A 144179-nucleotide genomic window follows, 5' to 3' on the forward strand; every position below is an offset into this window, starting at 1 on the left:
AGTATACCTCTACACTGTGCCCCACACTATACAGTATACCTCTACACTGTGCCACACAATATACAGTATACCTCTACACTGTGCCACACAATATACAGTATACCTCTACACTGTGCCCCACAATATACAGTATACCTCTACACTGTGCCCCACAATATACAGTATACCTCTATCACTGTGCCACACAATATCAACGTATACCGCTACACAGACAACTGTGCCCACAATATACAGTATACCTGCGATCACTGGTGCCACACAATAGACAGTATACCTCCTACACTGTGTGGCCACACAATATACAGTATAACCGCTTACACTGTGCCCCACAAAGATACAGTATACCTCTAACACTGTGCCCCACATATACAGTATAACATCTACACTGTGCACACAATATACAGTATACCTCTACACTGTGGCCCCACAATTATACAGTATACCTCTACACTGTGCCCACAATATACAGTATACCTCTACACTGTGTCCCACACAATAATACAGTATACCTCTACACTGTGCCCACAATATACAGTATACCTCTACACTGTGCCCACAATGTACAGTATACCTCTACACTGTGCCCACAATATACAGTATACCTCTACACTGGCCACACAATATACAGTATAACCTCTACACTGTGCCCCACAATATACAGTAACCTCTACACTGTGCCCCACAATATACAGTATACCTCTACACTGTGCCCACAATATACAGTATACCGCTACACTGTGCCACACAATATACAGTATACCTCTACGTGCCCACAATATACAGTATACCTCTACACTGTGCCCACAATATACAGTATACCTCTACACTGTGCCCACAATATACAGTATACCTCTACACTGTGCCACACAATATACAGTATACCTCTACACTGTGCCCACAATATACAGTATACCTCTACACTGTGCCACACAATATACAGTATACCTCTACACTGTGCCCCACAATATACAGTATACCTCTACACTGTGCCACACAATAACAGTATACCTCTACACTGTGCCACACAATATACAGTATACCCTACACTGTGCCCCACTATACAGTATACCTCTACACTGTGCCACACAATATACAGTATACCTCTACACTGTGCCCCACAATATACAGTATACCTACACTGTGCCCACAATATACAGTATACCTCTACACTGTGCCACACAATATACAGTATACCTCTACACTGTGCCCCACAATATACAGTATACCGCTACACTGTGCCACACAATATACAGTATACCTCTACACTGTGCCCCACAATATACAGTATACCGCTACACTGTGCCACACAATATACAGTATACCTCTACACTGTGCCCACACAATATACAGTATACCTCTACACTGTGCCACACAATATACAGTATACCTCTACACTGTGCCCCACAATATACAGTATACCTCTACACTGTGCCCCACAATATACAGTATACCTCTACACTGTGCCACACAATATACAGTATACCTCTACACTGTGCCCACAATATACAGTATACCTCTACACTGTGCCACACAATATACAGTATACCTCTACACTGTGCCCCACAATATACAGTATACCGCTACACTGTGCCCCACAATATACAGTATACCTCTACACTGTGCCCCACAATATACAGTATACCTCTACACTGTGCCCCACAATATACAGTATACCTCTACACTGTGCCCACAATATACAGTATACCTCTACACTGTGCCCCACAATATACAGTATACCTCTACACTGTGCCACACAATATACAGTATACCTCTACACTGTGCCCCACAATATACAGTATACCGCTACACTGTGCCACACAATATACAGTATACCCTCTACACTGTGCCCACACAATATACAGTATACCTCCCTGTCCCTATACAGTATACCTCTACACGTGCCCAACAATATACAGTACCTCTACACTGTGCCCCACAATGATACAGTATACCTCTACACTGTGCCCATCACAATATACAGTATACCTCTACACTGTGCCACACAATATACAGATACCTATACACTGTGCCACACAATATACAGTATACCTCTACACTGTGCCACAATAACAGTATACCTCTACCCTGTGCCACACAATATACAGTATACCTCTACACTGTGCCCCACAATATACAGTATACCTCTAACCTGTGCCCCACAAATATACAGTATACCTCTACACTGTGCCCCACAATATACGAGTATACCGCTACACCTGTGCACACAATATAAGTATACCTCTACACTGTGCCCAACAATATACAGTATACCTCTACCCTGTGCACACAATATACAGTATACCTCTACACTGTGCCACACAATATACAGTATACCTCTACACTGTGCCCCACATAGACAGGTATACCGCTACACTGTGCCCCACAATATACAGTATACACCGCTACACTGTGCCACACAATATACAGTATACCTCTACACTGTGCCCACAATATACAGTATACCTCTACACTGTGCCCACAATATACAGTATACCTCTACACTGTGCCCCACAATATACAGTATACCTCTACACTGTGCCACACAATATACAGTATACCGCTACACTGTGCCACACAATATACAGTATACCTCTACACTGTGCCACACAATATACAGTATACCTCTACACTGTGCCACACAATATACAGTATACCTCTACACTGTGCCCCACAATATACAGTATACCTTTACACTGTGCCACACAATATACAGTATACCTCTACACTGTGCCACACAATATACAGTATACCTCTACACTGTGCCCACACAATATACAGTATACCTCTACACTGTGCCACACAATATACAGTATACCTCTACACTGTGCCACACAATACAGATACATCTACACTGTGCCACACAGTATACCTCTACACTGTGCCACACAATATACAGTATACCTCTACACTGTGCCACACAATATACAGTATACCTCTACACTGTGCCCCACAATATACAGTATACCTCTACACTGTGCCACACAATATACAGTATACCTCTACACTGTGCCACACAATATACAGTATACCGCTACACTGTGCCACACCAATATACAGTATACCTCTACACTGTGCCACACAATATACAGTATACCTCTACACTGTGCCACACAATATACAGTATAACCTCTACACTGTGCCACACAATATACAGTATACCTCTACACTGTGCCCCACAATATACAGTATACCTCTACACTGTGCCACACAATATACAGTATACCTCTACACTGTGCCACCACAATATACAGTATACCGCTACACTGTGCCACACAATATACAGTATACCTCTACACTGTGCCCCACAATATACAGTATACCTCTACACTGTGCCACACAATATACAGTATACCTCTACACTGTGCCACACAATATACAGTATACCGCTACACTGTGCCACACAATATACAGTATACCTCTACACTGTGCCACACAATATACAGTATACCTCTACACTGTGCCACACAATATACAGTATACCGCTACACTGTGCCCCACAATATACAGTATACCTCTACACTGTGCCACACAATATACAGTATACCTCTTACACTGTGCCCCACAATATACAGTATACCTCTACACTGTGCCCACAATATACAGTATACCTCTACACTGTGCCCCACAATATACAGTATACCTCTACACTGTGCCACACAATATACAGTATACCTCTACACTGTGCCCCACAATATACAGTATACCGCCTACACTGTGCCACACAATATACAGTATACCTCTACACTGTGCCCAACAATATACAGTATACCTCTACACTGTGCCACACAATATACAGTATACCTCTACACTGTGCTCCACAATATACAGTATACCTCTACACTGTGCCACACAATATACAGTATACCTCTACACTGTGCCACACAATATACAGTATACCTCTACACTGTGCTCCACAATATACAGTATACCTCTACACTGTGCCACACAATATACCTCTACACTGTGCCACACAATATACAGTATACCGCTACACTGTGCCAATGGAGTGGGGTTTACACAGGAGGAGGGAGGTGCGAAGCGCGCTGGGGGGGCGATTACAAATATTTTCTGTGGGGCCCAGTCACTTCTAGTGACGCCCCTGAACGTGGCCATAACTTTGCAATCCGTATTTAGGAGTGTGATTGGTCTCTAATTTTCTATAGTAATGTCACCTTTCCTCCAAGATTCTGTCAACACTTCTGTGTTTAAAGCTTCCTTGAAGATAGCCATCAACAAAGGCTTTATCTAATTGTTTTTTATTAAACGGCTCTTGATAGAATTGTTTGACTTTTTTAGGCATTTCTTCTTTCTTTGTTTCACCACCAATATTTGATATTACTGTTTTTTGCCCAGTTGTTTTTTTTTTTTTTTTAAGAAGAACCTTATACATTTTTCATCAGCTTCAAGCTGCTTCACTTTGGTATTGAATATTATTTCTTTGCCTTTTTAATTTCTCCTTTTGCTTTCTCCATCAGGTCTGAGACATCGATGCCTCCATTTCTCATCCTCAGGTAAGTCTGTAGTTTGGTATTAAGATTTTTGAACCACTGTTTTTTCTCTTTTGCTTTTTTTATTTCAATTTTGAGAAAAAAAAATTAAGTTTTGGTTTTTCCATATTTCCACCATAGCAATATTGACGTGAACTTTTCTTTACAAGTCCATTTCTTGTAGTTTTGAACTAATACCTTTTTCACATCTTCATCATTCAATAGATCTACATTTAGTCTCCATACACCTTTGCCTTTTCCACCTTCCTTTACTTGAATTTGCGCTAGAAGCAACTTATGATCAGAGAAGATATTACCCTCCGGGGACATCGTCACAGGCTTCAGGACTTTTGAAATGGAGAAATAATCCAGTCTTGATTAAACTGAAGAGTTACTCCATGTGTATCCTGGGTCATTGTCCTTTACATTACTCCAAATGTCAATTAAATTAAAGTCCAAAATCATATTTTTAGGTTGCTGCACTGTTTTGTCACCAGTTCTGTCCTCCTCTTTTAGGGCACAATTAAAGCTCAGGTTGTAGGTGAAGCATATACATTTAGTAATCTGATTTCTCTGCCATTAAAATTGATATTTACTAATAAAGCTCTTTCTGGAATCAATTGTATGTATGAATCGATTTTGCAACTATAACTACAACTACTGTAACAGATGTTGCTTTAAACCTTCTAATTTGCATAAATTCCCACAGTGCATTGCCTGAAAGTCTCCTTAGGTGTGATGTGTGTCTCTCTGAAGGAGGCTCCTGGGTTGTGGCCTATGGAGATTTCTAGTCTTTTTGGGTGTGGTTGATTTGTAAAATTTACAGATGACTCCCCTGCCAACCTCCTTGGGCTCTACCTTCTTTCTCTATCATCTCTCTCTTTTTTTTATATAGATATGCTCTTTATTGGAGTTTATACACTTACATTTCTATATAATAGCAATGTATTACAGTAATTTCCTGTACAAAGTAGTACATGTTATTTAGTGCAACATGATGATTGTTATACATAAATTAACATGGGGGCTAATGAGAGGCATAATGGGGCTGATGGGGGCTAATGAGAGGCATAATGGGCTAATATGAGGCATAATAGGGGCTAATGAGAGGCATAATGGGGCTGATGGGGGCTAATGAGAGGCATAATGGGGGCTAATGAGAGGCATAATGGGGCTAATATGAGGCATAATAGGGGCTAATATGAGGTAAAATGGGGGCTGATGATGCATAAGGGCTGATATGGGGGCTAATGAGAGGCATAATGGGAACTAATGGGGCTGATGGGGGCTAATGAGAGGCATAATGGGGGCTGATGGGGGCTAATGAGAGGCATAATGGGGCTGATGGGGGCTAATGAGAGGCATAATGGGGCTAATGAGAGGCATAATGGGGCTAATGAGAGGCATAATGGGGCTAATGAGAGGCATAATGGGGCTAATATGAGGCATAATAGGGGCTAATATGAGGTAAAATGGGGGCTGATATGCGGCATAATGGGGCTAATGAGGCATAATGGGGGCTGATGATGCATAAGGGCTGATATGGGGGCTAATGAGAGGCATGGGGACTGATATGGGGGTGATAAGAGGCATAATGGGACTAATGAGATGCATAATGGGGGCTAATGAGGCATAAGGGCTTATAATGGGGGCTAATGGCCCCCATTGTGTGTGCTCATGGTGTCTATGTTGGTGGAGGCCTGAGCTGCCGCACTGTGAATAATGCCCCCTGTGTGAGAGACTTTCTGATCCACTATAGTGTTGTTGTGTATTGGAGGCTGCCCAATATGGACAGTGTTCTGTCTTTAGTATTTGATGATGAGTGGAGTAGTTTTCTATTATTAACTGTAATGAGTATAACATTTTTACTTTTTTTTCTTTACATTGAAGTTAATTAAACTTTATGATTCCCTTCAGGACCATAACATAGGGACTGAGGGGTTTGGAGGAGTACTGCTCTGCAAGATGGTTTGACAGCATATTTTTTCCAACCCTTTTGATCTGCATATTCCCCACAGTGCATTGCCTTCTCCTCTCCTTAGGTGTAATAGACGTCTCAGTGATGGAGGCTCCGGCGTGTTGGTCTGATATCTCTGGGTACTTCTAGGCACTGATGAGAGGAAGGCCTGGTAGACAGCGCGTGGTCCTTGGCCTGTCCTAATAGGGTCTAGTCCTACATTTGTAGAGTATTGTGGATCTGCAATACCCTTGGCTGACACCCTCTACCATAGAACTGTCTATTCTTGTCAGCAATTGCAGGCAAAAATAGGACATGTTCTATTTATTTATTTTTGCGGGGCCGCTGTGTGGAAACGTGGATGTGGAGAGCACATAGTCCGCTTTCTGCATCCATTCCTGGTCCATTGAGAATGAATGGGTCTGCACCCGTTCCTGATAGTGTGTAACCTTGGTCATCTGATTATTAGTCTGCACCCCTGCAGGTGTGGATCAGTCCATGGGTGCTGAGAAGTGGGAGGGCCCATGTGATGCTCCTCCCTGTTGTTTGCTCATTCTCTTCTTTCACAGGCTTACAGTAGTTGTAGTCACACCTTTAATTTCCATATTTCCCATAGTGCACTGCCTGAAAGTCTCCTTAGGTTAAATGATCATTGCAGTGAAGGTACCGCTGTGTGTGGACAGGGTCTTACATGATGAATGCATCTGTGCTGGTAGAGCAGTCCCATGGTGGAGGCCTGAGCCACTGCAGTGTGTGGTGGTGAGAGGCTGACCAGTGTGAACAGTGCTCCCTGGTGGAGGCCTGGGTTACTGCAGTGTGTGGTGTTTGTAGGCTGACTAGTGTGAACAGTGCTTTCTGGTGAAGGCCTGAGCTACGTGTGAAGCTAATCAGTGTGTACAGTGCTTTCTGGTGAAGCTACTACAGTGTGTGTTGGTAGAAGGCTTACATAATTACTCAGTTTTCTACTTTATTGCATCTATAAAGTTGTTGTTGTGGGTTTTTTTTTGAGTAGCTTCCCACATAACTGTACAGAATGCGCTCCCAGAGTTTACAGATGGAGTGTGACTTTAGCCCAAATAAGCTCCGCCTACTTTGTCCTAAAGGTCCATTTTCCACGTCCACTTTGGGATTTAATATTCTCTTTCTAACTTTCATTTAACTTAGGGAGACTTTCTGCAATGCATTGTGTGTAATTGTGTTCTCCTCTCCTGGAACACGATGACTAGAGATGGCCTCTTTGCTCTGATCTGCATATTTCCCACAGTGCATCGCTTCCTCTCCTTAGGTGTAATAGACGTCTCAGTGATGGAGGCTCCTGGGTTCTGCCATTGTGTTGTCCTATCCAGTGATAACATTTGTGGCTTGTGGCTTGTGGCTTGTGGCTTGTGGCTTGTGGCTTGTGGCTTGTGGCTTGTGGCTTGTGGCTTGTGGCTTGTGGCTTGTGGCTTGTGGCTTGTGGCTTGTGGCTTGTGGCTTGTGGCTTGTGGCTTGTGGCCTGTGGCCTGTGGCCTGTGGCCTGTGGCCTGTGGCCATCAGGTTTATGTAGCTTTGTTTAAGCCCAGACTCCATGAAGTAGGATGAGGATGGTGTGTCATAACCCACTGTCATGTGGTCATTAGCCTCGCGCCTCCTCCTATGGTACAGATCAGGATGCTCAGAGTATAGGACCTGGGAGGGAGTATTTGTGAATCCTCCTTTATATGCATCTTCCACACAGTGCATTGCCTTCTGCTCTCCTTAGGTGTAATAGGTGACTCAGTGATGGAGGCTCCTGGGCTCTGCGGACACTTCTAGGTGTCAATGAGGTGACTATAAGATGGTTGGAGGCGCCTGGGTTCTAGATCCCAGCACTATGTACAGGGGGTTTGTCCAGAAAAGTAATGGAGACGACTTCTTCTGCTGTTCATGTGTCGCATTCAATCTATCATCTAATTATTAGCTCACAGCTGGGATTATACCTACAAATGATTAATTTACATATTTCCCATAGTGCAATGCCAGAAAGTCTCCTTAGGTTAAATGATCATTGCAGTGAAGGTACCGCTGTGTGTACAGGGTCTTACATAGCGAGCGCGTCTGTGCTCATGATGGCTGGGAGGTCTGCTCCCTGGTGGAGGCCTGAGCTACTGCAGTGTGTGGTGGCGGGAGGCTGACCAGTGTGAACAGTGCTCCCTGGTGGCGGCCTGAGCTACTGCAGTGTGCAGTGTGCAGTGGTGGGAGGCTGACCAGTGTGAACACTGCTCCCTGGTGGCGGCCTGAGCTACTGCAGTGTGCGGCGGTGGAAGGCTGACCAGTATGACAGCGCTCTCAGCGAAGTCTGTTACTCCATGGAGAGAAGCTTTCTTATTACTATACTCTCTACTAACTTTCAGTCCTAAAAAAATATAAAATAAATTTGATGTATTCTTTTTTATTTGTCCCAAACTTTTGTCCCATATAGATTTCCAGACCGTGCATCCGGGAGCTCCTCTGGAGGGTCCGGATGGTGCAGAAATCTTAGCCCTGATAGGCTCCGCCCACTTTGACCTAAAAATCTGTTTTCTAACTCCAATTTTGGATTTAATATATTATTTTTGATGTTCATTTAACTTAGGGAGACTTTTTGCAATGCATTATGGGTAATTATGCAAATGAGATCAATTTCTATTGGTTGACGTTTTAATTATTCAAAATGGCTGCCAAAGAGGCGGGGTTTATCTCAGGAGAAGGCAGATCAGCACCAGGACCATGAGCTTCTCCTCACCTCAGACCCCACTGACCATCAGGAAGCCATCAACCTGTTCACCGGCCGGAAGAGGAAGGAGAGGCGAAGGACAGAGCGGGGGGAGGACTGAGCGCAGGGAGGAGAGGAGGAGGACAGAGTACGGGGAGGACTGATTTCAGGGATGTGATGACACTGACCGTCGTCTGAAGGGATGAGAGGTGGATCACTTGAATTAAGATAATACTTAAAAAAATACGTGTTTCAGCCGCACCACATAGAGCAAAGCAGAAGTCAACACTTCCTAAAATGACACACACACCTGTAGCAGTCAGCCCTGATCCGGAGGCTCGTGCTCCCCGCTGTTCACACTGTGCAGATCCGCAGGTGACGCAGCTTTCTCCCTTTACTGCACCTTTCCTGACAGCTCCCACCACCACGCTGTCTCCGCTGCAGATCGCCCGCCACGGGACAAGTATAAATAGTGCATTACACGTACATGTGGTATAACAAATCATACACGTTATTATCGGGCCCTCTCTCCACTCCATCTTGGTTTGGCCCCTCCGGCCTTTGTCAGGGTCATGTCTGATGAGCCACGCCGATGCTGTTTTTGGCTCAGGCTCAGAATTTATGCACAATGTCAGAGATGAAGACGATGAGTCCGGTTATACCGCCATTAGCCTCTCTGTACCGACACAGCGCTGCACCTTTACAATAAACAGTAGCGGGCAGATTTACTAAGAGCACTGCGCTCTTCGCCGTCTAAGCATAGCAGCCTTAATGACACACCTTTACCGTTCTGGTATTACACTTCAGTACAGCAGAGGTACGCTGCTGACATCCTGTGCTGTAATGAAGTGTAATACCACAGTGTGACCACAGGATGTCAGCAGCATACCTGGGCTGTACTGAAGTGTAATACCACAGTGTGACCACAGGATGTCAGCAGCGTACCTGTGCTGTCCTGAAGTGTAATACCACAGTGTGACCACAGGATGTCAGCAGCGTACCTGTGCTGTCCTGAAGTGTAATACCACAGTATGTCAGCAGCGTACCTGTGCTGTAATGAAGTGTAATACCACAGTGTGACCACAGGATGTCAGCAGCGTACCTGGGCTGTACTGAAGTGTAATAACAGCAGCGTACCTGTGCTGTACGGAAGTGTAATACCACAGTGTGAGCACAGGATGTCAGCAGCATACCTGGGCTGTACTGAAGTGTAATACCACAGTGTGAGCACAGGATGTCAGCAGCGTACCTGGGCTGTACTGAAGTGTAATACCACAGTGTGACCACAGGATGTCAGCAGCATACCTGTGCTGTACTGAAGTGTAATACCACAGTGTGACCACAGGATGTCAGCAGCGTACCTGTGCTGTACTGAAGTGTAATACCACAGTGTGACCACAGGATGTCAGCAGCGTACCTGTGCTGTACTGAAGTGTAATAACAGCAGCGTACCTGTGCTGTACTGAAGTGTAATACCACAGTGTGACCACAGGATTTCAGCAGCGTACCTGGGCTGTACTGAAGTGTAATACCACAGTGTGACCACAGGATGTCAGCAGCGTACCTGTGCTGTACGGAAGTGTAATACCACAGTGTGAGCACAGGATGTCAGCAGCGTACCTGGGCTGTACTGAAGTGTAATACCACAGTGTGACCACAGGATGTCAGCAGCGTACCTGTGCTGTACGGAAGTGTAATACCACAGTGTGAGCACAGGATGTCAGCAGCGTACCTGGGCTGTACTGAAGTGTAATACCACAGTGTGACCACAGGATGTCAGCAGCGTACCTGGGCTGTACTGAAGTGTAATACCACAGTGTGACCACAGGATGTCAGCAGCGTACCTGACTGAAGTGTAATACCACAGTGTGACCACAGGATGTCCCGATATTTATGCGGAAAAATGGAGGCTGCAAAATTTAGAAAAACTCAGTGGCGGTATTGCTGTTTTGTACAATTCCCCCAAGAAAGAGTTAATCAGTGAGTTATGTGGACCCAAAATGGCGCCATTAAAAATTTCAAGTTGTCCTGCAAAAAAAAAAAAATGTAGGCCAGGCATGCGTGTGTACATCAGAGACAGGAAGCAGTGGGAACCGGGACACTGTGAAAGGTGGACGTGCACAACATATTCTGGGAAGGAACACTGCTAACCGGCAGTGAACGTGTGTCTCTAAGGAGAGGCGGCCTCTGGGACATTAGCACTGGTTGAGTATTGGCCACCTACTCATTTGATGTAGGATTATACGCCATTACGCGTATGCAGGGTATAGCGCAGACTTCTCTGTGGGCACAGAATGTGGCGGCATTACCCGTGTGCACAGTTTACTGCAGTACTACAGGTGCTATTATTGGCAAATGTTATTTGTATGTATACTGTGGCACAGGGTAGCATCATTTACTGTATACATACAGTGCCGTGGCCTAACTAGAACTGACTGGGCCCCACAGCAGATTTTTGAAACGTCTTTGCACTTCATGTGCACTCACCTCCGCTCCCGGGACTGGTCGGCTCTGGTCGGCTCCCCTCCGCTCCGCTCCCGGGACTGGTCGGCTCCCCTCCGCTCCCGGGACTGGTCGGCTCACCTCCGCTCTCGGGACTGGTCGGCTCACCTCCGCTCTCGGGACTGGTCGGCTCCCCTCCGCTCTCGGGACTGGTCGGCTCCCCTCCGCTCCCGGGACTGGTCGGCTCCCCTCCGCTCCCGGGACTGGTCGGCTCCCCTTCGCTCCCGGGACTGGTCGGCTCACCTCCGCTCCCGGGACTGGTCGGCTCACCTCCGCTCCCGGGACTGGTCGGCTCACCTCCGCGGTAGTACTGAAGTGTAATACCACAGTGTGACCACAGGATGTCAGCAGCGTACCTGGGCTGTACTGAAGTGTAATACCACAGTGTGACCACAGGATTTCAGCAGCGTACCTGGGCTGTACTGAAGTGTAATACCACAGTGTGACCACAGGATGTCAGCAGCGTACCTGTGCTGTACGGAAGTGTAATACCACAGTGTGAGCACAGGATGTCAGCAGCGTACCTGGGCTGTACTGAAGTGTAATACCACAGTGTGACCACAGGATGTCAGCAGCGTACCTGGGCTGTACTGAAGTGTAATACCACAGTGTGACCACAGGATGTCAGCAGCGTACCTGACTGAAGTGTAATACCACAGTGTGACCACAGGATGTCCCGATATTTATGCGGAAAAATGGAGGCTGCAAAATTTAGAAAAACTCAGTGGCGGTATTGCTGTTTTGTACAATTCCCCCAAGAAAGAGTTAATCAGTAAGTTATGCGGACCCAAAATGGCGCCATTAAAAATTTCAAGTTGTCCTGCAAAAAAAAAAAATGTAGGCCAGGCATGCGTGTGTACATCAGAGACAGGAAGCAGTGGGAACCGGGACACTGTGAAAGGTGGACGTGCACAACATATTCTGGGAAGGAACACTGCTAACCGGCAGTGAACGTGTGTCTCTAAGGAGAGGCGGCCTCTGGGACATTAGCACTGGTTGAGTATTGGCCACCTACTCATTTGATGTAGGATTATACGCCATTACGCGTATGCAGGGTATAGCGCAGACTTCTCTGTGGGCACAGAATGTGGCGGCATTACCCGTGTGCACAGTTTACTGCAGTACTACAGGTGCTATTATTGGCAAATGTTATTTGTATGTATACTGTGGCACAGGGTAGCATCATTTACTGTATACATACAGTGCCGTGGCCTAACTAGAACTGACTGGGCCCCACAGCAGATTTTTGAAACGTCTTTGCACTTCATGTGCACTCACCTCCGCTCCCGGGACTGGTCGGCTCTGGTCGGCTCCCCTCCGCTCCGCTCCCGGGACTGGTCGGCTCCCCTCCGCTCCCGGGACTGGTCGGCTCACCTCCGCTCTCGGGACTGGTCGGCTCCCCTCCGCTCTCGGGACTGGTCAGCTCCCCTCCGCTCCCGGGACTGGTCGGCTCCCCTCCGCTCCCGGGACTGGTCGGCTCCCCTTCGCTCCCGGGACTGGTCGGCTCACCTCCGCTCCCGGGACTGGTCGGCTCACCTCCGCTCCCGGGACTGGTCGGCTCACCTCCGCTCCCGGGACTGGTCGGCTCACCTCCGCGGTAGTACTGAAGTGTAATACCACAGTGTGACCACAGGATGTCAGCAGCGTACCTGGGCTGTACTGAAGTGTAATACCACAGTGTGACCACAGGATTTCAGCAGCGTACCTGGGCTGTACTGAAGTGTAATACCACAGTGTGACCACAGGATGTCAGCAGCGTACCTGTGCTGTACGGAAGTGTAATACCACAGTGTGAGCACAGGATGTCAGCAGCGTACCTGGGCTGTACTGAAGTGTTATACCACAGTGTGACCACAGGATGTCAGCAGCGTACCTGGGCTGTACTGAAGTGTAATACCACAGTGTGACCACAGGATGTCAGCAGCGTACCTGTGCTGTACTGAAGTGTAATACCACAGTGTGAGCACAGGATGTCAGCAGCATACCTGGGCTGTACTGAAGTGTAATACCACAGTGTGACCACAGGATGTCAGCAGCGTACCTGGGCTGTACTGAAGTGTAATACCACAGTGTGACCACAGGATGTCAGCAGCGTACCTGACTGAAGTGTAATACCACAGTGTGACCACAGGATGTCCCGATATTTATGCGGAAAAATGGAGGCTGCAAAATTTAGAAAAACTCAGTGGCGGTATTGCTGTTTTGTACAATTCCCCCAAGAAAGAGTTAATCAGTAAGTTATGCGGACCCAAAATGGCGCCATTAAAAATTTCAAGTTGTCCTGCAAAAAAAAAAAATGTAGGCCAGGCATGCGTGTGTACATCAGAGACAGGAAGCAGTGGGAACCGGGACACTGTGAAAGGTGGACGTGCACAACATATTCTGGGAAGGAACACTGCTAACCGGCAGTGAACGTGTGTCTCTAAGGAGAGGCGGCCTCTGGGACATTAGCACTGGTTGAGTATTGGCCACCTACTCATTTGATGTAGGATTATACGCCATTACGCGTATGCAGGGTATAGCGCAGACTTCTCTGTGGGCACAGAATGTGGCGGCATTACCCGTGTGCACAGTTTACTGCAGTACTTCAGGTGCTATTATTGGCAAATGTTATTTGTATGTATACTGTGGCACAGAGTAGCATCATTTACTGTATACATACAGTGCCGTGGCCTAACTAGAACTGACTGGGCCCCACAGCAGATTTTTGAAACGTCTTTGCACTTCATGTGCACTCACCTCCGCTCCCGGGACTGGTCGGCTCCCCTCCGCTCCGCTCCCGGGACTGGTCGGCTCCCCTCCGCTCCCGGGACTGGTCGGCTCACCTCCGCTCTTGGGACTGGTCGGCTCCCCTCCGCTCTCGGGACTGGTCGGCTCCCCTCCGCTCCCGGGACTGGTCGGCTCACCTCCGCTCCCGGGACTGGTCGGCTCACCTCCGCTCCCGGGACTGGTCAGACAAGGCCCAGCAGCCGCTTCGTCCATTTCCTACAGTGTCACTGTAAATAATGTCATTGTATAATACTGACGAGGGGGCTCTGACAATATCATCTTTTAGTCCTCCTCCTGAGGGGGCCCTTTGTGCGTTCAGGCCCCAAAACAGCCGCTTCCCCTGTAGCTAAGTTTTTGTGCTGATTGAGGGGGGGCCCATTATACCCCAGTCCCACACTGGATACATGGCAGGAGGATAAGTTTACTTTCAGGTCGGCGTTTTGGTTTCCCGTTTTGAGTTTCGGCAGAGGATCTCAAAACCGGACAAAAACGGTTCTGTTGCGTTTGATGCATCCGTTCTGTTCGCATGCTGTTATGTTAATGTGAAACGGAACAAACCGGATCCGTCCCGAAAACATTGTAAGTCAATGAGTGATGGATCTGTTTTTTTCGGATCAGAAAAGAAATTCACCTGGCACCAATGACTTCCGGTTTGTTCCACTTCGATAACCGGACACAAAACCGCAGCTTGCTGCTACCATAACGGAAGGCATCCTGAAGCCAGCATACCCCATTCGCAATACATCGGCCCAAAACGGAAACCCAAAGCACTGATGGGAAAGATAGTCAGAGGTGTAGATAAGGGTCAGCACGGGGGTGGGGCACACATCTGAGTGGGCAACAACGCATGACCACTACGGCTAAACACTGGTTAACAGGACACATTGATCCATGTGGACTGGAATCCATCACTTTTTCTGTCTGGCCCGGACCACCATGATAACTTCTCCGGCCTGACTTGTGTCTGCAGAGAATGTAACAGAAACATCTTATAAGGTTTCTATCCACCCTATTGTTCCCACCCCGCCGACACCCCCAATACTGTGCCTGCTGCTGCCCCGTCCGCCCGTTACCGTACCTTATTTTATCTTAGAGCCGCCCGAGCCCTCTTCATGCTGGCCGGGTACATGACGATATGATGCTCTCAGCATTAACCTCTTTAGGACACAGGACGTACAGGTAAGTACGTCCTATGTATTTCCGATCGATCGGAACCCCCCCCCCGTGTAGGCGATCGCAGCAAACCGCAGGTCAATTCAGACCCGCGGTTTGCTGCGTTTCTGGGTTATTCGGGTCTCTGAGGACCCGATAGCCCAGAACAGGATGGTGATCGGTGGTGTGTTTTTACCCCACCAATCACCATCCTGCGATCCTGAGAGGTGATGTGACATCACCTCTCAGGATCGCCTCTGATTGGTAGGTGGGCGGGCGGACAGGAGATTTAAATGTTGCCAGCGCTCCTCTCCTCCTCCTTTTGTGTCCAGGAGCAGAGGAGAGAGGAGCGCTGCAGTGCACGTCGTCGGATCTGAGCCAGCATCACCCCATCTGCGTCCCAGCACCCATCCTTGCCCCCAGGACCTGATCTGTGCCCCAGCACCCCCCCATCTGATCAGCAGGTAATTAGGGAAAGTCTAGGGAAAGGTTGGGCTAGGCAGTGATATAAAAGGGAAAGTTAGTGGGGAAAAAAAAGTTTTATTGCATCACCCTAGACCCCTCCTTCAGGGGTGCTGCCGCATTTTTTTTTGTGCGCGTACGCTGACTGCGGACGGCGCTCTTAGCGTCTGGCCACTGTTAGCGCATCGCACACCCCAACGCTGATCAACTTCGGACGTTTGATCAGCCCCCACACACACGCACACTGAATAAATATTTACATGCACGCACACACACACACAGACACACACACAGACACAACCTCCCCTATAGTCCGCCGGATGTTCTCGGCCGAGGAGGCATACGCCCAGCTTGCCTCCGAGTTCGAGAGCCCCAGTGAGGATGACCCCACTTTCCTGTTGTCATCCGCGTCCTCCTCATCATCTAGCGATGATGATGATCCCCCAGGGCGGCGGAGCAAGGGGACCGCCATGCTATGGACTCGGTGGCCCACCCTAGTACGAGCCGCTTTGGGGCTCGTACTAGTTTTCCGGCCTACCAGTTAAATCCACCCAGAGCGATTTGAGCCCCTGATTCCTGAGTTTGTAGGCCAATCAGGAATCCAGATTTCCACAGTGAGCTTCACTGAATATGACTTTTTTAGTCTTTTTTTTCAGTTACCAACTGGTAAATCTAATGGTGGAGCAAACAAACCTGTACGCCCAACAGTTCGTTGCTCAACACCCGGGCTCCTTTTTGGCTAGGCCCGCTGGCTGGACCCCGGTCAGTGCAGCCGAGATGAGGACATTTTGGGGCCTCGTGCTGCATATGGGCCTAGTCAAGAAACCTAGTGTCAGGCATTACTGGAGTGGGGACGTCCTTTACCAGACCCCACTTTACAGTACGGCCATGACATGCTCCCGGTTTGATGCCATCCGGAAATGTCTTGCATTATGCAGATAATGCAGCATGTCCCCCCCGAGGTGATCCTGCCTATGACCGCCTGTACAAAATCAGGCCGGTCATCGATCACTTTGGGGCCAAATTTGTACAGGCCTATGTACCTGGAAGGGAGGTCGCGGTTGATGAGTCTCTCATTGCGTTCAAGGGGAGACTAATTTTCCGTTAGTATGTTCCCTCTAAGCGGACGAGGTATGGCGTGAAGCTGTACAAACTTTCTGTGAGCACCTCAAGGTACACTTATAAGTTTCGTGTGTATGAGGGGCGAGATTCCCGTATTCAGCCCCCAGAATGTCCCCCCACTCTGGGTGTTAGCGGGAAACTTGTGTGGGACCTTATGCACCCACTGCCAGATAAGGGTTACCACCTGTACGTGGATAACTTTTATACTAGTATCCCCTTGTTCCAGTCCCTCACCGCCAGATCCACGGCCGCTTGTGGGACAGTGCGGAAAAATCAACGAGGCCTCCCTACCCTCCCCCTCCAGGTACCTATCCCCAGGGGTGAGACCCGTGCCCTTACCAGAGGAAACCTGTTGCTGGTCAGAAATAAGGACAAGGGATGTCCTTGTACTGTCCACAATTCACGGTAGCGGCATCACCCCTGTCCCTGTGCGAGGTACCGCGGCAACTGTCCTCAAGCCCGATTGTATCGTCGACTACAATCGGTATATGGGAGGAGTTGATCTCTCTGATCAAGTCCTCAAGCCATATAACGCCATGTGCAAAACCCGGGCATGGTACAAAAAAGGTGCAGTCTGCTTGGTGCAGGTTGCCATGTACAACTCTTTTGTGCTGTCCCGGAGCGCTGGCAGCACAGGGACATTCCTCCAGTTCTATGAGGCAGTCCTCAAGGACCTGATCTTTTCAGACCGGGAAAGAGCAGGCCGGAGTACTCAGGAACTGGAGGCGCCCGGATCGTCCCTGGCCAACACTTTCCAGGTGTGAAGATACCTGCGGCTTTCCACCTCTCATCTTCCTGCAGTCTTTCCCCTGAAGAGTCATGGACAGAAACGTGCCACGTCGGGAGACCATTGGAAGCAACTCTACCTTCATCTCACTGGCAGAACTTCTGTAGTTTTAGGGTTAGGTCCAATATAGGGACAGGCTACCGGACGAGGTCGCCTTTTCCAAGGCGGGTGCGCCGCGTAGATAGGTAGTAGCATAATAGCCCCCTTCACCTTGGTAGGGTTACACAGGATTAACTCCATTGCTCCGTCTACTCGGTCCCACATTGAATGCACCCATTCCCGCACGGCATGATCCAAGTGTCTCCTGTCTCCTGTATCCAAGGACCTCTCCCACTACCTACAAAGGGTCTGGTAAGACTGTTCGCGTCTTCCCGGACGGAACAGATTTTTTGTCTCTACCAGCAACGCCCCTGGTTGAGGGACACAGAACCATGGGTATACACTCAGCTGCCAGATATAAAAAAAATGTTGGCTCCATCCAGGTGGGCTATAACCTCTCCACGGACACTAGGCTAATCAGTTTGTACCAATAATAGTAGGAGAGAGAAAACGATCTAGGAACCACATTTCCTGTGCCGAGCGGGGAACAGAACAGCCTGTGTCCCCAATGAATTGAACTAGAAAGGGATTTTACAGTAAGTATGTATTCCAATATTCTTGTTGATGTCATTGGAGGACACAGCACCGGGACATCCCAAAGCAGTCCAAGAGGGTGGGAAGAGAATAGCTATGTAAACAGTTAAGCATACAGTTGCTAGCGGAACCATGTGACCTAGCAGGACCAGTATAGGCTATAGAATGGATATGGCAAATAGGAAAAACTAAGGAAATGGGCCGTGAGGGGCAGAGTTCAAAGAACTGTAGGAGACAACAAGGATCCAAAGGACAAGTGTTTGGGAAAAAATTCCAGGCACAAGAAAGGTAACAAAGATAAACAGCCAGCTCCATCCAAAGCTGGGGAAAAAGAAAACTGTAAAGTGAGTAAAGGGAGCAGGGCAAGGAAAATGTCCTGCATGAGAACAGGGAGGTAAACAATTACCTACTGGAGGGCCAGGGGAAGGCGTATGGAACAATCAGGGTTCCCCAGTGAGGAAATTATAGTGCGGCTACAACCAAAAGGCGCCTGCTGGAAATGTCTGGATAGAGGAGGATGCCCTGGGAAGACGATCTATAAAAGAAAAGATCCAACAGGAAAAATAGGATGGTCCCAACGGGCCATTGAGAGAACCTGTCAGGAGAGAAAATGCCCAGGAAAAGACAAGAGCAGTCCTGACACAAGGAGAAAACCTTTTGGAAAGAAAGCTAAACGAAGCCTAAGAGGAACATCAACTGGCAAAAAAAGACAATCCAGTAGAGCATAGATTGAAAAGAACCTTACCATGAATTGGATTGGACAAGGAAAAAACACTGAACTGTCCCAAACCAAAGAAATGTCCTGTCACACCATGAGAAGGCCCAGGAGACAATGCCAGGGCAGAGTAGGCAGAAGCACTGGACATATTGAGATACGGAATCGCAAAGTCTCATGATGGTAAGGGAGAAGGGCTCCGTCCTCTGCAAGTCAGGTGGGGAAAAAGAGACACCATAGGAGCAGAAGCAGCTGGAATGTAGTGGGAATGTACTCAACCACTGGGGAAGAAGGGGGTCATTAGCGATGGCTAGAGGAAGAGAACGTAAAAACGTGCCTCCCATAAATAGGGTCAAGAATTGTGCTTTAGAAAACTGGAATAGGACATCACAGTCAAATGTAAGACAAAACCCTGGCCTCTGGAAGTCCCATGAAAAGGTTAGCCAGTTGCAGGAATTAGCAATACAAGTGGAGAGATACTTGTCTGAGAGGTATTGGAGTGCAAGATCAAATCCCGTGCAGTGAGAAATTGCCATCCCATGAGTGGCCAAGAAAAGTATAAAACTGAATTTGAGTTTGCAAACAGGAGGAAGAAGCTCCCAGGCCTAAGACCTGAGATGGGGCTACAGTTTAGAGCCCCAAGAGGAAACAAGCCTAGGTGGACCCAGGAGAAAAAAAGAACCAAATGATGCAACTGTTACAAAGAGTGTATGTGCTCAGCGATACTGTGGGCAGCTTCTTTGGAGGGAACCAAAGTGGAGGAATGCCATCTCAAAATCCACTAAAGGGGAGACCAACCACTTAGAGAGGTGAAGTCTCTTGGTGGAAGTTTGTCCTTGACCGCCCAGATGAGATTCAGCATGGCGGAAGACAGCTTAGTACTCTGCTCGGATTACGAATCTGAGTCAGCAAACCAAAGAAATGTCCTGTCACACCATGAGAAGACCCAGGAGACGATGCCAGGGCAGAGTAGGCCGAAGCACTGGTGGCTGGACATATTGAGATATGGAATGACAAAGTCTCATGATGGTAAGGGAGAAGGGCTCCGTCCTCTGCAGGTCAGGTGGGGAAAAAGAGACACCATAGGAGCAGAAGCAGCTGGAATTTAGTGGGAATGTACTCAACCACTGGGGAAGAAGGGGGTCATTAGCGATGGCTAGGAGGAGAGAACGTAAAAACGTGCCTCCCATAAATAGGGTCAAGAATTGTGCTTTAGAAAACGGGAATAGGACATCACAGTCAAATGTAAGACAAAACCCTGGCCTCTGGAAGTCCCATGAAAAGGTTAGCCAGTTGCAGGAATTAGCAATACAAGTGGAGAGATACTTGTCTGAGAGGTAATGGAGTGGAAGATCAAATCCCGTGCAGTGAGAAATTGCCGTCCCACGAGTGGCTAAGAAAAATATAAAACTAAATTTGAGTTTGCAAACAGGAGGAAGAAGCTCCCAGGCCTAAGACCTGAGATGGGGCTACAGTTTAGAGCCCCAAGAGGAAACAAGCCTAGGGGGACCCAGGAGAAAAACAGAACCAAATGATGCAACTGTTACAAAGAGAGTATGTGCTCAGCGATACTGTGGGCAGCTTCTTTGGAGGGAACCAAAGTGGAGGAATGCCATCTGAAAATCCACTAAAGGGGAGACCAACCACTTAGAGAGGTGAAGTCTCTTGGTGGAAGTTTGTCCTTGACCGCCCAGATGAGATTCAGCATGGCGGAAGACAGCTTAGTACTCTGCTCGGATTCAGTATCTGAGTCAGCAAAGTCCCCAACTAGGCATCAGGAAGCTGAGGTGTCTCTGCCAGTGGTAGTCCTTTCTTAGAAACTAACTAGGATGCTGGAGATGACCAGGACCTTTGAGGGGGAGACCCTAGGCCGTTATTGGACCCTGCTCCTGGATATGGAGCAAGGTATGAAGCAAAGGACTCCCGGGGAGCAACCCCGGACAGTAGAGTGTGGGGAAGCCCAACAGACCCCCAAGAGAAGCCCAACAGACCCCCAAGCAGCCTCAGGCTGTCCACCCAGCAACAATATTTTACATCAGGGGCATGAAGCAATCCCAGGGGGTGGAATGGGGGGCAATTGTGCCCCTGATAAAGCAGGATTATTTTAAACATAATTAGATCTAGGCTATACCTGGGTTACAATATTTGGTATAAAAGCTAGATGGCTACAGAGGGGACGTTATGTGTCTAGACAAGGAATTCCTCTGCTGGTTTTCCCACCTGGAATATCCTAATTGATGCATACTATGAGGCTGTGTCACTCTTTGCTAAACCACATGTCACATTCCTATCGGCTCATTTGTATGTTTAGGTCGTATGGGTGACACCCAGGGCTTGGCTAAACCAGAGAGAGTCTTCTGACATTTGGAGTTGGAAGAGGAGGAGGAAGACTCAAATACCACCATGAGTCTTGTATTATTATTCTTTTACTCCTAGACTAAATTTAATGTTTCAGAGCATTTTTGGAATCATACAAAATTTCTATCATGATACCCCAGCAGCACCACGAAGCTACTGCACAGACAGAAGCTCACTTCCGGACACCGAGTTAATATGTCCCACCAAGAAGTGCTACAGATGTGGGGGGGAGGGGGGATGTGGGGATGTATGCTTTGGGGGGGAGATGTGGGGATGCATCTTCTGGGAAGAAAGGCATCTCCTCCTCCCACTGAAAATTCCATGCTGGACCTGGATTAAAAGGCTCCAAAAGACCTAAAAAAGGTATGGACATGAGGGAGTGTCAAAGCTACCCCCAATGGGGAGAAAAATGACCCATTATAACCCTTGGATTCCAGGTAAAACTCACGTGACCTAGTCCCGGGGACTCAATTAGATGGCATAGCTGATAATTAAGCCCCCTAGATGGCGGACACTGTGGAAACTGGGGAGGGAAGGAAAAAGCTGCAGAAAAAGTATGCCTTGAGGTGGGAGGGAGGGCAGGTCATAGTAACCCCTATCCAGGGCAAAAATGATCCACACAGAGGCCACCATCACGACCTAATCTCAGCAGAAGTGAGGGACTAAAGTACAATGGGGGCTGAGGGATGGATTCGGCACCCAGGGGAGATAACTAGAGGACTGGAGGGGAGAAAAGAAGGGCCAGAGGTGGCCCCTGATGGATGGGAGGTTAAGGAGTCCCTAACCAGAGTAGGAAGGATACTCACCATCCGGTGTCTTCGGGTGCTGCAGTGTCACTCCTTCGGTAAACTTATACCTGGGTGAGATTACCTGCACTCCACTGAGGATGCAGTAATGGGGGACTCAGTGACCAGGGAAGTACCGAAGTACGTGCCTGCAAGGTGTGCTACTAAAGTGGAGGCCCACAATGAAGACCCTCTGCTGCAGGATAAAACCTGCCACAGGAAGTAAAAAAATAAAATAGGAACCAGAGCTGCAGAAAAAAGCAGGTTGTGCCTGCCTCCTACAGACACTAGACTAAAAACTGGTTAGCCTAATGTCCGTGAAAAGGGTATGGCACACCTGTGCGGAGCCAACCTTTTTATATATAGTGACGCCTCTTAGTGGCAGGAACATAACCTAAATATTCAATATTTTTGTTCCACAGATTACATAGAATCTTACCTTTTTGACAGAGTTCTTCAAGCACAGCTTCTAAGCTGGGAAGCTGATGTTCCTTTCGTAGGACATAAAGACTGACCCACAAACCTATCACAGCTTCTCTTCCAAGTTTGAAAATATCATCTAGCAATATCCGGACCACATCTTTTTCTAGATCCTTGTATTTCTAGAACCACAAAAGTTGCAGACAAATGTTATTGTATGGAGTTTATTCGCACAGGAATTGACAATGCTTTCCACAATGTTTTCACACAGTTATTATCTAAAATGTAAAATGTGCTGTATTAGGCTAGTTTCACATCTGCGGCAGAGTTCTCTGGATCCGCTTTGCCAGATACTGCCGCCTGTCTGCTGAACCCCATTGCTTAGAACCTCTGCAAGCAGTAGTTTTTGTCCGGCCAATGCCCGGCATTCTCTGTCGGAACTGGTGGCTGCATCACCCTTCCCACAGATGTGAAACTCGCCTAAGTCAATCAATAATATCTTCTATCAAAGTGCTTTTAATTCTCTTGTAAGAAATCTACCAAATCTATTGTATTACCACAAATCCCAGTTTTCCTGAGATGCGAGAGTAGAGGACAATAAAATCTTGCACAAGATGGCAATTGCAGAAATCACTTATCACTGCCAAACATGCCCTCATACAGCTACGTTGGTGGAAAAATAAAAAAGTTATAACTCGAACACTGTGATTATGCAAAAAAAAATAAACATTCTTGAGAAGCTAGGCTAATTCCACATAAGGATAATACAAGCCCCTGTATTTCAGCCGAATGTCCTGGCTCAATCATAAGTTTTATAACCCAAACTATCAACAGCTACTCAACTATCGTGGAGTAAAGCGGGGAAATTGGGCCGTATTACGGGGGCAGAAATTCAGCAGATTTGATTAAATGTTTACAATATCACACAGATATTTCTCCAACAGATTTGAAGGGTGTGAAGATGCTGTAGCTGTCTCATTAGGATTATCCCTGTCCATATACCTTACAGGGAACCTGTCGCATTATACATGCAGTCCTATGTGTGGGCAGTATGGTACAAAGGAGAAGGAGCTAAGATTAACATATAGGGGGACTTGTGTAAAGAAGAACTGGCTTAGTTGCCCTTTGCAACCAATCAGATTCCACCTTTTATTTTCCAAAAGAGCTGTCCAAAATGAAAGGAGGAATCTGATTGGTTGCTATTTATCCCCTGAACTGTGGATAGAGGACAACTTTAATAAAACTCCAACTCTAATTAAACTCCTCCTCAGTTGTCAAGATACAAACAGAAGCTATACTGCGACGCCGAGCAGGCTGGAACACAGTACAATAAGCGCTACACGTAAACTTCTAGTGTATGGGCACAATGTTAATCTTCTTCTTTGCTGATGTCTGGACCATCCATGATGGAGTAGTCTCTGAGAATGTTGCAAACCAGCCTGCAGCATTCCTGGATGGACATCTTCTCCCATTTTATCACCAGGCATCCTTAAAATAGTTCATAAGGTGCCAGGCCTCCTGGATAGCCTGAACAGTGTAAGACCCACAGAAGAACTGATCACTGGGAGGTAATGTTTATATACAGTGATCAGCTCGCCCTCAGAGGACCTTTGTTTAGAGCAGGACTTGCCTCATTGGGACAAACCCTTTAACGGTCATGGCTACTTTGGGCATGCTACAATTAGACTGCATTGTCACCCTGGTAAATCACAACTAATGACAGTGAATGTGGTCACAGTATAGCCCGCCAGTTAACGTGACTGCGACACAAAAATCGGCAAAAAATCAAACCTATTGGATTTCAATACGACTACATTCTATACCATTATTTGGAATTTAGCAGCGCCTCTTTTGCCTATGGCAACCAGATTCCACCTTTCTTCTTCCAAAGGAGTTCTGACAAATGACAGTCAAACCTGACACTTGTTTTTGACTAACTTTTAGCTTCAGAATCCAAAAGTGACCCCAGTTTTTCTCTATCACAACATTTTAAGCTACGGGACACCCTCTCGTTTAACTAAAAAAAACATACAAAATGCACATACAATAGAAAATAATGCAAAAATTACCTGAATGTAATGTTTATTTGAAGTTATATTGTTCATACAAAGGATACCGTAAGTCAATCTATGGACAATCTCACCTGATGTAATAGTCAGCCATCATATGTACATCTCATCTACCCTGATACTGTCCCTCCATGACCTTCAAATCTTGGTGAAGTCGTTCATCTTGCTCATCACTGACCACACCAAGGTTTTCCAGGACGTTAGCAAGATGGCTATGCAGAAAATGCACATTAATCCTCATGTTGCAACCAAGTGTTTTGTAGCTTTCCAAGAGTTTTTGGACAATTTTGGTGTAATAGTTTGCTCGTGAATTTCCAAGAAAGTCTTTGACAAGATCTTTGAATGATAACCAAGTTCTAACATTGTCCCGATGAAATGTGAACCATCAAACATAACGGCCTTTAATTTTTCAAATGACAGGCTAGCAAATGCTAAAATGAGGTACTTGAAACAGTCTCCTTCAGTTGGCAAAGCCTTAACGAATTGTTTCATGAGACTCAGTTTTGTGTGCAAAGGTGGGAATAGAATGTTCTTTCTTTCAACAAGTGGCTCCTATAGAATGTTTGGATCTCTAGGTTTAAGGTCAGATCTTGGATGACAATTCCTCTCCACTCAATGCTTCTCATGAGCTCGGCTGTCCCACATGCATAGAAAACAAGGATACTTGGTATATTCGCTTTGCTGACCAAGTAGGAGGATTACTATTTTAAGGTCAACACAGATGATCCAATTATGTTTGTATCCAAAAATTGAGGTATGGAGACAGCACGTCGTTCATGTGAAGTTTATTCCAGATGCGTTTCGGCAATAAGCCTTTTTCAAGCTTATTGCCGAAACGTTGCATCTGGAATAAACTTCACATGAAGGACATGTTGTCTCCATACCTCAATTAACCGCTTCTCTTGGAGATGCGCACCCACTGCCTATTTCAAACAGGAGTGCTGTCTATTCTTCTTTTTGTGGACCCAATTATGTTTGTACGTTATACATTTTCATGCTTTTTATTTCTTTGATATAGAATCATAAATGTGTTATAGTAACCTTTTTTTGCATAAATCACCCACCGTAACTTCTGGGATATTTTGCAAATTTAGTTGATCCAAGAGTGAGTACAGATTCAAGTTCTCCACGATGTAGAGCAGATCATCTTGGAAATATTTATATATCATGCGCAGTGCGTGATCTTCAAACTGACGGAGCTTCTGCTGAAACATTTCAATGCTATCCCCCTATTAAAACAAGAGATCTTATTATTTAACCCCTTAAGGACATTGCCTATTTTAGAGTTCAGGAAACAGTGAGCCATTTACTAAAGTGTTAAGCGGCGTAAAAACATAAAAATCACAAATTAAAGTGCACACCATATTCGCGCCATAATTTGCTACTTTTTTTAAGCTTCTAGACACTTTTTTAGAGGGGTAAGAAAAGGGATGGGGCTTAACGGGATGGTCGGGGCTTTGCACAACCTGTTGGATATATATAACTTACGCTAGAAACCGGCCTAAATTATAGCTGACCCTTAGCTGGCGTAGACTTCAATTTCTGGCGCACGGGCTGTCAGAGATGCAACTAATTTATTAGGTGGCATCTGCCTCTTAATCAATTAGGCGCATCTCAATCTGGCGCAGAGAGATGAAGACTGGCGTATGGGAATGCTAGTCTTGATAAATGTCTCTTAGTGGTTTTTTATGTTGTTTTATCTCCCCATTTCAAATATTTCCATTGACATAGCTGCGTAAGGGATTTTTTTTTATTTGCAGAACAAGTTGTATTTTCAAATTGTACCATTTTCAGAAACATCTAATATATATTGTCATTTTTCTTTGGGGGGGAGGGGTGTTGCTAAAAAAAAAACAAAAAAAAAAACACAAACAAGTCACAGTTCTGAATAATTGTCAGCAAGTTATATATGTCTTAGTGTTTGAAAATCAACTTGACAAATCACAGAGCCACAACTATATTTCAATTTTTTTTTTTTATGGCGTTTACCATGCAGTATACGTCACAGGGTAACCTCAGTGTGTTAGTCAGTACAATTACACCAATAACACATTTAAATCTATACATTTTCTATTTTTGTACAATAAAAACTTATTTGAAAATAATTTTTTTGTGCTGCTTTGTTCCAAGACCCAGGACATTTATTTTTGTGTTAATGGAGCTGTGTGAGGGCTAGTATTTGTATTTTTTTTTCACTGCATTGTGTTTTCTAGCATTGACAACAGCATCTGAAGGGTTAAATGAATACAATCCGGGCATCAGAGTGGGGTGCCAAATTATATTGTAAGGGGATTTTTAAGTACTGGTTCTGTCCCTTTAATTCTGTTCCTTTTTATTATTACCATTCTGTGTAATGATGTGCCTTGTAATGTAGTACCCATCCCCCATTGTGCTGATAAGACCACACTCCTGAGTGATCTCAGATACATGCGTGCTGCCCACTGGAGGAGGGGCTAAAAAGTTTAAACTCTGTGACGCACATAAATTCGGGGGACTCCACCTAGAACTTTAGCATTTTACTATTAGAGGAAACAGCAAAAAAAAGATGTTTTCTTTGTTGTTTGCTCATTTCCAGATGCTGAAAGGTATGTTCTCCATACTTCTCAAGTTAAACGGCAGTACATACAGAAGCTCTCTCACCCATCCCATTTGTGATCCTGAGAACAGACCATCAATATAAAAATCCTGGATTACCCCAGGAACACCTCCATTATCCACTTATACTATTCTAGTTGGTCCTAGAGCAAATAATACATTATAGTGCGGGATCTGGTGTCCTGTCTATTGGTGAGCGGCCAGGACCACTATGGAGCATCTTATACTGACACTATAGGTAATAATCCAGAACAGATGAAGGTGAAGGGGTTAAGCAGTATACACACCGCCTTACTTTCCACAACCATGTCCCCATAGACTTGTCAGACCTGTTATGCAAAATATTAGAGAAGGTGAGTGGATACATATCTACCAGGAAATGCCGAGAAATTAGAGGAAGCCAAAACTTATATATATATATATGTAGGATTATAAAAGCAGAAGGGATGCGCTTACCTATTTATCTGTCTGCCATGGATATGAACCCCTAAAACAGTCTTATACAAAGCAGAGCACCTTCCTTCTTGGGATGTCTCCTGTTTTCAGCGATGCGTAGGTATAGGTGAGGCACAGGTAATCAAAGTACCTAGTCATTATTAGTCTCCAACAGGCAGAGCAGTGGGTGGGGAGTTTTTGTCTCCCAGCAGCCTATGTCGTAGCATACTTCACCGTCTATCAGAATGGACTTCATTAATATTTTCCCTTTAACCCCTTCTCTCCCAGGCTTGTTTTCACCTTTCTGCCCAGGACATTTTTGAAAATCTGACATGTGTCACTTTATGTAGTAATAATGTTAGAATCCTTTTACTTATCCAGGTCATTCTGAGATTATTTCCTCGTGACACATTGTACTTCCTGACAGTGGTACATTTGAGTCCATATATTTCACATTTATTTATGAAAACAATGCAAAGTTTACCCAAATTTTTTTTCAAAATTTAAATTTCTCTGCTTTTAAAGACAGTTAGTGGATGTTAGTTTAGAATTTTAGATGCAATTTTTTAACTTGTTGGGGACACATGACATAACGGTACGTCATGATGCCCTGGTACTTAAGGACACATGACGTACCAGTACGTCATGTGTATTTACGATCACCGCTGCGCGGCACACAGTGATCGGAACAGAGTGCCTGCTGAAATCATTCAGCAGGCACTCTAGGACAATGCCGAGGGGGGTCCTGTGACCCCCCGTATCGGCGATCGCACCAAACCGCAGGTCAATTCAGACCTGTGGTTGGCGGTGTTTCCGGGTGGTTCGGGCAGCGACTGCAGTGGCCATCGGGTAGACGCGATGCTGTAATGGGGACCCGATGGCATGGAAGGCAGCCCGAAGCCTTCCTTAGGCATCGGGGCTGCCTTCCAGTGGAGAGCCTGTGAGATCCAGTCAGTTAGGTTAGAAGCTAGAGGGGCTTCTGTGTAGTCTGGATGCACCTCCCTCCTCTCTTTGGAGGATGGGGTATGGCCGGCACAGACAGAGGAAAGAAGGAAGCTGGGGAATGAGTCAAAAAGGTCTTGAAATGATGACATACGAAAAATGCCAAATGAAAGTGGAGGTGGAGAGATGTGCTGCTGGTTGTAGAATGGTTAACAGATGGAAAGTCTAAAGAGAAAAAAGAGCAAACCTTCAGGGCTTTGTTCTCTAGCAGGGAGTCAAAATATGAGATGGATGAAAGTAAGTCATCTGGGTCGAGGAAGTGGTTAATCCAGTATAATGTGCGGTTTATGAATTTGATGTAATGATATTATTTAAGAGGTTTGTACTCTTTCCTAGGAGATGAAGACCCTGTGACATTTACCATTGCTTTATTGTGTGAATGGAGGATGCATGGAAAGTAGGGTGCGGTGTGTGGTATAACTAAATGATTTTCCTATTTCATGACGTAAAGTCATAGTTTTATTAAAGACACGGAGGCGAGTATTGCTTTCTCCTTCTTTACTGAACCACCAATAGCAGCAAAGAGAAAAAATTAACATACAGGGAACCATAGCAACCAATGTCCCTCCCCTATGGCCCCTATAATAGGCCGCTCCTCCTATGGCTCTTCCTCTTTCTTTGGGATCCTGGTGCCAACATCCCGAACAATCCAACGAACTCTGAACATCAACCGGAACGAAGAACTCCACTCTGTACGAAGCAGGAACCAGCAGTCGCCAACCTGGTCAACCACCGAAGAACTTTAAACCGGAACCCGGTACACCATCCTTGAAGAAGCTTCAACCTGAAAGAGAGAACAGACCATGGGCCCAGGTGAAACCGGCATGTCAGGACAAGAGCATCGGACACCAACTGCTCAAACAGACCCGATAGGGGTTGAATGACCAACGGCAATAAAGTGCATAAAACAAACACTACAATGGCAAAGAAACAACCAACAGAGCAATAAATACAATGTCATTAATAAATAACAGGACAATAAACACCGCAAAGACATATACATAAGCGAGCCCTGAAAGAAAAACAACCCACCAAAAGACCCAAGGGAGGGAATCCAGGGTGGGCAATACTCGCCTCCGTGTCTTTAATAAAACTATGACTTTACGTCATGAAATAGGAAAATCATTTAGTTTTACATCAAGACACGGAGGCTCATATTGCAAGTTCAAAGCCTGTCAATAATTGAAGCAAACAAATTAGCTGGAGGACGGAAATAGAACTCCCTGAACGTGGTAACATTAGACCAGTCGGCCAGGCGCATCACGTCCTCCAATCTGGCCCCCGAAACCGCCAGAGCGGTGGCAGAGGCCCCCCGTGCGGAATGGGCTGTGAAGACCGAAGTGTCAACACCCGCCAACAACATAACCCATTTAAGCCAACGAGCTAACGTAGGGCTAGCCACCGGGCCAAACGGATGCCGAATAGAAACGAACAGCTGTGGCCTGGTCGGAGACCTGTGTGCCAGAGTCCTGGACTCGTACTCCCGAAGGCACGCCACGGGGCATAAGATCGGAGACGTAGGAAAACTAGGGTAGGACACGAACCGGATGCTAGTCTTAGTGCGACGCGAGATGTTAAAGGTAACCCCCTCCGGGGTAAACGAACGCGCGTCGTAGTCAAGGGCCCTCACATCCGATACTCTCTTACATGAAATGAGGCAAAACAGTGCCAACAATTTAGCGGACAATTGCCTAATGGATAGAGCAGAATTCTCGGGCCAAGAGGCCAAAAAGCCCAAAACCAGGGAGACATCCCAAGTAGTGGAAAAACGAGGCCGAGGGGGACGAGACAACCGAGCCCCCCGAAGGAGGCGAGACACAGAAGGATGTTGACCAGCCGCGACACCCGCGTAGCCCTCGTGGGTAGAAGAAATAGCGGACCTGAAAAGGTTAATGGTCCGATAAGCCTTCCCCGCCTCAAAGAGAGAGGTGAGGAAAAGCAGCAGGTCAGCTACAGGGATCCAAGTCCCGTTCCACGCACCAATTAGCCCAAGTTCTCCAGGTTGCCCGGTAAGACTTTCGGGTGCCGGGAGCCCACGCGCTGTCCAATAGTCGTCGAGTCGCAGCCGAAATTCCCTCGAAAGATCCAGGTGTCCGGAGATCCGGCACGCCAGCAGCCGCAGGGATCCGTCGAGGAGGAGGGGATGGTGTAGACCCTGAGGGTTGCGTAGGAGATCCAACCGGCTCGGGAGAAGAACCGGAACCTCCACCAGAATCTTCAACAATGAAGGGATCCAAACCTGGGACCCCCAGAACGGGACCACCAGAACCAGATCCGCCCGATGGCGGAGAACCTGCAGGAGAGTCCTCGGGATCATTGAGAACGGAGGAAACGCGTACAGGCGATACACCGACCAGTCCTGGAGGAAAGCATCCACTGCCACCGCTTCCGGGTCCGGACGCCAGCTGAAGAACCGGGTTAGCTGCCTGTTGAGCCGAGAGGCGAAGAGATCGACGGACATCGGACCCCACAAATCCGAAATCGCCGCGAACACCAGCGGATCCAACTGCCAATCGCTGCCGTCTGACAGGTAGCGAGAGTTCCAATCCGCCTGAATGTTGCTCAACCCTGGCAAATACTCCGCCTGCACCATGATGTCCCTGGACAGGCAGAACGACCAAAAATCCTTGGCCAAACACGCCAAAGTGGCCGAGCGAGTACCCCCCAGACGGTTGACATACCGGACCGCCGACACGTTGTCCATCCGCAGCCGGATACACGCGTTGGCGATCCCGTTGGAGAAACTCCTCACAGCGAAGGACCCCGCCAAGAGCTCCAACGCATTGTGCAGGAGGGATTCAGGAGGGATTCCTCCGCCGACCAGGGACCCCCAGTGGAGACCCCGTTGCAATGGGCCCCCCAGCCCTGGAGGCTCGCGTCCGATTCGATCGTCAACTCCGGCAGGGATCCAAAGATCGCTATCCCGTTCCACGCTTCCAGGTTGGCTATCCACCAACTCAGTTCCTCCCGGGCTTCCGAGTCCAGAACCACCGCGTCCGCAAAGGAGGCACCGGTCCGAAGATGGGCGATCTTCAGTCACTGGAGCGCCCGGTAATGCAGCGGGGCTGGGAACACCGCCTGAATGGAAGAGGCCAACAGGCCGATAATGCGGGCCAGGTGACGCAACGAGAGATGGGGAGCGAGGAGAGCATGTCTCACATCCTTGTGAATCCACCGTGAATCCTAGGAACTCCATTCTCTGGGACGGAGTAAGGCAGGATTTCTCTCGGTTGAGGAGGAACCCGAGACCCGAAAGCAGATCCGCCGTCCAGCGTAGATGTTCCAGCAATCCCGCTCTGGACTCGTGCATCAACAGGATGTCGTCCAGATAGACGATGAGGCGCACACCCCGAGTCCTCAACCACGACACGACCGGACGCAGCAACTTGGTGAAACACCAGGGAGCTGAAGACAGCCCGAACGGCAGACAGGTGAACCTCCAGACCTCTCCCTGCCACCGGAACTGAAGCAGGTCTCTGGAACGAGCGGATACCGGGACCGTCAGGTACGCATCCTTCAGGTCCAGTTTCACCATCCAGTCCCCAGGGATTAACAAGTCCCGAAGGAGATGGATCCCTTCCATCTTGAAATGACGGTAACGTACTACCGCATTCAACGAGCGAAGGTTGATGACCGGTCTCATCTGCCCGTCTTTCTTCTGCACAAGAAAGATGTTGCTGATCACACCCACCGATGCCGGGGGCGCAGGTTCTATTGCCAACTTTTGCCTGAGGGACTGCAATTCCGCGTCCACCAATGCACGGTCCGCGCGCGATAGGGGAACGAGCGGAGGGGAAGGAATCAGATAGGGGAAGCCCGTGAGCTCTATGTGAAATCCCCTGACCGTGGCAAGCACCCATGGATCCGCGGTAATGAGGCTCCAAGCGTGGGAAAAAAGCAGGAGTCTGCCCCCTACACAAGGTACCATAGAATCCCCAATCAGGGGAGCACTTACCCAAGGGTCTGCGGTGACTCGGGTTGCCCCGGAAGGAGCGAGAACGCCATTGCTGTCCTCTCGTGGTGAAGAACGGAGACGCGTTGCGTTGTTCCTGGAACTGAGGACAATGTCCACCGGAACCTCTGGTCGCTCCACGGGCCTGGAAATTTGCACGGCCGGACAGGCGGCCCCTACCACTGCCGGCCGGATGAGAGACCCGTCCCTGGAAGACCCTGCGCATAGAGGACTGGGCCTTGTCCAGCGCAGTAAAAGTGCCCACGAACCGGCTCATGTCCTTGATGAAGGACTCGCCGAAAAGAAGGCCCTGGGCATCCTTCCCTGCCTCAGTGAGCGCCAAATTGGCCAATTTGGGGTCAATCTTAAACAAGATCGCCTTGCGTCTCTCAATCGCCATGGCAGTATTGGCGTTTCCGGTCAGGCATATGGCCCTCTGGGCCCAGCCCCTCAATTCCACCGGGTCAATCGGGGTACCCTCAATTCTAGCCGCTTCGGCCAACTCTAAGATCCTAGTCAAGGGACCAAACACATCTAGAATCTTGTCCTGGCAGCTGCGGAGCGCTGAATCCAGGCCCTTTTTCGCGTTCCAACCCGTTTTGGACAAGAACTGCGACATCTTGGGGTCCACCAACGGGGTGTCACAGACCTTATTGGGGACCACTGGCCGGGGACACTCGGCCCTAAGCTTATTGCGCGACTCGCGACTAAGCGAGTGACGCACCCAGTGCTCCAAATAGGCCCCCACATGAGGGGAGGGAAGCCATTCCGCCGAACGAGGGTGATGCAACAACTCGGGATCGAACATCGGTTCGCCCGAATCATCCAACACGGCCTCAGAACGGGCAGCGGTGGAAGTCGTCGCCGCTTCCTTGGCAGAGGAGGCCGCCGCAGCGGAGGTAGATGGGCCCTGACCTGGGGGGGTGAGATCCTCCTCTGTGCCGTAATCGAAGTCCGCCATTGCCTCCTTGTCTGAAACTCTATCCGAGTCAGACAGGTCCGGTGATTGCGCTCTAGCGCATTTCCATGTCCGCGCCCTTTCTGCCTGGCGGGAAGAGGCCCTTTTCCGTGAGCTAAGCACGGGTTCCGGGGTGGCAAGATGCGCACCAGTCAAAGTCCCCTGTAAAACAGGGGGATCAATAGAGGTAGGCTGCGGTGCGGCAATGGGGTCTTGTGAGGGAGCACTAGCGGGACGTGCGGACAGGGCCTGGGCAATAGTCTGCGATAACACCGACGACATGGAGCCCATGGCCGCCATAATTGCGCCAGACACTGAGCGCTGCAGAGCCAGCGCATGCGCATCAGTTTCAGTGGGGCTAAGTCCCTCAGGGGAGGAGGGGGGGCGACTGGAAGTAGGAGGTGGAGTAGGAGCAGACATATTGAAGCCAATGCCTAATGGGGGCAGCGCTGGGACCAAACGCCTAAAGCAGAGGACAGGGCCGAGGTCACCTGAGACGCTGGGAGCAGGGAGCAGGAGCCGCCGACCGTGCCAGGAGCCGGAACGAGTGACCGGAAGTAGGAAGCCGTGGAAAGACCACCCCCCAGAAGCCCGCGAAAAAACGGCTGTAACTCACAAAGATGGCCGCCGAGATCTCGCGAGTTCTCGCAGCCGGCGACTACAGAGGGAATCCAAGATGGCCGCCGAGATCTCCCAAACACCCGGACAGCGCGGACAAGCTCAGGTAAATAAGAGAGGGGCGGGAGACAACGGCCAGCAAAGCAATGCCGGGGCCCAGCAAGAAAATCGCCACAAGGGGAGTGGGGGGGGGGGGGAGCCCTGAGGGCGCCGCAGAGTATCCCACAAAGCGCAGGGATAAGCGCAGCAAAGCAAACCCCCACCAGCAACGCCAGACTGCAGGGGAGGTGACAGAATCCCTTTAATTATGAAAATAACTGTTTAACGAGTTATTTTGAAGTTGTGTTTAATGGACGTCAGGAACACTTGGAGGCTTCTTGTTAATTGCTTTTACTTTCTCCCAAATGTTTGATTAGGTGAATGTTTTATTTGTAGCAATAATGAAGACCCTGACAGAATGTCTGGATAAAAAATTGGTTGGGAGCACCAATTAATATTTTTATGTTGGAAGGTGTTATGTCAAAAGGGGCCCTTTGTCTGTTTTATGTTAGTATTGTGTTATATGTTGTATGTTATATATGTTATGTGTTAGGACATCTGATTTGGACCAAAGCAGAACTGACTGAGGAAACATGGTACATTTCACCAGACCCCAAGGGGTGTGGACAAGTGATGTAAAGGGGAGGAGGAAAGGTGGAATATTGCAATGAGTAGGGTTGTTGCGGGTATCGAAATTTCCATACCCAATCGATATTTTGGTCCCGGTATCGATACGATACCGGGATTTCCATTTTTTCAATACTGGGCTGCGCTGCTGCACAGTCTAGTATCTCAGAACATGAGAGCGCTGCTGTCAGCAGCCCAGGGGAGAAGGAAGCTGTCTCTCCCTCCCCCCTGTGCCGCTGCAACCAATGGGGAGACAGGAGCAGAGTCCTATCATTGCGCCACCAATGATAGGACTTTTCATGGGTCCAGACTTTAAATAGCAGGCTACACAGAGCGTCGCCCAGAGATGTCCCAGCACTAACCGTTCACCCGCTGTGCCCCATTATGGTCTCCTGCTCCATATGCTAATTACTATCGGAGGAATGGGGGGGGGGGGACACATCAGCTTCTCTCCTAGGCGTTCCTTCTCCCTGCGCTGCGATTGGACAGCGCTACAGCCAGAGAGAAGGAACTCCCCCTAGAGAAGCTGATGTCTCCTCCCCATTCCTCTTATAGTAATTAGCATATGGAGCGGGAGACAGTAATGGGGCACAGAGGGCGAACGGAGCGGCGCCCAGGAATAATAGTAAGTGCAGGGAGATCCCTGGGCGCCGCTCTATGCAGCCTGCTACTTAAAGTCCAAACCCATACAAGGTCATCTTTAACTTTTAATACAGGAGGCAGGTGCCGGCAGCAGAATCACATAGCTGACACCCTGCCTCTGACAGGGAGCTGCGATCAACAGCAGTTAACCCCTCAGGTGCGGTACCTGAGGGGTTAACTGCCGCTGATCTGCTGCCGGTACCCACCTCCTGTAATAAATGTTAATTATCATTGGTGGCACAGTGCGCCCGCCCCCTCAACCCCCCCAGTATTATAATCATTGGTGGCAGTCGCCACAGGGTTCCCTCCCCTCCTCCTCATTGGTGGTGCAGTGGCAGCTCCTAATCGGAGCCCCAGCAATGTAATTCTGGGACTCTGATCGGTTACCATGGCAGCCAGGACGCTACTGAAGCCCTGGCTGCCATGGTAATCTCTCTGCTGCTATGTGCACAGAGCAGCAGGGAGAGTGTGAAGTCCTTTTCACCCTAATAGAGATCTATTAGGGTGAATAGGACAAGGGATGAAAAGATCCCAGGATAGTTATTAAATAAACTTAAAAAAAAAACCAAAAAAAACACCAAAATATTAAGTATAAATCCCCCCCTTTCCCAATTTTACATATAAAATATATAAACAATAAATAACCATAGCCACGTCCGAAAAGTCCAAACTATTAAAATCTAAAAAAATCGATGTGGTAAACGCCGGAACAAAAAAAAAAACTGCGCGATTCGCCATTTTTAAAAAAATGTTTATAGCGGACATAGAGTGTATTGTCTTTTACAAATTATTGTGAGAAAATGTAGTGTATCTGCTAATACTATAATGGGTCCTACAGACATGTACAAAGTCATTAATAAAGTCTGCCTTATAGGATGCATTGGGTGGATTTGCAACATATCTTAACCAATGAATTATATATGTCATCTATGTGTAACAGTGTGTAAAAGGGACCATTGTCCATTATCATGAATTTAAAAAGACGGTAGAAGATGGTGACTCTAACATCTCTAGATTATGGATAAGTAAAATGTCAGGAAGAAACCCTTAATACTGATGTATATTGGAGAGGTTAAAAAGGTCATGTGAATGTAGTATTAGGTATTTAGAATTAATTTTTAAGGTTGTGGTATTCATCTGCAATACCACAGTGCCATCTAGAGGCAGATGAACAATAGTACATTATTTTATAACTTGTTTTCTATAACATAGCAAGGGTTAAGATTACATCATAGTAGTATTAACATACGTTACACCCTCCTCAGTTGATTGGCAGATCATAATCCAGGAGGAGGTAACGTAAGATATCAGGGAGGATAAGTATTGCTGGATAGGAACATAGGAAGAGATCATCAGATCATCAAACCATCAGATCACAAGAAACAGGATCCTCATAAGAAAATAAAGATCCATAAAGGATATCAAAAGAAACTTGAATTATATTTTGACCACTAGAGAACTCCTGAGAACTGGTCCCATCCGAAGCTCTGCCCATCCTTGACTCTGTAACATATGTTATACTTTTTGCTTGTGATATTAATAAGATATTCCTCTCAGCATATAGTCAAGAGTTCCCATACTGTGGGAACGTATAGTGTTAAACACCTCCCTAAATGCTAGTTGTCCTCTTAGCAAAGATGCATATTGCTAATGGGAGATTAGACATTATCTGAGTAGAGGAAAAACTCTGGGAAATTATATTTCCATAGTCTGATTGCTGAGTGGGGTATAATATCAATGAGATTAATATCATTTATATTTTTGATTGTCATAGGCTGAGACAGAGTCAAGGGACAACATTTATTGTTCTTGTATTAATCTGTATTTTGTCATGTTATAACCTGTTGGTAAACAGAAAATCCTGAGTTTCTCTTGATATATTAATTATTGGTCTGTTTGATAAAATATAGCATTTATATCTTATCATATGTAACTTTAAGTAATTCTGTGCTGGTGAGAAAGTGATAGTGGGTTACACCACCATCTAGTGGTGGTTCGTTGGTACTGCGTCAATTTGTCTATCCATTGATCTTTTGTCTGTTTTATATTGGATTTTACTCCTTTGTAAATACATTTTATATTTTTGCATAATTGATTGCCCCTTTGTTTTCATTAATTGCATAAATTAAATTTAGAGTCTCAAGATAAAAGAAAATGTATTTTTATGTCCGCCTAGTGGATTTCCTGACTGATTTCCATATTTTATTGACATTTTATCTCTTATATAAAATATTTATATTTTTTTATAAAAGATATAGTTTGACAGTAAGATGGCTCAGGGTAAGACTGCTAACATTAATATAGATTCTAGGTATGCCTTTGGTATCACCCATTATTATACTGTAATCTGGAGGAGCAGAGATTTTTTGGGTCCATGGGTAAGCTCATCAATAATGAATGTTGAATGTGTGACAGGTGTTTGATTTCCTGATGCTACCTGAGGAGCTAAAGGCTAAACTATTACCTGAAGCCTACTGTTAGTGGGGGTCTATGTTATACAGGCTGGTTTAGGGCCAGTAGACTTCCAAAATATGAATCTGATACAGGCTACAAAGGCTGAAGGGAAAAATGGAAGCAAGAAGTAGAAGTGATGCGTGAGAATGAACTCTGGAGGGTTGTAAACTCTACTTCAGAGGGCACTCTACCCAATGAGGATGGATTTAGAGCATGGGCAAATCAAGAGAGGGAATATGTGATTGGGTTCTATGGTGGGTGGCTCCTGGATTCAACAATGCTGCCATTAGGTTAGTTGGATGTGTGTTATAATAATGATGGGAGAACTATGGCAGTTCCAGGAAGGCGTATGCCCAGGTCATCTTACCCATTTCAGAGACTGCGTATTCACTACATTCAGTTACCAAAGGTAGAACAGTGTGACTATGTCCTTGTCTGTATTGATCTCTTTCCAGGATATTCAAAAACCTGGCCTGTAGCAAAGGCAACAACAAAGACTACAGCTACGAAGATACTGTCTGAGGTAGTATATAGATATGGGGTTCCAGAGAGGATGGAGGGTAATAAGGGAATTAATTTCACAGAAGAACATTGGGTATGGTGGAAAGATAGAATAATGACATGTTCTTGAAAGATCAAGGCAAAGGGAAATAATGTCATTCCTTGGTTCTGTATTCAGGAAGAATCGTGCCTCAGAAGAATATCTTCTTGTCACCGTATGAGATATCTCCAACAGGCCCAGATACTGTATTGTTGATCTTACTACCTATTGTTATGGTATGTGGCTTCTGACCCATGAGGATCAGAGACACCAAAGTGGGGAAGTGAGCTATACCTTGTACAAGATACAGGCTATACAATTAATCAGAAGACAGGTTGTGGTATTGAACAAGTTTGTGGAGATCTGTAATAGAGTTGAGCGAACACCTGGATGTTCGGGTTCGAGAAGTTCGGCCGAACTTCCCGGAAATGTTCGAGTTTGGGATCTGAACCCGACCCGAACTTCGTCCCGAACCCGAACCCCATTGAAGTCAATGGGGACCCAGGAAAGAGCTAGAGGGCTGCAAAAGGCAGCAACATGTAGGTAAATCCCCTGCAAACAAATGTGGATAGGGAAATGAATAAAAATAAAAAAAATAAAAATTAACCAATATCAATTGGAGAGAGGTCCCATAGCAGAGAATCTGGCTTCACGTCACCCACCACTGGAACAGTCCATTGTCAGATATTTAGTCCCAGGCACCCAGGCAGAGGAGAGAGGTCCCGTAACAGAGGATCTGTCTTCATGTCAGCAGAGAATCAAGCTTCATGTCATAGCAGAGAATCATGCTTCACGTCACCCAACATTGGAACAGTCCATTGGCATATATTTAGGCCCCGGCACCCAGACAGAGGAGAGGTTCATTCAACTTTGGGTAGCCTCGCAATATAATGGTAAAATGAAAATAAAAATAGGATTGAATGAGGAAGTGCCCTGGAGTCCAATAATATATGGTTAAGGGGAGGTAGTTAATGTCTAATCTGCACAAGGGACGGACAGATCCTGTGGGATCCATGCCTGGTTCATTTTTATGAACGTCAGCTTGTCCACATTGGCTGTAGACAGGCGGCTGCGTTTGTCTGTAATGACGCCTCCTGCCGTGCTGAATACACGTTCAGACAAAACGCCGGCCGCCGGGCAGGCCAGCACCTCCAAGGCATAAAAGGCTAGCTCTGGCCACGTGGACAATTTAGAGACCCAGAAGTTGAATGGGGCCGAACCATCAGTCAGTACGTGGAGGGGTGTGCACACGTACTGTTCCACCATGTTAGTGAAATGTTGCCTCCTGCTAACACGTTCCGTATCAGGTGGTGGTGCAGTTAGCGGTGGCGTGTTGACAAAAGTTTTCCACATCTCTGCCATGCTAACCCTGCCCTCAGAGGAGCTGGCCGTGACACAGCTGCCTTGGCGACCTCTTGCTCCTCCTCTGCCTTGGCCTTGGGCTTCCACTTGTTCCCCTGTGACATTTGGGAATGCTTTCAGTAGCGCGTCTACCAACGTGCGCTTGTACTCGCGCATCTTCCTATCACGCTCCAGTGCAGGAAGTAAGGTGGGCACATTGTCTTTGTACCGTGGATCCAGCAGGGTGGCAACCCAGTAGTCCGCACACGTTAAAATGTGGGCAACTCTGCTGTCGTTGCGCAGGCACTGCAGCATGTAGTCGCTCATGTGTGCCAGGCTGCCCAGGGGTAAGGACAAGCTGTCCTCTGTGGGAGGCGTTTCGTCATCGTCCTGCGTTTCCCCCCAGCCACGCACCAGTGATGGGCCCGAGCTGCGTTGGGTGCCACCCCGCTGTGACCATGCTTCATCCTCATCCTCCTCCACCTCCTCCTCATCCTCGTCCTCCTCGTCCTCCAGTAGTGGGCCCTGGCTGGCCACATTTGTACCTGGCCTCTGCTGTTGCAAAAAACCTCCTTCTGAGTCACTTCGAAGAGACTGGCCTGAAAGTGCTAAAAATGACCCCTCTTCCTCCTCCTGGGCCACCTCCTCTTCCATCATCGCCCTAAGTGTTTTCTCAAGGAGACATAGAAGTGGTATTCTAACGCTGATAACGGCATCATCGCCACTGGCCATGTTGGTGGAGTACTCGAAACAGCGCAACAGGGCACACAGGTCTCGCATGGAGGCCCAGTCATTGGTGGTGAAGTGGTGCTGTTCCGCAGAGCGACTGACCCGTGCGTGCTGCAGCTGAAACTCCACTATGGCCTGCTGCTGCTCGCACAGTCTGTCCAGTATGTGCAAGGTGGAGTTCCACCTGGTGGGCACGTCGCATATGAGGCGGTGAGCGGGAAGGCCTAAGTTACGCTGTAGCGCAGACAGGCGAGCAGCGGCAGGATGTGAACGCCGGAAGCGCGAACAGACGGCCCGCACTTTATGCAGCAGCTCTGACATGTCGGGGTAGTTGTGTATGAACTTCTGCACCACCAAATTCAGCACATGCGCCAAGCAAGGGATGTGCGTCAAACCGGCTAGTCCCAGAGCTGCAACGAGATTTCACCCATTATCACACACCACCAGGCCGGGTTTGAGGCTCACCGGCAGCAACCACTCGTCGGTCTGTTGTTCTATACCCCGCCACAACTCCTGTGCGGTGTGGGGCCTGTCCCCCAAACATATGAGTTTCAGAATGGCCTGCTGACGTTTACCCCGGGCTGTGCTGAAGTTGGTGGTGAAGGTGTGTGGCTGACTGGATGAGCAGGTGGAAGAAGAGGAGGAGGAAGCCGAGAAGGAGGAGGTGGCAACAGGAGGCAAAGAATGTTGCCCTGCGATCCTTGGCGGCGGAAGGACGTGCGCCAAACAGCTCTCCGCCTGGGGCCCAGCTGCCACTACATTTACCCAGTGTGCAGTTAGGGAGATATAGCGTCCCTGGCCGTGCTTACTGGTCCACGTATCTGTGGTTAGGTGGACCTTGCCACAGATGGCGCTGCGCAGTGCACACTTGATTTTATCGGATACTTGGTTGTGCAGGGAAGGCACGGCTCTCTTGGAGAAGTAGTGGCGGCTGGGAACAACATACTGTGGGACAGCAAGCGACATGAGCTGTTTGAAGCTGTCTGTGTCCACCAGCCTAAATGACAGCATTTCATAGGCCAGTAGTTCAGAAATGCTGGCATTCAGGGCCAGGGATCGAGGGTGGCTAGGTGGGAATTTACGCTTTCTCTCAAATGTTTGTGAGATGGAGAGCTGAACGCTGGCGTGTGACATCGTTGAGATGCTTGGTGACGGAGGTGGTGGTGTTGGTGGTACATCCCCTGTTTGCTGGGCGGCAGGTGCCAACGTTCCTCCAGAGGCAGAGGAAGAGGCAGAGGCGGCAGCAGCAGAAGAGGCCGAGGCGGCAGCAGCAGAAGAGGCCGAGGCGGCAGCAGCAGAAGAGGCCGAGGCGGCAGCAGCAGAAGAGGTAGCAGGGGGAGCCTGAGTGACTTCCTTGGTTTTAAGGTGTTTACTCCACTGCAGTTCATGCTTTGCATGCAGGTGCCTGGTCATGCAGGTTGTGCTCAGGTTCAGAACGTTAATGCCTCGCTTCAGGCTCTGATGGCACAGCGTGCAAACCACTCGGGTCTTGTCGTCAGCACATTGTTTGAAGAAGTGCCATGCCAGGGAACTCCTTGAAGCTGCCTTTGGGGTGCTCGGTCCCAGATGGCGGCGGTCAGTAGCAGGCGGAGTCTCTTGGCGGCGGGTGTTCTGCTTTTGCCCACTGCTCCCTCTTTTGCTACGCTGTTGGCTCGGTCTCACCACTGCCTCTTCCTCCGAACTGTGAAAGTCAGTGGCACGACCTTCATTCCATGTGGGGTCTAGGACCTCATTGTCCCCTGCATCGTCTTCCACCCAGTCTTCCTCCCTGACCTCCTGTTCAGTCTGCACACTGCAGAAAGACGCAGCAGTTGGCACCTGTGTTTCGTCATCATCAGAGACTTGCTGAGGTGGTATTTCCATGTCCTCATCATCAGGAAACATAAGTGGTTGTGCGTCAGTGCAGTCTATGTCTTCCACCGCTGGGGAAGGGCTAGGTGGATGCCCTTGGGAAACCCTGCCAGCAGAGTCTTCAAACAGCATAAGAGACTGCTGCATAACTTGAGGCTCAGACAGTTTCCCTGGTATGCATGGGGGTGATGTGACAGACTGATGGGGTTGGTTTTCAGGCGCCATCTGTGCGCTTTCTGCAGAAGACTGGGTGGGAGATAATGTGAACGTGCTGGATCCACTGTCGGCCACCCAATTGACTAATGCCTGTACCTGCTCAGGCCTTACCATCCTTAGAACGGCATTGGGCCCCACCAAATATCGCTGTAAATTATGGCGGCTACTGGGACCTGAGGTAGTTGGTACACTAGGACGTGTGGCTGTGGCAGAACGGCCACGCCCTCTCCCAGCACCAGAGGGTCCACTAACACCACCACGACCATGTCCGCGTCCCTTACTAGATGTTTTCCTCATTGTTATCGTTCACCACAACAACAAAAATATTATTTGGCCCAATGTATTGAATTCAAATTCAGGCCTTTTTTTACAGACACCTAACACTATCTGGCTATTTATTTAGGTACCGTATTACACTAATACAGGCACAGCAGTAACCACAGATTTAGCTGACTATAAATTTGAGGCCTAGTATTTAGGCGCTGGGTGACAGGTATAGATTTACTGACAGAATTAGACTTGGAAATGCACAGTAGCGTGTGTGTGAAGTTATTGAGAATGACCCTATCTGCACCTTCAATCTAATATACCCTTTTAGGGATAGATTTAAAGTAGGTCTGATACAGCAGAAACCACTAATTTAGAGAATTGCTAAGTTGGGAATTGTATTTCAACCCAGAACAAAAACTGTGCATTGACGGACACTAAATAACTTGCCCAGCTACAGCAATAACCACAGATTTAGCTGACTACAAATTTGAGGCCTATTATTTAGGCACTGGGTGACAGGTATACGTTTACAGACAGAATTAGACTGGGATATGGCCAAAAAATAACCACACTATTGATGGTTAAATGCACTTGGTGTGACAGCTTGACCCTGATGTAGTATATGGCCAAAAAATAACCACACTATTGATGGTTAAATGCACTTGGTGACAGGCGCAGCTTGCCCCTGATGTAGTATATGGCCAAAAAATAACCACACTATTGATGGTTAAATGCACTTGGTGTGACAGCTTCACCCTGATGTAGGATATAGCCAAAAAATAACCACACTATTGAGGGTTAAATGTACTTGGTGACAGCTTGTGCTGGCGCACCACAAGACACAAAATGGCCGCCGATCACCCCAGAAAAAAGTGAATGAAAAACGCTCTGGGCAGCCTAAAAACAGTGAGCAATAGAATAGCAGCAGTTCAATCATCCACAGCTGTAGATCGATCTCTGAATGAAGTCTTTTGGAGGAGTTAATCACTGCCTAATCTCGCCCTAACGTCGCAGCTGCAACCTCTCCCTACACTGTTCAAAGCAGAGTGACGTGCGGCGCTACATGACTCCAGCTTAAATAGAGGCTGGGTCACATGCTGCACTGGCCAATCACAGCCATGCCAATAGTAGGCATGGCTGTGACGGCCTCTTGGGGCAAGTAGTATGATGCTTGTTGATTGGCTGCTTTACAGCCTTTCAAAAAGCGCCAAGAAAGCGACGAACACCATGATGCTCACCTACGCACCTGTTGCTACAGAGGAAGTCAAGGATTTGGAGTGTGAACTTCGTTCATTGGATGAGAACATCATATATATCCTATTGAATTGCAGAAAGCCAGAGACATTGTGTGTGTAGTATAAATGTAGGTATCTGTGTGTTTTGGGAAAACCAACAACAGGGGTGAATGAAGGAGAAAATGAAAAATATAGAGTATAATGTCGCCTGATTCTACATTCCCAAATCTTACGTGTGTGTACACAATCCAAAAGTGGGAGGTAGATCACTAGGCTGAGGGGCTATAGATTAGATGAAGTAAGCATGGGTAATGAGGAACAGATGTTGGCCAAGAAGCACATGAAGTAAGCACGCATTGTCCATATATGGAGATGTATAATGGGGTTGTAGAGAGAGTTTAACCTATCCAATGAGGATAAGACAAGTATCAGGGTGGTTATGTGTATAAGATGAGTGTGGGCCTCTCCCCCTTTGAGCATTTTCCTTTGTGCGATTGAAGCCGTTAATGCTCCCGGCTAGCCGCTATAAACCTTATTCTTCCTGAAAAATGCGTTTCCTGAATGGTTTTCCACAACATTTTGCTTCTAAACTTCTAAGCCTTGTAACGTCCCCAAAAAATAAAATGGCATCCCCAAAATGATCCAAACATGAAGTAGACATGTGGGGAATTTAAATTAATAACTATTTTTGGAGGTATTACTATGCATTATAGAAGTAGAGAAATTAAAACTTGGAAATTTATAAATTTGTACAAATTTTTGGTAAATTTTGTATTTTTTTATACATAAAAATGAATGTTTTTTTTACTCCATTTTACCAGTGTCATGAAGTACAATTTGTGACGAAAAAACTATCTCAGAACGGCCTGGATAAGTATAAAGCATTTTAAAGTTAACACCACATAAAGTTACACTGGTCAGATTTGCCAAAAAATGGCCTGGTCCTCAAGGTGAAAATGAGCCCGGTCCTTAAGGGGTTAAGGACCAGTTCAGTTATGAAGTCATTTTGTGGGGCTTACATAATAGAAACCACCCATAAGTGATGCCACTGTAGAAACTACACCCCCACGTTATTTAAATATGAGTTTTCAAACTTTAGGTGTTACATAAGAACTAAAGGAAAATGGAGGTGAAATTTAAAAATTTCACTTTTTTTTTCCTTCAGATTTTACATTTTTATCCATTTTTTTTCTGTAACACAGAAAGGGTTCATGGGAAGACAAAACTAAATATCTATTACCCTGATTCTGCGGTTTACAGAAACAACCCACATGTTGACGTAAACTGCTGCATGGGCGCATAGAAGGGCGCAGAAGGGAAGGAGCACCATATGGATTTTGGAAGGTAGATTTCACTGGGATAATTTTAAGCTGCCATGTCGCATTTGAAGACCCCCTAATGCACCCCTAGAGTAGAAACTCCCAAAAAATGACGCCAACTATGGAATAAGGTGACAGTTTTATTGGTACTATTTTGGGGTACATTTTTGATTGTTCTATATTACACTTTTTGTGAGGCAGGGTAACCATAAAATGGCTGTTGTGGCACAGTTTTTATTTTTTGTTTATGTGTATTTTTATATTTAAATTTTACATAATAAAGCATTTTTAATCATGTTTTAATTTTCTGAAAGTTACATTTCTTTTATTTTTCAACCTATCGTCTTGTGTAGGGCGATAACTATTACCCCTATACTGTGTAACTATTACCCCTATACTGTGTAACTATTACTCCTATACTGGGTAACTATTACTCCTATACTGGGTAACTATTATCTCTATACTGTGTAACTATTACCTCTATACTGTGTAACTATTACCCCTATACTGTGTAACTATTACCCCTATACTGGGTAACTATTACCCCTATACTGGGTAACTATGTGCACTATATGATGTCTACTGTGTATTATATGTGCACTGCATGATATATACTGTGTATTGTATGTGTACTGTATGATGTGTACTGTATACTTTATGAGGTACTGTGTGAGGTGTACTGTAAGGATACATTCACACGACCGTATGTGTTTTGCGGATCCATTGTAACAATGCCTATCCTTGTCAGCAAGACAGACAAGAATAGGACACGTTTTATATTTTTTGCGGGGCTACGGAACGGACATACGGATGTGGATAGCACACGCCGTCTAGCAAAACTTTTTCTCGCTCGAAGTCACGTGAGACTTCGGTGAATGACTACGGTATTCCTACCTGTGTATTTTAAAACATTTTAAAATATCAATCCGAAGTCGTCTTTGGTACCGGCTGGTACCTCGCTACCAAGGTCCACTTCAGATTCCTAATTTATACTGTTTTTAAATAGACAGAGAAGAATACCGTAGTCATTCACCGAAGACTCGCGTGACTTCAGGCCGAGACGAAGATTTGCTACACAGAGCCCATACATTTTAATGCTGTATGGAAACAGCGTTGCAAACAAAAAGTTATTTTCTTTAATTGACTTTGTATCTATGATCTGAAGCTTGATTCGGTCAAGCCTAGTCCTGTTATCTTCTCATCACAGACAGGAATCCGGCTTCTTCTCAGTTCAGTAAATGATCTCCATATTTGGTTTCTGCTTTTCCAGTTTTCCTAGGGCCTCCTTCTCCTCTTCAGATAATTCATTGAGCTCCAGACTAGAAGAGAAAACAGCGCCCCCAGCATTAGTGAGGTTGTATTGTGAGGTTTCCTCCTGACCTCAGATCAGTCAGTGAATTGATCACCTGAGGATGGGATCTGTACATTCTTGTGTGTTTTCCAGACCTGGTGACACTGGGGGAATTACTACTACAGTCATACCAGTTTACTGAAGGAAACACATATGAAGGTCACCACTTGTGTCACAACCTGATGATGAGTAATGACGGGCACAGTAGCCTGCAACACAGGTGAATGCCGGCCTAAATAAATGTTCCCTGGTGGGCCCAAAAACTGATTACAGCAGTATTACAGTATCAGCAAATAGAATGTATAATTTCATTTATACTTTCTGCATCAATTCTTTTAACCCCTTCCAGGCACAGCCATTTTTCTCCTTCCTGACCTAGCCCAATTTTGCAAATCTGACATGTGTCATGTGGTAATAACTTTGAAACGTTTTTACTTATCAAAGTAATTGTGAGAATTTTTTTCGTGACACATTGTACTTCACACTACTGGTAAATTCTGATCCATGTGTTTTACTTTTATTTAGAAAAAAAATGAAAATCCCACATTTACAGAAAATTTGGAAAAATTTGCAGTTTTCTAAATGTGAATTTCCCTGCTTTTAAGGCTAGTCTCCCCATCTAGCACTGCCGGATACCACCGCCTTCTCGCTCGACCCCATTGATCATTGAGATCTGGCTGCTACCTGAGAATTCGCCTGAAAAAAGCCACTGCACGCGGCTGGACCTGCCAGCTGGAACACCCGCCACAGGTCATGCCTCGCAAACTAGTTTCCAAATATGTCTACTTTATGTTGGCATGATTTTTATTAGAAGTCATTTTATTTTTTAGGGTGTTAGAAGGCTTAGAATTTTAGAAGGAATTTTTCTAATATTCCAGTACATTTCCAAAACAGACTTTTTTAAAGACCACGTCAGTTCTGATGTGACTTTTAGGGCCTTACATAATAGAAAACACCTATAAATAACCCAATTTTAAAAACTACACCCCTCAATGTATTCAAAACTGAATTTTGAAAACTTTGTAAACCCTTTAGGTGTTCCACAGGATTTAAAGTAAAATAAAAAATGTTTCCAATAACACAGCTACTGGGTAAATTCCTGTATGGGCACACAGCAGGGCTCAGAAGGAAAGGAGTGCCATTTGGCTTTTGGAGTGCAGATTTTGATGGAATGGTTTTTGAGCACTACATCACATTTATAGAGACCTTGATGTACCAATGCAGTGGAACCCTTCAAAAAGTGACCCCATTTTGGAAACTACACCCCTCAAGTAAAGTGAACATTTTGATACCACAAGTATTTTACAGAAATAAATGAGCAGGGGACAGTGCGAGTTACAAGTCTAAGATATGACATTTCAGTGCATAGTAAGTTGTGCCCTATGTGTACCATGCATCCTATTGTTAGGGTACATCCACTGCCCTTATTGGGTCCAGGATTGGCAAGAAACAGTGAAAGATAGGACATCTCTTATCTATTGTGGCATGGACCTTGAAGCCCAATGCGACACACAGCAGCGCTTCCGAGGGCTTCCAGGTCTGCGCTGCAAAATATAGGTCCTATCACCTGAACTTCAGGTCCCTATTTCTCTAGGGAAACTTAAAAAAAAAAGTTAAAGTTTAGGTACACTTAAGCCCACTTAGGGGTCTTTAAAGGGGTTATCTGCTGATTAATATTGATGACATCTTCAGTATAGGTCATCAATATCAGATCGGCAGGTGTCTGACACCTGGGACTCCCACCGATCAGCTGTTGTATACATTTGCATTTCTCTATTTTTGTGAGGTCATTATTACATCATTATCCATCTTAAAAGAAGTTATTTATTACCATTCTCCACGTCTACTTTATGGTGGCTTCATTTTGTAAACGTCATTTCATGTTTTAGTACATTAAAAGCCATTTGGCTTTTGGATGGCAGATTTTGCTGGAACGGTGCCATGTCACATTTGAAAAGACCCTGAGGTACCTCTATAGTAGAAATACCCCAAAAGTAGCCCCATTTTGGAAACTTCACCCATCACATATCAAGGAGCAGTCAGCAGTTTATCTCATAGACATAACAATGGTGCGGAGCATAAAATAGAATGAAATCCATGTATAACTTGTGCCCCACATGTCTCAGTCCTGTACACGTCTCTTATACTCACCGTAATTCCTTTATCCTGCAGGCCGGACTGGACAGAGCCTCCATCAAGTCACTGAAGTGAGGACCAGACAGACGGTTATCAGACAGGACAAGTATCTTTAGGGACGGGTTATTCCTTATTACAGATGCCAACTGGATGCAGGAAGTGTCTGGTAGATCATTATTACCCAAACTGTAAGAATAGGAATAAGAAGATGAGATGCAGATTGTGACTGTGGAGAGAAAATGTCCCCGGCTGTTAGTAAAATCCATAAATGTCATCACTAGAAGCCGCCTCTTGTGTGTGGTGGATGTCAGGAATGGCGGCAGCTATAGGATATGTCCATGTCCTAGAAATCCAGAACCCTGAGAAGTGTCCTCACTTTATGGCATGTCATAAATAATAATAAAAACACTTAGTTAAATTGTTCAGTTAAAGGGGTAATCCTAGTGATGGCTAATCTCCAGCACTCAAGCTGTGGTGAAACTACGACTCCCAGCATGTTCCATTCATCTTGGGAATCGTAGTTTTAGCACAGTTGGAGTGCCGGAGGTTAGCCATCACAGGGTTATCCCATGACTAATTATCATGCCCGGCGTGCCAATCACATACGTGACGCAAAGGGAGTGAAAAGGAAGGCTCTGTCCAAGGGAGAGGGAAAGATGATGACCCCTAACTCACCTTGAGGCTGGCACCTGACTGCCCTGACGTCCCTAGATGGGTTTCTCACCCGTATGCCGTTCACGTTTCTAAACCCTGGCTTTCCCTAAGATGAGCCCTAGGTAGTGAACGGGGCGGTGGAAACACTAGTCCGCACCACTAACACTAAAGGGAAACACTAAAGGGAAACACTAGGGAGAGGACAGACAAAACATATAGTCCCAGGTGGGCGACAACAAACAACCAACGGGGATTCGGAGGGTAACGCTCTGGTACGACAACCAGGAATAACAGCAACACAGCTCCAGTGGGTCAGTATAGAAGTCCAGGCAGGAAGCTCTATATCTGGCAACCAGAGAAGTGGGAGAGGGGAATATAAGGAGGTTGGGAGTGACGGACAAGGAACAGCTGAGGAGAAGGAGCTACGGATCCCTGAGTGAGACAAAAAGGATTGCAAGGCAAACCCAGAAAGCTACCATTAAGTAACAGCGCTATCTTTAGACATAGAGCGCACAGCCACCCGCTGCGACTTCCTGACCCTGGGTATAACGGAGTCAGACGTGGCTCTTGACACCCTCGTGACACTAATGGTGGTAGGCTGTATCTGATTGTACCGCTTGATCTACTCCTTTGCACTGTTTTAATGGTTGCAATAAAACTTTTATGGACTGGTGAATACCGTGGATCTATTTTTCTCTTTATATTGGATCATATAGTACAAGGATGCTTAACCTGCGGACCTCTGGCTGTTGTAAAACTACAACTCCCACCATGCCCTGCTGTAGGCTAATAGCCGTAGGCTGGGAGTTGTAGTTTTGCAACACCTGGAGGGCCGCAGGTTGGGCATCCCTGATATAGTACATGCCTGTACCTCACATGGATCCAGAGATCTTACTATTCATTGCTCTGCTAGGTTTATATCAAGCTGGTAGATCAGGGTGTGTGTCTTATCTGCTGCAGCTCAGGGGGTGTGTCTCAACTGCTGCAGCTCAGGGGGTGTGTCTCATCTGCTGCAGCTCAGGGGGTGTGTCTCATCTGCTGCAGCTCAGGGGGTGTGTCTCATCTGCTGCAGCTCAGGGGGTGTGTCTCATCTGCTGCAGTTCAGGGGGTGTGTCTCATCTGCTGCAGCTCAGGGGTGTGTCTCATCTGCTGCAGCTCAGGGGGTGTGTCTCATCTGCTGCAGCTCAGGGGGGGTGTCTCATCTGCTGCAGCTCAGGGGGGGTGTCTCATCTGCTGCAGCTCAGGGGGTGTGTCTCATCTGCTGCAGCTCAGGGGGTGTGTCTCATCTGCTGCAGCTCAGGGGGTGTGTCTCATCTGCTGCAGCTCAGGGGGTGTGTCTCTTCTGCTGCAGCTCAGGGGGTGTGTCTCTTCTGCTGCAGCTCAGGGGGTGTGTCTCTTCTGCTGCAGCTCAGGGGGTGTGTCTTTTCTGCTGCAGCTCAGGGGGTGTGTCTTTTCTGCTGCAGCTCAGGGGGTGTGTCTTTTCTGCTGCAGCTCAGGGGGTGTGTCTTTTCTGCTGCAGCTCAGGGAGTGTGTCTTATCTGCTGCAGCTCAGGGGGTGTGTCTTATCTGCTGCAGCTCAGGGAGTGTGTCTTATCTGCTGCAGTTCAGGGGGTGTGTCTTATCTGCTGCAGCTCAGGGGTGTGTCTTATCTGCTGCAGCTCAGGGGGTGTGTCTTATCTGCTGCAGCTCAGGGGGTGTGTCTTATCTGCTGCAGCTCAGGGGGTGTGTCTTATCTGCTGCAGCTCAGGGGGTGTGTCTTATCTGCTGCAGCTCAGGGGGTGTGTCTTTTCTGCTGCAGCTCAGGGGGGGGGGTCTAATCTGCTGCAGCTCAGGGGTGTGTCTCATCTGCTGCAGCTCAGGGGGTGTGTCTTATCTGCTGCAGCTCAGGGGGTGTGTCTTTTCTGCTGCAGCTCAGGGGGGGGGTCTAATCTGCTGCAGCTCTCTCCTTATAACAGCTCAGGAGGCAGTTGAGGGATGAAACTGAGCTAGTGCGGCTTTATCAGTGAGCCGGACAAAGAAATAAGAAAAGATAACAAACAGTAGGTGGCGCTAAACAGATACATTTACTGAGTAACTTTGCTAAATTTTAAATTACATTTACAAATTACAATTACAATTACAAAAGAATTCAGATTGAGGTGCTGGTTTGAAAACTGTAGAATGCTTTTTGTGGGAAAGCCCCTTTAATACGAGCTCTATAACATCATATGCTTTTTCTGTGCCTCTAAATCCTGTATATGAAACTGGCTCACATGCGGACCGCCCCAGGAAAGGAAGACCAAGAGTCACCTCTGCTGCGGAGGATAAGTTCATCCGAGTCACCAGCCTCAGAAATCGCAGGTTAACAGCAGCTCAGATTAGAGACCAGGTCAATGCCACCCAGAGTTCTAGCAGCAGACACATCTCTAGAACAACTGTTAAGAGGAGTCTGTGTGAATGAGGCCTTCATGGTACAATATCTGCTAGGAAACCACTGCTAAGGACAGGCAACAAGCAGACGACACTTGTTTGGGCTAAAGAACACAAGGAATTTACATTAGACCAGTGGAAATCTGTGCTTTGGTCTGATGAGTCCAAATTTGAGATCTTTGGTTCCAACCACCGTGTCTTTGTGCGACATAACAAAAAAGTGTGAAACAACTGAAAATATGTCATAATCTAGGTTCTTCAAAGTAGCCACCTTTTGCTTTGATTACTGCTTTGCACCGTCTTGGCATTCTCTTGATGAGCTTCAAGAGATAGTCACCTGAAATGGTCTTCCAACAGTCTTGAAGGAGTTCCCAGAGATGCTTAGCACTTGTTGGCCCTTTTGCCTTCACTCTGCGGTCCAGCTCACCCCAAACCCATCTCGATTGGGTTCAGGTCCGGTGACTGTGGAGGCCAGGTCATCTTCATGGTCAAATAGCCCTTACACAGCCTGGAGGTGTGTTTGGGGTCATTGTCCTGTTGAAAAATAAATGATGGTCCAACTAAACGCAAACCGGATGGAATAGCATGCCGCTGCAAGATGCTGTGGTAGCCATGCTGGTTCAGTATGCCTTCAATTTTGAATAAATGCCCAACAGTGTCACCAGCAAAGCACCCCCACACCATCACATCTCCTCCTCCATGCTTCACGGTGGGAACCAGGCATGTAGAGTCCATCCGTTCACCTTTTCTGCGTCGCACAAAGACACGGTGGTTGGAACCAAAGATCTCAAATTTGGACTCATCAGACCAAAGCACAGATTTCCACTGGTCTAATGTCCATTCCTTGTGTTCTTTAGCCCAAACAGGTCTCTTCTGCTTGTTGCCTGTCCTTAGCAGTGGTTTCCTAGCAGATATTCTACCATGAAGGCCTGATTCACACAGTCTCCTCTTAACAGTTGTTCTAGAGAGGTGTCTGCTACTAGAACTCTGTGAGGCATTGACCTGGTCTCTAATCTGAGCTGCTATTAACCTGCGATTTCTGAGGCTGGTGACTCGGATGAACTTATCCTCTGCAGCAGAGGTGACTCTTGGTCTTCCTTTCCTGGGGCGGTCCGCATGTGAGCCAGTTTCTTTGTAGCGCTTGATGGTTTTTGTGACTGCACTTGGGGACACTTTCAAAGTTTTCCCAATTTTTCGGACTGACTGACCTTCATTTCTTACAGTAATGATGGCCACTCGTTTTTCTTTACTTAGCTGCTTTTTTCTTGCCATAATACAAATTCTAACAGTCTATTCAGTAGGACTATCAGCTGTGTATCCACCTGCCTTCTCCACAACGCAACTGATGGTCCCAACCCCATTTATAAGGCAAGAAAACCCACTTATTAAACCTGACAGGGCACACCTGTGAAGTGAGAACCATTTCAGGTGACTACCTCTTGAAGCTCATCAAGAGAATGCCAAGAGTGTGCAAAGCAGTAATCAAAGCAAAAGGTGGCTACTTTGAAGAACCTAGAATATGACATATTTTCAGTTGTTTCACACTTTTTTGTTATGTATATAATTCCACATGTGATAATTCATAGTTTTGATGCCTTCAGTGTGAATCTACAATTTTCATAGTCATGAAAATAAAGAAAACTCTTGAATGAGAAGGTGTGTCCAAACTTTTGGTCTGTACTGTATATATATATATATATACACACACACACACACACACACACACACACACTACAGAGGATAGTATACTACTACAGAGGGATCTGGATAGATTGGAGGCTTGGGCAGATAAGTGGCAGATGAGGTTTAACACTGATAAATGTAAGATTATGCACATGGGAAGGAATAATGCAAGTCACCCGTACATACTAAACGGTAAAACACTGGGTAACACTGACATCGAAAAGGATCTAGGAATTTTTGTGAACAGCACACTAAGCTGTAGAAACCAGTGTCAGGCAGCTGCTGCCAAGGCCAATAATATAATGGGTTGCATCAAAAGGGGCATAGATGTCCGTGATGAGAACATTGTCCTACCACTTTACATATCACTAGTTACACCACACATGGAGTACTGTGTACAGTTCTGGGCTCCTGTGAACAAGACAGACATAGCAGAGCTGGAGATGGTCCAGAGGAGGGCAACTAAAGTAATAACTGGAATGGGGCAACTACAGTACCCTGAAAGATGATCAAAATTAGGGTTATTCACTTTAGAAAAAAGACGACTGAGGGGAGATCTAATTACTATGTATAAATATATCAGGGGTCAGTACAGAGATCTCTCCTATCATCGAAACTTTATTAGTAGGAAGGCCAGTACCAGTCAGACATTAGTATGGAGGTCAAGGAGAAGTCAGCAGTTTTTCTGACTGCCCCACGTGTCTCAGTCCTGTACACAGCTCTTATACTTACCGTAATGTCTCTATCCTGCAGGCCGGACTGGACAGAGCCTCCATCAAGTCACTGAAGTGAGGACCAGACAGACGGTTAGCAGACAGGACAAGTCTCTTCAGGGACGGGTTATTCCTTATTACAGATGCCAACTGGATGCAGGAAGTGTCTGGTAGACCATTATTAGCCAATCTGTAAGAAGAAGAAGATGAGATGTGGGTGAGGCGTCCACAGAGCCAGGGCCGTCTTTAATATTGACGCAAAAACACAAATGCAATGGCACACTGCAACCAGCACTCTGCCCTGCCTCTATGCTGGATGTTGAATGAGGCATTAGTGTACATTTTGGCCAAAGCGTAATAAGCCATTCACCACGTCAAGGTCGCCTCTATGAGTGGTCCCTAACACTAGTTCCTACCTGTTATGGGCCATGACAGCCACACAAAGTCCAGGGAGCGCAGGCACAGCATGCACGCCAGGCACACTCTGCTTTTAACCCCATCCGGTGCCATTACAGCTTTCATCGGATCCAGGGATGCAAGTACCAACATGCATGCTGAGCCCACTATATACTTCTCCTGGAGCCAAATGGCTACTGGTAGGCGCTATGAAAGCAGACTCCGTTTTATACTGACTTTAAAACCAGCCTCCAGGGCAGACTAACTGGTCAGGTGTGCATGACTGCATGGAGATCGCCATTCCTCCAATATATACTACAAAGAAAAGAAAAAAATGTGGGGGGTTCAGTCATTTGTGTTTTTGCATTTGTATCTGTATTTCGCCATAGCAATGAGCACCTGCATACAGGGTTGTGCTGACTGGACCCCCCACATTTTTTCTTTGTAGTATATATTGGAGGAATGGCGATCTCCATGCAGTCATGCACACCTGACCAGTTAGTCTGCCCTGGAGGCTGGTTTTAAAGTTGCATGTTGGTACTTGCATCCCTGGATCCGATGAAAGCTGTAATGGCACTGGACGGGGTTAAAAGCAGAGTGTGCCTGGCGTGCATGCTGTGCCTGCGCTCCCTGGACTTTGTGTGGCTGTCGTGGCCCATTTCAGGTAGGAACTAGTGTTAGGGACCACTCATAGAGGCGACCTTGACGTGGTGAGTGGCTTATTACGCTTTGGCCAAAATGTACACTAATGCCTCATTCAACATCCAGCATAGAGGCAGGGCAGAGTGCTGGTTGCAGTGTGCCATTGCATTTGTGTTTTTGCGTTTGTATCTGTATTTCGCCATAGCAATGAGCACCTGCATACAGGGTTGTGCTGACTGAACCCCCCACATTTTTTTCCGTCTTTAATATTGATTGGACCCTGGGCAAAAATTTACTTGGGCCCCCTGGATCCCGCCTTCCCACACCTTAGCAGGCAATCACGCCTTCCACCACAACACACACACACAAAAAATCCACACATCTGGTAGAGTACAGTGAATGACTGTAAATAGTTCCAGTTCTGAAGACTCCAGCGGCTCAGGATCAGTGCTCTGGGCAGCTGGGCTCAGGCTGGAAGTGGGCACCGCTCTGCAGGAAGGAGACCAGGGCTCGTCTCACCCTAGCGTTACAGTGCACCCCAGCACCCCACAGTATGCAGTATAGCACCCTATAGTATACAGCACCACACAGTATGCAGTATAGCACCCCACACTATACAGTACCCCACAGTATATAGTAGAGCAGTATAGCAGCCCACAGTATATAGCACCCCACAGTATACAACACCTCACAGTATACAACACCTCACTGTATACAGCACCCCAAACTATACACGATACAGCCCCCCACACTATACAGTACAGCAGTATAGCACTCCACAATATACAGCTCCCCATACTATACAGGCCCCCCCACACTATACAGGCCCCCCCACACTATACAGCCCCCCCCCCACACTATACAGACCCCCACACAGTATACAGGCCCCCACACAGTATACAGCCCACCACACACAGTATACAGCCCCCCCCCACACAGTATACAGCCCCCCCACACAGTATACAGCCCCCCCACACAGTATAAGTCCCCCCTACAGTATACAGCCCACCACACAGTATACAGGCCCCCACACAGTATACAGCCCACCCCACAGTATACAGGCCCCCCCAGTATACAGGCCCCCCACACAGTATACAGCCCCCCACACACAGTATACAGCCCCCCACACATAGTATACAGCCCCCCATACAGTATACAGCCCACCACACAGTATACAGCCCACCACACAGTATACAGGCCCCCACACAGTATACAGCCCACCCCACAGTATACAGGCCCCCCCAGTATACAGGCCCCCACACAGTATACAGCCCCCCACACACAGTATACAGCCCCCCACACATAGTATACAGCCCCCCATACAGTATACAGCCCACCACACAGTATACAGGCCCCCACACAGTATACAGCCCCCCACACAATATACAGCACCCCACTATACAGTAGTTTACAGTATATTACATAACAGCCCCTGTCACCTTTTTCTGATGTAATCTTCACACAAAAAAGCTCCACAGTTAACTTCTGCAACACTCCTGCTAGGACCTGTGATGACCTCATAGCCATGTGACCAGTAATTGCTAGGTTACTGGTCACATGGTGGTGATATCATCTAAGGTCCTAGATCACAACGTTAAAGTACACAGACAGCTTGACACCCGGGGCAGTAGCTAGCAGGGCTCAAGAGGCAGCTGCCTTGGGCCCCCAGGAGCAACTGGGCCCTGGGCAGCTGCCCCTTGGTAAAGACGGCCCTGCACAGAGCGTTAGCGTAAAATCTGTAGATTGTGACTGTGGAGAGAAAATGACCCCGGCTGTTCTCCTCTAGTCTTTACTCAATGACATTTTGCATATAAATCTGCTCACAATAATGGAAACATTGACATCTACTTACAAGAACCTCCCCGAAGATCAGGAAATTGTAATGCACTGTACGATGAGCCAATATAGCAGACCTTTTTGCTCGGGTGAGGATTATAAGCAGCTTATAAACTATTATTAAAGGGCATGTGTCATCAGATTTATACCTATGACAATGGGTGCCCTGTATCATATGCACATGGCAGCTGAAGGCTACAATCAGCCTCTAGGAGCAACAGGGGTGTTAAAGTTACACCTAGAGGCTCAGATCTCTCTGCAACTGCCGCACCTTCTGCACTTTGACTGACAGGACCAGGTAAGATGCTATTTAGGGTCCATTCACACGTCCGCGCTTTGGGTCCGGATCTGTGTGCGGACCCATTAATTTTCAATGGGGACAGAAAACACTGTGTGCTGTCCGCATCCGCATTTCGGGTCTGCGGCCCCGAACTTTCGGTCCACGGCTCCGGAAAAAAATAGAACATGTCCTACGTGGTGGAAAAATCGCTGGACTTTGGAAGGCGGCTGGATCGCTGTTGGTGAGGATGTTTGAGGTCGGCACTGCCATGATGACACGGCGTGCATCACCCAGGCAGTATGCGCCAGATATACGCCACCTAACTTTGTTTTGGCGCCAAAATACGATATATAATTGCATCAGGTCAGTTTACCTCCTCCCCCTGATCACGTCCACAGGTGAGCCCAGTGGGGACTGATATTTGGTTCTCCATTTTTGCTTGATTTTTCCTACCTTTTTTTAGGATGGGACGTCCCTCTCTTATATGAGCATGACTATGGGATATCGGTTCGGTGATATTATATTTATATTTACAATTGGTCTCACCTGTGCATTAGTGTTGATCGCGAATATTCTAATCGCAAATTTTTATCGCAAATATCGGCACTTCGAGAATTCACAAAGATGTAGAATATAGTGCTATATCTTCGTAATCGGGAATATTTTAGATTTTTTTTTCATCAGTAACCTCCCTTCTTGCTTGTGGGCCAATGAGAAGGCTGCAATATCTTTGTCAGAGCTTAGCAACATCCCTAGCAACCAATAGGAAAGCTGCCTGCCCCTTTACTATATAAGAGCCTCCCCAGCAGCCATTTTCTGCTGTTTTTTGCAGTTCTGAGAGAGAAAGAGCAACGACATTGCTGTGCTCTGTGCTTTCATCTGGATCCTATTCCTTATCCAATTACATTAGATAGTTAGTTAGCTCATATATATATATATATATATATATATATATATATATATAATACAGATAGTCAGTGTAGTAAGATAGTGATATAGTGTAGCTGGTTCCAGTGCAGGGTGTTAGGTAGTGTGATAGGAATTACTGTTTCTCTGCTCTCCATACATACATGCTACAGACATAGTGCTGTGATGTCACAACAATACTTAGCGCACCAAACAGTAATATCTACTCAGACCTGATAAAATGTGAAGTTGCGTGTATTGCGCAAAAAATATGCGCATCATTAGTGCCGATTTTGATTGCGAAAATAATGACTGGAGATCACGAATTCTAGAATTCGCAAATTTATTGTGAATATTATGTGAAAAATGTGCTAAATATCGTGAAAACGAATATTGCCTATGCCCCTCATCACTACTGTGCATGTATAACATTCTTTTCAGGGGCAGTAAGGTTTGGGGGCCTGTGGTTCCATATAGCATTTTAGATCACTGTCACCTATGTTTGACATTGTTATCCCCTATTTACTGCTTTTATCATATTTTTTGTAATAAAATGTAAAAAAAAATTATATCTATTGCATGGGCATGTCTTTTTTGGTCCCGGTTTAGGGAACAATCTTGTAGGTCTTATATTGTACGCATATATGCCCTTTTACAATATTGTATGAGGCTTTTGTGTTCTTGCTTTGTTCTTGTAGATGTCTTCTAACATTATGTAATACAGGCACCGTTACTGCTCGTCCGTATTATATCTGTAAGGCAAGATCCCTAGTCTCCAACTCTCACTAACCTATTCACATGGGTGATAAGCTCAGCACAGTCCTGTCCTACTGCTGGTGTCATTCTCATGGTTTAATTAGCTATGAGATACCTGACCCCATCTACTTTATGATAGGACTCATACTAACAGGCATAGAGCGTAAATGCTATGAATGGATCAAATTATTTTAAGAACCTTATTAACACAAAAAGATGAAATATAATTAGTATTTTACCTCAGAGTCTGCAGGTTATGTAATCCTGGAGCAAGTCTTTCTAATCCTTCATTGTCTAAGGAACATCCATATAGATAGAGTTTTTCTATATTTGTGCAGGTGTCCAGAATAAATGCCAACACTGTGCAGTCTAGAGCCGACATACGAACATGAGAGAAGTCAAGACTTCTGTGTGATTGTAGCGATTCCAGCACCAGAGCCTTATTCCGGGATTCATACAGATAGAAAAATGTACTGAGAAGACGCCGCTTGTTGTCCTTACTTTCCATTGGCCTCTCTTCTAGAATAAAGTTCTTTAGCCAAGTGATGACATCTATAGATGTATGAACTGCTTGTCTGTTCAGGTATCCAGTTAGCATTGACCTGGTGGAGCCGTCTGATAGACCACACAGGAAACGGAGAAACATCTCACCTCGTCCATCAGGATAGGATTTGGCATCTTTTAGTGATTTCTGTAACTTCTCAGGAGAATAATCTACATAATGCACCAAGGCAGAGAAGAATTCCTGAACTGTGAGATGTAAGAAGGAATAGGACACAGGTTCCCCCGATTCCATCAGAAAACTTGATAAGAGCTTTGACTTATTGTCCACATGGAAACAATCAAGATCTCGTTCATCAAAGATAATCCTGTGATTCATGACTCCATGTTCTGCCATCCATCCCATGGACTGCAGGATCTTCTGAGCGTCACTTTTGTGCAGGCTGTGATTGGACAGGATGTTGGCGACAAATATCGCAAAGAGCTGGGTGACGGTTTTGGGTAATAATGACATTGGCTGATCTCTACTTGTTGGCTGGAAGCTCCTGGATAATACTGTACAGATGATCCAGCAGTAGGACGGGAGGTAACAGAACGTGTACAGGGTGTCATTCTGCTTCACATAATTAAAAGCCTTTTCCGCCAGTTCAGGGTTGGAGTAGAAATTGTCAAAGTACATCCGTCGTTCTTCTGGTAAAAACCCAATAATTTGTACTATTCGCTGAAAAACTCTACAATCAATTAATGCCAATCTGGTTGGACGATTGGTCATTAGGACAGAACAACCATCAAGAAGAGACTTTCTCACCAAACTAACCACAATCTGACCACAAGGTTCAGGCAGATAAGGATTAGAGCACAAGTGACGTGATGTGAAATCCATGTTATGAAGACTTTCATCTAAACCATCAAATATAAAGAGAAGTTTTTCTGGTTCCTGTAAGATGTTACTAAGCTGCTCCTCCAGATATGGGTACTGATGAAGGATTAGAGTGTCCAGACTAACTTTATCCAGTCTGTTGAGTTCTCGGAATTTGAAGAAAAAGATAAAGGAGAATCTTTGATAGAGATCCCCCTTCACCCAGTCATAGACAACCTTCTGCATCAGTGTGGTCTTCCCTGCACCGGGCACTCCACACACCATTACCATACGTGGCACTTGTTTGGAACGGTGGCACCAGCGGAACAGTTTGTTGGGGGAAATGAGTAGTAATTCATTGTGTTTTCTCTTTAAGTATTCCTCATGTTTTACCCCGGTCTCTATGAGCTCATTCTGAGAGCGTTCTCTGAAGTGATCAGTGGAGACAATGATGAGGTTGACATAACGTGTAGAGAATGGAAAACTCTCCTCTCGCTGGTCACATCTTGGAGGTTTGTTCTCTAGAAGTTTCTCAGTTCTTTCATGTAAATGTTTCTTGTGACGGATCTGGAAATCTATAGAGAATAAGAAAATAAAGGTCAAAGACCAGACACAAAATTAAAGAAATACCTTTAGTGAGTAATTTGGGGTCGTGAAAATAGTCTCTATAAACGGTATGTGTTACAGTATGTCTTGATGGACAAGCACTGTAGACAGTAAATGAGTATCTGAAGATACTTATAAAAAATTTAGAAATAACATCCTTAGTTCAGAAAAAGAAAGCAAACTATTACCTGCTCCCATATGTGCTACAGTGGAGATACCTTTAGACTCCCAAAGACAGAGGTCCGTTGACAGCAAGTGGAAGTTTATTCCTAATCACTGGGCATTTGATCCACAATAGTAAACCTGCTTGGTAGTCCCCGAAACCTTCTTAGAGAGAAACCGTTGCCAAAGTACATGCCACAAAGATTAATTATTCAATAAGCGAGATTCCATCTGCTCCCACTTTTTGGAGGTGTCATTAATCTACCAACTTTTAAGTTGGTCAAGAACAGTAGCTTGGTGGGCTTATAAAGTATATCTGCTGATACTCTTGACCACTGCATGTTCCAAACAAACTGCAAGAGGAGCTTTTAAAGTGAGGAGATCACATGATGTGGGACAATAATAGGCAAATTACGGAATAAATATAGAATCTTGGGGAGAAAGCAAATACAGCATAACCAAGAAAGTGGGTAAAGGGAATAAGAAGCAATATCCAGTTTGAGTTGAGCAAAAAGTTTGTGTATTGTAGTTTACTGATGGAAAACGTAAGTACAATGCCCAATTATGGAACACTATCAGTAGCCCATTTTAAAGAAAACTGTAATAGTTTGTGTGATCTCTTCTGATAAATGCATGCCCAACATAGGTAATTTGTGGGAGTTAACCTTGTAGTAGCTAACCCAATCAAAGCATTCAATGAGACCTACTATAGATGGCAGAAATACCTCAGGAAAGGTAATCAAAATAATAACATCGTCCGCAAAAAGACCAGTCTGATAATCTACATTGCCTCTCTAGATACCCTGTATGGTCGGTGACATACTAATATGTTGGGGAAATGGTTACATGAGCAACGTAAAAATAACAGGGTAGTTAGTAATTTTGAAGAGGAACCCTGAGGTATAAACCCTTGCTGAGGGGTATACAAGTCCAAAATGGATGATAAGAGCCATGAGGGGAACACAAACCGACACAGGACCTCCCTTCCAAGAGCACCAATGTACATGGTTGAACATCTTCTCCGCGTCCAGAGAGAGAAGTAGAAAAGGCGTCTGACTCTTAGCCACCACTGACAGGATATTAAAAAATGTTTGCATACCATCCATTGTTTGGGCGGTGCTTGATAAAGCCCATCTGATCTGCGTCTATCAGCGCCGATAGAAGATCAGATAGGAGAGTCCCCATAATTTTCGAATAAAGCTGCAGAGCCAAGTTCAATAATAAAAACGGGCTAAAGTTGGGTGGAGAATCTTCTCCGGCTTCAGGAGTGTAATAAGTAAAGCGTCCAACATCTCTCTGCAAAAAAAAACCCTGAGGTAGCTGCTTCAGTAAAGAATAGAGCTAATTAAGGAAGTCATTTTTATAGCATTCGTGAGGCCATCATGGCCTGGGGACTTGCCAATTTAAATAGCCAGGGAAATTTCCTTAGCTGAAAAGTCTCTGGAGACCGAGAGCCCCTGAGACTCGATCAGAGCAGGAAAATTAATCTGATCCAGAAATGCTTCAAGCTATATAGATCTGGGTGGGAAATGGAAGCATCATGTGAGCGTCATCAGCAATACCCTACCGATCCACAACCCGTGACCTATCCGAACTAAACTCACTTGTCCCCCTGCCAATAGTGCTGCAAAATTCCTTAGCGCTAAATCATATTGATTGGCATTAAACTCATGTAGGCGGGATTGAAGCTCCAAAATTTCAGCGGCTCAGATAGGGCGCAAACATTTACACCCACGCGTACCTTTGAGTTGTGGGGACAGTTGGTGTCCATGTTCATCCAGAAGGATTTGCTCCACCAGAGAGTCACCTAAAATGCAATACAAAGATCCGTGGCTAGTGTGTGCGTTATTCAGCCTGCCGATAGTCTCTAAGCAAAAAATATTATAAAAGTTAAAACGTTTAACTAGTTTCATAATAACCCCATCATGACATATGACGTACTACTAGGTTACAGCAGGAAGTAACTTCCCACAAATTGACGTACCAGAATGTCATCATAATTGGGTGGGCACAGTAGCTGGGCCCACCCAATCGATGCAGGGGCCCGGCTGTAACTGACAGCCAGGCCCCTGCTGTTTCCACAAGCATCACTGTAAAAGTTGATGCCGGCAGATTAACCCCTTATACGCTGACTGACGCATATAAGAGGCTCGCGGAGGGAGGGGGCTTCCTCTGCCTCTCCATTGGCCCTCTGCTCTTCCTGCAAAAAACAAGCCCCTACACAAAAATAAAAAAAAATATATGGCTTTCAGAAAATGGAGACACAAATCCATGAATTTTCCCCCCAAAAAAAGCTTTATTATGTAAAACTGAAACAAAAAAATAAAGGCCCTTTTTACACGGGCGAGTTTTCTGCACTGGTGCAATGCGTGAGGTGAACGCATTGCACCCGCACTGAATCCGGACCCATTCACTTCTATGGGCTGTGCACATGAGGGGTGATTTTCACGCATTACTTGTGCGTTGCGTGAAAATCGCAGCATGCTCTATGTTGTGCGTTTATCACGCAACGCAGGCCCCATAGAAGTGAATGGGACTGCGTGAAAATCGCCAGCATCCGCAAGAAAGTGCGGATGCGGTGCGATTTTCACGCATGGTTGCTAAGATGAAAGTCTATTCACTGTATTATTTTCAATTAGAGGAGGTGAGTAAATTTTTATTTTTATTTTTACCCCTCAATTGACCTTGTACTATGCTTTCTGTATTCAGAATGCTATTATTTTCCCTTATAACCATGTTATAAGGGAAAATAATTACATCTACACAACACCTAACCCAAACCTAAACTTCAGTGAAGAAGTTCGGGTCTGGGTACCACATTCCGTTTTTTATCACGCGCGTGCAAAACGCATTGCACGCGCGATAAAAACTGAACAACGGAACGCAATCGCAGTCAAAACTGACTGAAATCGAGTACCTATTCGCGCAGGTTTGCAACAATGCACCCGGGACGCATCCGGACCTAATCCGGACACGCTTGTCTGCAAGGGGCCTAAAAAAATACACATTTTTAATACACATATTGTCACGTCTGTAACAACCTGCTGTTTAAAAATTATCTGTCCCGTTAGGTGCACACTGTTTAAAATAAAAATTGTGCCAGAACAGCCATTCCCAAAATAGTACCAATAAAACTGTCACCTTATCCTGTAGTCTCCAAAATGGTGTCATTTTTGGGGAGTTTCTACTGTAGGGTGCCTCAAATGTGACATGGCAAATTAAAATGATCCCAGTGAAATCTGCCCTCCAAAATCCATATTGTGCTCCTTCCCTTCTGCGCCCTGTCGTGTGCCCGTAGAGCAGGTTACGACCACATATGGGGTGTTTCTGTAAACTGCAGAATCAGGGCAATAGATATTGAGTTTTGTTTGGCGGTTAACATTTGCTGCCTTACAGCAAAAAGAAGTGACATTTTGAAATGTCTCCTCTATTTTCCTTTAATTCCTCTGGAACACCTAAAGGGTTAGCAAAGTTTGTAACATCACATTTAAATAACTTGAGGGGTTTAGTTTCTAAAATGGGGTCATTTATGGGAGAGTTCTATTATGTTAGCCTCACAAAGTGACTTCATAACTGAATTGGTCTTAAAATTTTTAAAAATTGCATCTAAAATGGTATTCCATCTAACATACAAAAAAATAAAATGGGCATTTACAAAACGATGCCAACATAAAGTAGACACATGGAAAATGTAAAGTAAATTTACAAATGCAACATCTCTCAAGTGCAACTCTTAAGTGCACAGACTGAATTATACCAGAATTGAACCACAGGTAATTACAGACATGGTTAATGGGAAAGAAAACTCTATTTTCCAACTTACTCTTCCCACTTTTCCACAACCTCCTGAAATACCCCCACATCCATTCACCCAACAAGGAACTATTCATCTCTTCCTCCATCTTACCTTCTCATCTGACCGCTTGCACATACCTGTTTGGCAACATAAAACACTTCCTTCCCAAACACACACAGATACCTCCTGCCCTCTCCTATTCTCACCTATTAACACTTTCTCTGCTTCTCCTTATTGCTGGTGATATCTCTCCAAACCCAGGCCCCCCTCAGCAAATCCCCACTATCACCTCTACGTCCCAATACAAATCTCCTTCTACAAATTTCTGAAACCCCTTAAACTTAATAACCATTCCTCTGACCCCTGTTCCTTTGGTTCCTCTTGCAGGAGCATTATGGAACGCACGCTCTGTCTGTAACAAACGGTCGTATATTCATGAACTTTTCATCTCTCAAAACCTTTCCTTTCTGGGTCTCACAAAAACATGGCTGACACCCTCTGACACCTCCTCACCTGCTGCACTCTCTTATAGTGGATTTCAATTCACTCACCCGCCCCGGCTGAAAACATGGTGAAGGAGTTGGTCTTCTCCTATCAGACACCTGCTCCTACAGCCCAACTCCACTGCCACCCTCCATTACGCTCACCTCATTTGAAGTACACTCTGTTCGCATCTACTCTCCCTCCAACCTTCAAGTAGCCGTCATTTACCGCCCCCCAGGCCCAGCCACCATCTTTCTTGACCACTTTAACACCTGGCTACTACACTTTCTATCTGCCGACATCCCCACCATCATCATGGGTGACTTCAACATCCCTATTGACACCTGTCACTCGGCCACCTCTAAACTTCTGTTGCTTTCTTCCTCCTTCGGCCTATCACAGTGGTCTTCAGCTCCCACCCACAGAGATGGTCACACTCTGGATCTTATCTTTACCCGCCTCTGCTCCCTATCTAACCTTTCTAATTCGCCTCTCCCCTTATCCGACCACAACCTACTCACCTTCTCTTCATTGGTCTCTTCTGCTGCTCCCCCGGTCCACACACTAACACACCCCCGCAGGAACCTTAAACATCTCGACTTTGCTTGCTTTCTGACTCTCTTCTCCCACTCTCTACCATCTGTTCCCTCCAAGACCCGGATGCTGCTACCACACTATACACTCACCTAAAGAATTATTAGGAACACCATACTAATACGGTGTTAGACCCCCTTTTGCCTTCAAAACTGCCTTAATTCTACGTGGCATTGATTCAACAAGGTGCTGATAGCATTCTTTAGAAATGTTGGCCCATATTGATAGGATAACATCTTGCAGTTGATGGAGATTTGAGGGATGCACATCCAGGGCACGAAGCTCCCATTCCACCACATCCCAAAGATGCTCTATTGGGTTGAGATCTGGTAACTGTGGGAGCCATTTTAGTACAGTGAACTCATTGTCATGTTCAAGAAACCATTTTTCAGTCTTCAACAGTCCAATTTTGGTGAGCTCGTGCAAATTGTAGCCTCTTTTTCCTATTTGTAGTGGAGATGAGTGGTACCCGGTGGGGTCTTCTGCTGTTGTAGCCCATCCGCCTCAAGGTTGTGCGTGTTGTGGCTTCACAAATGCTTTGCTGCATACCTCGGTTGTAACGAGTGGTTATTTCAGTCAACGTTGCTCTTCTATCAGCTTGAATCAGTCGGCCCATTCTCCTCGGACCTCTAGCATCAACAAGGCATTTTCGCCCACAGGACTGCCGCATACTGGATGTTTTTCCCTTTTCACACCATTCTTTGCAAACCCTAGAAATTGTTGTGCGTGAAAATCCCAGTAACTGAGCAGATTGTGAAATACTCAGACCGGCCCGTCTGGCACCAACAACCATGCCACGCTCAAAATTGCTTAAATCCCCTTTCTTTCCCATTCTGACATTCAGTTTGCATTAATGAGAAATAGAACAGGTGTTCCTAATAATTCTTTAGGTGAGTGTATAACACCACAATAAGTACAGCTCTGGACACTGTTGCCCCCTTCACTCACAACAAAACCCGAAAAATTAACAGACAACCCTGGCACACCAACCTGACCCAAAAACTCAGACAAGCTTCCAGGGCTGCTGAGTGGCGATGGAAGAAATCCCATTCTAAAGATCATTTCACCGCATACAAGCAATTCCTCCTCATATTCAAATCCTCATTCGCTGATGCAAAACAGGCCTACTTCTCATCTCTCATATCTTCCCTGGCCCACAGCCCTAAACAACGTTTTAGCACTTAACTCCTTTCTCTGTCCCCCAGCGCCCCCACCCTCTCCTCTCTTCTCAGCTGAGGACTTTGCCAAATATTTCAAACAAAAGAAAGTCAACATCAGAGAAAGCTTCACTACACAGTCCCCACAGACCCTCTTCTCAACTGCTCAGTCCTCTTCTCCCAAAACCAGCTTCTCCACCAATAAAGAAGAAAAACTCTCCACTCTACTCTCCAGATCACATCTGACCACCTGTGCACCTGACCCAATCCCATCCCACCTCATCCCTAACCTCACCACAGTGTTTATCCCAGCTCTAACTCATCTCTTCAACCTATCACTGATCTCTGGGGTCTTCCCCTCTGCTTTTAAAAATGCTACCATTACACCCATCCTCAAAAAGCCTTCACTTGACCCATCTTCTTTGTCCAGTTATCGCCCCACATCACTTCTTCCGTATGCCTCAAAGCTACTTGAACAACATGTCCATTCTGAACTGTCCTCTCATCTCTCTTCCTGCTCCCTCTTTGACCACCTACAATCTGGCTTCCGACCCCACCACTCGACTGAGACTGCCCTTACCAAAGTCACCAATGACCTACTGACAGCCAAAACCAAGAAACAATACTCTGTCCTCCTTCTCCTTGACCTGTCCTCTGCCTTTGACACTGTTGACCGCTCCCTTCTGTTGCAAACTCTCTCATCTCTTGGCATTACTGACCTGGCCCTCTCCTGAATCACATCATACCTCACAGACCGGACGTTTAGCGTCTCCCACTCCCGCACCACCTCTTCGTCTCTTTCCCTCTCTGTTGGTGTCCCGCAGGGCTCTGTCCTAAGACCCCTGCTCTTCTCTATCTTACACTTTTGGCCTGGGACAGCTCATAGAGTCCCATAGCTTTCAGTATCACTCCTACGCTGACAACACACAAATCTACCTCTCTGGTTCAGACATCACCACCTTACTATCAAGAATTCCACAATGTCTATCTTCTATATCATCCTTCTTCGCCTTTCGCTTTCTAAAACTTAACATGGATAAAACAGAATTCATAATCTTTCCCCCATCTTGCTCAACCCCCCCCAACAGACCTATCTATCACGATCAATGGCTGCACACTCTCCCCGGTCAACCAAGTTCGCTGCCTTGGAGTGACCTTGGATTCTGCCCTCTCCTTCAGACCGCACATCCAAGCCCTTTCCACCACCTGCCGCCTCAAACTCAAAAACTCCCACATCCGTGCTTTCCTCAACTTTGAATCTGCGAAAATGCTTGTACATGCCCTCATCATCTCCCGCCTAGACTACTGCAACACTCTTCTCTGTGGCCTTCCATCTAGCACTCTCGCACCCCTCCAATCTATCCTCAACTCTGCTACCCGACTAATCCACCTCTCACCATATTACTCCTCTGCCTCTCCACTCTGCCAATCCCTTCACTGGCTCCCCATTGCCCAACAAATTCACTTCAAAGTACTAACAAATACATACAAGGCCGTCCATAACCTGTCTCCTCCCTACATCTCTGAGCTACTGTCCCGATACACCCCCACACGCACTCTCCGATCCTCACAAGACCTCCTTCTCTCCTCTCCTCTTATCACCTCTTCCCACAATCGACTCCAAGATTTATCCCGTGCATCCCCCATACTCTGAAACTCGCCACCCCAACATATCAGACTCTCACCTACAGTGGAATCCTTCAAAAGAAACCTGAAAACCTACTTCTTCAGACAAGCCTACAACCCGTGACCCTGCTGCCTCTATACCGCCATGCCCAACTTCACCCGCACCTACTGTGTCCTTCTCCCATACCATGTAGATTGTAAGCCTTGCGGGCAGGGACCTCTCTCCTTCTGTACCAGTTTGTAAGCCGTCTTGTTTATGATTAGCCGTCTTGTTTATCATATGTACAGCGCTATGGAATGAATGGCGCTTTAATAATCAATAATAATAACTATTACTATCATCATTATCTGTCTTAAAACCAGAGACATTAGAATTTTGAAAATTGTGAATTTTTAAACATTTCTGGTAAATTTGGAATGTTTTTATAAAAAAGGTGACATATATTTAACCCTTTCCCAATTGCCTAATCTAAATGTTATGTCAATGGTCGGATATTTAAAGATGGTGGGCGGGCGCCATAGCTGCCGGTTGCCTGTTGTTTTTAACAGAAGGCACCTGGGGCTAATAGCCAATTCCCTGTTTGTTTGTTCATTTCACCTCCCTCAAAAATATTGAACAAAAAGTGTTCAAAAAGTCAAATTTTCCAAAATAGTATCAATGAAAAGTACAGATCATCTTACAATAAATGAGTCCCCACGCAGCTCTGTACACATAACTACAAAAAAGTTATAGTGGTCATAATATGGCGATGCAGAGAAAAATATTGTTTTATCCAATGTTTTTTTTCAATATTAAAATATAAGAAAAACTATATAGCAGGCACCAGGTTTCTACGGCGCTTGCAATGGATTGGATGCCACCTTTAATGGCCTGACATCTGCCGTACTATTACAGCAGATGTCAGGAAGGGTTTAAATGCTGTTCTGCCCTCTCACTCCCTGTCAAAGGTTAGGTTCCTAGTTGTCTAGTTAACAAGGGCAGATATTCTATTCTGTCTGTTGGCAGTGTATCCAACTTCTGCTTTTTTTTTTTACTGACTCGGATTAGTTTCTTGGATACACACGAACTCTACCCATCCTAACCTCGGATTAGTTTCTCAGATATGCATGAACTCTGCCTGCCTTGACCATGGATTGTTTTCTCAGATATGCATGAACTCTGCCTGCCTTGATCTTGGATTAGTTTCTCAGATATGCATGAACTCTGCCTGCCTTGACCATGGATTATTTTCTCAGATATGCATGAACTCTGCCTGCCTTGATCTTGGATTAGTTTCTCAGATATGCATGAACTCTGCCTGCCTTGATCTTGGATTAGTTTCTCAGATATGCATGAACTTTGCCTGCCTTGATCTTGGATTAGTTTCTCAGATATGCATGAACTCTGCCTGCATTGACCATGGATTATTTTCTCAGATATGCATGAACTATGCCTGCCTTGACCATGGATTATTTTCTCAGATATGCATGAACTCTGCCTGCCTTGACCATGGATTATTTTCTCAGATATGCATGAACTCTGCCTGCCTTGATCTTGGATTAGTTTCTCAGATATGCATGAACTCTGCCTGCCTTGATCTTGAATTAGTTTCTCAGATATGCATGAACTCTGCCTGCCTTGATCTTGGATTAGTTTCTTGGATACGCACAAACTCTGCCTGCCTTGACCTAGGCTTGCTGTCTAACTTTGAGAGTCATCTGATCCTTGGTGCTTCACACCAATGTCCCTGACTCCCGTGGGTCAGCTGCCAAGTACACTGGGAATACTGCAGGAGGTAGCAACTTAGTTGATTTCCTGCGTGAAGTGCATATCCCTGTATGGGGTTTAAAAGGTGAATTCCAGGGGAATTCCAGGACAATGCTCTTAGGTTTAGCCTAAAGCCAAAGTGGATAGTTGGCACAGTGGGTCCACACCCATTGTCCATAACAGCTGTTAACAAGCCCAAGAAATCAGCATTATCCTTTTGTGGGTGAATGTATTTGCATTTACTAAAATATTGGAGCTCCTTTTTGTATTTTTAAGTGTCTATGGAAGTTCTTTTAACATTGTGTGTTGTGCAATAATTTTACTACTGATATTTGGTAGTTTTAGTCACTTTTCCAGTGAAAACCGGCCTAACCTATGAGCAATGATTTCAGCCTAAAATGAATAACCAGGAGGGTCTACGGAATAAAACATTAAATATTTCTTCCACATCTCATACACGATGTTACCTCTATGACGGAGTTCCTCCAGTACAGCGTCCAGGCTCGGGGAACCATGACGTCTCCGTAATACATACAGACTGACCCACAATCCTATCACAGCTTCTCTTCCTCTGAGACATATATCCTGTAGTAAAGTCCGCGCCAATCTTCTTCTATCATCTTCTAGACTGTGGTATTTCTAGAACACAGGAAAGATCATATATAAATATTATTATATGGGGGGCAATATTTTTAAGTGCTTCTAAGACGAAGATATTTGTACCCGCAACGTCCCCATCAAACAGTATGTAGACACATAGCTGTAGTTCACCTGATCAAAATGTTGTTTTTCTTTTGTTGACTGGAGGCTCCGTTCCTGAGTTACTATACTTTTACTTAGTATGCAAATTAGGACTCTGGTGCAATGAGGGCATCACCATTGCTCCTGTTGCACTCAAGCTCCGCTCCTTTCGGTGTCCAGCCCCTTCCAAACTGCTGTGCTGCTGCCTGGCCCTGTTAATCTCAGTAGTCAGAGAGGGGCTAGACACAGAAAGGAGCGGAGCTTGGGTGCAACAAGAGCAATGGTGACGCCCTCATTGGACCAACTTTGGATATTAAGAAAAAGTATCATAACTCAGGAACGGAGACTCTGATCAACAAAAGACAGCAGGTGAGCTATGTGAGCATGCAAAAGGTTTGAGAGGGCGGTCACTGGGGACAGATTCCCCATAGAAGTAAATGGAGCGGTGGCTACATTTGCACAGTGCGCTTCCCATTCATTTCAATGGGACGTCCCGAAATAGCCCAACACGCTGATCAACTATTTTCGGCACTCCCATATAAATGAATGGAGGGCAGACGCACATGCGTGGTTCACCCTCCTTCACTTTCTGGGCTCCATTCTAAAGATAGGTTTGGGCCCCAGAGGTGGGACTTGCACTTATCAGACATTGAGGGCATATTCTAGCGATCTGCTCCCAATATATGAGATAATACAACCCCGTTAAAGATAGCCAAATCAAACATACGAGTCAAAAATATTATCAACTGTACTCTAGAGCTGCACTCACTATTCTGCAGGTGCAGTCACTGTGTATATTACATTACTTATCCTGAGTTACATCATGTATTATACTCCAGAGCTGCACTCACTATTCTGCAGGTGCAGTCACTGTGTATATTACATTACTTATCCTGAGTTACATGCTGTATTATGCTCCAGAGCTGCACTCACTATTCTGCTGGTGCAGTCACTGTGTACATACATTACTTATCCTGTACTGATCCTGAGTTACATCCTGTATTATACTCCAGAGCTGCACTCACTATTCTGCTGGTGCAGTCACTGTGTACATACATTACTTATCCTGTACTGATCCCGAGTTACATCCTGTATTATACCCCAGAGCTGCACTCACTATTCTGCTGGTGCAGTCACTGTGTACATACATTACTTATCCTGTACTGATCCTGAGTTACCTCCTGTATTATACTCCAGAGCTGCACTCACTATTCTGCTGGTGGAGTCACTGTGTACATACATTACTTATCCTGTATTATCCTCAGTTACATCCTGTATTATACTCCAGAGCTGCACTCACTATTCTGCTGGTGCAGTCACTGTGTACATACATTACTTATCCTGTATTATCCTCAGTTACATCCTGTATTATACTCCAGAGCTGCACTCACTATTCTGCTGGTGCAGTCACTGTGTACATACATTACTTATCCTGTACTGACCCTGAGTTACATCCTGTATTATACTCCAGAGCTGCACTCACTATTCTGCTGGTGCAGTCACTGTGTACATACATTACTTATCCTGTACTGATCCCGAGTTACATCCTGTATTATACCCCAGAGCTGCACTCACTATTCTGCTGGTGCAGTCACTGTGTACATACATTACTTATCCTGTACTGATCCTGAGTTACCTCCTGTATTATACTCCAGAGCTGCACTCACTATTCTGCTGGTGGAGTCACTGTGTACATACATTACTTATCCTGTATTATCCTCAGTTACATCCTGTATTATACTCCAGAGCTGCACTCACTATTCTGCTGGTGCAGTCACTGTGTACATACATTACTTATCCTGTATTATCCTCAGTTACATCCTGTATTATACTCCAGAGCTGCACTCACTATTCTGCTGGTGCAGTCACTGTGTACATACATTACTTATCCTGTACTGATCCTCAGTTACATCCTGTATTATACTCCAGAGCTGCACTCACTATTCTGCTGGTGGAGTCACTGTGTACATACATTACTTATCCTGTACTGATCCTGAGTTACATCCTGTATTATACTCCAGAGCTGCACCCACTATTCTGCTGGTGCAATCACTGTGTACATACATTACTTATCCTGTACTGATCCTGAGTTACATCCTGTATTATACTCCAGAGCTGCACTCACTATTCTGCTGGTGCAGTCACTGTGTACATACATTACTTATCCTGCACTGATCCTGAGTTTTACATCAGACACGGAGGCGAATATTGCTTTCTCTTCCTTTACTGATCACCATAGCAGCAAGGAGAAACAAAAAAACAAATGCAAATGGTCACCATAGTAACCCATACGTCCCACCCCTACAGCCCCAATATAAGGCTGCGTCCAAGGTGGTACTTCCTCTTTCTTGCTGCTCACCAGATAAGTAACATGTTAATTTTATCTGCTGGCTGCTCTATTCCCTAAGTGTTTTTATTTCGCTTTAGAGTATATTCCCCGGATTATTTTCTCCCCTGGGGCTTGTTTTGTTCCTCCCTTTAGGTGGGTTAGGTTTGGTGCAGCGGGATATTTTTTGTCCTGCTTCCTTGCCCCAGAGGCTTTTACCTGTCAGGGCAACCTCTGCCTGCCCCAGTATTACAGGGTCCTAATCGCGCGCAGCGTTTTCCCCTGGGACCCTCACCTTTGGGGCTCCGTTTGGTTCCTCTCTCCGCCCCCTTCTCCCCTCGGGAGTTTTACTTGGGGGTCCCGTTGTGCTTGGCAGTGTCGCTGGCCTTACCGCCATCTTTTGCCTCCTCGGTGCTGGGCCACGCCCCCCTTCTTGCGCGCGTCTGCTGCCCGGCTCGGCGGCTTTTTCTCCCCACTTTCGCGCTCTTTGGCTGGCTGGAGCGAGATCTCGCGAGATCCGGCGGCCATTTTGGTTCCCGTTCCCGCGAGATCTCGCTTCCTCCGGTCTCCTGCGTGCCTGCTGCCGGTCTCCTGTGCTGCGCTCCGCTTCCCTCGCTCCTGGGGTGATTAACCCCTCGTTTACCTAGCGCTGCTCACATTGTGCCTCTGGCTCTCCTCCCAGTCTTCCTCCTGCAGGTACCCTGTTTCCTTGTGCTTGACCAGCATGGACCCCTCTGCCCAATCCCCCCCCTCCCCCCTCCCTGGCAATGCTAGTCTCCCTGACTCAGACTCACAGGCGCAGCTCATCCAGCGCTCTGTGTCTAATGCGATCCTACAGGCTATGGGTTCCATGTCCACTGTCTTGTCACAGACCATCTCCCAGGCCCTGTCTGCACACCCCCTAGTTGGGGCCAGACTTGCTCCCCCTGAGACTGCACAGCACTCGTTTGCTGCTGAACCTCCTGTTGGACAGGAGACAATGACCGGTGTGTTGATGACCACCCCAGACGACGCGCTGAGGTCGCGTAAGAGAGCTTGTCCCCGCCAGGCTGATAAATCGCGGGTGTGGAAACACGCTAGAGCCCTAGCGGATGCCGTCTCTGACTCGGATCTGGGTTCGGGCCCGGAGGATCCGGCAGAGGCTACTGATTTTTCTGAGGAGGATGACTCCCCTCGGGGGTCCGACCCTATTGCCACTCCCCCTGCTGTGCCTTTAACTAAGGATTCCTCCTCTGCCTCTGCTGACAATTTCCCTTTGGATTCCTCCGGGGCTCCCATGTTTGATCCTGAGGCCCTCCACCACCCCAGATCGGCGGAGTGGCTCCCCGATACCCAAATTAGCAGTTACCTGGAGCATTGGGCCCGCCGTCCTCTGTCCAAGGAGGCGCGCAGTAAGCTGCGGGCTGAGTGCCCTCGGCCCATTATACCCCATAAAGTCTGCGACACGCCCGTCGTGGATCCAAAGATGACCCAATTTTTGTCTAAGTCGGGGTGGAATGCCAAGAAGGGCTTGGACTCGGCCCTTAGAGGCTGCCAGGACAAGCTCCTGGACATTTTCGGTCCACTGGCAAAAATTATGGAGTTGGCGGAGTCCGCCAGACAGGAGGGTCCCCACATTGACCCTGAGGAGCTCACGGGCTGGGCCCAGCGGGCGATTTGCATCGCCGGGGGAACCAATGCGTCCCTATCTGTGGAAAGGCGCAAGGCCATCCTGCTTAGGATAGACCCCAAGCTCATTAATCTCGCCCAGACGGAGACGGGCAAAGAGGCGGAAGGCCTGCTTTTTGGGGACTCCTTTATAAAGGACCTCAGCCGCTTCGTCGGCACTTTTTCCGCTCTGGACAAGGCGCAGGCTACTATGCGCAAGGTCTTCCAGGGCCGGGTCTCTCACAGGGCCGGCAGCAACAGGGGCCGTCTGTCCGGCCGCTCCAGCACCCGAGGCAGGGGTGTATCCAGAGGCTCCTTCTCCCAGCGAGCTGCGTTTCAGGACCAGCGGTCTTCCCAGACGTTCTTCCCATCCAGAGGGGGACAATGGCGCTCCCGTTCCTTCCGAGGAAACACGGCTCCCCGCAAGTCATCCGGTAAGTCAGACCCCGGACGGGGATTCTTCGGTACTTTATGTAGGGGGCAGGCTTCGGCATTTTTTACACGCTTGGGAACTAATTACATCAGACCCGTGGGTTCTGATGACGGTCAGAGGCTTCTCCATAGAGCTCATAGACACCCCTTGCTCAGTGCAACACCCGCCGGCCTCTCTTCGGAGGGGATCGGACTCCGCTCGGGTGGACGAGGAGCTCTCTTCCCTTTTCCTCAAGGGGGCCATAGAGAGAGCTCACGGCCACTCACGGGGGGTGATAAGCAACATTTTCTTGGTCCAGAAGAAAGGGGGTCAGATGCGTCCCGTCATCAATCTCCGGGCGCTAAACAGCATCGTGCGGTACCGACACTTCAAGATGGAGGGCATCCATCTGCTTCGGGACCTCCTCTCCCCCAGGGATTGGCTCGTGAAGCTGGATCTGAAGGACGCGTACCTGACGGTCTCGGTGGCCCCCCACTCCAGAGATCTCCTTCGCTTCCTCTGGAAAGACGAGGTCTGGAGATTCACATGCCTTCCATTCGGCTTGTCGTCGGCTCCGTGGTGTTTCACCAAGCTCCTGCGTCCGGTCATGGCCTGGTTGAGGAGTCGCGGGGTGCGCCTCATAATATATCTGGACGACATCCTCCTGATGCATCAATCCAGATCGACACTGCTGCAACACCTCCGATGGACGGCGGATCTCCTAGAGTCGCTCGGCTTCCTACTCAACTTGGAGAAGTCTTGGCTCACTCCCTCCCAGAGGTTGGACTTCCTAGGATTCACAGTGGACTCGATCTCGGAATCCCTCAGCCTGCCGGGGGACAAGTTACGGTCCATTCGCAAGGAACTGCGACGGGCGTTGACCAGTGCCCACCTGTCCCTGCGTCACCTAGCCCGCATCATCGGCCTGCTGGCATCCTCCATACAGGCGGTCTTCCCGGCACCGTTGCATTACCGGGCCCTGCAGCGCTTGAAGATTGCGCACCTCCGCTCGGGGGCCTCCTTTGCGGACATGGTAGAATTGGATTCGGAGGCCAAAGAAGAGATCCGTTGGTGGATCGCCAATCTGGAGGCTTGGAACGGCAGGGCGATTTTTGGCTTCCAGCCGGAATTCACCATCGAATCGGATGCGAGCCTTCAGGGCTGGGGAGCGCACTGCAACGGGGTCTCCACCGGGGGACCTTGGTCGCAGGTCGAGACGCACTTGCACATCAATGCCTTGGAGTTGCTGGCCGGCTCCTTGGCCGTCAAGAGTTTTACCAACGGTTTGGCCAATGCATGTATCCGTCTCCGGATGGACAATATTTCAGCGGTTCGCTACATCAACCGTTTGGGCGGAACCCAGTCTGCTACCCTAGCGGGATTGGCGAAGGATTTTTGGGCGTATTGTCTCTCCAGGGACATCATGGTGCAGGCCGAGTACCTACCGGGACTTCACAACGTGCGGGCGGATTGGAGTTCCCGCCATCTTACGGACGGCAGCGACTGGCAGTTGGACCCGTCGATTTTCTCGGAGGTGTCATCCAGGTGGGGACCCTTTTCCGTGGACTTGTTCGCCTCCCGGCTCAACGCTCACCTCCCTCGGTTCTACAGTTGGCGCCCGGATCCGGAGGCAATGGCGGCGGACGCGTTTCTGCAGGACTGGTCCTCCGACCTTCTCTATGCTTTTCCCCCATTCATGATGATTCCTCGAATGCTTCTCCAAGTGCGTCGCCATCGGGCGGAGTTGGTGGCGATAGTCCCGTTCTGGGACTCTCAGGTATGGTTCCCGTCTCTCCTGGAGCTTCTGGTGGACATTCCAGTCCTTCTGCCGAACCCGACCTCTCTCCTGCGCTGCCCTCAGGGGACTCCCCACCCTCTGCTCCTGGACGGATCCCTACGTTTGATGGCCTGCCGGCTCTCAGGACTCCAGGAGCGGTCGACGGAATTTCGGAGGCAGCTAGGCGCCTCTTGGACGACGCTTGGGCTCCCGGCACCCGAAAATCTTATCGGGCGGCCTGGCGAACTTGGGCTGGCTGGTGCCTGGAACGGGACCTGGATCCCGTTTCAGCTCCTGTAGCTCAGTTGCTTCAATTCCTCACCTCTCTTTTTGAAGGGGGTAAGGCTTACAGAATGATCAACCTTTTTCGTTCGGCGATTTCTTCGTCACATCTAGGGTTTGACGGCGTTCCGGCAGGACAGCATCCTTCCGTTTCGCGCCTCCTCCGAGGCGCGCGCCTATCTCGGCCTCCCCGCCCGAGGTTTTCTTCCACTTGGGATGTTTCCCTGGTGCTTACCTTTTTGTCCTCTTGGCCTACCAATACTGACCTTTCCTTACGTCAGCTTTCCGCGAAGTTGCTCACTCTCTTTTGCTTAATTTCTTGTAAAAGAGTTTCTGATGTGCGGGCTCTGGACCACGACGCCAGGTCCTTCACCCCGGAGGGCGTGTCTTTTAACATTTCGAGACGCACGAAGACGAACATCCGGGTCGTTTCGTACCCCAGCTTTCCGGCTTCCCCGGCCTTGTGTCCGGTAGCTTGTTTGAAAGAATACGAGGCCAGGACTCGTCCTTACAGGTCTCCGGCTGTGCCGCAGTTGTTTCTCTCCATCCGTCACCCGTTCGGCCCGGTGACTAGCCCCACTTTGGCCCGTTGGTTGAAATGGGTTATGGCTCTGGCCGGTGTGGACACTTCGGTGTTTACAGCTCATTCGGCGCGCGGGGCGGCGTCTACCTCCTTGGCGGTCTCGGGAGCTCGCCTGGAGGACATACTGAGATTGGCGGACTGGTCGAGTGCCTCCACTTTCCGTGAGTATTATTTCCGTCCTCCTCCTCATTTGTTTGATCCCTTGGTTAACCAGCTTTGAACTAGCAATATGAAGCCTCCGTGTCTGATGTAAAACTAACTGATTTTCCTAGTCTACGACGTAAAGTCATAGTTTTATTAAGACACGGAGGCGAATATTGCCCTCCCTTCCCTCCCCTGGGCTCTGGTAGTATAGGGGGTGTGTTTGGCCTGTTAGCTCTACTTAGTTGGTAGGCCTGTTTTGAACTGTTATACACTGTGAATGTTCAGTTGTTCGCCATTATGTGCTCATGCTTGTATGTATGCTTCCCACCGGCCTGGACCTCTGGTGTCCGCTGGATATGGGTTTGGCTGGGCCATGATCTCGCTTTATCGGAGTTTATTTCTCTTGTTCTTTCAGGTTGAGTCTTCCTGCCCTGGAATGTTCCTGTTCTGGATGATGTTTTCCTCCGGCTCCTGCTTCTTCCACGTTGGATTTGCTGAGAGTCTTGGATGATGGTTTCCAGTCCTTCCCCTGATGTGGATCCTGTCGCTGGAAAGTTCCTGCTTGGATTCTGTGGGTTTCGTTGGCGCGGATTGTTCTTTGAGTGTTCCGGAGTTGTTCGTTCATCGGTTATTATGGACTGGTTCGCAGAGAAAGAGGAAGTACCACCTTGGACGCAGCCTTATATTGGGGCTGTAGGGGTGGGACGTATGGGTTACTATGGTGACCATTTGCATTTGTTTTTTTGTTTCTCCTTGCTGCTATGGTGATCAGTAAAGGAAGAGAAAGCAATATTCGCCTCCGTGTCTTAATAAAACTATGACTTTACGTCGTAGACTAGGAAAATCAGTTAGTTACATCCTGTATTATACTCCAGAGCTGCACTCACTATTCTGCTGGTGCAGTCACTGTGTACATACATTACTTATCCTGCACTGATCCTGAGTTACATCCTGTATTATACTCCAGAGCTGCCCTCTTTGGAGCAGTCCCTATGTACATACAACGAGACTGTTAAAATGATGGGCTCAACAAATAATTGTGTAATGATACAAACCTCTCCTGGAGGACAAAAAGAAAACTATTCCCTGCCAACTACAGTGAACTGGTAAGGTTCGAAAAAATGTGGAGCCAGGAGGTGTGAACACTGGCCCACTCGGAGGAGTGAGTTGGGAAAAAACAAAGGTGATAGATATAAAGGAGGGAGACAGATGCTGGGTCTCAACCCCTACATTCATCCCTGTGTTCTATCATATGTACTCCTACCGTCTGACCCTAGATGGCCCTCAGACCTACTGTTTGACTGCCCAGCTTCGTCGGAAGTAGAAAGGACCAGTCACTTCTAGAAGATCAGATAACAATGGAAAGAACATATATCCATAATTCAATTAACGTTTGTATACTTTGGGCGTCATTATATACAAGTGTGACCAGCTTCCTATTATAGGTTGCGTTCATTTACAACGAGACTGTGCTACAATTTCAACAAAAATGCACCTCAAGGGTCAAAAAAGAATGGAGCCACAAAAGAACACGTCCATGCCAAATCAGAGCTGTAATTGTGCCTAAAAATGTTGCACAAAAAACGAAAAAGCCCTGAAAACTGTCAGGTGTGACACCAGCCCAAACAAACATTCTCTCACCTCAGTATCAAGGAGTTTTCTGGACTGTAACTCACGGAGAAGTGATGGAAGACTCATGTTCTCCACAATGTGGAGCAGATCCTCCTGGAAATATTCATACGTCATCCTCAGGAAGTGATCTTCACACCGACGGAGGTGCTGGCAGAACTGCCGAGTCTCATCATCTAGGAAATGAAGAAAGGTTTTAAGGTTGTCCTCTTCTGTGTATAAAATACCATAATGGAGCATAAAAAACCCATACAGGCAGTCAACAGCATCTAGGTCACAGACTAAGCCAAGTGTAACCTAAGAAACACCATACAAGACTACTGGAAGGGCAGTGATCAACTGCTCAGAGACATGGAGCCCGTCCAAAGAAGGCTGTTTAAAACGGGTGGAGTTGTCCTCCATAGACTGAGCAAAACTCACCACGTTCGCTGTCCCTTTTAGTGACGGGACGCATTGAGTTGCAGGAGAGGCCCGTTGTCAGGGAGAATAATGGGATGTCAGCCACATGGATCAGGACCGCATGAGGAGACATGAAGTACAGAGAGGACGGACAGGACAGACCGTGGTAATTCTGCACACCCCCACCTCCGCTCTGTACTTCATGTCTCTTCATGAACTCCATTCCTACAGAGATTCATCGTATCATTTGTATTCAGGATCATAATCCCTGACAAGCAGAGCAGAGAGGAGGATTAGGCAGCTCTTTACCTCAGTGTGGTGAAGTAACCTGTCCTGCTGTGTGATTAGGACAGGTTCTGTGTATACTAATAGCACGGCGGCCATTTTATTTCTCCTAATGATTGCTCCCCAGACAAAATGAGTCATTATAACTAATGAAAGGTATTTGGGAATATATTTATAATACAATAATATGTAAGTATTTTCAGTAATTATTTTTTTTTTATTCTAGGAAAACCCCTTTAAAGGGGTTGTCCGAGTCATTTTTTTGTTCTTTGTATGTTTCTAACTAGGCAAATGAAAAGACTTTACAATTGATTTACTTTATCTCTAGTTGCTGGTTTCTCCAAAATTTCACTAAGGCCTCTTTCACACGGGCGTCGCGTGTGAGGGCCGGATAGGATGCGGGTGCATCGTGGGAAAGTGCGCAATATTTCAGCGCAAGTGCAAAGCGTTTTAATGCAGCGTGAGGAAAAATTTGCATGTTTGGTACCCAGACCCGAACTTTTTCACAGAAGTTCGGGTTTGGGACTGGTGTTGTGTAAATTTTTATTATTTTTCCTTACAACATGGTTAGGGAAAATAATAGCATTCTTAAAACAGAATGCTAAGTAAATTAGGGCTGGAGGGGTTAAAAAATAAAAATTAAACTCACCTCATCCACTTGTTCGCGCAGCCCGGCTTGTCTTCTTTCTTCTTCTTTGAGGACCTGGGAGAAAAGGACCTTTGGTGACGTCACTGCGCTCATCACATGGTCCATCACCATGGTGATGGGCCATGTGATGGCTCCGCGCTCATCACATGGTCCATGACCATGGTGATGGACCATGTGAGGAGCGCAGTGACGTTACCAAAGGTCCTTTTCTGCCAGGTCCTCAAAGAAGAAGAGAGAAAACAAGCCGGGCTGCGCGGACAAGTGGATGAGGTGAGTTACATTTTTTTCTTTTTTAACCCCTCCATCCCTAATTTACTTAGCATTCTGTATTAGGAATGCTATTATTTTCCCTTATAACCATGTTATAAGGGAAAATAATAAAGATTGGGTCCCCATCCCGATCATCTCCTAGCAACCATGCGTGAAAATCACAATGCATCCACACTTGCTTGCGATTTTCACGCATCCCCATTCACTTCTATGGGGCCTACATGCGTGGAAAACGCACAATATAGAGCATGCTGCGATTTAAACACAACACACAAGTGATGTGTGAAAATCACAGCTCATGTGCACAGCCCCATAGAAATGAATGGGTCCGGAGTCAATGCGGGTGCAATGCGTTCACCTCACACATTGCACCTGCGCGGAGAACTCGCCCGTGTGAAAGGGGCCTAAGGGTCACATGACCAGTGATGTCAGCTTCTCTCCCTGCTCTGCTCTGCACAAAGCCTGAGAGTTCAGATATTAGTCTGTACCCCAGAGCCACTGGGCTGGTAACGACCCCTGCTCTGCTGCTCTCTGCCCTGTGTCTCCCTCCCACTGGATACTTCAGGAAAGATTAACCCCTTCAGGAGCACAGACTCATGGCTGAAGGCTTTACTGAGTAGCTGCAGGCAGTGAGGAGACAAATGCTGGGCACAGGAACTCACAGACTAGAGGAGTTCTGCACAAGAATAGGTAGGGAGAAGATCCTGTGTGTATCAGCAGTGTCATTGTACAGCTGGGACTTGTAGTCCTACACATACAACAAGCTGTTGAGTCTCCCAGCAGGCAGACATGTCACTCAGGGCAGCTCTTGTATCCACTCCCTTTGCAGAGCAGGGGGAGGGGCAGAGATTGTTGTTATTGCAGGTAAACAAAGGGCCAGAAGAGAATCGGGGAAATGAGGAAATATAATTTTTCTTACCTAAAACTTGCTTAGCTCAGTTATATATTGCTGCCCATCAGATTTACAGTGCTAAATATATATTTTTCTTAACTCGGACAACCCCTTTAAGCCTCTTTTTCTTACACTGTAATGGGAAATGCTGATGGACGGAATTTGGAAAAGTACGGTGCACTGAATTTTATTTTATAGGCTCTTGTGGGGAATGGGCGACATGCCGCTATGTATACATCTGAGCCTTTCAATGTAGGCATGTCAAACAGCTGTTTGAAGGGGCTAAAGCTCTCAGGATAGGTCCGCAATATCTGATCATTGGGGAACCAACTCCTGTCACCCCTGACAATTAGATGTTTGAAGAGACCACAGCTCTGAGGATAGGTCCTCAATATCTGATCGGTGAGGATCTGACACCTGTCACCCCTGACAATCAGCTGTTTGAAGAGGCCACAGCTCTCAGGATAGGTCCTCAATATCTGATCGTTGGGGAACCAACACCTGTCACCCCTGACAATCAGCTGTTTGAAGGGGCTACAGCTCTCAGGATAGGTCCTCAATATCCGATTGTTGGGGAACCGACTCCTGTCACCCCTACCAATCAGCTGTTTGAAGAGGCCACAGCTCACAGGATAGGTCCTCAATATCTGATCGGTGGGGAGCCGACTCCTGTCACCCTTGCCAGTCAGCTGTTTGAAGAGGCCACAGCTCTCAGGATAGGTCCTCAATATCTGATCGGTGGGGATCCGACTCCTGTCACCCCTGCCAATCAGCTGTTTGAAGAGGCCACAGCTCACAGGATAGGTCCTCAATATCTGATCGGTGGGGAGCCGACTCCTGTCACCCCTGCCAGTCAGCTGTTTGAAGAGGCCACAGCTCTCAGGATGTCATGGTCTTACCTTCTTGCTGTCCTCCTTCGTTTGACATGTGCTGGCGGCCATCTTGGTTTCTGGGTTTCTTGTAGCCTCCCACCCTGCGGCTTCTCCTTCCCACTGGGAGGAGCTGGATGCCTAGCTCATATATATAGGAGGTCTGTGGCTTCAGTTCCCTGCTTGGTCCTCCTGTGTTCACATGCTTCTAAGACTGCTGCTGCTTCTGGTTCCTGATCCTGGCTTCGTCTGACTACCCTGCTGGTTCCTGATCCAGGCCTCGTCTGACTACCCTGCTGGTTCCTGATCCTGGCTTTGTCTGACTACCCTTCTGGTTCCGACTTCTGGCTTCGCAAGACCCTGCTTCGGTTTAGCCATCCGCTTGGACTTTTGCCTTACAGCTTTATTTTGAATAAAGCCTTCTTATTTCCACTTATCTCTTGTTGTACGTCTGGTTCATGATTCCTTGACATTAGGACCAAGCCATGAATTCTGACGGTACAGGGCCATCCTCGCTACCTACGCTGGTTGCCAGACTTGATCAGCAGGATCACCTGTTGGGTCGGTTCGCTGTGGCGTTGCAAACCCTGCTTGAACGCACGGCTCATTTAGCTTCCGTTGCCGATGGGTCGGTTGTCGCTCCTGGGCCCGCTCCTACTGCCGCTCCGGTTGTTGCGCCAGAGTCTACCCCGACACCTGTTGCTGCGCCTGCGGTGTTTCGGGGTATGACCGGTTCTGCCCCCCTTCCACAGCGCTTTGGGGGAGAGCCAACTCAGTGCCGAGGTTTCCTTAACCAGGTGGGCATTTATTTCGAGTTGCTGCCACATGCCTTTCCTACTGAGAGATCAAAGGTGGGCTTCTTGATCTCGCTGCTCTCGGACAAGGCCTTGGCCTGGGCCAGCCCTTTATGAGGGAACAACAATCCGGTGGTTGCCGAGTTTTCCGGTTTTGTTGCTTCTCTTCGGAGGGTATTCGATGTGCCGGCTCGTGCTGCCTCTGCTGCGAAGCTCCTTATGTCCATCAGACAGGACTCACGATCCGTAGCTGAATACGCCATTGAGTTTCGTACCCTGGCAGCAGAGGTGGGCTGGAATAATGAGGCTCTGGTCGCTGCTTTCTCTCATGGTCTCTCGGATGCCTTGAAGGATGAGGTTGCAGCTAAGGACCTACCAGTGGAGCTCGAGTCCCTTATTTCTTTCCTGATTTTGATTGACACCAGACTCAGGGAGAGACCTTCCTTTAAGGAGAGCCTGCGGAGGTCTTCTAACAGATTGGCGCCTACGTTTGCTGTCCCACCCGTGCCTCCCTCTCCTCCCACGCCTCCTGGGGATGACTTGTCTGGGGGTGAACCCATGCAGCTGGGGTTTGCTCGCCTGTCCGAGGGGGAGAGGGTACTCCGGAGACGCGAGGGCCGATGCATGTACTGTGGTCTCGGTGGGCATTTTCGGTTGGCATGCCCGAACCGTCCGGGAAACGCTCGCACCTGAGATCCTGTCGGGGGCAGATCTTGGGTGGAGTCTCCTCGTCCCCGGTTTCCCGTGTTGACAAACCACTGATTACTGTTGTTCCTCTCCTGGGTCGGGGGCTCGGTGACGACCCAGGCGTTGGTGGACTCTGGTGCTGGTGGTTTGTTCATTGATAGTGTGTTCGCTGCCGCCAATTCCATTCCTCTGCAGCCTCGAGGTTCCCCACTGGCTCTTGAGGCGATAGACGGCAGACCCCTTCTGCCGCCACACGTGACTCAGGAGACCCTTCCAGTGGGGATGGCCATTGGTGCCGTTCACAGAGAGTCGGTCTGTCTCCAGGTTATTTCGTCTCCACACTACTCGGTGGTCTTGGGGTACCCCTGGCTCCAGAAGCATAATCCGACTTTCGATTGGAGATCGGCCGAGATCCTCTCGTGGTCACCGCAGTGTGGGGCTAGTTGCATCCATGGGCCTGTCAAGTTGCTGTGTACTTCCTCGGACTCTCTGTTGCCTCCTGAATACGAGGAGTACCGGGATGTATTCGATAAGGTGCGTGCGGTTGCCCTACCTCCGCACCGCCCATACGATTGTGCCATAGAGTTACAATCTGGTGCCGTTCCTCCTCGTGGCAAAGTCTATCCACTGTCGGTAGCGGAGAATGAGGCCATGGAGGAGTACGTGAGGGAGGCGCTTTCACGCGGACACATTCGCAAATCCTCGTCCCCGGCAGGGGCTGGATTTTTCTTTGTGAAAAAGAAGGGCGGTGAGTTGAGGCCTTGCATCGACTACAGGGGTCTCAATCGCATCACGATCAAGAACGCTTACCCGATACCCTTGATTTCCGAGCTGTTCGATCGCCTCAAAGGGGCCACGGTCTTTACCAAACTCGACCTGAGGGCGGCATATAACCTGGTAAGGATCAAGGCGGGCGATGAGTGGAAGACCGCGTTTAACACCAGGACCGGTCATTATGAATCCTTGGTTATGCCCTTTGGGTTGTGCAATGCGCCCGCAGTCTTCCAGGAATTCATCAACGATGTTTTCCGTGACCTGTTGCAGCAGTGTGTGGTGGTCTATTTGGATGACATCTTGGTATATTCTGAATCCATGGAGGCCCACATTCTGGATGTCAGACGAGTGTTGCAACGCTTACGAGAGAACAAGCTGTTCGGTAAGCTTGAGAAATGCGAATTTCACCGATCCCAGGTAACCTTCTTAGGTTACATCATTTCCGCTGAGGGGTTCTCCATGGATCCTGAGAAGGTTTCGGCTGTCTTACAGTGGCCCCAGCCCAGTGGGCTTCGTGCCCTGCAGCGCTTTTTGGGCTTCGCCAATTATTATCGGAAGTTCATCAGGGACTTTTCCATGCTAGCCAAGCCTCTCACGGATCTGACCAGGAAGGGCAGTAATCCCCAGGTCTGGCCGCTCGAGGCCATCCGAGCTTTTGAGGCTCTAAAGTCCGCCTTTGTGTCGGCTCCGATTCTGTCGCATCCCAACCCTGGGTTGCCTTTTGTCCTCGAGGTGGACGCGTCTGAGACGGGAGTAGGCGCCCTCTGTCTCAGCGTAGAACACCAGAGGGTCCTCTGCTTCCTTGTGGGTTTTACTCCCGGAAACTGTCTTCCGCGGAGTGCAACTATCAGATTGGTGACAGGGAGTTATTGGCCATCGTGCAGGCCCTTAAAGAATGGAGGCACTTGCTCGAGGGCTCGGTGGTTCCGGTTCTCATCCTGACGGACCACAAGAATCTGACCTACCTCTCTGAGGCCAAGAGATTGACACCACGTCAGGCCAGATGGGCTCTGTTCTTGTCACGTTTTAATTACGTGGTCTCCTACCTACCCGGTTCCAAGAACATCAGAGCGGATGCCTTATCACGGCAGTACTCCGAGCTGTCCGGGGAGGAGTCGATTCCGACTTCGGTCATACCTCCGAATCAGATCCTGGCCGCTATTCGCACCAGCCTGACCTCTCCCCTGGGTGAGCAGATTTTGGCGGCTCAATCTGGTGCTCCCTCTGGGAGACCCAACGGCAGATGTTTTGTGCCTGAGGAGTTGCGCACTCGGTTGTTGCGAACCTACCATAACTCCAAGGCCGCGGGGCATCCTGGAAAGAATCAGCTGTCCTGGGCTGTTTCACGTCTGTTCTGGTGGCCTTCTCTACGTTCCGACATCGCCGCATATGTAGCGGCATGCTCCGTTTGTGCCCAGAGTAAGTCCCCTCGGCACCTTCCGTTGGGCCTTTTGCAACCCATAGCCACCGGGGAGCGTCCATGGTCACACCTGGGGATGGATTTCATTGTGGACCTCCCTGCATCCCGAGGCCATACGGTCATTCTCATGATTGTGGATCGGTTTTCCAAAATGTGCCACTGTGTTCCTCTCAAGAAGTTACCCTCTGCACAAGAGTTGGCCTCGATTTTTGCCAGGGAGGTCTTCCGGTTGCACGGTTTGCCCAAGGAGATTGTGTCGGATCGGGGGAGTCAGTTTGTGTCCAGGTTCTGGCGCGCCTTTTGCTCCCAGTTGGGGATTCATCTCTCCTTCTCCTCGGCCTACCACCCTCAGTCCAATGGGGCCGCAGAACGATCCAATCAGGCCTTGGAGCAATTCCTTCGTTGCTATGTCTCCGATCACCAAGACAATTGGGTTGACCTCCTGCCTTGGGCTGAGTTTGCCAGGAACACGGCGGTGAACTCTTCCTCTGGGACGTCTCCCTTCATGGCCAATTATGGGTTTCAACCTGCCGTGTTACCGGAGGTATTCTCTCCCCAGGATATTCCGGCTGTGGAGGATCACCTTTCCGTCCTACGTGCTTCTTGGGTACAGATCCAGAGGTCCCTTGAGGTCTCTGCGCAGCGCCAGAGACTCCAGGCTGATCGCAGACGAGCGCCCGCTCCTTCCTACCAGGTCGGAGACCGCGTATGGTTGTCCACCCGCAACCTCAACCTTCGAGTGCCCACTCCCAAGCTGGCGCCTCGCTTTGTTGGTCCCTTCCGAGTGCTTCGCAGGGTAAACCCGGTAGCCTATGCCCTCGCGCTTCCTCCTGGCATGCGGATCTCCAACGTGTTTCATGTCTCCCTGTTGAAGCCACTGGTGTGTAATCGTTTCACTTCCTCGGTTCCTCGGCCTCGTCCGGTCCAAGTGGGCAATCGTGAGGAGTATGAGGTGAGCAATATCCTGGACTCACGCCTGGTCCGCGGTCGGGTGCAGTTTTTGGTCCATTGGCGTGGTTATGGTCCAGAGGAGCGTTCCTGGGTTCCCTCCGCAGATGTCCATGCTCCTGCCTTGCTCCGAGCCTTCCACGCACGCTTCCCTCAGAAACCGTTCTTTACTCCGCGGAGGAGGGGCCCTTGAGGGGGAGGTACTGTCATGGTCTTACCTTCTTGCTGTCCTCCTTCGTTTGACATGTGCTGGCGGCCATCTTGGTTTCTGGGTTTCTTGTAGCCTCCCACCCTGCGGCTTCTCCTTCCCACTGGGAGGAGCTGGATGCCTAGCTCATATATATAGGAGGTCTGTGGCTTCAGTTCCCTGCTTGGTCCTCCTGTGTTCACATGCTTCTAAGACTGCTGCTGCTTCTGGTTCCTGATCCTGGCTTCGTCTGACTACCCTGCTGGTTCCTGATCCAGGCTTCGTCTGACTACCCTGCTGGTTCCTGATCCTGGCTTCGTCTGACTACCCTTCTGGTTCCGACTTCTGGCTTCGCAAGACCCTGCTTCGGTTTAGCCATCCGCTTGGACTTTTGCCTTACAGCTTTATTTTGAATAAAGCCTTCTTATTTCCACTTATCTCTTGTTGTACGTCTGGTTCATGGTTCCTTGACACAGGATAGGTCCTCAGTATCTGATCGGTGGGGAGCCGACTCCTGTCACCACTGCCAATCAGCTGTTTGAAGAGGCCACAGCTCACAGGATAGGTCCTCAATATCTGATCGGTGGGGAGCCGACTCCTGTCACCCCTGCCAGTCAGCTGTTTGAAGAGGCCACAGCTCTCAGGATAGGTCCTCAATATCTGATCGGTGGGGATCCGACTCCTGTCACCCCTGACAATCAGCTGTTTGAAGAGACCAAAGCTCACAGGATAGGTCCTCAATATCTGATCGGTGAGGATCTGACACCTGTCACCCCTGACAATCAGCTGTTTGAAGAGGCCACAGCTCTCAGGATAGGTCCTCAATATCTGATCGTTGGGGAACCAACACCTGTCACCCCTGACAATCAGCTGTTTGAAGGGGCTACAGCTCTCAGGATAGGTCCTCAATATCTGATCGTTGGGGAACCAACTCCTGTCACCCCTGCCAATCAGCTGTTTGAAGGGGCTACAGCTCTCAGGATAGGTCCTCAATATCCGATTGTTGGGGAACCGACTCCTGTCACCCCTGCCAATCAGCTGTTTGAAGAGGCCACAGCTCACAGGATAGGTCCTCAATATCTGATCGGTGGGGAGCCGACTCCTGTCACCCCTGCCAGTCAGCTGTTTGAAGAGGCCACAGCTCTCAGGATAGGTCCTCAATATCTGATCGGTGGGGAGCCGACTCCTGTCACCCCTGCCAGTCAGCTGTTTGAAGAGGCCACAGCTCTCAGGATAGGTCCTCAATATCTGATCGGTGGGGATCCGACTCCTGTCACCACTGCCAATCAGCTGTTTGAAGAGGCCACAGCTCACAGGATAGGTCCTCAATATCTGATCGGTGGGGAGCCGACTCCTGTCACCCCTGCCAGTCAGCTGTTTGAAGAGGCCACAGCTCTCAGGATAGGTCCTCAATATCTGATCGGTGGGGATCCGACTCCTGTCACCCCTGACAATCAGCTGTTTGAAGAGGCCACAGCTCTCAGGATAGGTCCTCAATATCTGATCGGTGGGGATCCGACTCCTGTCACCCCTGACAATCAGCTGTTTGAAGAGGCCACAGCTCTCAGGATAGGTCCTCAATATCTGATCGTTGGGGAACCAACACCTGTCACCCCTGACAATCAGCTGTTTGAAGAGACCAAAGCTCACAGGATAGGTCCTCAATATCTGATCGGTGAGGATCTGACACCTGTCACCCCTGACAATCAGCTGTTTGAAGAGGCCACAGCTCTCAGGATAGGTCCTCAATATCTGATCGGTGGAGATCCGACTCCAGTCACCCCTGCCAATCAGCTACAGCTCTCAGACTCGTGGATTTTCACACTATACAAAGCCGTACATAAGTGTACTGTATATTCTACATTGTAGTATTAGCAGGGGTACAGTCCCCCTCCCCCAAAAAACGGGTTATGGCTTTAGGGTCAGAGGCAGATCTAACAGCAGAGGCGGAGTCATCTGGTTAGCATCATATTTTTGGAGATGCTCATGAAAGTAAAGGGTGTGATTGCGGTAAGGTACTGCATGACACCATGTAGCGGTAGATACCAGTTCTGTGCTCTACAGGTCATAGATGTGACTAAGGTTTAGTTAAATCTAGTGACTCACAGGTGACCTTTTCATCAGTTGCATAGGTTCTCTTACCTTCTATAATATTCCATCCATCCCAGATGTCCATGGCTTCTTCTGATGTGGGGATATGTAGTTACTCTTCACTAGCTAACACTCTTCCACAGGTTTTATGGCATCAATCATGTTGTAGACAGCCCTTCTTCACACTGAAACATACATGGTTAGATCATCACAACCATGTAATTACAACAAGGGTTGGACACAATTTGAGACAGATGCAGGAAAGCATGCGATACCAATTTTTTTAATAGTGAGCACGCCCCTTTTTCAAGGTTCTTCCCCTTCCCTTTAAAGGCCTGCCCCTTTAGATTTGCGTCAGACGGGAATCCAGGAAGTCCCCTTTGGCAAGGATGGGACATCTGTTATTTTAGATGTGAAAAAAGTCCTACATGAAGTATTTTTTATCGTATACATTTTTCTAAGGTTTTTAAAGTCCTTACAACTGATGACCTCTGCCGATCAGCTTTTTGAGAAGGCACTGGTGGCTTACCAAGCACAGCGCCATACATTGCATAGTGGCTGTGCTTGGCATAGCAGCTCAGGCCCATTCATTTCTATGGGTCTGAGATGCGCCTAGGCCACGTGACCGGGAAAGCTTAGAGAAGGCAGTGGAGCTACTACAAGTGTCGCTGCCTTCTCAAACAGCTGATTGTCGGGAGGTACCGGGTGTCGGACCCTCACCGATCAGATACTGATGACCTATCCGGAGGATAGATCATCAGTTGTAAAGTCTCGGAGAACCCCTTTTATTAAAACTCCATGACATTCCTTTCTGCCGTGTTTTCGCGCATATAACGCTTATTCATAGCTAAATGTACAAAACGCATCAGAACACCATGGAGTTTTCACACAGTAAGGCTAGGTCTACACAACGACATTTGTCGCGCGACAGATAGGGCACAACTACACTGCAACATTTGTAGCGCAACATTTTGTTGCACCAATGTCGCGCAACAATTTTTCTAATGGCAGTCTATGGTGTCGCACTGCAACATGCTGGGACTGCGACGCAACAGTCGCAGAAAAATCCATCTCGAATGGAGTGCAACACCATAGACTGCCATTATAAAAAATGTTGCGCGACAAATGTCGTCGTGTAGACCTAACCTAAAGGTAACGGCTACATTATTGAGAATGACGTGAAGGCATCAGTTATACTGACCCTACAACGGTGGCACTAAAAAACTACTGCATATCCCGCAATAAACAGACCCCAGACCCTCAGGCAACTCAGTTCTGAAAAAATAAAGGTGCGGCTTTCAGAATATGGCGACACAAACAGAAATATTTATTCATATTTTTAGATGTCTTCATTTGTATTTTACAAAAAAAAAATTTAAAAAAAATCTATAAATTTGGTATTGTCATAATTTTATCGACCCAAATAGTAAATTCGACATGTGAATTAGGGGCTGTTCACATCTTGTTTCTGCTTTATGGTATTGATATACCGTAAAAGCTCAATTGGTGATAAATCTGGTGACCGGGCAGCCAAGGACGTGTTGTAATCTGGAGGAGACATTCCTGGGAAACCCTTCTGTGTGTGGGCATCCTGCTGAGAAATACCAGTTGGAAGCCTTGTCATGAGAGGAAAACATGTGACGGCAGGATGTCCTTCATGTGTCACTGAGCTGTTAGTGTCCTCGTAGGGGTGACGACTGTTGTCTGTGATGGCTCCCCCGATCATCACACCAGCAGATGTCAGCCCTGTCATGAGAGGAACACATGTGACGGCAGGATGTCCTTCACGTGTCACTGAGCTGTTAGTGTCCTCGTAGGGGTGACGACTGTTGTCTGTGATGGCTCCCCCGATCATCACACCAGCAGATGTCAGCCCTGTCATGAGAGGAACACATGTGACGGCAGGATGTCCTTCACGTGTCACTGAGCTGTTAGTGTCCTCGTAGGGGTGACGACTGTTGTCTGCGATGGCTCCCCCGATCATCACACCAGCAGATGTCAGCCCTGTCATGAGAAGAACACATGTGACGGCAGGATGTCCTTCACCTATCACTGAGATGTTAGTGTCCTCTTATCACAACCAGGGGTGACGACTGTTGTATGTGGTGGCTCCCCCGATCATCACACCAGCAGATGTCAGCCCTGTCATGAGAAGAACACGTGACGGCAGGATGTCAGCCCTGCTATGAGAAGAACACATGTGACGGCAGGATGTCCTTCACCTATCACTGAGATGTTAGTGTCCTCTTATCACAACCAGGGGTGACGACTGTTGTATGTGGTGGCTCCCCCGATCATCACACCAGCAGATGTCAGCCCTGTCATGAGAAGAACACGTAACGGCAGGATGTCAGCCCTGCCATGATTGGAACGCATGTGGCGGCAGGATGTCAATGACGGAGCACATAATGGGAGCTGTGACACCAAAGTTCCTTCTTGCTAAGTCCCTGGAAATGGTCTTGGCACAAACAGGGGAATAATAAATGGCCACCTGTGACTGAGTGGTGGACAACAAAACTGTGGGAATTGCTTGTGGGCGGATCAAACAATCCTCTCTACTGGTGGTCTGTCTGGGCTATCCAAAGCTTATTCGCCGTGCGCATACCCTAATGTAACCACTGCACCCAATACCTTCCAACAGCTAGGTCAGAATGGCTTAGATCATGGGCAATCCAATGATGCCCCCCCCCCCCAGTCCGTCAACTGGTCTGAATGTCTTAGACACCGATGCCTCTATGAAGCACTCCAACAGTTAACAATCTCTCACCAAGAAGTACACTGCCCAAAAGTAGCCTCTGAGAGCCGTTTTGTAGGGCAGAGAGGGAAGTACTTTTATTTTACACTCTCCTGTGGCAAGACCCAGTGTCTAGTCAGACCACACCTGTAACTACATACCTGCCTGAGACATAACTGCAGGACGAGTTTTGCAGCCTTCTATCTGGGTTATTGTTTGTCAATATTTTACATACACATATATATTGTGGGGTTTCGCTCTGGTAGACAGGATTAGCGGACGCAGTATAGAGGCAACAACAAGTTCTTTGGATCAAAAAGTTCAGTGTTATTCACACTTTACGCATGTGAAAAAACAAGCAGTCATATTCAAGCAAAAAGTCACCTTGCGATGTTGATGGTAATTCACACCATGCGGCAATTCTGCCTCGAAGAGTCCTTGACCATAGCAGCACCAACCTGTTTTCACGCCAAACAGGTAGCAAGCCTTCACCCAGACACAAGGCTCCCAGATCCCAACACAGAGACCTCGCTTCTGAGCCCAGCTGCCTATTTAAGGACAGCCAGGTGCTGCCAAATTTATTACATTTTTATATTTTAAAGACAATACAAAAAGAGAATAAAGAATGTGCAACGTCTCATAATCAACACAACCCGGAGGACATGCAGGGGAAACAAGCACTTAATCAGCGTGTAGAACAGAACATACTTCATACTGCTGACAGAGACTGTATACAAACACTAAATACAAAGAAACAACAGACGAGGCACAGGAAGAACATACAGGGGAGGGGAAGAAAAAACTGAACGGTGGAGGGGTACAATTCTGCACTACACTACTTTCACGGTTTATTGCTCCGTCATACAACTTACCACCCAAATGAATTTTACCTCCTTTTCTTCTCACTAATAGAGCTTTCATTTGGTGGTATTTCATTGCTGCTGACATTTTTACTTTTTTTGATATTAATCGAAATTGACCGAAGTTTTCGGTTGTAAAATTTTTCAAATTTGGATTCCGAATTTGGATTCAAACTACTTCTCACGCTTTAGGGCCCCTAAAATGCCAGGGCAGTATAAATACCCCACATGTGACCCCATTTTGGAAAGAAGACACCCCAAGGTATTCCGTGAGGGGCATGGTGAGTTCATAGAATTTTTATTTTTTTAGCACAAGTTAGCGGAAAATGATTTTGTAAGAGAAAAAAAAAAAAATAATCATTTTCCCCTAACTTGTGCAAAAAAAAATATATATTATAGGAACTCACCAAGCCCCTCACGGAATACCTTGGGGTGTCTTCTTTCCAAAATGGGGTCACTTGTGGGGTATTATACTGCCCCGGCATTTTAGGGGCCCTAAAGCGTGAGAAGAAGTCTGGAATATAAATGTCAAAAAAATTTGACGCATTTGGATTCCGTGAGGGGTATGGTGAGTTCATGTGAGATTTTATTTTTTGTCACAAGTTAGTGGAATATGAGACTTTGTAAGAAAAAACAAAAAACTATTTCTGTCACTGCGGTGGGGCGGACTGAACGCAAGTGTGCGCACAAGATCAGGCCTGATCGGGCGAACCCTGCGTTCTTTGTAGAGCCTATAGAACATGTCCTATTCTTGTCCGCAATTGCGGACAAGAAAAGGCATTTTCTATATAGTTCTGCCAATGTGTGGATCCGCAAAATGCGGAAAGCACATTGCCGGTGTCCGTGTTTTGCAGATCCGCGGTATCCGTGTTTTGAGGATCCGCGGATCTGCAAAACACATACGGACGTCTGAATGGAGCCTTACAGGGGGGTGATCAATAACAGGGGGGTGATCACCCCATATAGACTTCCTGATCACCCCCCTGTCATTGATCACCCCCCTGTAAGGCTCCATTCAGACGTCCGTATGTGTTTTGCGGATCCGTGGATCCGTAAAACACATACGGCTGTCTGAATGGAGTCTTACAGGGGGGTGATCAATTACAGGGGGGTGATCAGGGAGTCTATATGGGGTGATCAGGGGTTAATAAGTGACAGGGGGGTGTAGTGTGGTGCTTGGTGCTACTTATTACAGACCTACCTGTGTCCTCTGGTGGTCGATCCAAGCAAAAGGGACCACCAGAGGACCAGGTAGCAGGTATATCAGACGCTGTTAACAAAACAGCGTCTGATATACCTTTCAATGGTTTAAAAAAAAAAAAAAAAATCGCATCTACAGCCTGCCAGCGAATGATCGCTGCTGGCAGGCTGTAGATGAACTAGTTTACCTCCTGTTCCTGTGAACGCGCGCTCCTGTGTGAACTCGCGCTCCTGTGTGCACGCGTTCACAGGAAATCTCGCGTCTCGCGAGATGACGCGCCAACGCGTCAAAAGAGGAATGAACCGACCGCCTCCGGACCGCAAAAAAAATAAAGTTTTAAAAGTTTTTATAAATATACAAAAAAAATAATTTTTAAATACCCCCCTTTCCATAAAATTAAAATACTTAACTAATAAAAAAAATAAACATCATATAACAATATTAATGGCATATGGCAAATGGCGTAGCGGGGAAAAAAATTAAAATTGCCAATTTGCCATTTTTTTGTCACTTCAGCTACCCAATAATGTTTTTTTTTATAAAAAGTGATCAAAAAGTCGCACACACTTAAAATTGGTATCACTGAAAAGAACAGATCGTCCCGCAAAAAATGAGCCCTCACACAGCCCCGTACACATAGCTACCAAAAAGTTATAGGGGTTAGAATATGGGTATGGGGGGGAAAAAAATCCTCAAAAAGGTTTTCCTTTTTTTTTTTTTTTTTTTAGTATTAGGCTACATGCACACAACCGTGCAGGTTTTTTGCGGCCCGCAAAACGGACAGGAATAGGACATGTTATATTTTTTTTGCGGGGCCTCGAACGGATGCGGACATCACACGGAGTGCTGTCCGCATCTTTTGTGGCCCCATTGAAGTGAGTGGGTCCGCACCCGAGCTGCAAAAACTGCGGTTCAGATGCGGACCCGAAAAACGGTCGTGTGCATGAGGCCTTAAAACGCAAGAAAAATTATACAAGTCTGGTATCTTTGGAACCGTACTGACCTGGAGAATGAAGATAACAGCTCAATTTTACCGCATAGTGTACAGTGGAAAAATAAAAACTTTATCAGAATTGTGTTTTTTTCCCCGCTCCTTACTGTCATGCAACCGTAAATGGTGCCATTAGAAAGTACAACTTGTCCCGCAAAAAATAAGCCCACGTAAGGCTATGTGAATGGAAAGTTAGGACTATGGGGACGGCGGGGAGTGAAAAAAAACGAAAACGCAAAAACATGGGAAATCCCAGGGTCCCGGCCAGCTGTTTAGCTAAAACCCCCTTTGTTTACGTCAGTAAAAAGGCGCATTAGTGGTCACTAGGGGGTTAAACATGTAATCACGTAATTGAATACAACAGGAAGTGCTGACGAGCTGAGAGAAAACGCCCTGAAGCTATCTGCCTCGTATCACGGAGCAGCGTCAGACCCCCCCACCGTAAAACCATATACCCAGTATATAAGAGATGGCGGTCTTACCTGAAAGCTGTACACAGATCCCCGAGTAGAGGGAAGTACTAGTGCACAGGGAGGGGGAACTGCCATGGTTACTTTCACTTTCACTTTCACAGATCCTTATTAACCCTTTCTGGAGGGAGAGTTCTAAGAAACAGCAATGCTGCCGTGGTCTCTTTCTGTTGTAAAGTGTTTGACACAGCGTCGCTCTTTGGGACAGGAGGACTACGGCGATTAAAAAAAACTACTTTTGCACCATAAAACCTGTTTTTGTGGGATTACTTGCAGTTTTCACTGTTGTCATTTTTTAACAGAAATTTAGCTTTTTATTTTTTTTTACAGCCATCACAGAATGTTGTCCCAGCGGCTCATAACTAGAAAAATACTAAAAAGAATGTAGAAATATGAGGAGACGCGTAATGGGGCACATTTACCGAGGGCGTAAAATAGTCCCAATTCCCCTCATATTCAGTCGCACGGTTTTACGCCGTGTCCGCCAGTTCGGCAGGGCGTGCCGGTGGGCCTGGACTCCAGCTCTGGAAAATTTACTTACATTTACACCTGGAAACAGGGGCAAAAAACTATGGGGGAGATTTATCCCAAGGACTGGCTTAGTATCCAATCAGATTCCACCTTTCATTTTCCAAAGGAGCTGTGAAAAATGAAAGGTGCGATCTGATTGGTTGCTATGGGAAACCAGTTCTATTTTACCTCAGTTTGATAAAGGACCCCATATGTCAAGCCCGGAGCAAGGTGTGCGTGGCCCCCCTTCTCTCAATGCCAGGGGGCAGGGCGCACCTAGCCTTTCTACTGCCAAATGCCCCCCCCATGCCTAATTCGATCCGTTTTTTTTGCGGATCGGAAAAGGAAACAGTAACTTATTAATCACCAAACACATAAGCAATATGGGCTGGGCCTTGCATTTCTACAGTATGGATCCGCAAAATAGGGATGAAATACGGATGTGTTCCGTAATCTTTGCGGACCCATTTACTTGAATGGAGCCTCGGACCGCGATTTGCGGACAATAATAGGACATGCACTACTTTTTTACAGAACGGCCATGCGGACAAACTGAAACGGAATGCACAACGAGTAACTTCAGTATTTTCTACAGCCCCATCGAAGTGAATGGTTCCGCATACGGTCCGCAAAAAAAAAACGGAACAGAAGCGGAAAGAAAATACGATCGTGTGCATGAGCCCTTAGGGCTCCGCGATCCGTCCGTTCTGCAAAAATATAGAGCAAGTTCTATCTTTTTGCGGTGCGGAGGCACGGAACCCCAGGAAGCACTCCGTAGTGCTTCCGTAGTGTTCCGTGCTTCCATTCCATTGAAGTGAATGGGTCCGCATCCGTGATGCAGAATGCACACGGAACGGTGCCCGTGTATTGCGGATCCGCAATATAGCAACAGGCAGCACACGTTTGTGTGAATGAGCCCTTATGGCTCATCCCCACGAATGTAAGGGCTCTGTGCCTGTGCTGTGGACCCCAAATTGCGGTCCGCAAATTGCGGAGGCACGGCCAGAAACACCATGTGGGGTTCCGATCTGTGCTTCCGCACCGCATCTCTCGGACTGTGGACCAATTCAAGTGAATGGGCCTGTGATCCGTGATGCGGCTGCACACAACCGGTGCCCGTGTATTGCGGAGCCGCCGTATGCTAGCCGCAATACGGCCACGGCCGGGCAACGGTCGTGTGCATGAGCCCTTAGGGTCCATTCACACGTCCGTATGAATGGTCCGGATCCGTTCCGCAATTATGCGGAACGGGTGCAGACCCACTCATTTTCAATGGGGCCGTAACGGATGCGGAACGGACCCACTTCTGGATCCGCAATTCTGTTCCCGAAAAAAATAGAACATGTCCTATTCTTGTCCGCAAAAGGCATTTTCTATTATAGTGCCGGCGAAATAAGGAACGTATGTTTTGCAGATCCGCAATTATCGGACCGCAAAACACCTACGGACGTGTGAATGGACCCTTAGGCCTCTTGCACACGACTGTATGGCTTTTTCAGTGTTTTGCGGTCTGTTTTAAACGGATCCGTTTTTTCGTGTTTTGTTTCAGTAGTGTTTCCGTTCCGCCGTTCCGTTTTTCCATTGGGTTTCCGTTTTTTGCAGATCGCAAACTGACATGGAAGCATGGCATATACAGTATACAGTAATTACATAGAAAAATTGGGCTGGGCATAAAACTTTCAATAGATGGTTCGGCAAAAAACGGAATGGATACGGAAGACATACGGATGCATTCCGTATCCATTCCGGATTTTTTTTTACAGCCCCATTGAATTGAATATGGCCACGGAACGTGATTTGCGGGCAATAATAGGACATGTTCTATCTTTGAACGGAACGGAAATACGGAAATGGAATGCTGTATTTTGTGGTCCTCAAAAAACTGATCCACAAAAAATACGGATAACATCTGTGTGCATTCCGTTTTTTGCAGAACGGAACAGCTGGCCCCTAATAGAACAGGACTATCCTTGTCCGTTATGTGGACAATAATAGGACATGTTCTATCTTTGAACGGAACGGAAATACGAAAGCGGAAGGCATACGGAGTACATTGTGACCAAATAGATTAATTATTGTTTCATCTGACCATAACACAGACCAGAAGTCTTCTTCTCTGTCCAGATGAGCTTTTGCAAAGGCCAAGCGAGCTTCTGTGTGCCTTATCTGGAGAAGTGGCGTCCTCCTTGGTCTGCAGCGTCCGTTGGATTGTCTGCCTTGAGACATTGCCACCGGCAGAGCCCAGATTCACCAGGATGGCCTTGGTGGTGATCCTTGGATTCTAACTGGCAGCACAGGTGTCACTTTTGGCTTCCGACCGCGTCCTCTGAGATTTTCCACAGTGCGGAACATCTTGTATTTTTTGCTCAAATGTAAATTAAAGCTGAGAAATGTAACCAAATCTATATATATATTTTTTCAGTTTTATTTGCAATATAACCCGTTTTTTAACCCTTTTCCCTACCAATGCAGTACATGTACGGCGCTGGAGCGATGTGTGAACATGGCGCCCGCTCGCAAGTGCAGCGGGCGTCATGGCAGGCAGATCTCTACTGTTTCATAAGCAGAGACCTGTGGCTAATTACCGTGGCCGGCAACAATGTCAATCGCGGTAATTAAATGCTTTAGATGCTGTGACCAAGGGAGCTCACACTTCCGGGCTTCCCACCGATGCCCTGTGTGGCCAATCGGGGCATCGGTGGTTGCACGGAACACTTTGATCCTCGCTGATGAGGTTGAAAGTGTTCATGCTGCAATTCTTATTTTGGCCACCAGATGGCAGGTCGGGATAAGAAATTTGCAAAATTGACTTTTAATGGCAATAAAAAAATCCCTGAAACAACAAAATAAAAAAATAAAATAAAAACATTATTAATAAGCCTATATATGAGCCACAAAATGATCACAAAAAATAAAAAAATATAAAAGTTTAAATCACCCCCCTTACCGTATAATTAAAAAATAAATACCTAAATAGCAATAAATATCATGGGTATCACCGCGACCGAAAACGCCCATACTATTAAAATAGAAAAAAAAGTTCCAATACGGCAAATGGTATAACGGAAAAAAGGGTCAAAATGGCCGATTTGCCATTTCTTCATTGCTTCTCTTACCCAAAAAAAGTAATAAAAAATGTGATCAAAAAGTCAAGCACACTCCAAAATGGTATCATTAAAAAGTACAGATTGTTCCCCAAAAAATGAGCCCCTAAATAGCTCAGTAGACATAAGTATAAAAAAGTTATGGGGGTCAGAATATGGAGATGTAAAAAAATATATAAATTCTCAAAGTTTACTTTTATTTTTACACTATTTAGACATAAAAACCTAAACATATGGGGTATCGTAATCGTACTGACCCAGATAATAAAAGGCATGAGTCAGTTTTGCCGTAAACGAAACGCCGCGGGCACAAACCCCGTAAAACGGTGGAGGGATTGCGGGTTTTTTCCCAATTCCACCCCATTTGGAATTTTTTTCCTGCTTTCCAATACATTTTATGTTATGATTAATGGTGGCATTAGAAATTACAGCCTGTTCCGCAAAGAATAAGCCCCCATACAGCTATGTGACCGAAAATATAAAAAAGTTATGGCTCATGGAAAATAGGGAAGAAAAATGAATATAAGTATAATAAAAAAATGTTTTTGCATTGCCGCTTCTCAAGACCCAGAACTTTTACATTTTTCTTTCTATGGAGTTGTGTGGGGGCTTGATTTTTGCGGGACGATTAGTATTTTTCACTGGTATCATTTTGGAGCAAATGGCGCTTTTTGATCGCATGTTATTTTGGTGGCAACTAAGAATAAATCATCAATTCTGTTTATTTTTTATTTTTACGGCGTTCATCGTAGGGAATAATTTGCCTAATATTTATGTAGTCCGCGTCGTTACGGATGCGGCAATACCAAACATTTTTTGCAAGTTTTTTCATTGAAAAGCGTAATTTCAATGGGAAAAAGCGTAAATTTTGTATGGGATTTTTTTTATTGAATAAATGTTTTTTTTTTTTTTACTTTTTTTATTATTTATTATCCCTATAGTGCATTGCGTTTTAATGTCAGTGCTATTCTGACACTGACCAGCAGGCTGCGCCAGAGAGGCTGGATATTACTCAAGGCTGGTTTGGGGCCTAAACGAGACCCCAGCCAGCCTTCACACACATCGGCACCCCGTGATCGCATTTGCATGGTGCCGATGGGAGACAGAGGGAGCACTTTACATGCGGCAGGTGCCATTGCCTGCGGCATGTAAAGTGTCAAACAGCCCAGATTGGCAGTCCTGCTGGTCCGGGCTGTTAGAGCGGGGGGGACCTGGGCAGCGCTTAGACTGGGCCGCTGTAGAAAAGCGGCGGCCGAGCCTAAGGCCCCTTAGTGACCGCCGTAAAAAGGCATATGGGTAGTCACTAAGGGGTTAAGCTGTACTGGAGTTCTCACCTCCGCTCAGTACAGTGAAGGACCTTCCTCAACTGAACGATCCTGCTGTGCTCCATGTTGGCTGGAAGAGAGAGGTGAGTGCAGGACCCCCTCGGCTGTGGAAAATGTCTAGTCTTCCAAATAGCAGCCCTGGCTAGTGATGGTTATGTTGCTACCAATCTCTGCTCCGCCACGGTGGGCTTATGCTTCCAGTAGGTATCAGACCTCCTAAAACAGTGATGGAGGTCATCTGGGCGGCTCTTCCTCAGGGCATCATCACAAAATGCATCACACTGAAGCCACCTGTTTTGTTCCTGTCTTGGACATTACAGCTCTTTATCTTGACTTTTTCCATAAAATCCACGTAAATTTTTGTCGTTTTTTTATAGATTTTTTCTTCTGCATCATATTGTACTATCTGTTTCAATCTGTGTTTGAGTACGTCCATGATGTAGTTGGATCACTGGGCAGTGGCCAAGAACTGTTCATACGAAAGATCGTTCAAGCGATAATCACCACAAGTAAAAAATAATAATCTTTTTTTGTGTGGTAGCCTTAAAGGGATGTTCTAGTTCCTGCAATGCTATCATGTGATGAAAACACAGATGTCCGGCTAGACACCATTTGTACTCCTAGAAGGCAAATCATCAGAAAGTGCTTTCTGCAGACACTGAACAAGCAGGGGATAATGTGCGAGTTTATTATTATTATTACTATTTACCTGAAGAGGAGGTTCTCAGGTTGCCTTTGAAGGTTTGGATGTTGGGGGGAGATTCTGAGTTCCAGAGTTTAGGGGATGTACGTGAGGAATCCTATAGACGATTGTGTGGGGAAGAGTTCGGGAGAGAACAGAGAAGAAGGTTCTGTGAGGATCGGAGATTACTTGTGGGAATGAATCGGGGAAGCAGGACAGAGATGTAAGGAGGGGACTGGTTGTGGATGGACTTATATGTAGTGGTTAGCATCTTAAACTAAATTCACTGGGCAACGAGGAGCCAGTGATTGGCAGAGGAGAAACAAGGGTAGAAGATGAATAACTGGACCACAGAGTTGAGAATAGACTGGAGATAGACAGTGCTAGACAGGAGGCCACAGAGGCGAATGTTGCAGTCGTCCAGGCGGGAGATGATGACAATTACAAGCATTTTAGTTGACTCAGGGGTGAGGAAGGAGAAAATATAAGACATATTATTGAGTTGAAAGCGGCAGGTGGAGGTGAGGGTTTGGATGTGTGGTTTGAAGGACAGGGCAGTAAGGCCGGCCTTAGGGGTGCACAACCTGTGTGGCTGCACAGGGAGCATTACCCTTCGGTCCTGAAGGGGGCGCCAGACAGTCGCCTTTCCTGAGCACCCAGTCATGGGTACATTTACCCGTGCAGAGCATGAGGGCATGGGGGAAAAGAGCATGATGGCACAGTACAGGGGGCATAGCATGGTCAAAAGGTCTATAGGGGCACAGAGACAGAGAGCATAAGGGCCACAGAGCAGGAGGGCACAGAACATGGAGATACAGAGCAAAAGGGGCACAGAGCATAAGAGGCACGGTATGATGGTGGCTCAGTAAATGGGCACACAGTATGGGTCAAATAGCGCAATGGCACAGTACAGGGGGCATAGCATGGTCGCCAAGTATATAGGAGCACAGAGACAAAGGATGAACTGTATGTGCAAAAACCCGGAAGCGCGCGCTTCCAGGTGGTAGAGATCGGGGGAGCCGGATGCATTGTGCGGCAGCTTCAGTCCTCTGGAATGAACTGAAGCTGCCGCACATTCGTTCCTATGGAGATCCTGCCTGTGGTCGGGCTCCGGGGGAATACAGCGTATTTCTCATACACTCCAATGCTAATAAATTGGAGTGTATGAGAGACGCAATCTGATGACTGCTTGTTATAGTTCCTCATGGGAATTATAAAATAATGTAAAAAAAAAAAAGTTAATAAAACATTTAAACAATTAAAAAGCAACACATCATGGGTATTGCCACATGTGAAAATACCCGTACTATTAAAATATAAATATATTTTTTCCCATACGGCAAATGGCGAAACAGAAAAAAAGTCAAAATGGACGATTCACCGCTTCACCTACCACAAAAAATAAATAGCAAGTGATCAAAAAGTCTTACACACCCCAGAATGGTATCAATGAAAACTAAAAGTTATTGCCCCAGAAAGGCATTGAGTGAAAAACGAAAAAGCAACAATGAAAAACTCTCCGGGGCTGCATCAGAGATGTTGTTGTAATACTCCAGAGTGGTATTACCATTCCTACTACCTGCTACTTTCTCTAATGGGCTAACCATAATGTCATCTGTGTATTTATTTGAGGTTCTCTTACACTGTGCATTAATTGTTCTGCTATGTAACTGTTATTTGTTGTATTACATGTTATATGCCTGGTTCACCAGCAGGTGGCAGCGGATATATGGCAGAGAGATCTTTACATAGAATGGAACTCATCATTCCATTCTCCCCCCCATAGGCAGAAGTGGGCTAATCCTGCTTCCTACCTAGGGAGCAGCTGCAGGAAATGTCTAGTCAGTTGTTAAGCCAGTGTTAGAAGCAGACGTGTGGGAAGGTCCCCCTTCTGCACTAGGAGTCTCTCGAGAGGGAAGCAGCTCATAGAGCACCCTGAGTCCTTACAGATTTACAGACAGAGTACTATGCGGGGGTCAACAGCCAAAGGCACCATACTCCAAAGTTACCAGAATCGTTACAGAGTCCAGTAACCAGACAAAAGCCGAGTTTAGAACAGCAGAGAAGGCTAAAGCAGATTGTCCCAGTTTGCCTGCCAGTTTATGCAAAAACCTGCTGAAACAAAGAGAAAGACTGTTTCTTGCACTGATGCCAGTTAGTCACGTAAAGCTGTTAAACTTTATAAAGTCTGGACTCGGCTTATTCTCTACCTCAACCATCACTGTCCCCTTTATTGCTTCGGAGCCTAACCCTGTGGAGCGATGGTATCCAGGTAGGAGCACCGTGACACACACCGAAACCTATTGGGGCCACACAACACCACTCGGCATTCCTAAAAGCCTGGGACACAATCGGCCCCGAGGGGCACATTGCACAGTGCAAGGCACAGACCTCTATGCAACCCGGCTCAGGCAGCACAATAATGATGACACCGGCCTCTGATAGGCTACAGGAACTAGGACTAAAACCTATTAGAGGAAACGGTGGACCAGGGAGACATTGCTCCTGTGTCCTGTCACGGCATTCAACTGTATTGCTGTCTTGAGTACAGAGATGCAGTTGAATATGTAGAGATGAGCGTTTCCACAATGAAAGCGCTCATTGCCCATGGCCCTTCCGCTGCCCCCCTCTTTCCGCTACCTGGTGCTGCCTGAGGCGATCGCCTCACCTCGCCTCATTGGTGGTGCACCTCTGAAGAATGAAAGTAACTATTACTGTCCTCTTTCTTGGAATACGTAGAGGTAATGAAGTGAATTCAATCTGAGTCTGATTGCAGTTGAGGGACACGTTGATTCCCCCATTTTTGCTGTTAAGGAATTTGTGGAACTCTTTTTCCCGTAGTTCTCGAATTATTGGCCCAAGTCCAAGAGGTAACTGGGTAAGTTAAGAACATATTTTGGAGAAATAAATATAGGTAGTCAGCTAAATTACTAGTAGCAGAGTTGGTATTTGAAATAATAGGCCTTCCTGGCGGGTTCCTTTCAGGTAAGGAAGAAGACCAGCCAGTATCTTCTTTTCCCAGGGACCTGCCTTCTTGAAGTCACTGCAGGGACCCCTATAATCAGGGGTGGACTGGCCTATGCCAATGCCAAGGAGACCACCCGAGCCCTTCTCATGGCTGTCAGCCAGGCACATAACAATTTGATTCTCTCCAAATGCTAGAATTTATATACAGAACCCCCAGGTGTCCTCCTGAATTCAACTGTGCCTCCATCCTCAGGATGGGGATACAGTTGAATACGGAGAGGAGGGGAGCAATATATTGTGCTGCACTGAGGTATGTACAGTAAGTCAGGATCAGTACAGGATAAGTAATGTAGAATAGTGTATAGTGTGTAATGTAGAATGCAGAAGAGTGAGTGCAGCTCTGGAGTATAATACAGTATAACTCAGGATCAGTACAGGATAAGTAATGTATGTACACAGTGACTGCACCAGCAGAATAGTGAGTGCAGCTCTGGAGTATAATACCGGATATAACTCAGGATCAGTAATGTATGTACACAGTGACTGCACCAGCAGCATAGCGGAATAGCGAGTGCAGCTCTGGAGTATAATACAGGATGTAACTCAGGATCAGTACAGGATAAGTAATGTATGTACACAGTGACTGCACCAGCAGAATAGTGAGTGCAGCTCTGGAGTATAATACAGGATGTAACTCAGGATCAGTACAGGATAAGTAATGTATGTACACAGTGACTGCACCAGCAGAATAGCGAGTGCAGCTCTGGAGTATAATACAGGATGTAACTTGATCAGTATAAGTAATGAGATTTATTTACTAAGTGACTGAACGTCTTGTGTTATTTGTAACTGTACAACAATTGTGTGGAACAGCAAAGTCATATGTGATCACTTAGTGTGCCATGACCTGGGGATCTCTTTAGGCCATAGACTAGACATCACACAGAATAAGGTAAAATCCACCAACCACCACTTTTCTCAATATGACAATTCAATAGTTCCTGAGCTTTGTACAACATTTTATATTAACAAAAAGAACCCAAAATCACAAAATGCATGAGATCTCCAATTCTACCCAAGGTAAAAAAAGTATCTTATTGTCATAGTGATTGGCACAAGGTCATGATTTAGTTTACAGTTTATAGAAATGTTCATTATCTTGTTGGAAAAGATCAGTGGATACAGAGGAGTCAGCTGCACCCTGGTACTTGAAGGGGCAAAAGTGTTGAGGCTCAGAAGTTTCAAGTTATGCCTGAGGCCTTGTTTATGTGCTTGGAGGTGGAGGGCCATGCCTGAGAATTTCCTTATTACTTATATGCAGTATGAACTTACATAGGACTCTACCTCAGGCATCACAATATTCACAGAAAAAGTGGATCTAGGGTAAAGGCTACTGCAAGGAAGGGTAGAAGGCTGGGCAAAATCCAGGAACATGTGCTATGGCCTGAACCAGAATATTAGGGGCGTCTTCTCCGCTATGGACCTTTATACATATATACAAATAGAGAAGTTGCAATAGAATACATTCTGAGATGTACGGATCCCATGTGATGTTCATGTGTAGGACAAATTTCTCAGACGATGAAACCTTCTCGAGACTGTGCCGGCACCATCACCGGTACTCCGCCTACTCGCTGCAGATTGTATGGATGATATTTTCCGCTTTGCTCAGGAACAATGAATATAGGTCCAGATAAGGGAACAGGGCTCTCGGCCATTTTCTTGGAGACTTCACTGTTGGTCAAGGATGGAGCTGAGAGTTCATCTTTTGGTGCTGCATTGTAGGACCGCCGACTGGACCAGCGTATATTGTGTGATCGGTAGCCAGCGGCACTCCGTAAACTACTGGCACGGCTATTGCTGTTACTTGGAGGAGCTGCCACGTCCTCTCTAGGGATGAGAAGAAGAGACAGCGATCAGAGAAGTGGCATTTCTCATGATATTACTTCACTAGACATGAGAAAATGTGTAACTCCAGAGAATACAATGAGAGAATCCATGCATCTCGTAGCCAACGGCAGTCAGGACATGGGTTAGGTCCAACCTGGTTCCTAAATGTATTTTCCTTAATTTGTCATCTAGGAAATCTACCTGTTGTATTATATCCAATAAAGTCCACTTACTGCATGGAGTAAGGGTCCATTCACACGTCCGTTGTTTGTTTCCTGATCTGTTCCGTTTTTTGCTGAACAGATCTGGACCAGATCTGGACCCATTCATTTTCAATGGGTCCTGAAAAAAAACGGACAGCACAATGTCAGATTTTTTTTCAGGACCCATTGAAAATGAATGGGTCCAGATCTGGTCCAGATCTGTTCAGCAAAAAACGGAACAGATCAGGAAAGAAACAACGGACGTGTGAATGGACCCTTAGACAGTGAAGGGTTATTAACACTTCAGGCAGTATTCAGTACATTTAGCTGTACAATGACACCATCTAGTGGTTAATTGTAAGATTATTACCTTACATCGTTGGCTATCTCTTTTTCATAGCGTTTTTTGTTACAGCGGCAGATCAGACACCATATGAGGAGGAGGAGAAGAAGCAGCAAAAGTAAAGCACCAATGACTGCACCAACAATTATCCCAGTACGGCTACCTGATCCAAGGAAGAAGAGACCGCAATCACTTATAAGAAATCGAGGATAATACAACGTAACTGAAATAGTGACTCTTCTAACATGTACATACAAATACTAACCCTATAATACTACCTCCTATGTACAAGAATATAACTACTATAATACTGCCTCTTATGTACAAGAATATAACTAATATAATACTGCTCCTATGTACAAGAATATAACTACTATAATACTGCTCCTATGTACAAGAATATAACTACTATAATACTGCCTCCTATGTACAAGAATATAACTGCTATAATACTGCTCCTGTGTACAAGAATATAACTACTATAATACTGCTCCTATATACAAGAATATAACTACTATAATACTGCTCCTATGTACAGGAATATAACTACTATAATACTGCTCCTATGTACAAGAATATAACTACTATAATACTGCTCCTATGTACAAGAATATAACTACTATAATACTGCTCCTATGTACAAGAATATAACTACTATAATACTGCTCCTATGTACAAGAATATAACTACTATAATACTGCCCTATGTACAAGATATAACTACTATAATACTGCTCCTATGTACAAGAATATAACTACTATAATACTGCTCCTATGTACAAGAATTAACTACTATAATACTGCTCCTATGTACAAGAATATAACTACTATAATACTGCTCCTATGTACAAGATATAACTACTATAATACTGCCTCCTATGTACAAGAATAAACTACTATAATACTGCTCCTATGTACAAGAATATAACTACTATAATACTGCTCCTATGTACAAGAATATAACTACTATAATACTGCTCCTATGTACAAGAATAACTACTATAATACTGCTCCTATGTACAAGAATATAACTACTATAATACTGCCTCCTATGTACAGGAATATAACTACTATAATACTGCCTCCTATGTACAAGAATATAACTACTATAATACTACCTCCTATGTACAGGAATATAACTACTATAATACTGCCTCCTATGTACAAGAATATAACTACTATAATACTGCTGCTATATACAAGAGTATAACTACTAAAATACTGCCTCCTATGTACAAGAATATAACTACTATAATACTGCTCCTATGTACAAGAATATAACTACTATAATACTGCTCCTATGTACAAGAATATAACTACTATAATACTGCCTCCTATGTACAGGAATATAACTACTATAATACTGCCTCCTATGTACAATAATATAACTACTATAATACTGCTCCTATATACAAGAATATAACTACTATAATACTGCTCCTATGTACAAGAATATAACTACTATAATACTGCTCCTATGTACAAGAATATAACTACTATAATACTGCTCCTATGTACAAGAATATAACTACTATAATACTGCTCCTATGTACCAGAATAAACTACTATAATACTGCTCCTATGTACAAGAATATAACTACTATAATACTGCTCCTATGTACAAGAATATCAATTATATTAATACTGCTCCTATGTACAAGAATATAACTACTATAATACTGCCTCCTATGTACAAGAATATAACTACTATAATACTGCTCCTATGTACAAGAATATAACTACTATAATACTGCTCCTATGTAGCAAGATATAACTACTATAATACTGCTCCTATGTACAAGAATATAACTACTATAATACTGCTCCTATGTACAAGAATATAAACTACTATAATACTGCTCCTATGTACAAGAATATAACTACTATAATACTGCTCCTATGGACAAGAATATAACTACTATAATACTGCTCCTATGTACCAGAATAAAACTACTATAATACTGCTCCCATGTACAAGAATATGACTACTATAATACTGCTCCTATGTATGTACAAGAATATAACTACTATAATACTGCTCCTATGTACAAGAATATAACTACTATAATACTGCTCCTATGGACAAGAATATAACTACTATAATACTGCTCCTATGTACAAGAATATAACTACTATAATACTGCTCCTATGTACAAGAATATTACTACTATAATATTGCTCCTATGTACAAGAATATAACTACTATAATACTGCTCCTATGTACCAGAATAAAACTACTATAATACTGCCTCCTATGTACAAGAATATAACTACTATAATACTGCTCCTATGTACAGGAATATAACTACTATAATACTGCTTCTATGTACAAGAATATAACTACTATAATACTGCCTCCGATGTACAAGAATATAACTACTATAATACTGCCTCCTATGTACCAGAATAAAACTACTATAATACTGCTCCCATGTACAAGAATATGACTACTATAATACTGCTCCTATGTATGTACAAGAATATAACTACTATAATACTGCTCCTATGTACAAGAATATAACTACTATAATACTGCTCCTATGTATGTACAAGAATATAACTACTATAATACTGCCTCCTATGTACAAGAATATAAGTACTATAATACTGCTCCTATGTACAAGAATATAACTACTATAATACTGCTCCTATGTACAAGAATATAACTACTATAATACTGCTCCTATGTACAAGAATATAACTACTATAATACTGCCTCCTACGTACAAGAATATAACTGCTGTGTATATCTTGTTTTTCTCACCTGCAGTTATAGATAAGTGAGCCACACACGTTCCACTTCCCACTTTGTTCCCCACCGTACATTGGTATGCTCCGGCGTAGGCATCAGAGATGTTTTTGATTAGTAAATCTCCATTCGGGGGAGCTGTATGGCGACACAATTTCATCTGATATTAGAAAAGTCATATCCCTATATACAAAATTCAAATTGTGTTATATAATAAAAGTCACACATTATGAGCAATTCATGATGGGAACACCAGCGTCATCTTAATTTATGGTATTTATATGTCACCCCCTTGTCATAGGTCTAAATAAATTGGACCTGCACATTTAAAGGCCAGGCCTACATCCAGGGCTGGCTTTGACACTAGAGGGTGCTAGAGAGTTAATTAAACTCCTTGCACACCGGGTCCTATGTTTTCTAGTTGGGGTAGCTGTAATTATTGTTCCTCTGCATCACAGCGGCTCATGCAAATGAACATTCAGCAAGCAGAGATCTTGAAAAAGATTAGAATTTAGAATGTTTCCAAATTGTACATTAAACAGTAATGAAGCATTAAACTGGACGAGCCCTTTAAGGAGCCCCGCAGACATGTGACATTATACCCTATAATATCATTCATTGTATATACATGACATCATCACTTACCCATGTTTATGACCGGGGTGGCTGGGTTGGGGGGTCCGGCTATCTTCTCCCATTTGTAAGTCAGAGGCGGGGTTCCCTCGCTTGATTTGCACTTCAGGATGGCGTCACTTCCTTTGGTCAGTTCTCCTTCGATAAAACAATGAGGATTCGTAGGGGCCGCTAGATCCAGGGGTAGAAGAGTCCACGTCTTATTAATTGTAGACAAACCATTTCAAACCAGTTATATGATATGCAGAGAGGAGGGTTGTGACAACCAGTTTCACAAGAACGGTTGTCACTCTCCTACAGCCTGGTGGGCTATAGTTTCTGTAGTGCTTGGCCTTTGACATAGTCTGCTTGGCTAATCGTAGTTCATGAACTCTGCCTGCCCTGACCTATGTTGTTTGCTTTTGCGTTAGAGGCAACATCATTGCCCCATTGAACAGTAACGATTATTTGGGTGGGGATGCACCTTAGAGTGGCAATAGACATGAGATACCTTTCGACGGAACACTCATTTGGCTGACAACCATCTCTTGGAGAGGGGAGTAAGCTGGTAATAGACCACTGTTTTGGTTGGTTAAATACCGGGCATGTTAAATTCCAACAGCCTTATATTTACCTCCCCAACATCCACCATTAAGAGAGAGTTGGCCGATCCTTGAAAATGGTCGGGCTTTGCCGATAAACATCCAAAGTTTATGGTCGGCTTTGGTTTGAACATTGCTAATGAAGTTTACCTGGCTGTTGTACCTAAACAGAAGACCACGACGGTCCTTACTCCAGAACCACAGGTAACTGTGCTTCTGTCCTTTAGGAAGCATTATGACATGTTCTCTTGACCATTGGAGCATAGGTCCACCAAGGTCAGTTTCCAAAATGTTAGGTGGAGTTTCTATTAGGACACTAGAAAATATTGCATAGACCTAGCAATGAAACTGAAAGTTGAGGATCGTTGACTATGACCATCCACCACTGTTGTAGACATCGTGTACACTTTACTGTGTTTTACCTTGAATGACTAACGTAACTTTCCTCGTAGCCACCCCAGGGTTCTTCTTCACTTTGCACTGGTAGGTGCCAGAATCTTTAACATCCAGATAAGTTATTGTGATGGTGGCATCGCCCTGGCTAGGATCCACAGTTTTGAAAGAGAGGCGGTTCACAAGTTCTGCTGGAGCTTTTGGCACCACGATTTTGTCCATGTAGGTGATAATCTGGTGTGGAAAAAGAGACGTAGCATCAGAATTGAGGCTGTGATACCTTCAAGTAACTGTAACTTCTGGTTTGGTTGATGATAATAGAGATACTCACCAGGTCATCCAATCCTGTGGTGTCTGGGTTCATCTTGGACCATTCAATGTCCAAGACTCCAATGTCGGTGGGGTCCAGGACATACGTACAGCTCAGGCTCACACTATCTCCCTTAGGATGTAGAATGGAATCAGTACTTGATTCTTTGATGGTAAGGGCACCCAGCAGTGCTGTACAATGGAAGAAGCAAAAACAGCGTCAAGAATCCATCAGGACTATCATACCACAAAGAAGAAAAGCGCCACACAGCGGCTGTGCGGTATACCGTGTATATAACATGAGGCCACCGCTGTACACGGATAATACATGGATCATGCCATGAACTCTACAGACATGTCATATTTGCAGGAATTCTTATATTAGGGGGGATTTCTTTTCCTATGCATATTCGTCTGTTGTTTACACTTTTTCACACGCCACTATTTCCCTATATCAGTGATAACAGCTAGCGTAATGCTCCTATAGCAGAATCAGTCACAGTGCCCCCAGAACAGTGCGAGCCATCGAGTCCCCCCATAATAGTGACATCCACAGTGCCCTCATAACTGTGACATCCACAGTGCCCCCATAACAGTGACATCCACAGTGCCTCCATAACAGTGACATCCACAGTGCTCCCCCATAACAGTGACATCCACAGTGCCCCCCATAACAGTGTCATCCACAGTGCCCCATAACAGTGACATCCACAGTGCCCCATAACAGTGACATCCACAGTGCCTCCATAACAGTGACATCCACAGTGCTCCCCCATAACTGTGACATCCACAGTGCCCCCATAACAGTGACATCCACAGTGCTCCCCCATAACTGTGACATCCACAGTGCCCCCATAACAGTGACATCCACAGTGCCCCATAACAGTGACATCCACAGTGCCTCCATAACAGTGACATCCACAGTGCTCCCCCATAACTGTGACATCCACAGTGCCTCCATAACAGTGACATCCACAGTGCTCCCCCATAACTGTGACATCCACAGTGCCCCCATAACAGTGACATCCACAGTGCCCCCATAACAGTGACATCCACAGTGCCCCATAACAGTGACATCCACAGTGCCTCCATAACAGTGACATCCACAGTGCTCCCCCATAACAGTGACATCCACAATGCCCCCCATAACAGTGACATCCACAGTGTCCCCCATAACAGTGACATCCACAGTGCCCCTATAACAGTGACATCCACAGTGCTCCCATAACAGTGACATCCACAGTGCTCCCCCATAACTGTGACATCCACACTGCCCCCATAACAGTGTCATCCACAGTGTCCCCCATAACAGTGACATCCACACTTCCCCCATAACAGTGACATCCACACTGCCCTTATAACAGTGACATCCACACTGCCCCCATAACAGTGACATCCACACTGCCCCCATAACAGTGACATCCACAGTGCCCCCATAACAGTGACATCCACACTGCCCCCATAACAGTGACATCCACAGTACCCTCTTAACAGTACCAGCCACAGTAACCCCATGACATCTATATTTTGGGAGTCCTTAAAGGGTTACTGAGTTATCAAATAACTTTTGCTATTACATAGGGACATTCGTTTTGATAGGTGGAGGTCCGAGTGCAGAGAATCCCACTGATCGCTAGAACAAGGAAAGAGAAGTCCTCTTCTATCGAGCGCTCTATCTTCACTACAGGAGACAAGCTGCACAGAAGTATATGGGCCTGTCCTCTGCAGTGAGTAGAGAGCGCGGTATACAAGAGCTTCTCTCTCCTCGTTCTAGAGATTAGTGGGGTCCACCGATTCACACGTTTAGCATGTCCCTATGATATATGAAAAGCTTTCTGAAAACTCAGTGACCCTTTAAAGGATCGCCGCGCCCGGGTGTTCAGTTTTGGGAGCGGTGAGTTCATGTTATTATTTATGTGACACGTTCACAGGTATGACCAGGGATGACATCACAGAGCAGGAAGGTCTCGGGACACCGACAAGTGGAAATCATCATCTTCAGTGTGTGTAGTCAGATCTCGTAGAAGTGGTGTCCTCACGTGTGACGAACGTGAGCGCAGGAATGTCGTCGACCGGTATCACACACACGCCCTGCAGGGAGGAGGACACCATGGGGTGCACACCCACCACCGAGGGACAGTTTCTGTCAGGCTGGGAAAGTATAAAGGTTCTGGTCTCCTCAGATAGTTGGGATGTCCTACGCCGAACCGTGACATCATGACCACCTGCCGTCACCACAGCTGCCGCTCAGCTTCTCCAGGCTCCTGAATGGCAGATCCCTCGATGAGGTAGAACTGTCAATGCCTGGAAAAGATGGGTGACAACTCACAGGGCTGTCACCCAGCTCTCCTAGACTGCTACAGGCCTGGCTATGCAGTGGTACATGTCGAGGTCCTGCTGTGCCACACCCGGCAGTACCAGGCTTGGTAGTCGCTTTGATTGCCCTCAGGATCGTGTACCTCTCATGCATAGACACGTGTGCAGCAGGTGACAGCTCAGCGCCTGCTGTGTAAACACACCGCCTCTGTACCACGTGCTGCCGCATAAAGAAGGGTGGACTTGTGTGCCAACCTTAAAGAGGGCATCCACCTGGTAAAATTCCAGGTCACTTATTCTCCAGTCACCTCCAAAGCTGCATCCAAAACTCAAGTAACAGATACACAGCCAGGGTTACATGTCTGGTACCTAACAAACTACAATCTGTTTCCAAAGGCAACTAGCAGAACTAAAAATGCAGCTTGGGATGTGATCGGAGTATAATCAGATGCCACTGAAAAACAGCACAAGATCAATTATTAGAAGTTACCTAAAAATGTATTATGCAGAGAAAGTTTCCATGATGAGCGGCAGGGGCAATATTTCCCATATATTCCCATATATTCGCCATATATTCGAGAATTCGCGAATTCGTCATCTCCAGGCATTATTTTCTTGATTGCAAAAATTCATATAAAATTTGCATAAAAATTCGCATGAACTGGTATTTTTTTTAAATCGAGCATTCGCGATTACGAATATATTTTGCAATATTCTAAATATTCGCGAATTCTCGAAGTGCCGATATTCGCGATTAAAATTTGCAATTCGTATATTCGTGATCAACACTATTTACGACCACCCTGCAGTCCATCAGCGGTGGCCGTGCTTGTACACTATAGTAAAAAGTACCACCTACGTGAGCTCCCCCGGACCCGGCCACCAGAGAGCCTGCCATTTTTTCTTATAGTGTGCAAGCACGGCCACCACTGCTGGATTGCGTGTATACATATGTACATAGCTCTCCGTCCTAAAGGGGTCCTTTCACTTCAGCAACTGGCATTTATCATGTAGAGAAAGTTATTACAAGGCACTTACTAATGTATTGTGAGTCGCCATATTGCCTCCTTTGCATCACATTATACACTGCTCGTTTCCGTGCTTACGACCGTCCTGTAATCCAGCAGCGGTGGTCGTGCTTGCACACTATAGGACTGTAGGAGCTCACATAGGCTGGTGCTTTTTTCTATAGTGTGCAAGCACGACCACAGCTGCTGGATTACAGGATGGTCGTAACCATGGAAACTTTCTCTGCATAATAAATAAATAATAATAATAAAATAAAATTTATAGAGGGTGGAGCTACATAATGAGTAAGGGACAACAGATGTAGGCGGGGCCAGCAATACCACAATGCAGCACAATATACCGCCCCTGCAGAACCAGATACCACAGTGCAGCACAATATACCGCCCCAGCAGAACCAGATACCACAGTGCAGCACAATATACCGCCCCAGCAGAACCAGATACCACAGGGCAGCACAATATACCGCCCCAGCAGAACTAGATACCACAGGGCAGCACAATATACCGCCCCAGCAGAACTAGATACCACAGTACAGCACAATATACCGCCCCAGCAGAACCAGATACTACAGTGCAGCACAATATACTGCCCCAGCAGAACCAGATACCACAGTGCAGCACAATGTACCACCCCAGCAGAACCAGATACCACAGTGCAGCACAATATACCACCCCAGCAGAACCAGATACCACAGTGCAGCACAATATACCACCCCAGCAGAACCAGATACCACAGTGCAGCACAATATACCACCCCAGCAGAACCAAATACCACAGCGCAGCACAATATACTGCCCCAGCAGAACCAAATACCACAGTGCAGCACAATATACTGCCGCAGCAGAACCAAATACCACAGTGCAGCACAATATACCGCCCCAGCAGAACCAGATACCACAGTGCACCCAGTATACAGGAGAGGAGAAGTGGTACTGTGCAGTGTGTGTATATACAGAATAAGAGCAGATACTGAGGATTACACCCAGTATACAGGACAGGAGAAGTGGTACTGTGCAGTGTATATATATATACAGAATAAGAGCAGATACTGAGGATTACACCCGGTGTACAGGACAGGAGAAGTGGTACTGTGCAGTGTATATATACAGAATAAGAGCAGATACTGAGGATTACACCCAGTATACAGGACAGGAGAAGTGGTACTGTGCAGTGTATATATATATACAGAATAAGAGCAGATACTGAGGATTACACCCAGTATACAGGACAGGAGAAGTGGTACTGTGCAGTGTGTATATATACAGAATAAGAGTAGATACTGAGGATTACACCCGGTATACAGGACAGGAGAAGTGGTACTGTGCAGTGTATATATATACAGAATAAGAGCAGATACTGAGGATTACACCCAGTATACAGGACAGGAGAAGTGGTACTGTGCAGTGTATATATATACAGAATAAGAGCAGATACTGAGGATTACACCCAGTATACAGGACAGGAGAAGTGGTACTGTGCAGTGTATATATACAGAATAAGAGCAGATACTGAGGATTACACCCAGTATACAGGACAGGAGAAGTGGTACTGTGCAGTGTATATATATACAGGATAAGAGCAGATACTGAGGATTACACCCGGTATACAGGACAGGAGAAGAGGTACTGTGCAGTGTATATATATACAGAATAAGAGCAGATACTGAGGATTACACCCGGTATACAGGACAGGAGAAGTGGTACTGTGCAGTGTATATATATACAGAATAAGAGCAGATACTGAGGATTACACCAAGTATACAGGAGAGGAGAAGTGGTACTGTGCAGTGTATATATATACAGAATAAGAGCAGATACTGAGGATTACACCCAGTATACAGGAGAGGAGAAGTGGTACTGTGCAGTGTATATATATACAGAATAAGAGCAGATACTTGTCACCGCCACGTCTGTGAGAAGGTCTGTTAGATGTTCTTCTCTACCTGCATGAAGTTCTTTGTTTTGGTTTCACTTTGTCATCTCCTTTCCTTCTCCCAGCTGTCACCTATTTACACTAATTGTCTCCCTTTATATTCCCTCCCATACTGCCTCACTTTGCGGTTTATACTTCTTCTTGGATTGTGTTCACTGCTGGATGCTGCTTCTGCTGATTCCTCAGATAAGTCTGTTTCCTTTATTTGTGTTTCCTTGCTGGCTTGATTCTAGGTGACCCTGACTCCGTCCGTATTAAGTGCAGGGAGCCGGTGGTCGTGTCCCCTCACTATTATAGGGTTTTCAGGTGTCACATAGTATAAGGTACGTGGTCATGCAATCGTCTACCATAAAGACCTTTGCATGGGCATAGCAGTCAGGGAGAGCTCTAGGGGTTTTATAGGGCTCACCCATATGCTCCTTAGTTTGGGATCAAGCCAGTCGGATGTTTATTTATAAGTTCCAGCTTTCTGCAACACCATCCGTGACATTATAAACCGCCATAACCGTCTTAAGCATGGATCCGGTTTCAGCCTTGATTGACCGCATGCAGGGTCTTTCGCTGGAGGTAGCAGATCTCCGTAAAACTGTGTCTCAGTTTCAGGTGACCGGTTCTGCTGGCGTTCATGGAGTTTGTTCCGAGCCTAAGATCTCGCTTCCGGATACGTTCTCCTGGGGGTAGTGAGAATTTTGTTTGCTTTAGAGAGGCTTGCAAACTCCATTTTCGCCTACTTCCCCATTCCTCTGGTGATGAGGAGCAGAGGGTGGGGATCATCATCTCGCTGCTCAGGGATAACGCTCAGTCTTGGGCCTTTTCGCTGCCGGTCGGGGCACGGCCCCTCCGATCGGTGGATGAATTTTTTGTAGCCCTGGGGCAGATATATGATGACCCGGATCGTATTGCTCTGGCTGAATCTAAACTGCGTCTTTTATGCCAGGGTAAACAGTCCGCAGAGATATATTGTTCAGAATTTCGGAGATGGGCAGCTGATACTGGTTGGAATGATGCTGCACTCCGAAGTCAATTTTGCCATGGTCTTTCAGGAAAGATTGAAAGATGCATTTGCTTTTCATGAGAGACCAGCCTCGTTAGAATCTGCCATGTCTCTAGCTGTTCGTATTGACAGGCGTCTTAGAGAGAGAAAGGAAACTACTCCTTCCTGTCATATTCAGTCCAAGGACAGTGGGGCTGTCTCATTCAGTGCGCAGGGGTCTCAGTCTGTCTCAATCCCCTCTGAGGAGGAGGCCATGCAGCTGGGTTTGCTTGCCTCTGATAGTAGAGGATTCAGCTCTCAAAGGAGGGTTTGTTTCTGTTGTGGGGGTATAAATCATTTAGCTAATGTTTGCCCCTCTAGGAGATTCATGGAGTTTTTTTAGGGTAATAAAAGAAAAACAAAAAGAAAAAAAAACCTCTAAAAACTTTCCATTTGCTACTATTGGCAAGGTTGCCGCGGAAATTGAAGGTTTGCCATTTACTTGTATTTCCCATTTTCTTCTACCTGCCAGGGTGGCGCTAGAGAGCAAGAACATTGTTTGTGAGATATTTGTAGATAGTGGAGCAGCTGTCAATCTCATTGATAATCAATTTGCAATAACTCATGGTTTCCAGGTATGCACTTTGGAAAAAGATATACCTGTTTTTGCTATCGATTCCGCTCCACTTTCTCAAAGATCGTTAAAGGGCATAGTTCACAATATCCGTTTGACTGTGGGTGAAGCTACTCCTCTAGTGTTGGGGCTACCCTGGCTCACTAAACATAACCCCACCATTGATTGGCAAGCAAAGCAAATAAATGGTTGGAGTGAGTTTTGCAGAGAGAATTGCCTCACGGCAGTCTCTTTCAGAGGTTTCTACCAAGACTGTGCCATCTTTTCTCTCTGAATTTTCGGATGTGTTTTCCGAGAGTGGTGTCCAGGAGTTGCCCCCTCACCGGGAGTACGACTTGCCCTATTAATCTCATCCCAGGCGCCAAACTGCCTAAATCACTTTTATACAATCTCTCCCAACCTGAAAGGGTCGCTATGCGTGCTTATATCTCTGAGAGTCTGAGAAAGGGACACATCCGACCCTCGAAGTCACCTGTTGCCGCAGGTTTTTTTTTTTATTTGTTAAGAAAAAAGATGGTTCTTTAAGACCTTGTCTGGATTTCAGGGAGCTGAACAGTATCCTGATTCGTGACCCTTATCCGCTTCCTCTGATCCCGGACCTGTTTAACCAGATTGTTGGGGCTAAAGTTTTTTCTAAGTTGGATTTAAGAGGGGCATACAACCTGGTCAGGGTCAGGGAAGGGGACGAATGGAAGATGGCCTCCAATATCCCTGAGGGTCATTTCGAGAATTTGGTTATGCCTTTTGGTTTGATGAATGCTCCGGCCGTCTTCCAACATTTTGTGAACAGCATTTTTCATCATTTAATGGGGAAATTTGTACTGGTGTATCTGGATGACATTTAGATTTTTTCTCCTGATTTCAAGACTCATCGAGACCACCTACGTCAGGTCTTGCTGATTCTGCGGGATAATAAATTGTACGCTAAACTGGAAAAATGTGTGTTTGCGGTTCCGGAGATTCAATTTCTTGGTTTTCTTCTCTCCGCTTCTGGTTTTCGCATGGACCCTGAGAAGGTCCGCGCTGTGCTTGATTGGGAGCTTCCTGAGAATCAGAAGGCGCTGATGCGGTTTTTGGGTTTTGCCAATTATTACAGAAAGTTAATTTTGAATTATTCCTCTGTTGTTAAGCCACTCACTGATATGACTAAAAAGGGGGTAGATTTTTCTTCGTGGTCGGTAGATGCGCTTAAAGCCTTTTCTAGTATCAAAGAGAGTTTTGCTTCCGCTCCCATTTTAGTACAACCTGATGTCTCTCTACCTTTTATTGTTGAGGTGGATGCTTCTGAGGTGGGTGTGGGTGCGGTCTTATCTCAGGGTCCCTCTCCTGCCAAATGGCGACCGTGTGCCTTTTTCTCAAGGAAACTCTCCTCTGCAGAGAGAAATTACGATGTGGGAGATAGGGAGTTGTTGGCCATCAAATTAGCTTTTGAGGAATGGCGCCATTGGTTAGAGGGAGCCAGACACCCTATTACTGTGTTTACAGACCATAAGAATCTGGCCTACTTGGAATCGGCCAAGCGTCTGAACCCGAGACAGGCCAGATGGTCTTTGTTCTTTTCTAGGTTTAATTTTGTTGTTACGTTCCGCCCTGGGGTTAAAAATGTGAAGGCAGATGCCCTGTCACGTTGTTTTCCGGGAGGGGGGAACTTTGAAGACCCGGGTCCCATTTTGGCTGAAGGGGTGGTCGTCTCTGCTCTTTATCCTGATTTGGAGGCAGAGGTTCAGGCAGCCCAGGCAGAGGCTCCTGATCTTTGTCCCCCTGGGAGGTTGTTTGTGCCTCTCGCTTTACGACACAAGGTTTTTAAGGAGCACCACGATACTGTCCTTGCTGGGCACCCGGGGAGTAGAGCCACAGTGGATCTCATTGCTCGGAGAGTCTCGTGGCCGGCTCTTTGTAAGACAGTTGAGGGTTTTGTGGCAGCCTGCGAAACCTGCGCTCGTGCCAAGGTCCCTCATTCACGGCCATCATGTTCTCTCCTTCCGTTACCCATTCCTTCCTGTCCTTGGAGGCATCTGTCCATGGACTTCATTACGGACCTGCCTCGTTCCTCGGGGAAGACTGTTATTCTGGTAGTAGTGGACCGTTTTAGCGAAATGGCGCATTTCATTCCCTTTTCTGGGTTACCCAATGCTAAGACACTGGCGCAAACGTTTGTTGATCACATTGTTAAATTGCATGGCATTCCTTCAGACATCGTCTCTGATAGGGGCACGCAATTTGTTTCCAGATTCTGGAAGGCCTTCTGTTCTCGCTTGGGGGTTCGGTTGTCGTTCTCTTCTGCTTTTCACCCGCAGTCCAATGGTCAGACCGAACGCGTCAATCAGAATCTGGAGACATATCTGCGCTGTTTTGTGGCGGAGAATCAGGAGGATTGGTGTTCTTTTTTGTCCCTTGCTGAGTTTGCTTTAAATAACCGTCGCCAGGAGTCCTCTGATAAGTCACCATTTTTTGGTGCATATGGGTTTCATCCGCAGTTTGGGACATTCTCTGGAGAGGGGTCTTCTGGTTTACCTGATGAGGAGAGATTTTCCTCGTCTTTGTCATTTATTTGGCAAAAGATTCAGGGTAATCTGAAGAGGATGAGTGAGAGATATAAGCGTGTGGCGGATAAGAGACGTGTGCCTGGTCCGGACCTGAATGTGGGTGATCTGGTGTGGTTGTCTACAAAGAATATCAAACTGAAGGTTCCCTCCTGGAAGTTGGGTCCTAAGTTTATTGGGCCTTACAAGATCTTGTCCGTCATCAATCCCGTTGCCTTCTGTCTTGATCTTCCTCAGACTTGGAAGATCCATAATGCATTTTCACAGGTCCCTATTAAAACCTTATGTCCTACCCACTGTACCCTCCTCTTTGCCTCCTCCTACGATTGTTGTTGATGGTAATCTTGAATTTCAGGTCTCTAGGATTGCGGATTCTCGCATTATCCACGGTTCTCTCCAGTATCTCGTTCATTGGGAGGGTTATGGTCCTAAGGAGAGGATGTGGGTCCCAGTGGCAGACATTAAAGCCACTCGTCTTATCAGGGCTTTCCATAGGTCTCATCCTGAGAAGGTGGGCTCTGAGTGTCCAGAGTCCACCCGTAGAGGGAGGGGTACTGTCACAGCCACTTCTGTGATAAGGTTCTTCTCTACCTGCATGAAGTTCTTTGTTTTGGTTTAATTTTGTCGTCTCCTTTCCTTCTCCCAGCTGTCACCTATTTACACTAATTGTCTCCCTTTATATCCCCTCCCATACTGCCTCCCTTTGTGGTTTATACTTCTTCTTGGATTGTGTTCACTGCTGGATGCTGCTTCTGCTGATTCCTCAGATAAGTCTGTTTCCTTTATTTGTGTTTCCTTGCTGGCTTGATTCTAGGTGACCCTGGCTCCGCCCGCATTAAGTGCAGGGAGCCGGTGGTCGTGCCCCCTCACTATTATAGGGTGTTCAGGTGTCACATAGTATGAGGTACGTGGGCATGCAATCGTCTACCATAAATACCTTTGCATGGGCATAGCAGTCAGGGAGAGCTCTAGGGGTTTTATAGGGCTCACCCATATGCTCCTTAGTTTGGGATCAAGCCAGTCGGATGTTTATTTATAGGTTCCAGCTTTCTGCGACACCATCCGTGACAATACTGAGGATTACACACAGTATACAGGACAGGAGAAGTGGTACTGTGCAGTGTATATATATACAGAATAAGAGCAGATACCGAGGATTACACCCAGTATACAGGACAGGAGAAGTTGTACTGTGGAGTATATATATACTGAGGATTACACCCAGTATACAGGACAGAGAAGTAGTACTGTGCAGTGTATATACAGCAGCACTACACTCGGACTATAGTTTTTCCTTCGGATGAGAGGAGCTCGCAGAGACTTTCACCTTTGCTTCTCTTAGCCAATAAACAGAAACTCGGAACTGGTTGAACAAGTCTTAGAAATGTAAAGAATTCTACCGGACCTCGTACACAACTTCTCCGGAAATCTCTAGGGTTTCCGTCATACTTCCTTTTTTTATATTATATGTAATTAAAGTGTATTCACACTCATGAATTCCAGCAGTCCAGAGGATATAGCCTCAGAGATCATCGCCACCACTCACCAGGGCTCTGCCCTTTGGGTATGGGAATGGCTGACATCAATGCTCACTCTGGGTAAAGGTTGCCTGGACTGTTTGAAATCCCAAAATTGCTCTAATTAATCAAAAAATTATATTTAAACAGCTATACAAAAAAAATATAGCATTTTGTGTATAGAGTTCCTTTGCGGACATGGCTACGGACCACAAACCAACCTTGTGTAGTCTGCGGACCACGCAGTGACGTCACGCTACAAAGTCTGTCACTCTGGAGTCACATAGGTTTGCACAAGGTCTGTATACGAAAAGTAGTAAGAGATTTTTCTCTAGTGAAGACCTAGATCCGTAGGAGCAGGAGGTGGACATAGCCTTCAAGGGGCTGTCTCAGTTGCAAACTGCATTTATCATGTAGAGAAAGCTAATACAAGGCACTTACTAATGTATTGTTTTTGTCCATATTGCTTCCTTTGCTGGCTGGATTCATTTTTCCATCACATTATACACTGCTCATTTCCATGGTTGTGACCACCCTGCAATCCATCAGCAGTGGCCGTGCATGCACACTATAGGAAAAAGCGCCAGCCTCTCTGGTGGGCAGGACCGAGGGCGTGCAACATACTGGATTGTCTAATCTGAGGGCTGATGCTGAATTATTGTGTGCGGTCTGAGCTCTGAATATAAAAAAAATATTGTGGGTGTCTTTTCTGTGTCTGGGGTCTAAATACGACTGTACGTGGTTGAGTCTGGGGTGTATAGAAAGTGACCTGGCCTGGGGTCTGTATGTATCGAGAGGTTTGATCTGGAGTCTGTATCGATGGGAGGCTTTGCATGGGGTCTGTATAGATGGAGGTTTGGGGTCTTTATATATTGGGGGGGGGGGGGTTAAGGTTTGTTTAGATGGGATAAGGTCTGGGGTCTGTAGGTGCAGAACTGGGGTCTATATGTTTGGGTATTTTTTTCTGGGGTCTGTATAAATGGGGGTCTTATCTGGGGGTCTATATAATTGGGGGCTTTGGTCTGTATTGATAGGGGTTTGGCTTTGTGTCTGTATAGACTAGAGTTTCACCTCAGGCCTGTATATATTGGGGTCTTTATGGATGAGAGGTCTGGTCTGGGGCCTATATAGATGGGGGTTTGCTCTTGGGTCTGTATTAATGGGGGTATGTATAGTTGGGGGCTTTAGTCTGTGGTGTGTATAGTTGGGCGATTTGGCCTGGGGTCTGTATAGTTAGGGGCTTTGGTCTGGGATCTGTAAAGTTGGGGGCTTTGTTCTGGGGTCTGTATAGTTGGGGGCTTTGGTCTGGGGTCTGTATAGTTGGGGGGCTTTGGTTTGTATTGATAGGGTTTTGGCTTTGAGTCTGTATAGACTAGAGTTTCACCTCAGGTCTGTATATATTGGGGTCTTTGGGTCTTTATAGATGAGAAGTCTGGTCTATGGGTCTGCTCTGGGTCTGTATTAATGGGGGTCTGTATAGTTGGGGGTTTTGGTCTGTATTGATAGGGGTTTAGCTTTGGGTCTGTATAAACTGGTGTTTCACCTCGAGTCTGTATATATTGGGGGCTTTAGCCTTTGGGTCTTTATGGATTAGAGGTCTGGTCTGGGGCCTATATAGATGAGGGTTTGCTCTGGGGTCTGTATTAATGGAGGTTTGTATAGTTGAGGGCTTTGGTCTGGGGTCTGTATAAAGGGGAGGGTTTGGTGTGTGATAATGGGGGTCATATGTTATATAAGAAGACTCCTCTACAGGGCAGTTAACATGAAAGCTGAGACTGATAGTATATGCATCTTTCATGGCTCATGGGTTGTCTTCACGTTGGTCATATGCTAGTCTCTACACTGTGGCAGCTCTTGGCTCTCTGACACCTTTTTCCCAACACTAGAAAATGTGTCAGACTCCTCCTTCCTGTGCCTACAGTTACAGGTAGTTGAGGCCTGTAGAGACTGTAGCGTTCCTTTAAGTGGAGATCTCTGAAGTATCTGATCTTCTCTAACCCATGTCTGTCACCTATCATGAACCTTTAAAAACACCTGGCCTTCAAGCTTGGATGGAACAGACCCAAGACAGGTTAGGAAATTTCCCCAAGACCACCATTCTCCTCTGAATACACCCTTATAACCAGTCCTATCACATTCCTTTTGCCCCAGGAAAGATATTCATGTTAGAAAAAATTCATAAACCTGTATGAAGGATGGTGGGTGATATTTCTCAGATGTCTCTATAAAAAGTAGTCCAGTATCTTCCAGTATGCTGTACACAGCTCCTATATGGAATTATGTGTTTCCATGGTTTCAGCTTATAAACAAATCCTTTGTGGTCATGTGTTACTCCACTCCATGGCTCCTTCTTGATAACGTAAAGGTAGTAGTAGAGGAGGCAGATGGATGGAGTAACGTAGACCTGCAGGAAACACATGGGGCTGCATAGAAGCTGTGTACACAAAACGGGAAGAGAATTCCAAAACATGGAGCAGATTTGCTGAGACACTTTGAACCAGAGTACCAGACTGAGGTTCCTTGTAGCCAGGGTCGTAACTACCATAGCGGCAGACCATGCGACAGACCAAGTCTTCTCCTCTTCTACTGGGGGTAAAAACTTGGTCAGGAGTTAGGACTCAAATGAAGCACTGAAAAATGGCCCAAAGAACATTGAAAAGGGTTTCGGCAGAAACCCTTCTGTCCTGTGTGGGGGCCTGGTTTGATCCTTGCTAAGGGGCCCTTACTTCTCTATGTATGCCTCTGCTTGTGGCCACCAGATAAGATGGCTCCATCTGTACACACCTATAAGTAATACACCCTAGTGGGAAGTGATCAGCTCCAAAGTCACCTCCAACTAAGGTTGCCTTCTGGACATTTAAGAACAACTATTGTGTCAGGACCTGGGCCCACCGAAAGATCTTCTGCCGTTCTGATGGGCCTATCCGACCCTGATGAGCCAAAATAAAAATATATAAGCTCCACCCACTACGATGACATCACAGATTTCAAAAAATGCCCAAAATTACATACTGCTGAGTGAAGAGCCAGCACATAGCGGTAACCTATACCAGGTCCAAATATTGTGGCATTGACTTACCTCCACCATCCATTAAAGTCAACAGACCTTGAGTAGATTTGGAGAGGCCCCTGACACCTGATCAGGGGTGTGCACACAGAGTTCCCCTTAAACTGGTTTGTTATAAAATATTACGTTGCCTTTCCCTCTCACATAAGATAAAGGAGTGGAAGTTCTCAGGCTGTTGTAGCACCAGCCGGAGGTTGATATGATACATACAAACGTACAATCTATAACACACATGTAGGAAACATAACCTAACGCACTCATAGGCACTTACCTGGCATCAATCCCAGAATAACCCACCAGGTCACCCACTGGTCGTCCATTCTGATCCCAGAAGGGTAGGTTCCTCTGAAGCAGCTGTGAAGAACAGCGTGTGCACAGAGACCTGTACACAGAGCAAAAGCTGCAAAACCTGTGCTGCGAGTCCTGGGCGCTGAGAGAACAAGACACACCTGTACCAGACGGGACGAGAGGTAAGTGTCCTCCGCAAGGTGACACCCAGGGAGGATGGCTTACTGTACCTTTGTTTTTTAGGTATTTTGCCAAGAGGCATACAACTGCCTAAATACCAATCCCCTAATATAAGGTTACTATTACTCCCACTATCCAATAATCTAGCAGGAGATCCATAGGTTACCCATTTAGGGGGGCGCTATTGCATTGTCTTCAAGGGAACCATGCGTCATGGACGGTGGTCAACAGTGGAACTACATGTGACAATTTAATGATGTACCTTTAAATTGAAATATGATTTATAGAAATCGATAAATCACTAATGTTAGTGAATGGAAACATTTTTGTTAGTATTCAGAGACCAATCACATGCAGTAGACAAGGTCTGGTACTACTGTATTATACTTTGGGGTTTACGCAGACCCCATTGCAGTCCCCTTTACTTCTGTGGCACTTCAGGAAATATCTGTGCTACTGAAAGCTGCACCCTTTCATGGTGCTCAACCCATGCTATACATAGAATATTTTAGGTAATAGGTGTGGCTGGGATGATGGGCAACCTCGTCTACATAGATTTTGGTGACTGGTTGTGCAACACATTTGTGCTCAAGGCAAAGTGTAAGAAGACTCTTCTCGAAAAAGCAAAAATAAATCTCACTCCACCCGAGAGTTGTCAGCACAAAATGATGTGATGAACGACATGGCTGATGTCAGACCTGTGGAGTAATAATATTACTAATGCTAAGGTTTAGCAACATTCATCCTAGTGAATTCTGATAGGAATAGGAGCCAAGTGTCAGGGCTGTGAGGGGTTTCTTAGTTTCCTTCACAACAAGTGTAACTACTATAATACTCTAGTTACAGCGTATTCTTGTACATAGGAGCAGTATTATAGTAGCTATATTCTTGTACATAGGAGGCAGTATTATAGTAGTTATATTCATGTACATAGGAGCAGTATTATAGTAGTTATATTCTTGTACATAGGAGCAGTATTATAGTGGTTATATTCTTGTACATAGGAGCAGTATTATAGCAGTTATATTCTTGTACATAGGAGCAGTATTATAGTAGTTATATTCTTGTACATAGGAGCAGTATTATAGTAGTTATATTCTTGTACATAGGAGGCAGTATTATAGTAGTTATATTCTTGTATATAGGGGCAGTATTATAGTAGTTATATTCTTGTACATAGGAGCAGTATTATAGTAGTTATATTCTTGTACATAGGAGCAGTATTATAGTAGTTATATTCCTGTACATAGGAGGCAGTATTATAGCAGTTATATTCTTGTACATAGGAGCAGTATTATAGTAGTTATATTCTTGTACATAGGAGCAGTATTATAGTAGCTATATTCTTGTACATAGGAGGCAGTATTATAGTAGTTATATTCATGTACATAGGAGCAGTATTATAGTAGTTATATTCTTGTACATAGGAGCAGTATTATAGTAGTTATATTCTTGTACATAGGAGCAGTATTATAGCAGTTATATTCTTGTACATAGGAGCAGTATTATAGTAGTTATATTCTTGTACATAGGAGCAGTATTATAGTAGTTATATTCCTGTACATAGGAGGCAGTAATATAGTAGTTATATTCTTGTACATAGAAGGCAGTATTATAGTAGTTATATTCTTGTACATAGGAGGCAGTATTATAGTAGTTATATTCTTGTACATAGGAGCAGTATTATAGTAGTTATATTATTGCACATAGGAGGCAGTATTATAGTAGTTATAGTCTTGTACATAGGAGCAGTGTTATAGTAGTTATATTCTTGTACATAGGAGCAGTATTATATTAGTTATATTCTTGTACATAGGAGCAGTATTATAGTAGTTATATTCTTGTACATAGGAGGCAGTATTATAGTAGTTATATTCTTGTACATAGGAGGCAGTATTATAGTAGTTATATTCTTGTACATAGGAGCAGTATTATAGTAGTTATAGTCTTGTACATAGGAGCAGTATTATAGTAGTTATATTCTTGTACATAGGAGCAGTATTATAGTAGTTATATTCTTGTACATAGGAGCAGTATTATAGTAGTTATATTCTTGTACATAGGAGCAGTATTATAGTAGTTATATTCTTGTACATAGGAGCAGTATTATAGTAGTTATATTCTTGTACATAGGAGACGGTATTATAGTAGTTATATTCTTGTACATAGGAGCAGTATTATAGTAGTTATATTCTTGTACATAGGAGCAGTATTATAGTAGTTATATTCTTGTACATAGGAGCAGTATTATAGTAGTTATATTCTTGTACATAGGAGGCAGTATTATAGTAGTTATATTCTTGTACATAGGAGCAGTATTATAGTAGTTATATTCCTGTACATAGGAGCAGTATTATAGTAGTTATACTCTTGTACCTAGGAGCAGTATTATAGTAGTTATATTCTTGTACCTAGGAGCAGTATTATAGTAGTTATATTCCTGTACATAGGAGCAGTATTAAACACCACACTGGTATGTAATTGACACAGCAAGGGGTATTTGCCCTTATGGTGTGGTATGGAATGTGATAGGTATATGATAACAAAAGTGGCAGAGGATTTAAAGGGGTATTCTCATCTTGATGATCACTGTTAAATCTGTTAATGATTTGACAGTGATCATTTTTCTTAATACATTTAATTACCTAATTCCCACCCTTTTTTTTAGAAAATAAGTCCCCTCTTACCTGATGTTGTCTTTGGTCTCCCCTGGTTACGGCCTCCTCTCCTGTCGGATCTCGCCGGGCCGCACTTGCGCAGAAGACTGAAGATTCTCTCTCGTGCGGGCCGCTCAATGTCCTGAATGCGCAAGCTGCCGCGCATGCGCCATGATGAATTCTCCTGGCCAGTATAGTACAGAGCCGTGAACACGCACGCCGCGCGTTCAGGACATTGCGCGGCCCGGCCGGGAGAAAATCTTCAGTCTTCTGCGCAAGCGCGGCCCGGCCGGGAGAAGAATCCAGGAAGTGAACGTCACGCTCAAGGAAAGTAAGTATGAAAAGGGAAGATGAGAATACCCCTTTAAGGACAGTAACCACCTCATACCTCCTAAGTGTCCCTCTTTGCTCCTTAAATGTCCCTCTTTTTGATCTAAGGTATAGTTTTGCATTATTAAATTTACAATATTGACCCAGAATGTGTCTCCCTGGTTGCTATCTATATATTAAATCCCACCTTGCATATTATTTCCTTATTTGATGTAATTTAGATTTTAGAAATCTTTATATTCAGATCATTTTAGCTCTATTGTGTAAAAAAAAAAGCTATTGAAGTATATAAATATGCAGGAAAAGTGGACCTTTCACATAATAAACATAAGTGTTCCTCTTTGGCTGTCCAAAAAGTTGGGAGGTATGCCACCTCAGTTTATCTGAAACGATGGTACATGACTATTAAGATACTGCTTCTATAACAAAGTAATTTATAGATGATCCATCATGGAGGCAGCAGTAAATAAATTATAGCATCTACAGCATAGTTGGTCGTGTGGAGGTTTCTATGCAGCCTGATGCCGGGCTGTCGGCCTTCGCGCTGCTTTTGCTGGCTCAGCAGATAGTATCACACATGATAGGACTAGATATACTGGAAACTCAATGTTTATCAATGTAATCTCCCATTTCCTCCCGTCTATCACTGCCTGACCTCACCCTGTATAATAGCACACTATCTCACATGTCACAATTACAAAATATGGAAGAGGAAGTCTGGTTCAGGACATAATCGTGGAGACTCCGGGCAGCAAATCTCTGTTTATGTTGTTTTCAGGAGAACTTTAGTAGATCAAAATGTATATACACTCAGGATATCAAAACCACAGACCCTCCTCCATAATCCTGTCCCTATGCTTTCTGGTTCCTCTCGAGAAATAAGAAACAGCTCAGCCAGTTGTCGTCTGAGGCGGATCATATGGCGAGTGATTGGCGGAGTGGTCCTTTTTCCTGTGTTTTGAGAGGAACCAAGAAGTAGAGACTGATGGGAAGACCCAGGAAACGTCATAATGGTAGTATTAGGGAGTATCACATCCTCTAGTTTTTATACTATTTTGATTCTTTTAAAATAAAAAACTACCATTTGTACAACCCTTTTTTGCTCGGTGTGGCCTCCAAGCATTGGAGTCGTTTCTCCAGAACATCTCACAAATGACGATTGGATTGAGATCTGGGAATTTGGAGACAAGTCATCATCTTGATCTCTTTGGTTCTCGTTCCTGAACAGTTGTTTCGGTGTGGGTGAGGCATTATCCTGCTGGAAGAGACCACTGCCATTAGAGGGCACCACTGCACATCAACAAGATGCCAGAACCAAGGTTTCCAGCAGAACACTGCCCAGAGCATTACACTGCCTCCACCGGCTTGTCTTATTCCCATAGTGCATCCTGGTGCCATCTCTTCCGCACGCACAGACTCGGCAGTCCAGCACCATACACCACAAGCTGAGATCTCCTGTGTGTCATGTTGTCATTATTTTGCTGTAGAGTAGCTCTTCTGTGAGACTGGACCAGATGGACCTGCCTTCACTTCCACATGTATCAATGAGCCTTGGACTCCCATGACCCTGTCACCGGTTGTTCTTGCTTGCGGTAGGTACTAACCACTGCATATCAGTAAGACCTGACGTTTTGGAGATGCCTCAACCAGTCGTCTTTTAACTCTGAATTGTCTACAAGCTACTGAGGATAGAACAGGGTCCTCGAAATGCGCCTAGAAGATGCGCTATGTAACCGCTCCATTATCGCTGCACATCAGCCTTTGTGTCTCATTCTGTCAACCAATTTGTATGTGATAATTATTGCTCAGAATCCTCCATTACTACCAGCAACTCATTGACACCGTACAGTTAGCTCTTACCCCAATCTCTTCCCTCTCCTGTCCAGACCTCGTTGCCAATCATTATAACCATACCCTTAAAACCACCCTGGATGAAGCAGCTCCAATATCACTCCGACCCTCTCGACACAGAACAAGACAACCCTGGCACACACCTGTCTCACGTTTTCTCCAGTGGTGCTCCAGATGTGCAGAACGCTTATAGAGAAAATCACGAATATCAGCAGACTTCCTCCATAGTAAATTTATGCTTTAAACCTACATTCTGGCTCTCAACATTGCCAAGTACTTCAACTCTCTAATCTCCTCACTCTCAAATAACCTAAAACAACTCTTTGACACTTTCCATTCCCGTCTAAGCCCTAAAGTTCATGTACCCATCACGGACCTCTGTGCCGATGACCTGGCCATTTACTTAAGAGACAAGATTGGTAACATCCAGCAGGAAATATTCTCCCAGTCTCCCAGTCCCCAACCAATAACAGATTAAGTCGTCTCCAGGCTCCTCTCTTTTTCTCGACCCACGACCTGTATCAGTGATCCTATTCCCTCACACCTCTTCCAGTCCCTCTCCCCAGCTATTACCACTCACATTACTACAATATTTAACATCTCTCTCTTCTGGTATCCTCTTTCTAACACTCGGTTATAACCCTGCTACTAAAAAAACCCTGCTGCTAACTACCGACCTATTTCTAACCTCTCCTTCATCTCCAAACTCCTTGAACGTCTAATCTACTCTTGCTTAATAAGCTATGTCTCTGCAAAGAGAATGCCAAGAGTGTGCAAAGCAGTAATCAAAGCAAAAGGTGGCTACTTTGAAGAACCTAGAATATGACATGTTTTTAGTTGTTTCACACTTTTTTCTTATGTATATAATTCCACATGTGTTAATTCATAGTTTTGATGCCTTCAGTGTGAATCTACAATTTTCATAGTCATGAAAATAAAGAAAACTCTTTGAATGAGAAGGTGTGTCCAAACTTTTGGTCTGTACTGTGTATGCTGCCGATTCTGTGTTATTGAATCACTAATTGAAAGGGTCCTGTTCAAAATAATAGCAGTGTGGAGTTCAATGAGTGAAGTCATTCATTCTTTGAAAAACAGGTGGCAATTATTGCCCTTATTTAATGAAGGAAGGCAGCAAATGTTGTACATGTTGGTTACAGTGCATTTCTCTCTGAAATACTGAGGAATATGGGTCGTTCCAGACATTGTTCAGAAGAACAGCGTACCTTTATTACAAAGTTGATTGGAGAGGGAAAAACATAAAGTGCAGAAAATGATAGGCTGCTCAGCTAAAATGATCGCAAATGCTTTAAAATGGCAACCAAAACCTGAAAGACGTGGAAGAAAGCGAAAAACTACCATTCGAATGGATAGAAGAATAGCCAAATTGGCAAGGACCCAGCCAACAATCAGCTCCAGGAAGATAAAAGAAGGTGTAAAGTCACCTGTGAGTCCGGTTACAATGAGAAGACGCCTATGTGAAGCCAAGCTATCTGCAAGAAGCCCCCGCAAAGTTGTTGAAAAAAAGACATGGGCTGAAGAGGTTACAATTTGCCGAAGAGCACATTGACCGGCCTAAAGAGACATTTTGTGGACTGATGAAAGTAAGATGGTTCTTTTTGGGTCTAGTGGCCGGAGACATTTTGTCAGACAACCCCCAAACACTGAATTCAAGCCACAGTACACTGTGAAGACAGTGAATCATGGTGGCCCACGCATCATGATACGGAAATGTCTCTCATACTACGTGTTGGGCCTATTTATCGCAGACCAGGGATCATGGGTCAGTGTGAATACATCAGAATACTTGAAGAGGTCCGGCTGCCTTATGCTGAAGAAGAAATGCCCTTGAAATGGGTGTTCCAACAAGACAACGACCCCAAACACACCAGTAAACGGGCAACATCTTGGTTCCAGGCCAACAAGATTGACGTTATGGAGCGGCCGACCCGATCCCCGGATCTTAGTCCAATAGAAAACTTGTGGGGTGACATCGAAAATGCAGTTTCTGAGACGAAACCAAGAAATAGAGAAGAACTGTGGAATGTCGTCCGATCCTCCTGGGCTGGAGAACCTGGTCACAGGGGCAGAAGGTGGCGACTCCGAGCAGCACAGACGTCCAGCAGGTCTCAGAGACAGCGGTCATACAACTAAATATTAGTGAAGGGATTCAGAGGAAAGAAAACCTTCAGACGTTTCTCAGTTTATATAGTGAAGGTTGGAGTTTGTAAAGAAGAATACAAACACTGCTATTTTTTTGAACAATCTAATATTCACTTTTCTTCAACCACAAATTTGATATCTTTTTCTTCATGTTTTGATTTGTAATAGAATGTGAAGTGTTCCCAATGCATTTGTGTGGATGGAAATAAAAGCATTAGAAGGATTCTGAGCTTTATTCACTTTTTTAAACACACTGCTATTATTTTGAACAGTCAACTACCTTATGTGTCACCCCCGCTTTCTCATAGATTGTAAGCTCTTGCGAGCAGGGCCCTCGCTCCTAGTGTTTCAGTTGTATATTAGCCAGTAACTTTGTGATGTCTTTTGTTTTGTACATGAACCCTCTGATTGTAAAGCGCCGGGGGGACCATGGTGGTGCTATAGAAATAAAGATTATTATATTATTATTATTCCTTTCATTTATTAAGGAACCATCCTACATATGGCTTTTTACGTACAAGTTCCACCTGAGCCAGACATGGCACTGAAGGGACGTGCACCTATCTGACATTGGTGGCATATTCTAGCCCGGTGGGTATAGGGCTAATATCAGTGCACTCGACACACATCCTGCTGCTGATTTCTGCAGGACCCTTATATATCTTATTTACATCTACACATCACAATTCGGTGAGAGAGCGAGAGCTGAGACATCATGAGAACTCTCGTGAGCTGCAATGTATGTAGTGCCCCCTGCAGGTAACATAAGGCGTGACAGTCTATAGACAAACCACAGACAAGAGACGTCAGACAAATGTGTATATTGTTTGTCAGCTACAGCTAACACGCCATTAACACGTGACACAATCCCGAACAGTCTGGGGCTCTCCTCTCCTTAGTGGACAGCGGTGAGATGGGCATCAGCTTTCCGTGCCACCATTGAGCAGTACTTGTCAGGGAGGCCGGCCATTCTGAAAGAGAACAAGGAGAAGATAAACGAGCAGTGATGGAATCGTCTGAAGTTCTAAACTACATCTGTGTCTGGGAAAGCAGGGTGACTGACAATATGGCCGCCACTACAGCATCCACATGGTATGTCCTCTACTTCCCCAGACTCCAGAAATGTAAACTGGCCATGGCTTTCAGGAGTAAAGCAAAGATGAGTCCCAACTGTCTGAATGTCTTTGATGACTACCGCATGGTCATCATCAGTTGTGCTATGGCTTTGTCTCTCACACTCACCGCAGCTCTTCTAACTTCTTCTGCTTCAGTTCATCCAGACGTGCCCTACGCTGCCGCGCCTCTTCATCCAACCTCTTCCCCTCCTCGAAGTGATCAATACGCTCTAGGACTTGCTTCTGCTCATTCTCCCGCACCTGGCGCCTCAGCTCTCCTGCGTGCTTTATCAGCTGACTGGCCTTTTCCTCCTGCTCGTTGTGCTCTTTCTTCATCAGCTCCCGTTGGACCCTGGGGTGGGAAGTTCAGGAGAATTCAATCAAGGAGCTGCACTGAAATATCATTAACCAGTAACAATCGTTCTCCATACCGTAAAACCCTGTCAAATTCCGCCCGGTCCCGTTGGGCCTGCACGGCCAAAAAGTGCTCCTTCTGAGCCACCTGCTCCAGGCGAGTCTTCTTCAAGGTGGTATTCATCTCTGTTTGCTTCAACGCTTCTTCCTTCTCTTTCTGACGCCACGCTCTCTCCATGGCTTCTTGGTTTCTCTTGGCCCGGAGAGTATCCTGGAACAGAAGACATATCAGACTACGAAGGACATTGCTTCTTTCATTATCTGTAAGAAGGAGCTGTGTAACCAGGGCCTCTTCAAATTGCTGGAGTGCTGGGAGTTGTCTTATTTTAATGTCTTAACGGGATTCTGTCACCAGGTTTGGGGCTATAGAGATACGGACATGCACGGCTAGATCGCCGCTAGCATGTCCGCAATATATGTGTCCTATAGGGCAGTGTGGTTTCGTACAGCCCCTTGGACACATTTAACACTCATTTACATATCTATAAAATCCTTTTTTAAAGAAATTAAAACCACACAGCCCTATAGGACACATATATTGCGGACATGCTAGCGGCGATCTAGCCGTGCATGTCCGTATCTCTATAGCCCCAAACCTGGTGACAGAATCCCTTTAAAGTCCAAAAAATACATATGCTCCCCCTGTTCTCCAGTGCGGTTGTCTGCGCTGAGGGTCCGGTACTCCCGCCACTGTCAATGAGAAGACCTCTGTGGTCAACCATAGCTGAGGGCAGTGATTGGCTGGGGTGAGCTGCCGAATCCAAGCACGTCACCGTCATTCACATATTTGTCTATTGTTGGCCAACCCACTAACAATCTAATGTGTCTGGCTTGGCTGAGCGCACTGTGGGCGTCTATGGATGGGTCAGGAGTAGGGTTGCACCGGGTATCGAATTATCGATACCCAATCAATACTTTTGTATCCAGATAAATTTGATACTGGGATTTGCCATTTACTGATACTAGGCTGCACTACTGAGCAGCCTAGTATCAGAGAGCATGGCGCGCGTTGAGAGCAGCGCGCGCCATGTTCTCCTCAGCAGCACAGGGGAGAAGGAGAGAGTCCCTCCGTCCCCACTGTGCTGCCACTGCCACCAATGAGGAGAGAGAGGGGCTGTGGCCACTGCGCCACCAATAAAGATAACTAAGGGTACTTTCAAACTTTTCTGGTATTGAGTTCCGTCCTAGGGGCTCAATACCGGAACAAAATGATCAGTTTTATCCTAATGCCTTCTGAATGGAAAGCAATCCGTTCAGGATGCATCAGGATGTCTTCAGTTCAGTCACTGTACGGTTTTTGGACGGAGAAAATACCACAGCATGGTGCGGTATTATCTCTGTCCAAAATTCCGGAACACTTGTCGGAATGCCCGATCAGCCATTATTTTCCATTGAAATGCATTAATGCCCCAAGTGTTCTGGAAAACGGATCTGGTTTTGCGGTCTGCACATGCGCAGACCTTTTAAAATGTGAAAAAAATATATACCGGATACGTTTTTCTGGATGACAACCGGAGAGACAGATCCGGTATTGCAATGCATTTGTTAAAAGGATCTGACGGAACTGCCTGTTGGAATCCAACAACGCAAGTGTGAAAGTACCCTAACCCATTAATTCAAATATAGGCGGTGGGTTCTGGCGGCAAAATCACATAGCTGACCCCCGGCCTCTATGACAGGTGCTGCGATCCGTGGCAGTTAACCCCTATCACAGAGGTCTGGTGCCGGCTATGTGATTCTGCCGCCGGCACCCTCAGCCTATATTTGTATTAAAGGATATTTATCTTTATTGGTGGCACAGTGCCCTCCCAACCCCCCCAGTATTATAATCATTGGTGGCGCAGTGCCCACAGGCACCACCCCATTTTTATATTTATTGCATGCAGTGACCACAGGGTCCCCCCCTCAGTTCCGATCGTAGCCCCAGCAGTGTAATCGCGGGGCTCCGATCGGTTACCATGGCAGCCAGGACGCTACTGAAGCCCTCCATGGTAAGCTCCCTGCTGCCGTGTGCACAAAGCCCAGGGCAGCAGGGAGAGTGTAAGATATTATTCACTGTAATAGATCTCTATCAGGGGGAATATATCCTATGTGGTCAACGCCGTAACAGAAAAAAAAATCAAAACCGCACGATTCGCCTTTTTTTGTCGCCTTGTCCCCCCAAAAAATAGGATAGGACTGTTCTATAATGGGCCGGACGCTCCATAAAATGCGGAATGCACGCGGCTTTTTTGGTGTTTTCTTTATTTCCGTGGTATGGAATGGTACAGAGTATCGCAATACTGTTTTACGGTATCGAAATCGAATCTAAATTCTGGTATCGTGACAACCCTAGTCAGGACTCGTAGCTGTTAGCTCGGGTTTATGGGTCCCATAGGTGCCATGTGATCCACCAAGGACAGGTTGGTGAAGAGACGGCAGCACATATCTTCATAGGGATATCTCACGACCAGATCCGCTATAAATGTGCATTATTAACCTGACCCCTGAGGTGAATTATGGCGGGTACCTGCTCTGCGCGGTGATCCCGGGCTCTTTCCTGCAGGGCTCTGAGGCGAGCGACTTCCTTTTCTTTCTCCTTCTTAATTTTTTCCTGCTCGGCCTCGTACTCGGCCTCTCGAGCCTGTGTAAGCAATGAAGACACGCTGATGACCTGCTTCCACGGCTGGGCTGATCTCACTGAGAAGAAGTACCCCCATCATCCCCATTACCAGCTTCTGCTTGGTGTATTCCAGCACGCGCAGGTCTGCCAGCCGCTCCTGCTCCTTCCGCTCTATCTTCTTCCGCTCGTTCTCAGCGTTGATGCGTTTGATCTCTGCCTGGATTTCCAGCTGTTCTTGCTTTTTCCTTTCCATGTCCTGGTGGAAAGAAAAACGCCAAAACGGAGATGAGAAACAGGCTGTGACCCGCCTATGGACTGACTGTCAATTTCTCCTCCAGTCCTTACCAAACTTTTACTTTCGGAGGTCAAATAGACTGACAACCAACATGGTCACCATTGCATATCCCATTGCAGTTGTCATCCAGCTTTCCCTGCTTCCTCCCCATGTAAAGCCCAGCCCTGGCGTGTGCCCACATCTTCTGGGTGCTGGCACCAGCCATGATTCCACACCACAGCCCACCTGTCCCTGTCTCACCTTGTAATCTTCCATCTGAAGCTCCTCCAGAAACTGAAGTATCTGCTGAGCCTCTTGATCCTTCTGCTCCTCGTCCAGGATCCTCGACTGCTCGTTTTCCCCCATCTGTTTTATGATGTGGAGTTTTCCTCTGAAGACAGAAAGTCACAATTTTGCGAAAGTGAAGTCGCTGAGAGACTTTTAGGACTAGTCTACTAGGGCGAGGAGCTTCACTTTACATGTCTGCTTCTGAGGGACATCATGTCTTACCATAGCTGCATACTGATGTGTGCATTATGGGAGATGTCCGCTGCTTTCAATACTAGACACCTCTCCCACAATGCACCATAGAGATCACTCTGAACCAGGATAGGCTTATGATGAGATGAGTGGTCTTAGTGTCTCAACTAGAAACCAGCAGCATTTTGAATGCAGCTCTGGATGTGTGTGGAGGATACCTAATCTTTTCCAGTTTCCGCTGCTCCTCCATCTCCTCCTGCATCTTGATGGCTTGCTGCCGTTCCACCTCCATCATCTGGTCCAACCTCTTCTCCTCAGTCAACAGCTCCTTGGAGATCAGATCTTTTTCTAGGATTTGGGCGTCACGGATGGCGTGGCATTTAGTGCTCAATATCATCTGTTGGTGGCAACAGTGGGAGACAGGAAAATGTAAAAACAGGGTAATGGTGAATGACAGGACATCACATGAGGTCCTGAAACCTCTAGTGATAACACCCCCAGGTAGGGCATGGATGTCAAACTCATGGCCCTCCAGATGTTGCAAAACTACAACTCCCATCATTCCCTGATAGCTGTAGTATGCCCAGGCATGATGGGAGTTGTAGTTTTGCAACAGCTGGAGGGCCACGAGTTTGACATCCCTGAGGTAGGGTATGCTGGGATCGATTCTCACGCAGCCTGGTGGTCATTGGCAGTATAAAGTCCCCTTTATGGGGGGAAGTAAAGCCACAACCCCCTCTTCCCCATAGACATCCAGTGTCTGAACCCACCTCGTTCAGTTTCTTGATTTCGTCCTCCTGCTCCATGCGCATGGTGTTGGCCCTCTGGAGGAGGTACTGCGCCCTCTGCTGGGCCTCCTCCTCCAGGTCGCTCAGCTTTTCGTTCTTCTGACGAAGCATCTCCTTCTGTTTCATGAAGTTCTTACGCTCATTAGCTGCTTCCTGCAGGACAGACAATGGGCGACCCCCGTCAGTGGGAGCGCTGCCCCGGCTAGTCATACATGATTACTCCAGAATATGGGTCTTACAATGGCCGCCTCTTTCTCGTCTTTCACAGCCTGCATCGCCTTCTCCCGTTCCTCCTTGGTCAGGACCCGCGCTCTCTTCTTGATGCGAGTGAAATCCTGGTAGGACATGATTAGGGACAGGCCGGAGGGGTCCTCGGAGGGCACACTGCCAATAAGCAATGTGGCACACAGGTAAGACTATGGATGAGCACCTGCTTCAGCCTCTTCAGTCCGGCATCGCCAGTCGTCTGCCCACACACTACATTTACCGGCTGGACCTGCACTTACATAAGGTCTCGGATCAGGTCGCTGGTGATGATCCGGATGGTCTCGGGCTTGCGACCCCGCGTAGGCGCAGACACAGCGTTACGCCGTCCACTTTCGGCTTTCTGTACAATCGGAGCATCATTTTTCGGCTGTTGCTTTTTTAGGAAACAAATCATGAACATTACACGGATTTCCTTGAGATTTTATAAGAATGTTATCAATATATAGCGTCCCAGGGCTACACTTAAAGGGCATCTCCATGACTCCACCAGAGACAGTTCCCCCAGACTTGGATTCATTTATAAAGCTTCCTGATAAATGATTATACTGTATTATATGACAGGAGATCTCCCATATGCTTGGTCGGTTACCTAGACATCGGGTGACTACCCGCAGAGCCCGGCTGTAGTGGAGACAAACATAGAATAATGGTGGAAATGAACGAGACTACAGCACCTCCCGGACCCCCAGACTGACAACAGGAGGTCCATCTGACAACGCTCCAGTACCGACCTTCACTCCAAACAGACTCTCGTCCACCTCTGAGCTCAGGGCCCTGGTGCGGTATTTCCGGGCCTTGGATCGCTGGGAGCCGTTAGAGCCGGAGCTGATCGACCCCACCACACTGTCCGGCTGCAGAAGACAACATGTGTGAGAAGTGGGGGGAGAGGGCCGAGAGGGGCCACAGTCACCTGAGCATCCGGATCATGGCTGCTGACAACTGGACATCTGTCTATACATCACATATCCATCTTATATCTATCTATTTATCTATAATATCTATCTATCTATCTGATATCTGTCTATCTATTTATTATCTATCCATTTATCTCATATCTGTCTATACATCACACATCTATCTATCTCCTATCTTCTCTCTCTCTCTCATATCTATCTTCTCTCTCTCTCTCATATCTATCTCCCTCAGTAATATTGTATGTAAGCGCTCTCTCTCTCTCTCTCCTCTCACCATGTTTGTGCTCGCCGGCTCCCGTCTACTTCGCTTGATGTTGACCGGTTGTCAAGGGAACGGCTTCTTCCGGGGCTAGGTGCGGTCACCATGACAGCAGGGAATCCTCCGGAAGTGACGTCAATAGGCGTCTGCGCGGGAGAGTTGGCTCCGAGTCTGGCTGTCTGAGGTGAGGCTGTGACGGTTATACGTGTGTCCCGCCCCCTGTGAGGCCCCGCCCCCGCACAGCCTGCATTGCTCAGCACAGGTACTGTGTACACCGTCTGTTCACACGCTGCGGGTTTTGTGGCAGAAATTATTTTCCATGACTGAAAATCAGTTCCTTTCTTTTGAATGGGGGACAGCTGGCAGGCCCCTCCAGGAGAATGGCCGCCCTCCAGCCCCCTCACCACGTCTAAGCTCGCCTTGTTTTCCCGCTTATAATGGGCGGCTCAATTTGGGGGCAATAATGGCGTCTGAAAGCGCATGCGTCTTAAAGGGGCTGTCTACTTTTAGAAAGAAACTGAACAAGCCCTCTAAGACAGTTCTATCCTCTGCCTCACGATTGGCTGCAGCGATCACACAGAGTGTCGGTGACATCATCGCTGCAGCCATGGAAACCAAGACCGCCGTGACCAATGGAGAGTCTCAGGCTGCACAATTTTGGGGTGCCCCTCACCTGTGCATTGGGGGTAAGGCGTACCCTTTTAACGCTGTTTTCCGGGACACCCCAAAATTGTGCAGGCTGAGACTCTCCATTGGTCACGGCGGTCTTGGCTGCAGCGATGATGTCACCGACACTCTGTGTGATCGCTGCAGCCAATCGGTGGCCTCGTGAAGTAGTCGGGTACGGCGTCGCTATAGCGATGACCACCCTGGGTGAGTGCCGAGGAGTCGTGGAGGACTACCACCCCCATCTGGGACCTGCTCCTATCACAGAACGGAGGGAGCACGCCCGACTGTTGGAAATGAACGTAGATAAAGCGTAGCCCCCGCGACGGGGCCCCGTATGTGAGATGGGGGCGGGTCCTGGAGGTCGTCACCTGTACGAGGTCACGTCTTTAAAGGGTTTCTGTCACCAGAATTAACCCTAAACTGGCTGACATTAGCGATCCTAGAGGCTCCGTTCTCCCACCTCAAGTCACGCCCTGCCGTCCTTGATTGAGCGTTCGTCGCCTCCTGCCGGCCTTGATTGACAGGTCCAGGCAGTGTTCGTCGCCTCCTGCCGGCCCTGTGTGCTGGGTAAACGAAACTGCGCAGGCGCCAGATTTATCTTATCCTGCACACAGGAGGAGACGAACGCTGCCTGGACCTGTCAATCAAGGAGGGCAGGGCGTGACTTGAGGTGGAGAAGGGATGCTCTAGGAGCTGCAGCACCACCCCCCCCCCCCCCCCACTCCTAGAAGCTAATTTGGATTGCAAACAGTAAAAATAGTGCAGTAAGGGGCGCCTCAATAAACATGAGAGTTGGGGTCTGCAGACATTACCACGTCACTAATGTCAGACAGTTAGATAGGGTTAATTCTGGGCTGTTCTGTTGTAGTGCAGTTTTCACATCGGCCACTAGATGTCAGTATCACCCACATTTATAACGGTGCTAGTGAGGCGCTGTCTACATTACTGCCACGCAATATTCCCTTTATGTGCCAGTCTTATATACAGCTATAATGCGTCCTATTCTCTGATATCTCTATGCAGCGCCACCAATGGGCGTACATAGAGAAGTAAGGGCCCCATAGCAAGGATCAAACAGGCCCCACACACAGGACAGAAGGGTTTCTGCTCAAACCCTTTGGCTATTTTTCCACTGCCTCATTTGCTAAAAGTTGTCCCTTTAGAGGGTGGAGTCTTGACCAAGTTTTCAGCTCCAGTAAATGAAGGGATGATACCAACTAAGACTGGGCCCTATAGCAGTCGCATGGTCTGCCGCTATGGTAGTTGTGGCGGAAATAACCTCGCCACTGGGTTTAGGAGGGGCCTGTTTGCCAGCCTTTTGCCTCAGGATTATGGCCCAGATACTAAAGCTTTGAAGGTGAAGACAGACCGGCCGCACAGCCTATAGCTGTGGAACTGTTTTGGGCAGGAAAGCCATGTCAAATGTGACTTCCATGGAATTCAGGAACCCCTGCTCGGATCTGGGTGATTTCTGGGTATGTTGTTCGCCCAGATCATAGCTATCCAAGGATGTATAATTTATGGGGATATGTGGGGCTTTGGGGTATTTTCTGTGTTTTGGGGGAAAATGTGTGTTTTCTGCCTGTGAGTGATTAAGTTAGCCCATTGTGTTTGTTAATTGTATCACAGGCCGAGGGGGAAGGGTTGTGTACAATTGCTGGGAGTGTTTCCATACTGCAAATGCATGTGATTGGCTAATGTAAAAACTCAGTCTTCCACAAGGTCCTCAGGGGAGTGTCCCTTGGTAGAAGACCTGCATAAAAGGCCGACATGTAGCCCCATTAAAGAGTTCCTGTTTTACCCTCAACATAGAGCCTCGTCTAATGTGTGTGGGGAACGCTGTACGCTGTATACTCCCCTGGCTATAATCCCTGAGCTCTTTTAAGAGCTTGTTCCTTCATCGCTCTCTGAAGGAAGAGAGGTTCACCCAGTGGAACCTGGAAGCCTTGTCGTAGGTCGAGGGTGGGTAGAAGACGGCGAGATCCCAACCAAGCTGCTGCGGTTCGTGGGATCGGCAGTGCTTGGAGCCCTCAGGAAGCACTAGGAGCATCCATCAACGGAGATACCAAGTCGGGGTGCTAGGAGATCCGTCCACCATATTCGGCAGCGTCTTACAATCAGGG

General features: G+C 46.4%; 4 protein-coding genes across 8 annotated transcripts; all 4 read right to left on the minus strand.

The window, feature by feature from the left end:
- Positions 1–11203: 11203 nt before the first annotated feature.
- Positions 11204–28152, minus strand: LOC122922399 (collagen alpha-1(III) chain-like). Of its 3 annotated transcripts, XM_044272995.1 has the most exons (7): positions 27983–28150; positions 25996–26160; positions 22882–23044; positions 14399–14655; positions 12938–13262; positions 12296–12361; positions 11204–11969 (listed from the first exon to the last, which is right to left on the minus strand). In XM_044272995.1, the coding sequence occupies exons 4-7, from the start codon at positions 14639–14641 to the stop codon at positions 11953–11955; spliced, it is 651 nt and encodes a 216-aa protein (XP_044128930.1). In that variant the 5' UTR covers positions 14642–14655; positions 22882–23044; positions 25996–26160; positions 27983–28150; the 3' UTR covers positions 11204–11952. The 3 variants fall into 3 exon arrangements, with proteins under 3 accessions (XP_044128930.1, XP_044128929.1, XP_044128931.1); XM_044272994.1 differs by lacking the exon at positions 12296–12361 and having other exon boundaries at positions 11204–11956; positions 27983–28152; XM_044272996.1 differs by lacking the exon at positions 12296–12361.
- A 1307-nt stretch (positions 28153–29459) lies between these two features.
- Positions 29460–97182, minus strand: LOC122922396 (NACHT, LRR and PYD domains-containing protein 12-like). Of its 3 annotated transcripts, none has more exons than XM_044272991.1 (9): positions 97123–97182; positions 90906–91039; positions 80602–80765; positions 71516–71687; positions 63387–63452; positions 59757–61452; positions 54721–54891; positions 49258–49428; positions 29460–29747 (listed from the first exon to the last, which is right to left on the minus strand). In XM_044272991.1, the coding sequence occupies exons 2-9, from the start codon at positions 90937–90939 to the stop codon at positions 29630–29632; spliced, it is 2592 nt and encodes an 863-aa protein (XP_044128926.1). In that variant the 5' UTR covers positions 90940–91039; positions 97123–97182; the 3' UTR covers positions 29460–29629. The 3 variants fall into 3 exon arrangements, with proteins under 3 accessions (XP_044128926.1, XP_044128925.1, XP_044128927.1); XM_044272990.1 differs by lacking the exon at positions 29460–29747 and adding an exon at positions 45968–47074 and having other exon boundaries at positions 63387–63512; XM_044272992.1 differs by lacking the exons at positions 29460–29747; positions 49258–49428 and adding an exon at positions 45968–47074 and having other exon boundaries at positions 63387–63512.
- Positions 97183–106520: 9338 nt separating this feature from the next.
- On the minus strand, positions 106521–127235 carry LOC122922402 (coxsackievirus and adenovirus receptor homolog). The gene is made up of 7 exons (XM_044273000.1): positions 127080–127235; positions 112821–112990; positions 112519–112723; positions 111528–111686; positions 110898–111020; positions 108162–108297; positions 106521–107588 (listed from the first exon to the last, which is right to left on the minus strand). Exons 1-7 carry the CDS (start codon positions 127126–127128, stop codon positions 107273–107275), a joined length of 1158 nt encoding a protein of 385 aa, XP_044128935.1. The 5' UTR covers positions 127129–127235; the 3' UTR covers positions 106521–107272.
- A 7845-nt stretch (positions 127236–135080) lies between these two features.
- On the minus strand, positions 135081–141532 carry LOC122922404 (cilia- and flagella-associated protein 45-like). Its single transcript, XM_044273002.1, has 12 exons — positions 141403–141532; positions 140946–141065; positions 140454–140587; positions 140187–140331; positions 139930–140100; positions 139378–139556; positions 138941–139070; positions 138515–138661; positions 138313–138426; positions 135821–136014; positions 135517–135741; positions 135081–135245 (listed from the first exon to the last, which is right to left on the minus strand). The coding sequence occupies exons 1-12, from the start codon at positions 141403–141405 to the stop codon at positions 135170–135172; spliced, it is 1638 nt and encodes a 545-aa protein (XP_044128937.1). The 5' UTR covers positions 141406–141532; the 3' UTR covers positions 135081–135169.
- Between the last annotated feature and the right edge of the window lie 2647 nt (positions 141533–144179).

The sequence above is a fragment of the Bufo gargarizans genome, unplaced genomic scaffold, assembly GCF_014858855.1.
Source record: "Bufo gargarizans isolate SCDJY-AF-19 unplaced genomic scaffold, ASM1485885v1 fragScaff_scaffold_322_pilon, whole genome shotgun sequence".
NCBI lineage: Eukaryota > Metazoa > Chordata > Amphibia > Anura > Bufonidae > Bufo > Bufo gargarizans.

Coding starts and splice junctions, on each gene's coding strand:
- LOC122922402 (XM_044273000.1), bottom strand. CDS start 127,128: ATGGACGACCAGTGGGTGACCTGGTGGGTTATTCTGGGATTGATGCCA. Junction 112,991..127,079: donor TATTCTGGGATTGATGCCAG/GTAAGTGCCTAT, acceptor TCCATTGTACAG/CACTGCTGGGTGCCCTTACC. Junction 112,724..112,820: donor CCACAGGATTGGATGACCTG/GTGAGTATCTCT, acceptor TTTCCACACCAG/ATTATCACCTACATGGACAA.
- LOC122922396 (XM_044272990.1), bottom strand. CDS start 90,939: ATGGACATCTGGGATGGATGGAATATTATAGAAG. Junction 54,892..59,756: donor CATAACCTGCAGACTCTGAG/GTAAAATACTAA, acceptor TTCTTCTTACAG/ATTGGCTAATAATGGTCTAC. Junction 49,429..54,720: donor TGCAGGATAGAGACATTACG/GTAAGTATAAGA, acceptor CTATTCTTACAG/TTTGGGTAATAATGATCTAC.
- LOC122922399 (XM_044272994.1), bottom strand. CDS start 14,641: ATGGACGAAGCGGCTGCTGGGCCTTGTCTGACCAGTCCCGGGAGCGGA. Junction 13,263..14,398: donor GACCAGTCCCGGGAGCGGAG/GTGAGTGCACAT, acceptor ATTACACTTCAG/TACTACCGCGGAGGTGAGCC. Junction 11,957..12,937: donor GACCAGTCCCGGGAGCGGAG/GTGAGTGCACAT, acceptor ACTACCGCGGAG/GTGAGCCGACCAGTCCCGGG.
- LOC122922404 (XM_044273002.1), bottom strand. Junction 140,101..140,186: donor ACGAGAAAGAGGCGGCCATT/GTAAGACCCATA, acceptor TCTGTCCTGCAG/GAAGCAGCTAATGAGCGTAA. Junction 138,662..138,940: donor TTCAGATGGAAGATTACAAG/GTGAGACAGGGA, acceptor TCTTTCCACCAG/GACATGGAAAGGAAAAAGCA.